This window comes from Notamacropus eugenii, chromosome 3, assembly GCF_028372415.1.
Source record: "Notamacropus eugenii isolate mMacEug1 chromosome 3, mMacEug1.pri_v2, whole genome shotgun sequence".
NCBI lineage: Eukaryota > Metazoa > Chordata > Mammalia > Diprotodontia > Macropodidae > Notamacropus > Notamacropus eugenii.
This window is the reverse complement of record NC_092874.1, coordinates 417,201,486-417,314,088: the sequence shown is the minus strand read 5'-3', so window position 1 is coordinate 417,314,088 and position 112,603 is coordinate 417,201,486. Positions and strand designations below refer to the sequence as shown.

The window sequence follows — 112,603 nt, the reverse complement described above, 5'->3', positions numbered from 1 at the left end:
TAAATTAAATTCCTTACTTTAAACTGGTAAGCATTTCTCTTATACACTTATACTATATATTGTTATATTTGCATAAAATCAGTTGTAAAGCCACTGAAGTGATGTTGAACTTTTTCTCAATTACTTATTATGGATATGAGAATCATTATATCATCTGAAAAACTGATATATGTGTCAAAAATCAAATTAATAATATTTATTGCTATTCAATAAAATTTGTTCTCTTAATTCTTTGAATAATTGTATTTGGATTTTGGAAAAAAAACATAAAATCTTAATGTATTGAACCTGTTAATGAGCTTAAAGATTCAGATATTCCAGAATAATGACACACTGTAAAAAAAAAAAAAAAAGCATATTTGTCCCAACATGGGGTTAGTAGTAAACACACATAATAAACGTGGTCTTAAAAACAAAACTATGGATCAAATCATTTAGAAAATGTTAGCTTTGTGTGTGATGTACATGAATTCAATCACTACATCCTTTACTTGAATTTATTTTAATGCCAATTTCTTCAGTAACATGAGGGACAGAAGTTCAAAGTCCTTAATCTTTGTGAATTGCAATTTTGCATCTTTATACAGGAAACAGCAATGTCCATTGGTAGGACAATATGTGACTAGAAGAATGTAATTGTAGATGAGATAACACTGAAAATTAAAGTGATCTGTCAGGAGCCACACATTTGCTTGATGTCGAAGTGTTATCAGTGTATGTTCAGAAGCCAACTTTGACCTTAATCGAGAAGTGATGGCATGCCTGACAGATAACACAGAAAAAGCAATCACTTGACATCTCACAGCAGCTGTTTTGACTTTACTGAAGAACATCCTCTTTAATAATGTGAGCTGTCAGTGAACACGGTGTTATTGTTGACCTCTGATTATCATTTTCTTCATTTGAGATGGTTTAAGAGAGTAGTGGAGAGTGACAGAAGTAATACCTGCAGAATCCATCCATACTAGAGTTATAAAATGTAAAATCAGACCAAATAGAAAAAAACTCTGCTATTATTTTCATAATAAGATTTTTATTGCCTTTACTTGTATGAACTGATCTTCAGAATGGTTACTGCAATGTTTGTAATGGTTCATTGTGTTTAACATTTAAATATATAGATATAGATATAGATGTATTGTTTTTACCTTATTACTTTTTCCTTAGCATATTTTATCCTTCTTCTCTAAGAAAGCTAATCCATGTAATAGTATTTATTCAAAGATAAAATAATTAAAAGATAGAGGAAAATCAGAGTAACTGATCTGAGCCTCAAAAAATCTGAAAATGAGTAAAATGTGCAACACTTGTGAACCTTCCATCTCTATAAAGGGATCAAGTAGGAATGTCTTCATATATCTCTTATTTCAAGCTAGACTTGTTATTCATAAATTTGAAATATTTTATTTTGATGTGTGTGTCTTTTTTCTATCCGTTGGTCTATTCACTGTATATACTATTTCCTTGCATCTATTAACTTTCACTTTTCATCAAATTCATGCTTCTCAGTGTTTATCACAATCATCATTTCTTATAATACAGTAAAATTATAATTATATATAATGTAATATAATATATAATATTATATAATATATAATATAATTATAATACGGTAATATTCTACTTCCCCATTTAATAAGCAGCTACTTTGTTTCCAATTCTTTCCTATCACAAAAAAGTGTTATTATAAATATTTTGCTATGTACAAGGATTTTCTTTTTATAAATGGTCTCTTTTGGGTATAGACCTAATAATGGAATCATTGGGTTAAAGAGTAAGGTCTTTTTAATTGCTTTATTTGTAAAGCATTTCCAGAATGGCTGTATGTTTTAATAGTTTTACCAACAATGCACTAGTGTACCTATCTTCCCACATCCCCTCCAACATGGAGTATTCCCATCTCTAATCATCACTGCATATTTGTAGGATGTTAGGTAAAATTTTGGGGTTGTTCTGATTTGTATTTTTCTTATTAGTGATTTGGAACATTCTTTTCTGTGATTGTTAAAAGTTTGCAATTATTCTTTTGCTTGTTCAGATCCTTTGCCCACTTATCCTTGAGAGAATGACTTTTGATATACTCATACAAAAACACTACCTAATCATCTATCTATCCATCTATCTACGTGTCTATTGTGTATATATGTTTAAAGAGAGAACTGATATATATACACAATATATGTATGCACATTTATGATATATGTATATATTATATGTATCTGTATGTGTGTATAAAATACATTTTGAATATCAAGCTCTTATGAAAAAAATATGATACAAAGTTTCCTTTTCGTATCTAACCACTTCTTATCCAAGATTAATTCTTTTTTCTTAAGTGGAAATTCATTTTACTAACTCTTTTAGGGGGAAAGCTGGTATGTCTATTCTTTACATACTTTTTATATAATTTAAGTTCTGACCTTCTCCATGTTCAGTGTCATCTATGCCTTGGATTTCAACTTCTGGATTTAAAAAAAAAAAAAAAAAAAAAGGTCACAAATCAGCTGTGCAATCCGGTTGCTTTTTTTCACTTCAAGTGTTTCTTTGCCAAAATTAAATAGTACAACACCAGTATTTCCTCTGTAATCTTCATCTATGACACTAGCTACTACATCCATGAAAAGTTTTGCAGTCAAGCCAGAATGTGCAGTAAATCTACCAATAACACCCAGGAAGAGGAGAAATCTGAATGCTTTTTTTCACGAGGGCTTTCTCCATATTGTCCAGGCACTGGACAAGTTGTAGCCCATAGCCACACTGACCCTTTGGAGGAGCCCATTGCAGATGAGGCACAGGCACGCAAGGATCTCCTCCTAGTTCTGGGGGCCTCCTGGCTTTGGAACAGGGCATGACTGTGCAGATAACAGGAAGGGACAAGATTTTTTAATTTTGCCTGTGAAGCTTTTTGTTTTTATGTACTCAAAAGTTTTGTTGCTGTTGCTGTTCATGTCCCATTTGGGATTTTCTTGGCAAAGACACTGAAGTGGTTTGCAATTTCCAGATCTGTTTTTACAGATTATACAGATGAGGAATGGAGAGAAACAGGCTTAAGTGATTTCCCTGAGGTCACACTGTCTACAGCTGGATTTGAACACAGGAAGATGAATTTACTGCTTCCCAGACCAGTGCTTTACACACTCTGCCACTTAAATGCCTTGTATTCAGAGTACATTTTATTCACACACACAATGCATATATATATATATAATATTATATATGCATATACATATATACACATATATGTGTATATATACATGTATATTTGTATATACATATATGTATACATATTACAAAGTTTTTTATTATTTTTGTAATCATCTCTATCCCTTTTTTAGTTAAAAATACATCTATTACCATTCACTGTGAGAGGTATAAGGTCTGATTTTCTTTATTTTTTTAAATAGTATTTTTATATTAAGATCATATATTCATTTAAAACTAATTGTGTAATACAGTGTAATGTGTTAGTCTAAGCCTACTTACTGCCAGATTCCTTTCAGTTTTCTAAGGAGTTCTATCAAATGGGAAATTTATTGAATCCTGGCCCCCACACTTATTGTGTTCCTTTTAATTTTGTTTTTTTTTTCCATGTAACTAAAGCTTCTATTTTCAATTCCTTCTAAAAATTTCTTTGTTATCATCTTGTAAATTTTGACCCCTGGTCCTCTTTTCCTCCCTCTTGCATCTCACTCTTATAAATACTCTTATTCTGTCTGTGATAAATAGGTTGTTGCACTATGGCAGAAATTTTCTTATGTCCATGGTGATGCATTTCATTATTAATTTTTGCACTCCCTAAAGTTATTTTCTCCCATTTGTCTTGAAATTTCCTGAGTCCATGCCATCGCACTTTTCTGGATATTGATTGCCTCAGGAGCTCTGATTCCTCTTCTGACGAAGGATAAATGGAATCTCTAACCACCAAATCCCCGAAGATAATACCTATTGTAAATTTCCCCATCTCCTTTTATAGACTATCTCCCTTGTCCTATTCCACACCTGTGGAATAATGCTGCCAGTACTTCCCCTTTTTCTTCCCACCTTTTAAATCTTTCCATTTGTCTCCTCCACAATTACCCTGTAGGATCTCTACAAGAATTATTTTCCCTTCATTGTTAGTCTTTGACTTGATTAGGAATATTGCACATTCCCCTCTTGTCTTCTCCCTTCCTACTTTTATATGCCCTGTCATTCTGTAACTTGGTCCTACAAAAACATTGATTCACTAGTAGGTGGGATATTGGGAAGCTGAGTTCATATTTTGGACCTGTTTCTCCACCAGTTTTAGAAAGAAGTCTCTTAATGGTATCTCTGAAGTTATATTGTTGTTCTCATCATCATCCTTTTCTTCTTTCTTCATTTATTCTTGTATTTTTATTGTCTAGGTATTTGAGAAGTACATAATTTCTTCATTACTGGTGTTCTTTCTAAGAATGATTTAAATGTTGTCCTTTTAGTTAACATCCATCATGTACGGTTAGTTCCATGTATGAACTTTGGGCTGAATCTTGAGCTCTTTTTCTCTTTGGGAACACATTATTACATTTCTTCCTGTATTTTTCTACTTGAAACAGTATAATATTCTGTTATGCAGAGTTGTTTTCCTTTATATTTGAAGGTCTTCCTTCTGGTCACCTAAAAAATTTATTGTTTCTAAGTTGATTTGTGAAATATAATCATGATGCATCTTTGAGTTCACAATATTGTAGCTTAGATGTTTTTGTTTGTTGTTGTGTGTAGTTTTGAACTGTGTTCTTGCATTATGGCACTCAGATATATTAATATGTTCTGGGAGATCTATAGCACTTAAATTGTCTTCACATATTTGTATTTGGAGATCAATATGTTTTAAATATTTAAAGGTAACGCTTTTAAAAATAATATTGCTTTTAATTCTCTTCCAATCAGTTATTTTCTCTCTTATTTCTTGCCACTATGGATTTAATTTTCTCTAAGCTGTCATTATATCTGCTGCGCAGGCCATCTTGTAAACATGTGTCTGTTACTTGAATGGAAAACCAGACACATATATCCATGAATAAAGTATTTTACCAATATGGCTAGGAGTTAGGAATTTCATGGCCATTAATCTGCTTTTGCTTTAAACTAATGGCCACTAAGTTTTTGTTTTTCAGTTTCCTTGTTATTAAAATGATAGTTCCATTAGATGACCTCTATTGGAGGGATGTGCTGGAGTCAGCTCTGACATGGTTGTGAGAACTCATTATTACATTTTCAGTGTTATCATTCATATATCATAAATCAGCAACCACTACAAATCAGGGTTATTTTATTTTTCTATTGATTTTCCAGACTTAAAAAAGCATTAATAATGCAAATTAAACTTAAAAGTTTGTGTGCATATTGGAGAGTACCCTTGTTATATATTTACCAGCACATACCTGCATATATTGGCTATGCAAATATTGCTTGGGCTCAGTAGAAATGCACCAGAAGGCTCAGGGACTGAAGTCTTCACCAGAGTAGAGGCCTGGTAACCATAGAATTACTACTACTACTGCCACTGCTACTGCTACGCTGCTGCTGCTGCTGCTGCTGCTGCTGCTGTTACTATTACTACTATTACTCTATTACTGAAATTGACATTTATATGGGGCTTTAACGTTTGAAAAGTGTTTTCTATTCATTAAATCATTTGATCTTCAGATCATGCCTATGACTTCTTCCAAAGCAAAATTAATAGTACTCCGGAGGTGAGACTAACTATCTGTTGTGTCTTTTAGATTTAAGAATTTTAAAAATTAAAAATATAACGTATATAAAGTCATAGGTTGACTAGAGCAGATAAATGTCATGTTTGCATTTTTTAATTCTATGCCATTAAAATATTTGCATCATTCTCTTGAACTCAATAGATGTCTTTTCATCTAAAAGAATAATACCCCAAGAATTTTTAGATGGTATATAGGGGGCTAATTCCAAGTTGTCTAAACTTGAGTTGAGTTGGAATAAAGTTATTACATTTGTGATTTTCACACTATTCACATATCAGATTTATTACTGTTTTGATATTTAAATTTTGAGCTGGAACAACTTTTCTCTCAGGCTTATAACACATTTTCATTGATGAAATTCCTTTTAATTTATAGAGTACCCAACAATGAATGACTTCCAGAATATATGACCAAGCTTCTTTCATTATTTCCTTAGTATATGGCTAGGATTCCTGAATTTGTGGTCTTTGTCCAAGCTTTAAACACATTTGACTTTCATTAAAAGCATCCTTGCCCCTTCCCCCTTGGCCACCACATCATTGTCTGTCAGAATGGCATTTGAAATAATTCTCCTCTTGCCCCAAAGCAAACAATCTGTACCTAATCTGTGTTGACACAGAGCCTCGTTAACTACATGACAAATGAGAAAAAAAAATGTACCTCTGGCCTTCATTAATTAAAATTTCTGGGATGCATCCTCTTGTCAATTTATGTGAAGATATATTGAAACAAAATTTCTACCAACTTGTCATATTATATTGCACCACTAAGGATGTTTAGTGTTTCCCAGGCTTTAAAATACATTATAAAAGATTTGCTACCAATTCTCAACACTGGCAGTCTCAATGAAATCTTGATTGAAAGGGAACACACACAGACACAGACACACATAAACACACATGCACATACACAAGAGCCGTGAATGTATGTGTCTATGTATATGTATACCGAATATCTGAATTTCAATACAAAACAGAAAATCACAGGTGCCTCTCAACCTGTGATATCTAATACTTGAATATAGAAGCTAGATATACTTTTATTCATAAGTATTTTATTTGATGGAACTGGCTATACATGTTAATAATATTTTTGCCAGGAAACTTCTTAACTACTTAATCTATAATGTTACCTTAATTGTGTGCTATCTACCATCCATAACAGCAACAACAACAAAAAGACATTAAAACTACACAATTATTTTATGAATTTAGCTAGAGGGCTTGGGAAATCATAGTTTGTAAGAGTTAAAAAGGACCTCAGATGCCATGGAGACCAAATTATACTTAATCAAGAATCTCTTTTATAATTCTTACTTCCAACGCATCATGACCTAGCCTCTCCTTCCAAATCTTTATTGAGGAGGAGCCCATTACCTTCTGTGACAACTCATTCTTTTGGATATCTCTAGAATCTCAGAGTCAGAATGGACATCAGATACCAATCTTCACATGAACTAGAAACCTCACTACATAATAGCAGGAAGCAAATTGCTATCTAGCTTTTGTTTGAGGTCTGCAAATCTTGAGGCAACCAACCAGTTGGATGGCTCTAATTCTTAAGAAATATTGGCTTAAATCAGGACTAATTTTGTCTCTTATCAACTTGCACCTATTGTTTCTCTTCCTCTTCTCTAGGTCCAAGCATGAAAAGTCTAATACTTCTCCAAAGTGAGAACCTTCAAATACTTGAAGGCAACTATCGCGTCATTCACCATTCAATTTTCCAAACATTTTCACATTTTCTCCTCTTCTTCCCCAATTGTCTTGTCCTCCTGGAGATAAAACTACCCCATTAATCTGCTCTTCTAATTTTTTTACTATCTTTCCGGGCCATTGTTGTAGGAGGAATCCCTGTCATTCTTTGTTTCCATCACAACTCAACTCTTTGTATTCATCATGTTCCTCCTACTGGCCCCCTTTCTCTCTTGAGACATCTCTGGAATGAGACCAGTTCTTTTGATTGATGGTTGACTGTTCTCTATATCCCTTTCTACCTCTCCTTTATGCATGTGATCTTTCTGTATTGAGATATATTATATTTGAGGGTATGTATTTATGTGTGTGTGTGTGTGTGTGTGTGTGTGTGTGTGTGTGTGTGTATTCTAAATGTCTGAAGTAATGTCTGGTATACAATAACTCTTAATAATCACCTTTTCTTCCCTCTATCCCTCTATCATCACTAAACCTTATCTTCTCCAGGCTAAACATTCCTAGATTTTCCAATTAATTCTTATATGGAATGAACTAAAGGACCTTCAACATCTTGATTTACCTTCACTTAGACACTCTTTACTTTACTGTTCTTTTCTAAAATGTGACATCCAGAACTGAACATTCAGATGTGTTCTGAGAAGAATGAAATAATGGGCATTACTGTCTTCACTTCCCTAGACAACATCAGTATAGCAATCTGAGATTGTTATTGCCTTCCCCCCCACTCTATTTATGCTTTGGAGATTACAATCCCCTAAAATTCTTGTGTCTCTTTCAGACTAATTACTCTATAGAAATGCTTCCCCTATCATGTTTTTTTTTGTGAAGTTCATTTTTTTAAACCTCTCTATAAGACTTCACATTTAGTCTTCTTAAATTCTAGATATTCTTGAATACGAATGAATGAATGGATGCATGCTTGAATTAATGTATGGAAAAAAAGCATTTATTAAGGAATTACTGTGTGCTAAGCACTGTGGTAAACACTGTAAATAAAAATTGAAAAATTGTAATTTCCTGCTTTCAAGGAATTCAAACTCTAAGTAGAAGAGATAATACATAGGATGATTCAGCTGCAGAGTGGAAGGAATGACCTTGAAGCCCTAAGAGTATGGTGGGTCAAATGGCAAGTCCTGAGAGTTTTGATAATTCATCAACTGGTTGCAAAATCAGTCACCTAGAATTTAACATACACCTATTTTATATGCCAGGAATGGTGCTATAATTTAGTGATAAAAAGAAAGGCCAAGTAGCTTACTATCTAATTAAGGAGAAAATATATAAACAACTAAGTTCAAGCAAGATAAATACAGGACAAATTGATGGAGGGAAGGCACTAAGACTAAGGATGTGCATGGAAGATTTCTTGTCTTCTCCCTAAATATAGGAATTTGACTGAGATGTAAAAGGAAGTCTGACAAGCTGAGAGATAAAAATGAAGAGGGAGAGAATTCCTGGCATAGAGGACAGCCAGGGAAAATATTCAGAGCTATTAGACATAAGTGCCCAGGGGAATACAAACAGGGCAGATAAGAAGTCCTAGAGGAATTTAGGATCTAGTGGCAGGATAGATAACAAGTCCTAACAGGCCTTCATTTTATCAGAAGGCTTATAGCTGATAATTCATCCAAGTGCATCCAAATGATGTCACTTTCTAAGTCTGACCATCACAATTGGGAAGCATAGTAAGGACCTGAGAATTTGAGTAGAACAGGATTATTGTGTTGGGGGATGGAGAGGGGTTATTCTGTACTTTGCAGTGTGATGGCCTAGGATAAGAGTCCAATATATATTATGAGCATGGATATCTTAAACTGATTTTCAAAACTTATGGTCTAATCTGACCAAGTTAGACGTTATTCTCTTGTTCTGAATTGTGTATCTCTGCAGTTATAGATTCTTACCACTAAATCCAACCCTTACTCAAAGACATCTATTTATGAAGAACTCACTACCTTTTGAAACAACACATTTTACTACATATGTATCCCTCTAATTATTTGAAAGTCTTCCTTCCCTCCTTCTTTCCTTCCCTCCATCTTTCTATTTTATTCATTCTTTACTTTTTTCCTTCTTGTTCTGTCTGTGTGTCTCTCATAATTAGCTGAAATCTGTTTCTCTGCACCTTGACACACTGAAGACTTGAGCACCTACAGAGAGACGTAGCCCTATTAAGAGGTGGAAAAGTCTCAAATATCCACATTATTGCACCATTGCCTCAGAATTTTTGATTTCCTGGAGAGCTTTGCAGCCTATTTCAGTTGTTTAAGGGAAGGTAAATATTCAAATACTTGTCAGAGTACTTGATGATAATAATCTTTCTACTAGTATAGCATCATTTAAACTTCTGTAAGCTCTAATATGATAATCCTCCCCCCTTCCCACTCAGTTCTTGGCTTTATGCTATGAAGTTTTTGACTTCCACTTGCAACTATATCTCCCTGTCCTCAATGAGCTACTTGTCTTAGTTAGTTGACTATGACTTCTACCAAAGATAACATATACAAATCATCTTACTAAAAATAAGCAAAAAAAAAAAAGATTTATGATACATAACTTGTGAATTTCTCTATATGAAATCACTGATAGTGACTATTAATTTTAAAGGCCAAAGTTTTAAAGTGGATCTCTTATAATCAGATTGTATTTTAGGCATAACTATGAGGTGGATGTATAGAAAGAAAACTAAGCATAGAGGCAATGTGTGTGGGTACATACATATATCTCTCTTCCTTTGCCATACAGTGGAAGTTCTTAGCAAAAGCAATTATTACCTTTATCATAACCGATTCCATATAGACTTATTTCAAATCATTGTCCTCCACCTTTTCAATGAAGGAAACAAGGTTCATTTTTTTTCAACTCTCTGGGGTAAAGCTTGGATATTACAGTTACATACCATTCAGCTTTGCTTTTGTCGCTCATTTTTGTTTTTTCCAATTTCATTGTTGTATTCTTCTTGAGTTTTTCCTGGTTTTCTTTTTTTCTCTTTCCATCTTTACATGTGTGTCTTTTTAGGATTCTCTGAATTCATTCTTTGCAAGTCATCTTTTCTTACAATGAAGTAATGATTCATTCTCTTCATGTGGCCAAATATAATTAGCCATAACCTTATATGCATATGCTATTTTGTCTAATTTCTTGTAGTTTAGAGAGGTTAATATATAATTCTATATTATGTTAGGAATGAAAAGATCTTCACAAGAATATTCTAACATTGGGGCAGGATATATAGGTCAAAACAAAGGAGTACATAAGATTATTTACAGTGAAGTCTAAGTTTCCTCTTCAAGTCCTAACTTCGTCTTTTTTTCACCTTCTCCCACTTTACACAATTCTGTCAGGAATTTAGGTCTGTGATTATCATCTGATAAGGGTTATTTGAAGAAGGACTAAATTCCATTATGTGTCCAGCCAAGTAAAAAAGGATTTTTGCTGTTTTTGTGTCAGAATAATCAAGTGTTTCTGATTGAATCTTGCCTTTATCAACCAAGACTCTTTACTAGCAGTAAAGTACAGAAACAAGAGTTTCTTTAACTGGAAACTCTTACATTTTAATGTGATTAATGATCTTTCGCACCCATTAATGGGCCTAGGAAGATTTGTAGGAAGGCCCACATCTTTTGTTAAATGAGTCACTGGTTCTCAAGAGTTGGGATGCCCTCTGGCTCTAAAAACTGTATAAATATTCTGAGGGTGAGGTTTTACTTTGGGGCTTACTAATCGGAAGTCTTTGTTTGGTCAGATGAGACTCTAGGAAGCTACTAAGAAGCCCCCTTCTCCCCCCTGGTTCTGAAAACCCAGATGCTGGTACTTCCCTCTCTGGTAACTATAGTCAGACACTTGGATCTGTCTTGATCTGTCAGACATTTGGAAGCATGTCTGTTGATCCTTGATTTCTCTGTATTTTCTCTGAAGTTCAGGGTGTTTTTTCCCTGAACTAAGTGAACAATGCATGTGCTTGATTGAAGTGATTGTTGACCCCTCAAAAGCTGCCTTTCCTTTTATAAATGCAGATCTAAGAATCTGTGATTACAGCCCACCCCCACCCCACCCCCTGTGTATGTTGGGATTCTTACTGTTACACACTATGTTGTTGTTTTGTGGCTTTGAAATTTAAAAATCAATGATAGATCAGTTGATAGATAGATATAGAGATATCACAGTGCTATTTTGAAGCTAAAGTCAGTTAAGTTTGAAACCCTATGGTTGTTTTCCTTCATACTCAAAGAAGAAAAACATTGAATTTATTATGTAGTAAATTGTGCTACAATGTAATCCTATGAAGAAATTGGGTACAAAAGAGAATAAATGATTTCTTCAAGGTCACACAGGTACCAGCTGGGAAAATGAATTAGAACTTCATTTTTCCATTTCCAAACCAGTATTATTTTTCTATTTTATTACATTGGTTCACATGATTATTAAAACCATTTTAAGACATATAATCTTGAGATTATCCTTTCACTTTCCTGGAACCCAGTTTTCAGACATACAACATGAGCATTTTGGCCAAGTTGATCTCAAAGGCTGTCTTTTGCTATGAACTATAATTATTAGTTATCTTTATTTCTTACAGTCCAAATTATTTAAAATATTGCTAGATGATGCTTATTTATTTTGATGCTGTAATGCAGTATAAGGGTCTTGTGGATAAGAACTCTTCATATATTTATTTATATCCCCAGATGCATTTCTAGCTTGGGAGATATAGAGAGACTCTAAAAATAAATTGTTTAAAAAAACAGGATTCAAGATAAAGAATTGAATTGAAAATAGTCACAGTCTTGTGGATATTTCATTAGACTTCCAGCTACTTCATGAATAAATTTCTCAAAAAGAGACCTGGAAAATAATAGACATGTCACATACAAATAAATATCACAGAAAATGGAATTGGTCATGTGTTAACATACATGGAATAACTGGTGCAGATGTAGAATAATTTTAAATCAGCCTTTTAAAAAGCTCTTTATTTTAGTATGCTCAGTTGTCTATTTTGCTTCATAACTTGTTCCACTCACTGAAAAGTTTAAAATATTTTTTTGCACAGTTGAGATTGAAACACATTCCACAATCTTTTGACTTTGTGAAATATGTTAATGTCCATTTGCAGTTAAGTATAGAGTTTGATATGTACATAACTTCTTTTTTTTACCATACTATCTAGTTTCCACATAATTTAATAATAAATCTCTTTCCCATTGGCTGTGTTATAAAATTAATTAAGCCTTACTCTTTGAAAGCCTTTCATTTTGCTTCCTTATTATGTAATATTATTATATAATATGTAATATATTACAGTTTAAAAATTTTAATCCCACTAGTCTTAGAAATCATGACTTTATTGTGTCATTTTGAACAACACTTAATATTATTGACATGTTGCTGAAATTATCCCCAATTTATCCTGCTTATACCCTGCTTTTACATAGCTACTCATACTTCATTCTCTATTAGAAATAGAACTTCATGAAGGCAGAGATTATCTTTGGCATTCTTTGTATGCCCAGCACTCAACAATGTCTGGTCTATAGGAACCTCCTAATAAATGCTTTTTGACTGGAATCATTGACTTGGCTGTGTCTTTTGCAGTATGTCTCTCTTTGTTCATGTGAAACAATTATGACATTGTGATATCCTCGCATATCAAAGAAACTCAAGGAAATCTTCTAGAACATTTGACGATGCCCTTTTGGTCAGCAAATGAGCAGATAACATCAAGATCACAGTATAGGCAAACTTTATTTGAACCCTCCAATTCAATGACCACCTACCATGTATCAGATAGTGTGCTAGGGGCTGGGAGAATAAAGACACAAATAGCTTATGCTCCATTGAAGAAAACATTTTTTTTAAACAGAAAGGTAAATACAAAACACAAACACATAAATACAAGATAATTATATGATTTGGTAGCATTCATAATCAAATCTAGCCTCAGGCATTTAGTAGCTGTGTTACTCTGGGCAATTCAGTTAACTTCTGTTCCCCTTATTCCACTGGAGAAGGAAATGGCAAATTACTCCAGTTTTCTTTGCCAAGAAAATCTTATGGAAAAAAACATGATCCATGGGGTCAAAAGACTCAGACATGACTGAATGAACAAGAACAAATAATAACAGCATTAATATCTTAGAGAATAAGAAATGGACTCTTGTAGGCAATAATATTTGTTCTGTGCTTTGAAAGTGTCTTGTGTTGCAGTCTGAATTCCTGAAGAAATGTATTCCTGAATGAGATACTGCATTATGCAAGATATAGAAGCACACATCCGTTTTTATCTAGTTCACATTTCCTTATAATCTAGATTATTTATTATTCTGTGGTGATTACTAATATCCATTTCATTACATTTTGAAGTAGATCATTATAATCTTTACTGTATTGCATTGCCTTATAGTATTTTACAATAGATATCTCTGTTATTATCTATTTTAATTTTACAATTATCATAATAAAGACAAGATGTATATTTTCTTAAATTAATATAGATATTTTATATGTTTATTATTGTGCAAATTCCATTTCCTTTTATTTCTTTTTTGTTGCTCTTAATGACAGGTACAAATTCTAATCATTTTTATGGGTTGATTTATATTCTTCAGTTTTGCTAAAATGATTTCTTCTGCAGCTAACTTGCATTTAAAAATAATATAAATACATATATGTGTGTGTATGTCTATGTATATTGCATATATATATATATATATACATATATTTCATAAAGATAGATTTTAACAATTTCTGCAAGATATTATTCCCTTTAATTCCTTTTTCTGACCTCATTGCTACAGCCAGGATCTTACAACTATATAAAATAATAATGATAAGTGTGGATATTTTTATTTACTCCTATTTTAATGAGAAAGTCTCAAATGTTTCTTCATTTGAAAATATGCTGGCTCTTCATTATAATAAATAGTTTTTCTCATGTCAAGAAAAATCCTTCCTTTCTTATTCTCTTATGGTTTTTAAAGATATATGAGTTTATTTTATTAAAGCCTTTTTAAGGAACTTCATTACCATAATTACATTTTTCGGACCTATAATTTATTATGTTGATTGCTTTCCTAACATTAAATGATATTTCCAATACTCATTGATAATAATGTTTCTGCTCATTGTTGCCCTATTAAGTATCAGCATTTGTTCACTTATTTTTATTTTCATTTACCTACTTAGGTATATGATTTATCTAATTAATAGGTTATTCCTGACACATAAATATATTGATCAGATTTGAGTTTGGCATTTCTCAGAATTCTTAACCCAAATAAAAGAAAAAAAGTGAAATTTCTTCTTTCTTTTATGATTGACTGTTCAGAAAAGGAACATATGGGAAGACTCTGTTTATATGAACTAGTATAGCTCATGTTTTATTTCTGTACCACATAGAATCCCAATACACATTCATACACACACACTTGCACACTCACATACACACACACAGACACACTTTTTGCCTTTGTCTTCCATACCTGTTTCAAAAATCAGAACCGTGTTTAAGTTTTATTCCAGAAAAAGAAAGAAAACTTTGTTTTACTTGAATTTATGATACCAAACTTATTGCTTATTAATAACATAGACTTCTTATCATCAGAAAATTTCACTTGATTCTCAAAAGCAACACTATAAACTAATCAAATCTGTTTTGAATAGGTGACATTTTTTTAAAAACTATATTAATACCACTAAATAGAGTGAAAAGGTTTTATTTAGAGGACTAATTTGTTCAGGTTAGATGTCTACATTGCATTAATGCACTAGAAAATTTCAGCTCTACATATCACCTTGCTTGACTTAACCTGTGTTCATTTGTATGATTGTGATGATTATAGGGAATGATGATGACTAAGGGCTATTTGGAGTGCTACAGAGGCTAAAATAATGGTATGGTAAAGGACAGTGAGGCTAATATTAATTCTGCAGGTTAGAGTGAATTTGTGTTGATCTAATGATTTAAAAAAGTACCCAAAAAGCCATATTACAATATATATGAGTATAATTTAAAATACATAATAATTTTCTATTGGGTAAAAAGCATATGGCTATTTTATCATTCTGGATATTCAATCAGTTATCTCACAAACAAAACTCATTATTTCCTCCCTCCCAAATCCCTCCGATCTTCTTCATTTTTATGCATGCTACCTTTATTTTTGCCTTATTCTCTATTTTACCATTTCTAGTGTCTTCCTTAGAGAGCAACCCATTTGACGATCCAAACTTTAAGGTAAACAGATGAGGCTAGAGGTTGAAATATGTGGGCATGGTTAGAGACTAACAAGAGTATCTCAGCCTTCTCCATACTTTATCCATACTTAATTTTTCTCCTCACCTTCAGTCATTGTATCTAATCAGCTGTCAAGTCTTAACTGATACTATTTCCACATACCTTTTCACATCCTGAACCCCTTTCCCATTCTCTACTTGAGTTTCAGTCCTCATTACTTGTTCTTTGAAATATTACAATTTTCCTGACTAATATCTCTAATATTTATTTTATCAACTGAGATAATATGTGTAAAGACTTGGCAAAGTGTCTGGCAAATAGTTGTCACTTAAGAAATAATTATTTCCTTCAACTTATCACTTCTCCATGATAGCTTCCATTCTACTTTCATTTTGTCATGGAAAGAATTTGGAAATAAACTCAATTTGTGAAAGCACTCATGCACACAGAAAAAAAAATCAGTTTTAGTATTTTGAAGTGTCTGCTATTTTAATTTATATTCTTTCATAGTTTGATGTAACTTGCCATGTATTACTAGATTTTGTGATCAATTTTAGGTCCTTCAATCTTCACTTATATTGCCCCTTATCTATATAAATTTTTAAATAATACATATTTTGCCTTAAAATTTCAGTACTTCAGATTAATGGTAAATTGATTTATAGTTCTAGATATAAAGGTATTTTCATACTCTATTTTATTGTTAATTTATTGTTGTTAGTCTACCACCATGTCCACATTCAATCCCTATCCCCTCCCTGTTTACCTTAAGGTTCTGAAGATCAAATGGGTTGCTCTAAATGGAAGGCAATAAAAACGGCAAAATAAGACATAAATAAAGGTGGCATCATTATCACCTAAGAGATGGTGCTAATTTTATTTTGGAATGGAAAGTCAATTTTATACTTAAAAAAAAAAAAACTTGTCAATGCTTTTACTTTTAAAGTAATTGCATTCATAAAGATTTTGGGGGGAAGGATACCATCCAAGAAAGCTTATTCCAAAATAAGTATGAACTGATATTTATTATTCTTGAGTAAATGGGTAGTAACAACACTTACAGATGAGGAGCCTTGACAAAGAACACTGATGTAGAAATAATAGACTCTAGAATCCACTATTTCAGGTATTGATCAGAAGAGGGGTAAGGAAAAACAAACGTATCTCTGGCAGTCATAAAGAAAGAGATGAAAGAAAGTAGTTTCAGAATGTGAATAGCTGTAGAACACCTCAAAATGTATTACAGATTCAGAGAAGTTATTTTATTGCTTGAGAAATTGGGGACTGCTTATTGATATACATATACACATACATATACAAATACACATATATATATATGCGTGAATACATATATATATATATGTATACACACATACATGTTTCTTTTCTGGTTTTCCTTTACCTTCCTTTGGTACTTTCAACTTCCATTAAAAAGTGAATATATCAAGAACATAGAAGTGGTGGGAATCTTCTTTTAGGAATTCAGCCACAGACATGTTTGGGTATAGATTTATTTCTAAAAATAAAAGCTCATGATTTGGCCTCAGATTCAAATTAAGGAAAAGACAAATACTGAAAATGTTATTTATAATAAGGATAAGATTATAGAAGCAAATTTTGAGATAATATAACCCCTCCAAGCACTTTCTTGGGGCTTCCAGAACTAGTATTTCATCTGCATAAGCAACTCAAGCATGAAAAATCCCTTTAACTCATACATCTGCGGAACTCATCTGTTACTTAGAGTCTTAGAGAGTTGCCTACAGCATTGGAAGATGAAATAATTTACTTATGGTCACACAACCACTATATATCAAAGGCAAAACTTGGAACAGGGTCTTCCTGTCTCCAAGAACACTATTCATTCCAGATGAAATTTTTTTAATAGATAGCTGTGCACATCGAAGTTTTCAGTAAATCAAATCATATTTATATTAACAATAACAAGTTACCAAAAGGAATACTGTGGAAAATTATTTTGTAAATCAAAATATCTTTTTAATATGATGATTTACTCCATAAATCTTCATCTTTGGTAAATATATATTTTTGTATTTTGAATTTGCTTAAGGTGGAATATGTGTATATTTGTCATTTGTATTCAAACATGCCTTTGCTAACTGGATTGATTCTTATGTATATGAGTATGGCTGAAAGAAAACTGTGTGATTTAGAGTACTTTACATAATGATTCTACAATTCATACAATGGAATAATAATGCAGAGATAGTTTCCAAATTGGAAGTAGCTTATATTCCTGTACTCTTTCCATTCCTTAGAAAGCATTTTCTTACAAAAAATGTTATAACTTATGTTTAGATTCTTAGGCCTATTTATAAAAATCTCATTTAACCCATAATGTGCATGACGTAGGATTAACAATGTGATTTAATCTAATGTTCAATTTATAACAAATTTTCCATTAAAATAGATTTAGATTAAAATGATGGTTAAACAGGAACACCTTTTCCCTATTGCAAATGACAAAGGGACTTCATACACTTAATCACTGAGGATGGTTCCCGTGGACTGGGATGTGAGCATGAAAAGAGAGGCTCACTGTGAGGGAGTTGGAAATGACAAGCATGCTACTTTTAGTAGTCAGTGTAGAAATTCCTTTAGAGGTAGGTTAAGTAGCTGAAGATTAGGGAAAGATGAGTATTAGAAGTTTGAGAGAGAAGGGGTGAGGATAGAAGATGAGATCTCTGGGAACATAAATGAGTAGATGTTATAGGACAAGAAGATTTACAAATATATCCTGAGTTTGGGAGCTGTATATCCAAGAATGTTAGGTTATTTGGGGTAGTGGTAAAAGGTAGAAACTAAGAGAACAATGAGGAAAAGGAACAACGAGTGACCTTTTGCATTCTCTTTTTGCCCCTTGCTCTTCTTGTTCAAAATCTTTATTAGTGTTTATTATAAACATAGCACCATATTAGGCAAAGGAAATAAACAAAGAAGAGCTCCAAACTTTTTGGAGTTGATGATCTAGTAAAGGACTATAAGAGCACACACAAATAATAACTATGCAAAGTTATGTAGATAAGTGAATTAGAGAAGAACAAAGTAGGCTTGTAACTTGTGGAAGTGATTCCTAAATAGTGCATATTATATCTGGGCACAGGAAAGAATAGGACCTATTCAAACAGAAGTTATGTTAACAAAACAAAAAACTCAAAATATTTCTTCTTATTTTCTTAAAGTCGAATTATGGAGCTGATATACTGTGATACCAAAATATTTTTGCTGACTTTAAGGAAAGGAATCAATTCTTACACATTGCTGAAAAGAGAAAATCATTTCTATTTGGCGAATTTCAAGAAAATGTTAGGATGTATTGGACTAGATTCATTTCTCTGTTTGCCTGGCTTATGGGCTAAGAAAGCCATCTGATAATAAAACTCTTATGATTAGCCTATGATAATGCAGAGTTACATGGCTGTTTCCATGCATTATCTCATTGGGTTTCTCCTTTTTTCAGTTTTTAAAGCACAGAGATGGCTGAAAGACCTTTTTATTCCTATAAGGATCACTGATCATTAGCACAAAAGCAGGTCCAGGGCTATATGAAGTAAACAATTAATTAATCAATACTTAAATTCCCTTAGTTGCTTACTTTTCTTTCTTTCAGAAATTTCAATATACCTATTTTTTGAAGAATAGTTTTATTTTTTTAATTATTTAAAGTATTTCAGTGCAGTAGAAAGAATAAAGCATGTGAATCACAGAACCTGGGTTCATTTTTGTGTCTCCACTACTTCCTTTTTGAATGGCTTTGTAAAGTCAATGAATCTCTCTTATCCAGATGTTTTTTCATTTTAAAATCAAAAGGTTGGATTAGATCAATGGTATCAATTTCATATAAAAATGGAGAGCTCTAATCCATACATAAGGATCCCTGAGGGATGAAATTTGACGTTTTAAAATGTAATACTGTCTATGTTATAGTTTATTTGTAGTGATTCTGTTAATATTTACCAATTATACTTTAATTTGGTACTATAGGCACTCCAGAGTGTTGCTATCTGCCTGAGCTGTGGGCCAAGTGTTTGACATCTCTGAACCAGAAGAGTGATGGGGTTCAGAACCTGGGAACCTCCTTGAACTCCCCTTGAATCTTCCTACTTAATCTGGTCTTTCATACTCAAATCTGTTACCCTTAACCTAGCCTTGCCCTCCATTGTCTTTGGCTTCTGGATTGCCCCTCCTTCCTCCCACCCAAGCTCTCCAATGTCTGATACCTCCCAATTGACTCCAGGTGTTCCCCCCCCTTGATTACATCAATAGTTACCCCAGTCTCTTCAAGATCCTCCTTAGACCCTCCTCTCAGACTACTAGACCACCTCTAGATCTTTTCCATGGTCTTTCTGTATATAAATTCCATCTCACCTCCATGAAGGTGCTCAGATTAAATCCAGCTCAGACTCTGTCTAGCTGAGATTCTATCTGGCCTGCTTGTCAATACAAGCTTCACAGGTGATTAGGCGCTTTAAGAGTCAACTCAATATGGAAAACCTTTAATAAAGTTCGGTTTACTTTGGCTGGAAGAAGGCTTGAGTTGAATTCATGTGGCAGGACTCAGAGTGTTGGCATTTTGGGGTTCCAAGCACCCCAAATCTCATTATGGTTTCAGGACCTCAACAATGACCTAAGGTGCCTTTCAATTATAAATCTATTTTAAATCTGTGAATGAAGCGAATGATATTTCGGTTTTATACCATAGCCAGTTGAGAAAGACACAGAAAGAAATGGAGAAACAGAAAAAAATTCAGAGACAGACATACAGTGAGGCAGATAGAGATAGAGAGAGACCCACAGAGAGAAAGTAGAGGAGGAAAAAAAGGATATCTGACCAAGACAAAGAGAAAGAGTTTAATACCTGCCTTATCAGACCTCATTTCCAAGAATTTAAGCTTTTCTTCCACTCCCAGCCTACTTCTGCTATGCATCAGACCCTGTCCAATCTACATCATGACAGGCTAAAAATCAATTCCCTCTCTGCTGCTGTATCTGCTGCAACTACCACCACTCTCCCCACCCCTAACACTCTACCACTAACACTCCTTGCGCTCTCTCTTTTCTGCTAAGAGTTATTTTTCAACAAACCAGTCCCAGTTCTTCTGAAAGGTCACTTCTCTCATTATCCTTACCCATCATAGTTACACTTTTATTAGTCACCTCAGTGGAAAGTATGGTTCAAGTCAGGAAGACCTAAATGCAAATCTACCTGCTCGGGGTCATGGCCCAAGCCCCCTGGATTCCCCTGACCCAAGGGGCCTCTAATCTGTGGGCCCTGAAGGAAGGAGACCAGAGACAAGATGATCCAGGCAATAATTTTTATTCAGCTGAGGGTTAGGGTTTATAAAGGCTGATCCACCAATCACATACATGCTGAGCTCATCCCATTACTTCACCATCTCATGACTATTCCACATCCTTACACCTGCAGTAAGGAAGGAAGCTTATCTTGTTCCTGCAGCTAGTTCCTGGGTTCCCAGGCTCACTTGTAACTTTACTGTACAGGACATTGGTATCTGCAGGAACATCAGGTTCCAGGGTCACACAGAGCTTCTGCCAGGGTGTGTGTCAGCACCGTTCCCATGGGAACAGGCTTTGCCTCTGACTTGCACCCCCTGGGACCCTCTGGGCCCCTTACATCTACCCTTAGATGGCTTACCATCTGTGTGATTCTGGGCCAGGCACTTACCCAATATTTGCCTCTTTTTCCTGTTTTATAGTTTTCCCTGTAAATTAGAGATTATAATCGCACATACGTCACAGGATTATTGTGAGGAACAAATAATTGTAAGAAGTGTTTATCATAGTGACTGACACATAATAGGGATCATATACGTGCTTATCACCCACACCTCTGAACAAACCTTCTAACAAATGTCCTCAAAACACTTTAGTTTTGAGAACCTTCCCAATTCCTTTTTCTTCCTTGTCCAAATCTCTAGTGACCACTGCCATTTGTCCCCAGAAACTTGGGGAAAGCATAAACTTGGAACTTAAACTCTAGTAACTTGCTCCTGAGAGTACTGTGGGAGAATGAAGAACCAAGTGAAGGACATCCAGGTGTAGGGCATTAAAACTTGTATTTTAGTAATAGAACTCTCACGGAAATTTGAGTGTTTATTATTTCAACTGAATAGGTGTGTGTGTGTGTGTGTGTGTGTGTGTGCGTGTGTGTGTTTGTTCTCCAGAGCACATATATTTGTGAATTGGGGGAAGGGACAGGTTGTGTTTGTCCTTCATTCTTGAAGAGGACCATAACATTAGGGAGATAATGACAAGAATTGCAGTTGACCTAGATTTGAGTGAGGTAGGATTATGCAAGGTCACCAGCCTCACTTTCTCCTCAAGGGCATCTGGGAGCAATGGCCAGATATACATCAGGATGACTGGAGATGGCCCAGGATGCAACAGGAGACCTTGGCCCTTTTAGGCTAAGGCCTTTTCAGGTTCTCACTTTGAGTGAGGTAATGCCCATTCAGTGAAGAGGTGTCTTTAAGAAGTGAGTCAAGGGAAGGCCCTTTAATAAAAAGACAAAAAAAATCAAACTGGGAGGAGAAGACTCTTAGGGTTGCTGGCCAAAAGACAAACCAAAAATTAATTAGGTAGCTTTATGGTCATTCAAATTTACTTTGGGGTGTGGAAGGCAAGAAAATTCTGTTTTCCACATTCCTAGGTGGTAAGTATTATGACCTAGCATGGACAGGTTAGAGGTCAGAATCTAATGCTCAGACCCAAGGAATTGTGTGGGGAAGGACCTATCAGAGAGCAGAACATGAAGTCACATGGTCAGGGGACAGTATCATGGGAGATCCAAAGCAAAATAAAAAGCCCCATTTTTCTGTTGGTGTTGTAGTCGTCCTGTAACCTTACTGGGGAAGCTACCCTGTCCTTTCAGGGGGAATGTACATAAAGATTAATAAAAGTTTTCCTGATTTCACAACATCATTGTTCTTTGTTTAAGGTGAGTATGTTTCTCATTGTATGGGGCTTGTTAGAAGGGCTCACTTCTAACAGGTGGAAGGGACAAAACAGCTGGTGGACAAACTGTTAGAAAACTTTGGTTAGGCTAAATGAGATGAAGAGCTATCAGTCAAAAAGTTTCCAACCATAGCTGTAGGTTATGCAGGAAATAGAAAAACAACATATGTTTGTAAGCTATTACATTTGCAATAATTTGTAAATAATTTGTAAGCAAATGTTTAATTTTCCTTCTCATCTTTGTAGTGGGATCAAGGAATAGGACATTTTTCCCTAATAGTCAAGCAATCTTTTGGGAATATAACCTTTTAGGGAGGTATATGATTTCTCTACCCAAAGAGGTAATAGAGCTCTGAACCTGGAATCAGGGGAGAACAAGTTCACATCCAGACTCTTACTCTGACTAGCTATCTGACCAAACACAAGCACTTCATCTCTCTAAGCGTGTTTCCTCATCTCTAAGATGAAGATAATAAATTGACATTACCCATGCCACAGTATTTTTTTCAAGAAAGTTCTTTCTAAAATGCAGTAGGATGAAAAAATGTTTTATCATATTAGTTTTCCTAAAAATAATAATGATTTATTTCTTAGGAATAAGTAGCAGATATTTGCAGTGACCTAACTGTAAAATTCATTTGAAAGAGGTTATGTTTGATCCAACAATTAACATAAACCCCAAAGCAGGTAAAATATAAAAAATGGAGGAAAAAATGTATAAATATAAATCAATATAGCCATAAAACCTTTATATAGTAGCAAATAACTGAGAACTAATTTACATATGTCAGTCATTAAGCTGATTGTGGTATGTATATATTATGAAAAATTGCCATACTCTAAGAAAATGTTGAAAATGAAGATACAGAGAAGTGAAGGAAGATTTATACAATATTCAACTAGCATTATTAAGTACCCACTATTGTTTAGTGCCAGGTACTAAGAATACAAATAAAACTATTTCTCAGTTAATTAGAATAATGAATTCACTGAAGTGATAAAATATATTTCAATTGGAGCTATTTAAATTTATAATTATATAAAATATGGTGATTGTTGTTTGTCTTTTATTCTAGAACAGGACCACGATATCAAGAGGTGAAGCCTTGACATAAGGAGGTGATGCCATGTCATGTAAGTGAACTGGATTTAAGTAAGAGAGGACTGTGGAAGTCACCAGTCTCACTTTCTCCTCAGGAATAGTCTGGGTCCAGAGGCCAGATTTATATCAGGATAATTGGAGATAGCCCAGGGTGTGAAAGGTAGGTCTTTTTAAGGTAAAGTGTTTAATAAGTCTCAGTTTGACTGAGTCAATGCCAGTTCAATGATAAAGGCAAAGAATAACGTCTTTAAAAACAATCAGTCTGGGATGGGAAGATCCTCAGGATTTTTGACCAAAAAGGAAACAATTGCTATTTACATTCATTCTGAACCAATCCTGGTCCAAACAATGACCAAGTAGGGACCTATTTTTGGCTAGTCTATGAGAGTCAAAGTGATTTGGAATTAAGGCTGGTCTGTAAAACTAAAACAAAAGTTTCAGACTTTAATTCAATGTAAATTTGCAGTGTGAACAAAAATAATGTAACCAGGGGGGAGGAGCCAGGATGAGGGGCAGAGCCAAGATGGTGGAGCAGAAAGATAGATATATGCTAGCTCCTACCCCACAGCCCATAAAATACCTGTAAAGAAGAACTCTGAACAAATTCTGGAGCAGCAGAAGCCATAGAGCAATGGAGTGGAGGAGATTTCTGTACCAGAGAGACCTGAAAGACCGATGGGAAAGGTCTGCTATGCACCGGACTCAGAGCAGAGTCCAGCCCTGCCTTGGACACATAGCACTGAGAGGAGCAGATCTGAGCAGACTTCAGGGAGAGAATCTACAGCAGCAGCGCAGATCCCTCAACCCACAGGTGCCAATGGTCAGTGAGAGGGTCTTTTTGGCTGGCCAAGAGGGGAGCATGGTGTCCCCATAACTCAGGTCTCCTCAGAAGGCAACAGTAGAAGCAGCAGCAGACAAGGCTCCCAAAGAAGGCAGTAGCCCACATCCATTGTTGAAGGTCTTATCATAAACCCATTGAAGGAAGTGAACAGAGTGTGGTGGCCCTGCCCCCACCAGGGCAGTTGATCTTAAGTTCACACTGAATAGCAGCCCCACCCCTGCCTAAAGCCCTGAGGCTTGGGAGCAGCTCATTTGAATCTCAGACCCTAGTGCTGGTTTGGTTGAGCTGGAGGTCAGGAGGTTGTGGAGAGGAAACTCAGAAGTCAAGTAACTGGTTTGGAAAACGCCCAAAAAAGGGAAAAAAAAATAAGACCATAGAAGGTTACTTTCTTGGGGAGGAGGTGTCTCCCCCCATCCTTTCAGATGAGGAAGAACAAGGCATACTGTCAGAGCAAGTCAAGGTTTCTGCCTCTAAAGGGAACTGAAAATGGGCTAAGGCATTAGAAAATCTTAAAAAACAAGTTATCAGCTTTCTAAAGGAGAACCAAAAAAACTCTGAGGAAAATAACAGCTTTTAAAAGAGGCTAACTCAATTGGAAAAAGAGATCCAAAAAACCAACGAGGAGAAGGAGGTTTTAAAAAGCAGAAGTAGCCAAATGGAGGAGAAGGTTCAAAAGCTCACTGAACAAAATTATTCATTGAAAGAGAGAATTGAGTTCAGGGAAATGAATGAATATGATTTAAACCAAGAAGTTAGTAAATAAAACTAAAAATTTGAAAAAACAGAAGATAATGTGAAACAACTCATTGGACAAACAATTGACCTGGAAAATAGATCCAGGAGAAATAATTTAAAAATTGTTGGACTACCTGAAAGCCATGATCAAAAAAAGAGCCTAGACATTATTTTCCATGAAATTATCAAGGAAAACTGCGCTAATGTTATAGAATCAGAGGGCAAAATGGATATTGAAAGAATTCACTGATCACCTCCTGAAAGAAACACGAACAAAGAAACTCCTATGCATATTGTGGCCAATTTTCAGAGTTCCCAGATCAAGTAGAAAATATTGCAAGCAGCTAGAAAGAAACAATTTGAGTACTGTGGAAATACAGTCAGGATAACACAGGATCTGGCAGCTTCAACATTAAGGAATTGAAGGGCTTGGAGTGAGATATTTCAGAAGTCAAAGGAACTAGAATTGAAACCAAGAATCACCTACCCAGAAAATCTGAAAATAATACTTCAAGGGAAAAAATGGTCATTCAGTAATATAGATGATTTGAAAGAGTTCATGTTGAGGAAAAGACCAGATCTGTATTTAAAAATTTGACTTCCCAAGACGAGAATCAAGAAAAGCATGAGAAAAGAAAAATTATAAAAGACTCTCTAAAGCTGAGCTGTTTACATTACTACACGGAAAGAAAATATTTTTAACTCTTGAATCTTTTCTCAGTATTTGGGTAGTTGGAGAGATTGTACATACACACACACACACACACACACACACATATACGTAGATCGATAGAGAGTACAGGGTGTGTTATATCAGAAGAGATGATATCTACGCTCAAAAAAAATAAAATACAAATTAAGGGGCAAAGGGGGAAAATTCCTGGAAGAGAAAGGGAATAATGGAATGGGGCAGGATGTAACTCATAAAATAGATAAGAAAAATCTTATTCAATGGAGGAGACAAGGGAGAAGGGGAGGGAGGAAAAAGAAAGCTACTCTCCCCACATGTGGCTGAAGGAGGGAATAACATGCTCACTAAATTTGATATGAAAATTTATATATACCACAGGAAAGTAGGAGAGGAGGCAAGTGGAGCGAGGGGAATATTAGAAGGGAGGGCAAATGGGAGAAGGATGTCACTAGAAATAAACACTTTAGAGAAGGGAAAAGTTCAATTTCAGGGGGGAAAAATAAGGGGAGAGAGGGTAGGACAGAGGGCAATATAATTAGCATTACACAACATAATTATCATGGAAGTCTTTTGCAAAAGAACACATATTTAGTCTGTATTGAATTGCTTGCCTTTCTAGTGGGGCTGGGGAGGGAAGGAAGAAGGGAGAGAAGTTGGAATTCAAAGTATTAGAAATGAATGTTGAGAACTTTTCTTGCATATAATCGGGAAATAAGAACTACAGGGAATGGGGTATGGAAATTTATGTTGCCCTGCAAGAAAAGAGAGAAGATGTGAATAGGAGAGGGGTGGGATGTGATGGAGGGGAGGATCTATTGAGGGAAGGAGTAATCAGAATGCAAGGTATTAGGAAGCAGGGGGAGGGGAGTGATAGGGAGAAAAATTGGACATGGTACAAAGTGAAGTAAAAGCAATTAGTATTAAAACAATACACTGAATTAATTACTGAGAATAAATCAATGACATCTTTAGTTTGGAGAAAAGAAATTCAGTCTAAATTTCCTAGAAGAAGGTAACCTTGGGTAAAATTTGCCATCAATGGAAAAGTCAAGGTTTTAATGGTAAATTTGATTTTATGATTGCCATTTAATCAGGAACTAGAACATGTATAGAAAGGCAAGTAAGCCACTTAAGACTTGCCTCAAAAGATGTTCCTTAGCCAAAGTGAAGGTATAATCATATTTGAAACCTGGTTATTGGAACTCACCATTTGGGACTATTAAGTGACTGTTCTTCTGAGTCTAACTCCAGGTATGGGTAGCAAAAAAGGCGATCTGTGCCTCCAATACATGACGCCAGTAAGCTGATGAGATGGTGGTATGAACTCCATAAGGTGATTTCAAGGGAAGGGTGGGAGAGCAGCTGTTCAGCATGGGCTTAGGTGGGATTCTCCTGACTCAATTTTCCCACTGACACCTGGCAGACTTGAAGCCTGACTGAATGCAAGTGGATAATCTAATCTTGCCTGGAATTGACATGAAGTTGGGGAGATATTGTATCCCTGCAATGTCCCTACTCTTGGTGGCAATTTCCTATAGTCAAAAGATTTGTAAACTTAATACCAGATCTATTCAATTATAGATTATTGGCAGGGGAGCATCCAAAGTTGTCTAAAATTAAGCTATTAGGCATAAGACTTTAGACCAACAACAATACAGTAGGGTCCTTTAATTCTTAGTAATACTGTGGAGACAATTAGGTCAAGAGCTTGTGCAGTTAGCAACATAAACATTATTTGTGTCTCAGCTGGTTAATGTTTAAATAAAAAAAAAAAAATTCTTTTGTGGTCCATATTGTAAATGCTTTGAAAAGAAGTATCACCTGACCAAAAGTTTGAATTGCTTTATCTGTTATAAACTGTGTTAAAAATAAATAAATAAAAAATAACGTAACCACTTGAGGGAGATATTCATTACTTGTTCTAATTTGGACCTACTCATACAAGAATGAAGCAGTGTCTACTCACACGTAGTTTATCTTCTAATAGTATAAAAACTTATCCGTACAGTATATACGACACAAATATAAATTTGAATCAATACACTTAGAAACAAATGGCTTAAATAGAAAGCAGATTGGGAAGGAAAGACATCAGCCGTTCAGGAATGCTTCAGGAAGAATTTTTTTAGTAAAGGAAGAAAGGAACCCCATGAGGAAGAGAGGAGGAGGGAGAGCATTCAAATTATAGGACACAATCAGTGCAAAGGCACATATATAGGTGAGGAACAGAGAGGACAATTTGCATCACAGAGTATTAGAAAGGGAGTGATATCCAGTGAGATGGAAAGATAGACGAGGGCCAGGTTGTCAAGGTGCTTAAATGCATAACAGGCTAATTAATGTTTTATTCCAGAAGCAATAGAAAGCCACTGGATAAGTTAGAGTATAGTATTCATATGCTTATATCTGTGTTTCAGGAAAATTGTAAGTTTCATAGGCAGAGCAAGAAAACCAATGTAATCCTGGCCCACAGTAGGAACACAACAAATATTTATTTAATAGAATTAAATTAATGTAGAAAGAAAAACATCATGACCACTTCCATTGCCACTAATGACAGCACCACCAACAAAAACAAAAATCAAACTAAGTATTGTGCAATTATGCCAGCTAAGGCTGGCCCTATGAGTATATATCTTCCTTTCTTATACTATTAGGCAGGGAGACTATTAGCATGTCACACTAAATATTATGTGAGAATGATGGAGTTTAGGTTCTGGGAGCCCCGTTGAATTATCCTTGAACCTCCCCTCTTGATTTGGCAGTCCTCTGAGACTATAAGCCTTCTATTATAACTATGCCCAAATCTCTGTTACCCTTAACCTAGCTGTAATGGCAAGTAAAATAGTATCTTTTGCTGGTTTTGTTTTAGTATAATCAAGAAGTATAATGCCTCTATTTGAATGTAATTAAGGAGTATCTTTCTCATCCATTTTCGGGCTTGGGAAGATTTGTAAGAAGTTCCATGTCTTTTGTTAATGAGGCACTGGTTCTCAAGGGATATGATGCCCTCTGGCTCTAAAATATGTATAAAGACTGAGGTGCAGTTTTATTTTAGAGCTTACTGACTGGAAGTGTTTGTTTAGACAGATGAGAACTATGGAAAGCCACTTAAGGAGCCTCATAGCTTTGAGAGCCCAAATGACTGTGCTTCCCTCTCTGGTAACTATGTATGGTCTAACAGTTAGACCTGTCTGTGGATGGTCAGGCCAAAGAAGCCATGTCTGTTGATTTTTGATTTCTTTATATTTTCTTTGAAGTTCAGGGTGCTGACTCCCCTGAATTAGGTGAATGGTATATGTGCTTAGTTAAAGAAATGATATATATGCTTGATTAAAGTGGTTGTTAACCCCTCAAAAGCTATCTTTCCTTTTGTGAATGCAGTTCTAAGAACTTATGAAATCAGGTCCCCCTTTTTATGTTGGGGTGCTTACTGATATATTACCCTAAACTTCCATTGTCTGTTGTCTCCAGGTAGCCTTCAGCTACTTCCTACCCTTGATCCTATCAAAATCCCATCCTATGTTTCCTGGCATCTGATCTCTAGTTACACCAGTCTACTGGCCACTCCCATCAAGATATTCCCTAGACTCCTCCTCTAGTCACCCTCAGACTACTTGGTCACTCTTAGATCCCTCCCTCAGTCTTTCTGTATATAAAATCCATCTTGCCTTCATGAAGGTGCTCAGATTCAATCTGACCCAGTTTCATTCGGGCTCCCTTATAATAGAAGCTTCACAAATGCTCAGATTCCTGAAGAATCTATCCAATGTTCAGGTTTCTTAAGAGTGTACCCAGTATTGTGGATGTTTGATAAACTCTGTTTTTCACTGGCTTAAAGAAGGCTTGGATCTAATTTATTCGGGCAGGACTCACATGCCGCTATTTCTGCATCCCAGCACCCTTAAACTTACACAGGACTTGGTTAATTTGATATTTTTGCTGACATATTTTCTTCTACCCATTCTTTCTTGTTCTTTGTTAAATGGTGATGTCTCTACAGTTCAGAAGGCAAGAGAAATATAATCAGAAGTGATGGTAAAAACCATAAAAAGCCAATAAAACATGAAAAAAATAAAGCATTTGTGATTTCCATCTCCCTTCATACAGGCATTTCTGTGTTCATCCACCAAAAACGATTGAGTAAGTAAAACTTTTAGTAAATCAGTGGGTAGTTTGGTCTACATGATGACAAATAACATTACTTTTCATGCAACTTAGAAAATATTTTCATGCTCTTGGTTTATGCCAAAAACAATTATACCTTTATCTTGGAGTTATCATGATATAGTTTAATTGAACCATGTTTTGCTTCTGTTTTTAGAATAGGTAGATAGAAATCTGTGGGGAGGGATGGCATTTATTCTATGACAAGTCTTTTCCTCTCTTACATTCATAGATTAGCCCTGATCATTAAACTCTATACACAAAGTGCTTCTTGGTAGAAAGACAGGATACAGATGGTTTCCTTCAGTATATTAGCTATTTTGCTTTGAAATAATTCAGTGTATAATTTACCTTTTTAAAAAATATTTTAGTTTGATTAAATATTTCCCAATTACATATACATGTTTTTAACACACATTTAAAAAAATTGTTACAAATTTTCTCCCTCCATACTGAACCTTCCCTCTCTTTTTGAAGGTAAACAGTATGATAATGAGAACAAATGTGGTCACATAAAACATATTTCCATATTAGCCAAGTTGCAAAGGAAACATACACAAAACAATAAAAATAAAGGAATTGAAATAAAGTATTCTTCACTCTGCATTCAAAGTTCATCATTCTCTCTGTAAATATGGAGCTCATCTTTTATCATGGGTCTTTTGGAATTGCCTTGTAACAGCTGATTATGAATTGATTATCATTAGAGTATTTTTATCACTGTTTAGAATACTCTCGTGGGTCTATTCACTTTACTTTGCATGACTTAATGTCAGTCTTTCTATGTTTTTCTTACAGTTACCTGCTCATCATTTCGTATAACACAATAGTTTCCTATCATAATCCTGTACCACAACTTGTTCAGCTATTCCCCAATTGATGCACACACCCTTAATTTCCAGTTCTTTTGAACCACAAAAAGAGATGCTATATTTTTTCAAATTATTTAATATAAATATGTCATTTCTCCCTTTTCTTTTATCTCTTTGGGATAAAAACATAGTAGTGGTATTGCTGGGTCAAAGGGTATGCACAATATTATAGACCTTTGGGAATAGTTACAAATGTTTCTCCATAATGGTTAGATTACTTTATAACTGTATCAACAGTAAATTAGTAAATGCTTTTTCTGAATCTTCACCAGCATTTGTCATTTTTCCTTTGTGTTGTGTTAGCCATTCTGATAGGTGTGAGGTAGTATATAAAAATTTTTTAATTTCCATTTTTCCAATCACTTGTGATTTAAAGCATTTTTCTATGTGACTCTGATAGTTTTAATTTCACTCATTTCTTCAGGTGGACCACCAGTAATATGTGAACTGAGAATTACCAGAACAGACTGGTTTTTAAAGAGGCGGAGGAAAAAGGATCCAAATTGCCAAAATGTCCTGGAATATAGGGAAAACAAGGGAGTTTCAGAAGAAAGAATTTACTTCTGTTTCATTGACAACACTAAAGTCTTTGATTAGGAAGATCACAACAAAATGTGGTAAGCTCTCAAAGAGACGGGAGTAGAAGGTCATTTTACTTGTCTCCCAAGAAACCTGTGTGCAGTCCAAGAAGCAACATTTAAAACTGAACCTGGAACAACTGATTGGTTTAAGATAGAAAAAGGAATACAACAAAGCTGTGTATTGTTACCTTATTTGTTTAACTTATATGCAAAGTACTCTTGTAAAATGCCAGGCTGTATAAATCAAAAGCTATTATTAAGGTTTCTAAGAGAAATGTCAAATAATCTCAGATCTGCAGATGATACCACTCTGATGTGAGAAAGTAAAGAAGAATTAAGAAGTTACTTGATGATGGTAAAAGAGCAGAGTGAAAAAGCTGTCTTAAAGCTTAACATAATCAAAAAAAATTAATATTACAGTAACTGGCTATGTAACTTCTTGGCAAATAGAGGGAGAAGAAGTGAAAGCAATGTCAAATTTTATATTCTTGAGCTCAAAGAGCACTGCACATAGTGACAATATCCATGAAATTAATAGCCACAATGTCTGACTATGAGAGTTAGACTATGAGGAAAGCTAAGTGCTGTAGAACTGATGTTTTTGAATTGTGGTGCTAGAAAACACTTTTGAGAGTCTTCTAGATAGGATGAATATAAAATTCATCAATATGTAAAGATAAGATGGATAAATAGTGCCATGGCAGAAATGAACATAAGCTTAGATAGTCTCCTTAGATAATAGAAGATAAAAGGGCTTGGTATTCTATGGTTCATGGGGTTATAGAGTCAGAAATGACTGAACAACTAAACAACAACAATGATTAATAATTAATAGTTTTGATTTTTCTTCAGAAGACTAATTGCAGGTGAAGTCAAAATTTTCAAGTATGACAGAGACCTCAAATTCCCTCCATATACCTTTAAATACTGACTCTAAACAAATTCTACAATGGCATAACCCACAAAAAGATGGAGGGAAACATTTTTTCAACCCATGACAACTTAGAAGATTGGCAGGAAAGGTCTCTTGCACCAGGGTGAGAGAGAAACCTAGTCCAGTACAGGCTGCCCCAGCACAGCCCTAGCCCCAGGAAACCAGACGCAGGTTTTGGGAGCTACTGAATCATCAACAACAGCAGCGCTTCCAGAGTTCTCAGGCCACAGATAATAAGGGAATCAAAAAACTGGCCACAAGGAGATTACAGGAGTCTTTTTGCTAACACTAAGACAGGAGGACTTGGTTGTTTTGCCCATCCTCAGATCTGTGTTGCAATCTTTGGTGGCAGTCCCAGAGTAAGGAGGAGAACTAGCATACTAGAGACTGTGCCACAGTGGAACAGTTACCCTCTTCACAGTTCCAGGGCAGAAGAGAGTGTTTGTGGTCAATCATAGACCAGTGTACAGTCAAAATTATAAAAATAAGAGCTATTACCCAATTGAATAATGATCAAAAAATATTTACGTGTTGAGAAGTCTAGAAACTGCCACAGCTGCCAGTGATTCAGTCTCCCGAGGCTTGTTCTGTGTTTACTGAGAGCTGGTATGTGCTGACGTGTGTTGTGCCGAACTGAACTTTTCTCTCACCCTGATGCAACAGACCTCTCCTGTTGACATTCCAGGTTTTCCAGTGTATTTAATAGGAATGAATGTTACATTTTGTTGAAGGTTTTTTATGCATCTATTGATATATGATTTTTGTTGCTTTTTAAAATTGACAGTCAATTATGCTGATAATTTTCTTAATATTCAACCAACCTGTACCTTGCAAAAATTCTACCTTCTCATAATATGTGATATTTGAGATATATTGCTATTATCACCTTGCTAGCATTTTATTTAATTTTTGCCTACTGATATTCATTAAGAAAATTGATAGTTGTCTTTATTTTTCCTCTTTAGTTTAAGTAGCAGTTAAAGAGGTTTGGTAAAACTCCTTCTTTACCTAATTTTTTTTTCAAATATTTCATATAATAATATTGGAATTAATTGTTCCTTAAATGTTTGATGGAATTTACTTGCAAATTCATCTATTCATGTAAATCTGGAGATTTTTTTCTTAGAGAGCTCATTGATGATACGTTCAATTTCTTTTTCTCAGGTGGTGTTATTTAAACATTCTGCTTCCTCCTTTGTTAATCTGAGCAATTTATATTTTTGTAAATATATTCATTTCATTTAGATTGTCAGACTTATTGGCATGTAATTAGGCAAATAATTCCTAAAATTGCTTTAACTTAATCTTCATTGATGTTAAATTCACCCTTTTCCTTTTTTTGATACCAATAATTTAGATTTCTTCCTTTTTTTTTTAAATTTATTTAGTAGTTTGCTTTTCCTCAGTTACATGTAGAAACAATTTTTAACATTCATTTTTAAAACTTTGAGTTCCAATTCTCTCCCTTCATTCTTCCCTACATCCCCTCATTTAGAAGATAAGCAAATCAATGCAAGTTGTACACGTGGAGTCATGATAGCATTCCCATTATTGCCATGTTGGAAATGAAAATGTAGAAAAAACTTTCAGGAAAACAAAGACAGTTTAAAAAATGTATACTTCAATTTGTATTTAGGCAACACCAGTCCCCCCGAAACCTCCTCCCCGGGTGGATTGCATTCTTTTTTATTATAAATGCTTTAGAATAGTTTTGAATTATTTTACTGCTAATAATAGCTAAGTCATTCACAACTGATCATCCTACAATATTGCCATTACTTTGAATACAGTACATTTCACTTTGCATCAGCTCCTGTAAATCTTTCCAGGTTTTTCTGAGAGCATCCTAATCATCCTTTCTTATAGCACAATAATATTCCATCAAAATCACATGCCACAATTTGTTTGTTCATTCCCCAATTCATGAGCATCCCCTCAATTTTCAATTCTTTGCCAACAGGAAAGAGTTGCTATAAATATTTTTATACATATATATCCTTTCTCCTTTTTGCATTTTTATTTTTATTTTTTTGGATACATACCTAGAAGTGGTATTGCTGGGTCAAAGGACATGCTTGGTTTTATAGCCTTTTGGAGACAGTTCCAAATTGCTCTACAAAATGGTTTTATCAGTTCACAATTCTACCAACAGTGCATTAATGTCTCCCCTCACCCATATTCCCTGAAACATTGGTCCTTTTCCCTTTCTGTCTCATTAGTCAATCTAATAGATATGAGGTAGTACCTCAGAATTATTTCAATTAATATATTGTTTCAATAGTGATTTGGAGCCCCTTTTCTTATGGCCACAGATAGTTTTGATTACTCTATCAGAAAACTGCTCATTATCTCTTCACTATTTATCAATTGGGGAATATCTCCTAATTTTATAAATTTGAATCAGTTTTCTGTGTATTTGAGAGGTAAGAACTTTGTCAAAGTAACTTTCTTCAAATTATCTTTTCCCAGTTACTATTGCTAACTGTATATCCCTCCACCTTATTTACCCTCTGCCTTGATTTATAGTATTCTCTCTCTTCTTTCATCCTGTCCCTCTTCAAAAGTGCTTTGCCTCTGACTACCCCCTCCCCCAAAGTGCCCTCCCTTCTATCTTCTCTTATACCCTTCCCCTCCTACCTTCCTGTGGAGTAAGATAGATTTCCATATCCAATTGAGTGTGTATTTTCTCTTTGCACCAATTCTGATGAGAATAAGGTTCACTCCCTGCCTCTCACCTATCCTCTTCCCCTCTACTATAAAAGCTCTTTATTGCCTCTTTTCTATTAGATAATTTACCCCATTCTACCTCTCCCTTTCCCTTTCTCCCAGTACATTTCTCTCTCACCTCTAAATTTTATTTTTTTAAAAATACCATCTCTTCATATTCAATTCACACTTGTGCCCTCTGTCTACATATACTCCTTTTAACAACCCTAATTATGACAAAGTTCTTAGAATTTACAAGTATCATCTTCTCTTGTAGGAATATAAATAGTTTAACCTTCTGAAGTTATGGTTCTTTTGAGTCTTGTATTTGAAAGTCATATTTTCTATCTAGCTCTTGTTTTTTCATCAAGAATGCTTGAAAGTCCTCTATTTCATTGAATATCCATTTTTCTCCCCTGAATGATTATACTCAGTTTGCTGAATAGGTGATTCTGGTTGTAATCCTAATTCCTTTGCCCTCTGGAATATCATATTCAGAATCCTCTGATCCTTTAATATAAAAGCTGCTAAATCCTGTGTTATCCTGTCTGTGACTCCACCATATTTGAATTGTTTCTTTCTGATTTTTTACAATATTTTCCCCTTTACCTAGAAGCTCTGGAATTTGGGTATAATATCCCTGGGAGTTTTCATTTTAATATCTCTTTCAAGATGTGATTGGTGGCTTCTTTCCATTTTATCTTGTGGTTCTAGAATATCTGAGCAGTTTTCCTTGATAATTTTGTGAAAGATGTTATCTAGCCTCTAAAAAAAACTTAATATTTTATTTTTCCCATTTACCTGTAAAATACAATTTTAATGTTATTTTAAAAAAAAATTGAGTCCTAAATACTCTCCCTTTCTCACTCTCATTCCCTTTTCTTGAAAAGGCAAATGATTTGATATAGCTATACATATGTTGTCATGCAAAACCTATTTCTGTGTTAGTTATGTTGTGAACTAAAATACAACCACCTCAAAAAAAAAGAAAAAAAATACGTTAAAAAGTATGTTCAACTACATTTAGACTCCATCAGTTCTTTCTCTAGTGGGAGATAACATTTTTCATCATAAGACTTTCAGAATTGTCGTGGATCATTTTATTAATGAGAAAAGCCAAGTCATTCATAGTTGGGCATTACACAATGTTGCTGATACTGGGTTTAATGTTTTCCTGGTTCTGCTCATTTGACTTTGCCTGAGTTTATACAAGTCTTTCCAGGTTTTTCTGAAATGTGCACGTTCATCATTTTTTATTGCACCATATTATTCCATTACATTCGTATACTACTGATGAGCATCCCCTTAAATTCTAATATTTTGCAGTCATAAATAAGATTGTTATGAATATTTTTGCATTTGTGTATACCTTTTCTTTTTTATGATGTCTTTGGGATACAGAACTAATAGTGGTATTGATGAATCAAAAGGTATGTACTATGTGGTTGCCCTTTGGGCACAGTTCCAAATTGCTCTCCCGAATGACTGAGTCAATTCTCAATTTTACAAAGAATGCATTAGTGTCCCAATTTTCCCACATACTCTCCACCATATATCATTTTTCTTTTTTATCATATTAGCCAATGTGATTTGTATGAGGTGATATTTGAGAGTTGTTTTAATTTTCATTTCTCAAATCAAAAGTGATTTAGAGCACTTCTTCACATGCCCATAGATATCTTCGATTTCTTCATTTGAAAACTGCCCTTTCATATCTTTTGCTTGTGTCTTAATTGGGGAATGGCTTGTATTCTCATAAATTTGAAACAGTTCTCTATATATTTGAGAAATAAGGCGTTTATCAGCAAAAGCCTGTTGTAAAGATCTCAGCTTTCTTTCTAATCTTGGTTCCATAGTTTTGTTTGTACAAAAGCCTTTCAACTTAATATGACCAAAATTATCCATTTTGCATTTCATAATGTTCTCTAGAACTTCTTTGGTCATAAATTCTTTCTCTCCCCATAGATCTGACAAGTAGACTGTTCCTTCCTCTTCTAATTTCTTTGCTTTATTACCTATGTACCTTTCTAGCAAGATGTAGTTCCCCTTCCTTATCTTTTTAAAATTAGGTCTATTTTTACTTTTACTTTGTCTAAGATCAGCATTAGTACCCCGGTTTGTTTGTTTTTTGTTTTTTGTTTTTTTGTTTTTTTGTTTTTACTTCAGCTGAGGCATAATACACTCTACTCCAGCCCTTTACCTTTACTCTCTGTGTGGCTCTCTGATTTAAGTGTTTCTTGTAAGCAACATAATGTAGGATTCGGTTTTTGATCCACTTTGCTAACTGTTTCCATTTTATGAGAGAGTTCATCCTATTCACAATCACAGCTATGATTACTGTGTATTTCTCTCCACCCTATTTTCTTTCTGTTTGTCCTCTCTTCTGTCACCTTTTCCCTCTTCAGAGTTGTTTAGCTTCTGTCTACTGCTTTCCTTGTTCTCCCCTCTCTTCTATCAGTCCACCTCCATCCTCACTTTTGATTTCCCCTCCGACTTTCATATCTAATAAAATAGATTTCTTTATTTGACTCACTATGTGTATTATTACCTCTTTGATGAAAATAAGTTTCAGGGGATGCTGATTGCCAACCCTCCCATCCTTCCCTTCACTGTAAAAGATTTTACAAGCCTCTTCATGTCAAATAATTTGCCCCCTTTTACTTCTCAATTCCTTCTGCATTCAGCGTACTCCTTTATCATCCCTTAATTACTTTTATGTGTGATGGCAATCAAAATATGATCTTTTGCTGTTTTTGTTTTAGTATAATCCAGTGCCTCTGATTGAATCTTGCCTTTATCAGTCAAGAGTCTTTACAAGGAGTAAAGTACAGAAACAAATTTCTTTAACTAGAAACAGTGTACATATTTGTATTGCTATTTTTTTAATGCAATTAAAGATCTTTCCCATCCACTGATGGGCCTGTCTATAATGGAGGCTTGATTAAGGGAGTTGTTTGGAAAGGGGGAGGGGTCCCAGTTACCTTTTGCTTTTTTCTATTGAGGTAAAAGGGTTGTGGTGCCCTCTGCTCTAAAAAAAGGTATAAATACTTTGAATTGAGGTTTTACTTTGGGGCTTAGTTTTTGATAAGAAGGGTTGAGTGCCAGGTGAGGATTCTGGGAAGCATCTAAGGAGCCCCTGGCTTTGAGAACACAGATGTTGTGCTTCCCTCTCTGGTAATGAGAGTCAGACAGTTGGGGTCCAAGTGTCTTTGAATTCAGGCAGAGGAAGTTATGTCTGTCGATCTTTTGATTTCTCTGTATTTTCTTTGAAATTCAGGGTGTTGACTCACTGAACTAACTGAATGATATATACCATGTTAAAGGAATGATACATATACTTAATTAAAGTGATTGCTAACCCCTTGAAAGTTGCTTTCCTTTTATGAATGCAGATCTAAGAACCTGGGAAAGCAAGTCCCCCTGTGTATGTTGGGGTGCTTATGGATACATTATGTCATTCCCTCAAATTCATCTTATACCCATATCTTCTAAGTATTTTCTTTATAATATGTGTGCCTTTTTCATCAGACTGTTAATTACATTGTAATACTTTTCTTCTTGTGCTTTCATTTTATCTAGGCTTCTTTTTTTGTCATGGCTTTCAGGTTATCTAATAATGTTTAAATTATTTCTCCTTGATCTGTTTTCCAGGACAATTGTCTTCCCTGTGAGATTTCTCACCTTTGTATAATTTTTCTGCTCTTGAATTTTTTATTGTTTCCTGATTTCTCCTGTAGTCATTTTCTTCTACTTGCTTAATTCTAATTTTTATTTTGCTCAATGAGTTTTTGTACCTCTTTTTCCCCATTTGACCTATTCTGTGTTTTTTTTTTTTTTGTTTGTTTGTTTGTTTGTTTTTTTTTTTTGTTCTGGGAGGTCAGTTTCTGCCCTCTACTTTATTTCATTTTTGTAATTACATTTATTTATTTATTTTCAGTTTTCGGCATACCCTACCACAGATTTTCAAATTTCTCCCTTTCTCCCCCCTTTCCCCACCCCAGAGCAGCATGTATTCTGACTACCCTTTCCTCTTCCCTGTCATCTCATCCCCTTCCCTTCTATTTTCCTGTAGGGCAAGATAAATTTTCATACTTCATTACTTATATATCTTATTTCCTAGTTGCATATAAAAAGAAGTTTTAACATTTATTTTTAAAGCTTTGAGTTTCACCCTCTCTCCCTTTCCCCCTCCCCACATACTTTCATTGAGAAGACAAGTAATTCAATATAGGGTATACAGGTATGTAATGCAAAACACTTCTATAACAGTTATGCTGTGAAAGCCTAACTATATTTTCCTCTATCCTGTCCCAGCCTCCATTTATTCTATTCTGTCTTTTGACCAGTCCCTCTACTAAAGTATTTGCTTCCAATTACACTTTCCCCCATCTGTCATCCCTTCTATTATTCCTCCTTTCTTGTCCTCTTCCCCCCTCCTTTCCTGTAGGGTAAGAAACTCATATACCCAATTGAGTGTGTATATTATTCCCTCCCCCCTTCTCCTTACTCTCCTCCATTGTAAAAGCTCTTTCTTGCCTCTTTTATGTGAGATGATTTACTACATTCTACCTCTTCCTTTTTATTCCAGTGCATTCCTCTCAACATTTAATTTTATATTTTAGTTGTCATTCCTTCATATTCAGATCACCCTGTGCTCTCTCTCTGTCTCTGTGTGTGTGTATATATGTATATATACATACATATACACACACATGTGTATATGTACATATACATACATACACACATACATATACATATTTATATATACATATACCCACATACACAGACACACACACAAACACATATATATTCCCTCCAACTATTCTAATGCTGGGAAAGCTCTCATGATTTAAAAATATCATCTTTCTATGTAGGTATGTAAACAATTCAATTTTAATAAGTCCCTTATGGCTTCTCTTTCCTATTTACATTTCCATGCTTCTTGTATTTGAAAGTCAAAATTTCTATTCAGCTCTGGTCTTTTCAACAAAAATCTTGGAAGTCCTCTATTTCATTGAAATTCCATTTTTTTTCTCCTGAAGTATTATACTCAGTTTTGCTAGGTAGGTGATTCTTGGTTTTAATCCTATCTCCTTTAACCTCTAGGTTATTCCAAACCCTCTGATTCCTTAGTGTAGAAGCTGCTAAATCTTGTGTTATCCCGATTCTGTTTCCACAATACTTGAATTGTTTCTTTCTGGCTGCTTGTAATATTTTCTCCTTGACCTGGGAACTCTGGAATTTGGCTATAATATTCCTAGGCATTTTTCTTTTGGGATCTCTTTCCAGAGGTGATAGGTGGAGTTTTTTCCAGTTTTCACCCTCTCTTTCTAGAATATCTGGGCAGTTTTCCTTGATAATTTTTTGAAAGATATTGTCTACCTTTTTTTTTTTTTTTTGTAATGTGACTTTCAGGTAGCCCAATAATTTTTAAATTATCTCCCCTGGATCTATTTTTCCAGGTCAATTGTTTTTCCAATGAGATACTTCACATTGTCTTCTATTTTTTTTTTATTCTTTTGGTTCTCCTTAATAATTTCTTGATTTCTTATAAAGTTATTAGCTTCCACTTGCTCCATTATAATTTTGAAGGAATGATTTTTTTCAGTGAGCTTTTGGACTTTTTTTGCCATTTAACCCATTCTGCTTTCTAAGGCATTCTTCTATTCACTATTTTTGGATCTCTTTTGCATTTTGAGTTTGTCTAATTCTAAAGGTGTTATTTTCTTCAGCATTTTTTTGGGTCTCCTTCAGCAAGCTGTTGACTTGTTTTTCATGATTTTGCTGCATCACTCTTATTTTTCTTCCTAAGTTTTCCTCTTCTTCTCTTACCTTATTTTCAAAATTCTTTTTGAGCTCTTCTTGTCTAGAGACCAATTCTTATTTTTCTTGAAGGCTTTAGATACAGGAGCTTTTACTTTGTTGTCTTATTTTGGATGTATATTTTAGTCTTCTTCATCACCAGTCACGTAATAATCCTTTTTTTAGAAGTTTTTTTTTTTTTTACTTCAGAATTTTTGTACCTCTTTTACCATTTGACCAATTCTGTTTTTAAGCTATTATTTTTTTCAATTTTTTCTTCTTCTTCTAACAAGTTGTTGATTTTCCTTTTTCTTTCTTTCTTTTTTTTTTTTTTTTACAGTTTTCTTACTTTGCTTTCATTTCTTTGCCTAATTTTTTTCCTGTAAAATTCTTATTGGATTTTGAAAGTAATTTTTAGCTTTTCTTTTCTTTTTTTTTTTTTTGATAGCTACAGGTTTATCTATAAAATTGTCAAAAAAAGATTGTAAAAACAAAAATAATATGGTACAACTGTCACTGTGATAAAAATTAAAAGAGTCAAATAACTAATTAATACATACCATTCTTTGTGGTTCTGTAAAATTTAAAATACCCGCACATGTGAGATTACTGAGCCACTTGAATATTTGAATATTTATTTTGTTGTTCTTTCCTTTTGTTTCTGTTTTAATATTTGAATACTTGTAGTTGTCAAGGAAAGTTTTGATAAAATTTATTTTTTAAAAATAGGGGGAATTAATTCGCAAGACTATTGTCAGTGCTCCTTCAACCCCATATCTAGAATTGTGCTGGTAAGTGACTCTCCCAGGAAAAATTTTTAACATATTTTCCATCACTTTCTTAAGTCTAGACAATCAACAGAATAATAAATTGAGCCCTCATTTGTGGCATTTGCTTATTTTAGAGATTAAATGCTTTCACTGAATATTTAACAGTTGGCTTTCATGAGCTGGTACAAGCCAGTTTCCATGTCCCAGTGGACCATATCCCCACACAATCAAAGTTTAGTCTTCAGGCTGAAGGTTTCAAGGACTGCTGTGCTGATATCTGGCGCTCAGCAGCTCTCACCAGCTCGGTTTGGCTTATCTCCTGCTCAGCTGGTTCCTCCCGCTGCTCCTCAGGCTTCTCAGGTCCCTTCCGCCCGCTGCGCTGACCACACTGTGTTGTGTGCTGGGGGCTCACCCCCGTGGAACAGATCCTTCCCGTGGACCTTCCAGTCTAACCTGGGCTCCAAATCTATCAAAGTCTGTCACCCACTGGATTCTGCACCTCCAAAGTTTGGTCAGATTCTCCTTTCAGATGTATCCAGAGGAGTTTGTCCAGGAGCTTAGGTGAGTCCTTGTTTTCACTCCGCCATCTTGGATCCGCCCTGAATTTTTAGCTTTTCTAAGAAATCTTGTTGGGCTTGCTTTAAATTCACACTACTTTTTTGTGTGTGAGGCTTTGATTATAGATCTTTTGACTTTTTTTTTCTGATTTTGTGTCTTGAACTTCCTTGTTAGCAAAATAAAGTTTCACGATCTGCTTTATTTTACTTTTTATTTTATTCTCATTGATTATTGTTGCTGTTTGATCATTTTTCCATCCTATATCTTTACATGGAACTTTATGTTAATATTGGTTCCTGTTCTTAGCTGGGGAAGGGGAGAGAATGTAGGATTATTTTCTGAAACTTTATGCTTTTTCACACTGTTATTGTCAGTGTTATTTCTAGGAGTTTGAATGTTTTCAGTGCTTCCAAAGTGGTATGATTTGGGGAAAGGTGTAGTCACTATTCTTCTGGTGTTCATTCTGATCCTCACCCTAGAAGGGTCCCTCATCCCTAGGGATTACAATTGATAGTGCTTCCAAATATCTCTGATTCCTTGGGACCAGAAGAAATATAGCCCTTCAGGGCTTCCACTTTTTCTTCACAAAAGGTGCTCGCCTTTTCCATTTAACTATAACCCAGGAATGAATATAGCTAACAGAGCTGTCAAATGGTTGCCCTACAGTGTTTCCTCTCCCCCTTGAACTATGACCCAGATCTCTGTATAGGCATTACAATTGCCAAATGGTTTCTGGTCCTGCATCCAGTGATAGCACAGGGATTCCCTGATCCCCTTACCATCTCTGGCTTAGTAGTCTCAAAGCTATTTTCTTTTCTTTTGCCACCTTGTAGTCCTACCACTGGTGTTTCATCCACATAAGCTTCAGGTCAGCTTCTACTACATGTCAGAGATCCCTCTTTCCAAACTCTTAAGTTGTCTGGGAGTGGAAGTGTCTTCCTCTGACATTTGGTTGACTCTGCTTTCCAAGAAATCAATTTGAGGTGCTATTTTAGTATTGTTTTGAGGATAATGTTGGGAGGGCCTGGCTTACTGCTTTCTCTACTCCTTAATTTTGGCACTGCCCCTACATATAAGATTTTATTGACTTTTTTTTTCCATTTTACTATTTTATTATGTTTCAACATATATAAAAAAGAACACTTACAATACCACAAGAAAAAATGTGTTGAACCCCATTGAGCTCCCAAAAGAACACTTACAACACTACAAGAAAAATGCAACAGCCCTGTTTTATGTTTCTGAAACGTAGCAGGATATTGAGGGCTAAAAACAATAATGTGTCAACAACAAAAAAACAATTCTTCCCAAGATATGACTGCTACTCAGATTCCAGAATAAAGTTTGATTTTTTTTTTAAATCCAGGTTCATTTTGATTCAAGTTCCATTTTTATTTTATGAAAGTCAAACCTATAATGCTTTTGGAAAGTTTATGATGTAATCAATAAAACCCTAAGCATGTGAAAACTTCTTTCAGCATAATGGGTGGATGAGAACAATTTGTTCCAAAGTCCATGATAATAACTGACTCAGGTGCTATGGAGTAGTTAAATTTTGGTCAGATATCAAAGATACAAAGGTCATCCACTGGATCCCAGTCTATTTGTTGTTTTCTTGTCTTGCCACTGGATTTTGATGACTTTGGAAGAGAGAATGAAGCTGACAGCTAAATAAAAATATAATCAAGTATCTTTAAAATTCCAGCTGATGCTTACTACTTGAGTAACTTTTGGTGTTCATTAATCTCTTGAGACTTCTGTGTCCTGATTGATTCATCCTGAGATGAAATGAAAGAAGAGAGGGTTTGACTAAATGACCTCTCAGCTGTCTTCCAGTTCTAAATCAAAGGATCTTTTCTTTGATCTTCAAATTAGGGCATTATAAAAAAGAAAGCAAACTACACATTTCAATAACGTCTGTTCTACACTGAAGCCAATATAAAGAGGTGAGTATGAATCAGTATCATTTAGAAATATTTCTCTCCTTTCTCCCAAACTAGGTAATTAAGCAAAACATCACTCACTGCCCCTTTCCTTCATATACTATATTAACCAGATGATTGTGCTTTTCTAACCTATGCAATCTGGTTGCCCAAAATACTGATTGAAAGGAACTAAGAGAAGAACCAATGAATCCATGTAATGTGCATTTCATCCTTGGAATCCAGATTTTGATTTATATAAAAATGTACTAAACTCCCATTACGTTCTTAAGGCTAATCCATTATCTATTCATCTCTTCTACCCCTCCAGTAAGTTTTTCCTCATAATTTAGCCTAAGTTTTCATTTCCTTAATTTAGTCCCATTTCTCCTAATTATACCTTCTCTACCATGTTACATGCTTCTCCTATCTCTTTTTGTGTTTATAGTTTTGAAATATTCATAGACTGTTATTATCTTCCCCATTCATCATTGCTTAGCCAAGCTATATATATTTTTTTACTGCTTTAATCCTGCCTCCATTCTCTGGATCATTTTTCTTTCACAACCATGAATTCCTTCCAAGTTGTATACATCTTGCTGGCAGAGGAGCCCTTAGCTGAATGCACTATTCCAGGTGTAATTTAAAAGAAGGCAGTGATGATCCCTCACCCCCATGCTCTATAGTACAAGCCTAGTAATTTGTAGCACCCAAAATAGCTCTAGTCTCTCTTTTGTCATTTCCCCTTCTCTCCTGCATTATTCTTTGTGTCTCATTGCCACCACTATCCCTGGTTTGAGTCTCTCATTCCTCAATAATTGTGCTTATTATTGCACATAATTCATAGGACTTTCCCTTCTTGAATTTGATTATTTTTGCTTGTTTGTTTCATTTTTGTTGAGCTCAATGTTGTTAAAGATGTTTAAGAATCATTTAGAGGCAGCATGATGAAAATGATGAGAATGGTGGAATTTGTGTAGAGAGTTCTGGTTTAAAATCCTGCTGCCAACAGTAACTAGCTTTGTGGTCAGGAGCAGTTCTCATTTCTTTTCTAAGTCTCCAGATCTCTAAGAATAAAAGTTAAAAGATATTCCTCTATATAGACTTACCACATTGATGAAATGAAAGGTCCCTTAAAATATTAATTTAGGGAGTTGGTTAATGGGTTAAAAATGCAACGCAGGAGCTATTTACTCAGAGCACTACACAATGTCAATATGGTATGTGGAGAACTACATGTGTTATAACTGGCATTGTAATTAATCCAGTAGTCCAAGAACTCTGATTAAGTTCAAAATCAGACCCATAAATGGCAAAGGTAGCCTAAGGATAGCAATGTCTTTACTATGATAGAATTTGAATGTCAGCAATGTGAGATCCTCATTAATTCAATAACCATTTATTAGAAGCTTACTATGTGCAAGGCACTCTACTTGACACACTACAGAGAGGAAAAAATCCTTGCCCTCAAGGGATATCGAGGCCATGTCAAATTCAGTTTGTTAAAATATGAACTGATTATCTCATTTTGAAAATATAACCCTCATCTTCGTATCAGTGACACAATATTCTTCTTGTCTTCACTAGGTTAAAAAAAAAAATCTTTGCATTACCACTATTCAGAAGGCAGTTTTTGTTGTAATTTGTTGGGACATTTGAGCTATGTCTTGGCAGAAGTGAAATAAAGGTAAGTAAAGCCTTATAATTCAGCTACTAGGATCAGTTGTTCCTGGTTGTCGACCCCTGGCTATTTCTTTTTGACTTGTGTTTGTTTTATTTATGTGTTTGGTTTATTCCTCAGAAAATTGTGTGTTCTGGGATATGCTGTAAATTAGAGAGATTTTAAACAAAGGTATTATCCAAGTGTTCAGTGGTAATGAACTTGTGTCTTAAACTACTGCCTTGAACCTTAGCTACACCCCACCTATTTCCATGCTCAGTTGATCTCAATCCCAGTGTAAATACTTCCTACTTCTCACACAGAGAGTCTTCACTTGCACCATCTTTCTTTAAAGTGCTTTGATTATCACACTGAATGGCTAATCTAGCTCTCATGTTACATTCCTTTTTTCAGCATACCCATGTTGACTTTTATTGGTCTAATGACCAGCTCTTATATCCTTAAATATGCTTTTTCCCCCAAAAAACCCCACAAACATCCAAGGACATCTTTGTGCCTCTTCTTCTTTCTCATTTCTCTTTTGCTTTTATTGTGCAACTGTTTCTTTTTGCTGATTTCTTCAGCACCTAAATGACATCAAAACCTAATTACACTTATGTTTCACACACAGGAGATTATGCCTTCTGCCAGTAAAGATTGCAGCCTATTCAAGCCTTCTTATGCTCTGGGATTTCTGATAATTTTCTCTGTAGCTTTCCTATAGAGAATCTAGTCAATCTGGTGAGGGACTTCCTCAGGCTGTTTTACCATATTTTGGGTCTTGATATACCCCTTTCACCCTGTATCTATTTCTTCTCAATCTTGACACATAAATGTGAAAATATTCATGTTAAAGTGATATTTAATAAAAAAAAAACTGATGGTTTTGTAGGAGTTTTTTTTTTTTCCTCTGGCATTTGGGTGGGATAGAATCCCCAAAATACCGCAACAAACAAACCTGCCACCCAGGGTCACTCAGCCGTCAGACTCAAAATTGTTTGCATGCTACCATACCTCATACAAATCTTGACTTACAACCTCTTTGAAGTTGGGCCAGATCATGAAAATTCTCTCAACTTTAGTTTTCTTTTCAGTAAAATGAAGTGGTTGAATTCAATGACATCTGACACACTTATAATTCTAAAGGTAGGATTTCATAAATATTTGTTTACATTCCTTATAAATGTATCCCAAAGGAATGACACTAGGTGGTAATGGATAGTAGGCAGAGAAGTGTCTTCAAATCTGGGGAGATGAAGATTTAAATATTGCTTTTGATATCTAATGACTGTGTAATTCTGAGCAAATTATTTAGTGTTTCAATGTGCTGGGCAACTTCATAAAGCTATAAATTTCAGAAAAGATACCATTCTACATTGACAGAGGAGTTTCATCACCTGTGAATTCCATAGTTCAATGAAATCATATGTCCAGTCCTCAAAACTTGGAGTCATAAGTATGTATCATTATGTTTGAATTATTTGTCACTTCAATTTCACTATAAATAATGATTTCTGAATAATTTTTCATTAGCTTAAAATATTCTCCTTTAAACCTCTTAAAAAAAAAAATTCAGTCCTAGAAGTTAAGACATCACCTTGTGGTGAATTATAATTAGCTTTGAATAATTTACAGCATGTGATTAGTTAGAGGGATTTTTTTCAAAAGTAGCATAAAAAGTTACATCGAAGGTGATAATGATTAATTTTGAGTGATATCTCTTTGTTCATTTTAGCATGCCTATAAATGTTTAAAGAATATAAATTATAAAATTCATTTGTCTGTTTCTTGTCTTTAGTGATGCATTTTAATTATACTTTCATGTTTCTAAGCTTGGAATTGTAGATACTTTGCAAAGCTTACATAAAAATAATGTTCATAAATATCCATAAGGGAGGCACTGCTTATCCTGACATCAGGACTTCATAAATATTTGTTGATGGTAATGATGCTTGTTGATTGATCAAGATCAATCTATCCAACTTGGATCACAGTCTTTTTTTTTTTTTTTGGCCATTTCCACCTCTTTTGAATGAAATCAATACAAAACAAAAATCATTTATTTGAAGTGACAGAAGAAGAAAATAACCTAAAACTAATAGTACTGCTATACTAATTCCTTAAAACCTACTTTATCATGGGATGGAAGTGACTTTGTATTCTTGGTGTATTGTTTGAAAGCTAGTTTTAGAAGACTGATAATAAGATGATTAAATGTGTTCATAGGCAGATATGTATATTTCTGTATATGCCTCTATACATACATATATCTATCTTATATGCATATATACATCATTGTTGCTATTGCTTTTGTTCAGTTGTATGTAGTTATGTCCAACTCTTTGTGACACCATTTGGAGTTTTCTTGGCAAAGATACTAGAGTGGTTTGCCATTTTCTTCTCCAGCTCAGGTTACATTTACATTTATTATTGAATCAAAGAGGGTTGTTACTTATCCAGGGTTATACAGCTAGTATATGTCTGAGGCCAGATTCAGATTAATATTAATAATAATAATTAAAAATCATCAGCAACAAAGCTAACACTTATATAACACTTTTCATTTTGCAAAATTCTTCAGATAAAATCCGTTCCAAAAATTTTACTTTAGTTTTAAGTTTTAATGGTTTAAAACTGTACTAAGACATTGGGAACCTCTAGTATATTTCCCCTCCTCATAGAAACAGTAATAACAAGAAAACTAATCTTTATATAGTATATCATCGTTTGTAAAGATATTTCTATCTATCTATCTATAATATATATATGTACATCTATCTATATCTTTAATATTAATCTTGGAGGACATTGGCGGCATTAAAGTTTATTGAATAGGGTGTGCAATGTTCAGACCTACACTTAAGGAAGATGAAGGTGTACTGTTGCGAGGAGACATTTGAGTCATGGACATAGAACATGAAACTATTGTAATAATCCAAGAATGAGGTGATTAGGCCCTGGTCCAGCAGTGGTGGCAATGATAGGATAAAGGAAGACAATGACAGGATGAAGAAATCAATAAGGAAAACAGTATAGACAGTTAGTATATTGACACTATTCTCTTATACTTTCTGAAAATCTAGACATTTGGCCTTCCCAAAATGTTCTCTGTGTATATTCTAGCTATGCTTCTATTTGCAAAGATCTTAGAAAATCACTTTGAATAATTACATTCTCCAGAGAAGACCACAAAGGATGGCTGATTACAAGTAAACATTAAAGTCCTACTCTCCCTAACAACAAATCTATCAAAGACAATAAGAAAGCACTAGATCAAGCTAAATTCAGGAAATCTAAGGAAAAATCATAATAATTCATATTTTTTAAAAAGTATATCCTAGGACAGAATGGAGACAATTAGAGTGTTGGTATAGTTGGAGACACAATTTGACCCTCCTATTGTATATCAAGCCAAGGAGCAGTCATAGAACAAGTGGGGAAAAGAGACTGTACAGAAAACAGGAATGAGAGTGGACTAACAGCTTGATCATTCCAATAGAAGAACTTGTTCACAGAGCCAATGTGTAGTTAACAGTCTACTTGTACATGTAGGCAGAATACCTGTTATTTTATGCTAAGATAATTATTGGTCACAAGATTGAGTCTGTCTTTTGCAAATAAACTCAGCAGCTGTATGGCTCTGTCCACTGAACAAGGAGGTCCCTGACTGAACTCTATCTTAATCTAAGAATCACAGTTTAGTAGGCAGGAATTCAATTCAAAGGGGAAAAAAGTAATTCTATTCTTCATAACCGAAATAAGTTTCAAGATAGGGGGAAGGACCCATAACTAGCAATAGACAGTTGGAACACCAACTGTGGGCAAGACTACAGTTTTGCCACTCAAACTCAAAACAGATTAAGGGGCTTTCAAAACTCCAACTAGTAGGGCAAGGATCAGACTTCACCCTAAGTCAGACCATTCTGTGCACACTAGAAGTTTTAATTTCCCTTGAGATCTTCAAAGAACAGTGAACTCAATACCAGTAGAAAGTAAAAGCAGCATTCAAGGGGTGTGTGGGGTATGGCAATAAGAAAAGGAAAAAAAAAAAAAAAAACCTCGACATTTCTTCCAGATGTGCAGAGGACCTGGTCCTAAAACAAAGTCTAAATTTAGATCATTGGTCTGGAGGAATGAATGAGTAAATAAAACATACAAAATTAATCAATTGGTAAAGATTCATCATGATACTCTAGAAGCATAAAACACACAGTAACAACAATTCCAAAGCCATCTATAAGCAAAGCTTCAAGAAATACATCTAGGATAAAAATTCATCAAGAACTCAGAAGAAATGAATGAATAATATTTTAAGATATTAAAAATAATTTGAAAATTGAAATCAAGGCTTATAGGAGTTAACAGGAAAGCAAGTGTGTTATAAAGGAAAGACTTGTAAGATGAGTTCACAAATTATCACAAGAGCTGAAAACTTTACCTATGTAACAGACTTCCAGAAAAGTAGAATGGGTATGGGGGAAGGATTATTCCAGGTGGTGGAGTAGAAAAAAGCACTTCTCTGAGCCTTTCCAGCATTTCCCCCAAATGAGTTTATAATAGCACTTCAAATAATATTCTGGAGTGGCAGAGTCCAGAAAAGGTCAGAGTGAGATTTTTTTTTTAAAGATCAAGTCAATTTAGGAGGTGAAGAAGAGAGATCTGTGACTTGAGGGAGGAAGTTGGCCCAGAGCTTTTGTGGGTGAAATATCAATGGGGAGACTAGATGGTGGCAAGAGAAGCAGCAGTACATTTAGGATCTCCCAGGGCAGAGAAGATAAGGTGATCTGTCAATGGGCCAAAAAGAGATGATAGGGTACCGCTGCGCAGGTAATGGATGTAAGATCAAATGCTTTTTGACAATTCTGTTGCCTATACCGACTTCTGGGTAATAATTCAAGGGCAGTGAGGAGTACTTTTGGTCGAGAGAGTAGAAGCCCTGAGGAACAGCATCATTTTTCAATTCCATGAGATGAGAGACTATGTCAAAGGGATCAGGGGCCCTTCTAGTATAAGGACCACAGTGCAGATAATTTCCCCAAATCATACCAAATTTGAAGAACTAAAAACTTCCAAACACCTAGGAATAGTTTTGAAAGCAGTAGTGCAAAAAATATGAAGCTTATGGCAGTGCCCTCCATGGACATCCATACAGGGAACAGAATCCAACATTGATATAAAGATCCAAATCAAGAAATAAGATGGGAAAATGAGCAAAGAACAAAAAAAAAAAAGAAGTCAATGAAATGAATAGAATGTTAAAATAGCTAGATATGATAGAACTTGGAGAGAGGAACTGAATGGGAATAGAAACCTTTTTCTCTCCTTTGCATGACACCTTCACAAAATTGTCTGCTTTAGGGCATTAAAGGGCTTACAACCTAATGCAGAAAAGCAGAAATACTAAATGTATCCTTTATAAACTATACTGTGATACAATATATTTAATAAAGGGTCAAGGAAGCATAGATTAAGAATTTGAAGCTAAGTAACCTAATCCTAAAGAATGTCAGTCAAAAATGAAATCACAGAGCTAATCAATTATTTCATCAAAGAGAATGATAACAATGAGACAACATGCCAAAATCTGTGTGAGGCAGCCAACAGTAATAATTATGGGGGAATTTGTATCTCTGTAATAGATAGATAGATAGATAGATAGATAGATAGATAGATAGATAGATAGATAGATAGACAGACAGATAGATAGACAGATAGACAGACAGATAAACAGACAGACAGACAGGTAGATAGATAGATAGATAGATAGATAGATAGATAGATAGATAGATAGATAGATAGATAGATAGATAGATAGATAGATGGATAGATAGATAAAAGAGGGAAAGGACAGATCAATGAATCAGGCATGGAACTGAAGAAACTAGAAAAAAGAAACATTAACATCCACAAATTAAACACCATAAATGAACTTCAAAAATGAAAGTTCAGATTAATAAAATTGAAAATAAGAAAACTTTTGAACTAATAAGTAAAAGTAGGAGTTAGTTTTAAGAAAATATCAATAAGATATAAAATATTGGTTAATTTGCTTAAGAAAGAAATTACTAGCATTAAAAATGAAGAGTGAATGTACCATCAATGAAGGTGAAATTCAAGCAATTATTAGCAGTTATTTTGTCCAATTATACGTCAGTAAAACTGACACTCTAAGTAAAATAAAAAGAAAAACATTTACAAAAAAAAGTAAATTGCCCAGAGTGATCATAGAGGAAATAAAATATTTAAGTGATTCTATCTTAGAAAAATAATTTGAACAAGCTATGTAATTTTGAAATACTCAATGCAATAAATAGAAGTAAATTTAAAAAAATAAAATTAGAAGGGACTAAACAGAAGTTAGTAAATCCATCAACCAACATGTAATATTAAAACAAAATTTTGAAAAATAATAGAATATGATGTTAGGTTTCTACTATTAAAAACAATTAACGTAGAAAAGAGAACAAGGAGACATCCTTTGCAAAAGATTAGAATAATTAAAAGTCCAAAATACAAAATTCTTAAAAACGACAGAAAAAAAAAGTCTGGATGTTATATATAAACAAATCATCACAGAGAATTTCCTAACTTTGTCAGAGCCATAACGTAAAAATAGAAATAATGTATAAATATCTTCTTGAAAGAAACCTCAAAATGAAAAGTTCCAAGAATATCATAATCCAAACAGAGCTTCATCATTAAAAAGTAAAATAGTGCAAGAAGTATTAAAGAAGCTAATAACAGAGAGTGAGTCAGAATCACAAAAGATTTAGCTATTATGACTATAAAGTAAACAAAAAATAATAATTTCTAAAAAGTCCAAGACATAAGAATAATCCATATCAATCGTTAAAATTTCTATAATTTATGATGAAAGCTCAATTTTAAGAGATTGAAGGAGAAATCAAATTTAAAGTGATTGTAGAAATATAAAAACACTTGAGAATCATCTCCATGCTAAGACACATACCAGAACTAGGGTATGTGAATACAACTACCAAATGTCCTTTACTCATCTCAAGACTACTCTAAAAAATTAGAAAAAAGTAATTGATCATTAATTGCTTTAATGGAAAAACAGTCATCTTTCTTTTTGAAAGGCTGAAGGTATAAATCAGGATGGATGATGAACTTTAAGACATTTTTGACTCAATTTATTATGGCTCTTTGGAAAACTGATAAATGAGAATCTCAAGCTTCATGATCACAGTTCTTTAGCTCACACATGTAGATAAGCTAGTCTGGTGGACTGATGCTATTTTATGTTTTCAAGTCAATTTACTGGGTTATTTTGTTCCAACCTAAATTTCAGTAAATATAGCATTAGAATTGGGAGTATGCCTGAGCTCTGTTATCAAAAATGTTATACTATAATTTAATGACAAATGTGGGTCATTAGCAATGTTGGACAATTCTCTCAGACCCTCAACACTGAATTTGCTTCCATGTAAGCTTAGAGCTTGTGTAGTGGCCCCTGGATAACATATAACCTGATCCTTCTTAGAGTTTATATTTCCATCTTATATTGCTTTATTTACATTCTGTAAGCTTACCATTAGGACTTTAAAGCAATGCTTTTTAAAATTATGGATCTCAGAGCTACTATCTTAAAACCTCAAGGACTCTCCTTTAAAAACATTCAACCTTCCATGACTTGGTGAAATATTTGTTTACTCAAACTATATGTAACCCTAGGTTTTTCTGGCCATGCTTAGTTTGATAATATGGAGGAAACCTGAAAGGCCTGTGGAATGAGTTTGCTTAAGATGGAGGCCTCTGTGTCCTGTCATCTCCTACAACTTGGGTCTGTGTAGCATCCTTTGATTGGCTACCTGCAGCATGAAAACTGGCAAGACTGAACTAGTCACTTTCTCGTTTCTACTCTACTCCCCTGCTGCTCTTTCCTACTGCTTCCAGGGGGCAAAGATCCCAGATCACTCACTCATGAACTGAATTGTTGAAGGGGGAAGGGCATTGCCCTCACTCCTCATTTTTTTGTTTTAATCTTGCCCCAGAGAAATGGTCCCTGGGGTATTAGGTTCTATGTTATTTTTCCTCCTCAGTTTAAGGTACCACTGGACCTGGGAGATGGAGTCCTGGTGACCTTGGAGTCAGCATTGGAGGGCGGATATTTCAGGCAGCTAGCCTAGCAATTAAGTCTAAGCAAGTCAGATTCCCCAGGATTTGAGCCAGATGAGGTTATGCAGAAGGATCTTGAACTCTACTTTATAAGAATTGAACCGATCATCTGACTCTAATTCCCTTCTTCTCCCCAGATACTGAGGTGGTAAAAAGGATATGTATATGAGGTAGGGGGTAGGGTGTTGTCTCCCTTGTGTTGGGGAAGTTTTATATTTGTGTTTATACTTTTTGTAATAAATATTTCTGTTTATAAGACATTCTGATGGTTTGTAGTTAAATGGAACTGGGATACAGAAGACCACTCCCCTATCACTGAGCAAACACCAGTAAGGACTAGAGCCGTTGACAGAGAGCTTAGGTATACATCAAATTTCATTAAGAGTACCAGAGAACTTGTGCGGGGGATAAGTGTATAGCTTATTTTGCCTTTAGACAGGGAGGACAAGAGCATCTTTTGTTGCATATGTATTTCATGATTTTATAGATGATAATTTTATCCTCTTTTAGTCATTACTTACCTAGATGTATGGGAGCTAGGAAATGTTGTAGATAGAATGCTGGGCCTAGCGTCAGGAGACTCATCTTTGAGAGTTCAAATCTGTCTTCATATACTTATTAGCTGTGTAATCCTAGGCAGGTCACTTAACTCTGTCTCAATTCCTTATATGTAAAATGAGCTGGACAAGGAAATGGCAAACTACTCACGTGTCTCTGCCAAGAAAACCCTAAACAGAATCACAGAGAGCTGGACAAAATTAAAAAATGACTTAACAATAACAGCCAAGATGTATACATGCTAATATCTTTAAAAGGCTTAGAGCCAGATAGAACCTTAGGGATAATACTGAAAAATAAATAGCACAACATGAAACTTTAATGTTTTCAAAGGGCTTTAGAAATATTTTCTTATTTGATCTTCACCACAACTCTGGAATGTAAGAATTACTATTTGTATTTTATAGATGAGGAAACTAAGATAGGCAGAGGCTAAGTGACTTTTACAAGGTCACCTTGCTACTAAGTATCTGAGGCCAAATTTTAATTCAGATTTTCTAAGTCCAAGGCTAGTGCTAGTGCTCTATTATACATTCCCAAACTGATCCTTTACTATTTTTCAATTCAGTTCAATAAATGTTAATGTGGCATATGCTGGGATTAGAAAGAAAAATAAAATGTTAACAGCTTCTTCCCTCCAGGAACTTGAATGTTATTGGAATGATACTATTTTATTGTCAATCACCCAATCCATGTTTATTAAAAAATCTACTGTGTTTCAGGTAATGTGCTAAGTGTGGCAGACAATTTTTTTTAAGACTTGAATTTATTTATTTTTGGTTTTCAACTTTCATTTCCACAAGCTTTCGAGATCCATATTTTCTCCTCATCTTTCATCTCCCCCAACCCCAGGATGGCATGAATGTTGATTATCCCTTCCCCCTGTCTACTCTCACTTTTAGCATTCCCCCACTCTTATCCCATTTACTTTCTTGAAGGGCAAAATAGATTTTTGTACCCCATAGCCTGTATATCTTATTTCAAAGGTGCACGTACAAACAATTTTTAACATTTGTTTTCATAATATTGAGTTCCAAATTCTCTTCCTTCTTCCCTCCCTACCCTCTTCCATTGAAAAGTCAAGTAATTCAATATATGTTATACATGTGTAGTTATGTAAAACACTTCCATAATAGTCATGTTGTGAAAGAGCAACTATATTTCCATCCATCTTATCTCCCCCACAATTATTCTATTTTCTCCTTTGACCCTGTCCCTTTTCCAAAATGTTTGCTTCTGACTACCCCTTTCCCCAACCTGCCCTCCTTTCTATTATCCTCCACCCTTATCCCCTTCCCCCCCTTCTTTCCTGTAAGGTAAGATGCCCAATTGAGTGTGTATATTATTCCCTCCCCAAGACAAATTTGATGAGAGTAAAGTTCACTCATTCCCTCTCACCTCACACCCTTCCCTTCCATTGCAAAACCTTTTTCTTGCATCTTTTATGTGAGATAATTTACCTCATTTTATCTCTCCTTTTCCCTTTCTCCCAATATATTCTGTCATCCCTTAATTTCATTTTCTAGATATCATCCCTTCATATTCAACTCACCCTGTAATTTCTATCTATCTATCTATCTATCTATCTATCTATCTATCTATCTATCTATCTATCTATCTATCTATCTATCTATCTATCTATCAATCCATCTGTTTGTCTGTCTGTCTGTCTGTTCATCTATCTATTTCCTCCAATCACCCTAATATTGAGAAAGGTTTCATGAGTTACAAATATCATCTTTTCATTTAGAAATGTAAACAGTTCAATTTTAATAAGTCTCTTACGATTTCTCTTTTCTGTTTACCTTTTCATGCTTCTCTTGAGTCTTGTATTTGAAAGTCAATTTTTTTACTCAGCTCTGGTCTTTTCTTCAAGAATGCTTGAAAGTCTTCTATTTCGTTGAAGTTCCATTTTTTTCCCCTGAAGAATTATACTCAGTTTTTCTAGGTAGGGGATTCTTGGTTTTAATCCTAGGTCCTCTGATCTCTGGAATATGATATTTCATGCCCTTCGATCCCTTAATGTAGAACTGACTAGATCTTCTGTCATCCTAATTGTATTTCCATAATATTTTAATTGTCTTTTTCTGGCTGCTTGCAATATTTTCTCCTTGATCTGAGAGCTCTGAAATTGACTACAATATTCCTAGTAGTTTTCCTCTTGGAATTTGTTTCAGGAGGTGATCAGTGGATTCTTTCCACTTCTATTTTACCCTCTGCTTCTATAATATCAGAGTAGATTTCCTTGATTATTTCTTGAAAGATGATGCCTAGACTTATTTTTTATCATGGCTTTCAGGTAGTCTAATAATTTTTAAATTATCTCCCCTGGCTCTGTTTTCTAAGTCAGTGTTTCTTTTTTTTCCAATGAGATATTTCACATTGTTTTCTATTTTTTTCAATCTTTTGGTTCTATTTAATAATTTCTTGATTTTTCATAACGTCATTAGCTTCCATTTGCTTCATTCTAATTTTGAAGGAATTATTTTCTTCAGTGTGTTTTTTGACCTCCTTTTCCATCTGGTCAATTCTGCTTTTAAATGATTCTTCTTCTCATTGGCTCTTGGACTTCTTTTGCTATTTGGGTTAGTCTATTTTTAAAGTTTTGCTTTCTTCAGTATATTTTGGCTCCCCTTTTGCAACCTGCTGACTTGATTTTCATGATTTTCTTGAATCAATATAATTTGTCCTCCCAGTTTTTCCTCTACTTCTTTTATTTGAGCTTCAAAATCTTTTTTTAGTTCTTCCATGACCTATGACCAATTCATATTTCTCTTGGAGGCTTTTGATGTAGGGGCTTTTCATGGATTATGTATCAGCCACTAGATCTCCCATCATTTGTGGGCCCAGAGTTCCAGAAGCAGCCTCTACCACTGCTGCTTCTGTTGCTGCTGTTGCCACTGCTGGCTACCACTGCCATCACCCCTGCTGCCCTGGGATTGGGGTTGGACTTGGCCAGGTCATGCCCTCCTCTTTCACTCAAGTTCCACACAGTTTTCCCATTGACCTTTTTGGCATTTGTGTGTTGAGAAGTCAGGAAACTACCACAGCTGCCAACGATTCAGTCCCCTGAGGTCTGCTCTGGCCCATCTATGCTGGTGCTGCCCACACTGGACTGTGTTCTGCTCCCTGCTGGGTGTGAAAGATGCTTCTTGTTGCCCTTCCAGGTTGTCTTGGGCTGGGCATTTGCTTTACTCTATTATTTTGTGGGTTCTGTAGCTCTAGAATTTGTTGACAGTAATTTTTACAGGTATTTGGAGGGCCTTGGGGGAAACCAAGGGAAGTCCCTGCTTTTACTACACCTCATTGTACCAGATTACTTTTAAAAATAGAAGCAAAAGACAGTCCCTGCCACCAGGGAATCTAACAATCTAAGCAAACAAATATATTCAAATAAACTATATACAAGACAAGTGTTAAAAGGTGTGATTTAAGTTGGGAATTTCAGGAAGTGAGGGAAGCCAATAAGTAGAGATGAGGAGGTGGGAACATTCTAGATATAGAGAAAAGCCAAGAGATATAGTGTCTTGTTTGGGAAATGGTAAGGATTTCAGTGTCACCGGATCAAAATATGTGTGATAGATAGTAATATGGGAAAAGCTTGGAAAGGTGAAAGAGAGATTGTTCATAAAGACTTTGAAACAAAATAGAGGATTTCACATTTGATCCTGGAAAAGAAATAGGGAGTCACTTAGGTTTATTGAGTAGGGGCATGACTTGGTTTGACCTGCACTTTGGGACTGAGATGATGTTGTTGCCTTTGAAAACAACATTTATTTGTTAGAAGGATGGGAGGGTTTGGGCAAAAGATGACTAACTTTTGTACACATTGTGTTTAAAATGTCTATTGGACATCCAGTTCAAGATTTATAAGGTAAATGGAAAAGTGAGATTCAGATTCAGGAGAAAAGTTAGGACAAGATGGGTGGATATGAGAATAATCAGATTATCAAGTGAAGTAGAATAGAGAAAGACAGTGAGAACACCTAAGACAGAATCCTATGGGTCCTCTGCAATTAGAGGGTATGACTGGAATGAGGATGTAGTAAAGGAAACTAAGAAAAAATGGTTTGATACGTAGAAGGATGAACAAGAGAGAGTCATATTCTGAAACCCTAGTGAGACTAGAGGGCATTATCATGGAGAAAAAGGTAATCAGCAGTGTCAAAAGATCAAGAAATATCAAGAAGAATAAGATTGAGAAAAAGCCATTTGATTTGTACATTTAAGGGATCGTGAGTAAATTTAGAGTGTTCAATCATTATTATATATACGTGGGAGCAATAGGCTATTTTGATATACTAGTGATCCTTAGATGTCCTTTCCAGGGGATAATTTAGACATGAAAGTCCATCACTTTTTTATTTCCTAAATTCATTACTTTTTCCTTGACCATTCACATGGCATTGGGAACTTTTTCTATTAACCTGTTCTTTTACTGCTCAGAAGACAATGATTCACTCTGGAAATGAGGGGATTTCACTATGTGTTCTGTCTTAAGGATCACTGGAAATAATGTTTAAATAATAATAATCTCAGCTTTGGCAAAGAGACTTGCACTGTTAATTTCCTCTTTTGAGGAAAATGTCCATTTTTGTTTAATTGTTTTTCTTGTCTCCAAACCAGTTTTCTACCTACAAGCGAAAATTTCCTCCTAATTCCATTGTCTGTAGAACTACTTTTGCTTTCTTTTTTCTAAAATTGTACTGTGGTTTTTGAGGAAGAATCTTTTTAAAATTAATGCTGATGATTTTTAATTACATCCATAGGTTCCCTCTCTACAGCATTAAATTCTACTTCTAATATTAACAAAACATGATTTCTATTTCAAATCCTATGTCATGCTCCCAGATTGACTACATTTGTTTACATGTTAAGTGATCTTTATTAGAATTCTTGATTCTCCTTACCTAGAAGAGAGGAAACCTCAAAAGGTTTGTAATTATCAGAGTTTCATATGAAATCCTTCTTATTGTATGGGAATCAATCCCAATGTTTAATCATTTTCATCTAAAGAAAGGAAAGGATTGCAGTTTGGAAATCACTTTGGAAAATGCATATGTAATTGTGTTGCATTTCTACAGTAGGTTTCTCCTGATACTTCTCTTTCATCTCCTCCCCCCCCACTCACAAAGAATAAAAAGGTAATTTTTTTGCTTAACACATATATTTTCTATTGACCATCCCTAAAATAAGCTTTTTAATAAAGGGGATAATTTCATTTTATAAAAATCCATTTAGTTGAATTGAAATGAATTGGTTGACTTTGTTAATTGTTATTTACTAGAAATGCTATTTTCTTTGTGTATAGTTTTTACTTGATGGAGACTGAATTTGGTTTCCATGAAGCTGTCAATTTATATCCATAACAATTAGAGAAAAATAAGCAATATACAGTCAATTGTATCATTTAAAAATTCTATCAGGCTTAAGTGTCAGATTGTTGCCCTTATCTGTCAAAGTGAGAAAGTTTCTAAGAAGTTTGAACATTTATTTTGTTACCAATGGGAAGTCCTAATTATTTCTCTAGGCAAGATTTTTCAAAAAAAAAAAATTAAATCTAATGAATCCTTTCTAGAACTTTGTTTCAAGCTCTGACACTGGTAACAGAAGACTACAAAAGGACCATCAATATTAACACACTAAGCCATGTAATGTTGTTAGTAATAATGAAATAAACTTTTTTACCTGGTAGATAGCAACTGCCACTTACATTGACTAAGGAGAAAACAGAAGAACTTTGACTTGCAATAACAGAACAGTGAAGCATTTTATCTGTGCCAAGATAAAAGAATGATTTCCTTTCCGTAATGATAACACTGTCTACTGATACAACAATGAGTAGATATAGGCTGACTGCAGACATGGTTCCTGTCAGATCTACTGAACTCACTCAGAAAATATGGCAGTAATTGTAAGCCAAAGTACTAACTGGAGAAGAGGATAAAAGACACTCCAGGTTTATCGAGTGGAAATGTTGTTTTTCTATGAGAGGGTGAATTCACAAAGAAAATATTGCCCTATGGCCCCCTTAATATGACAGACAATGTCTTGGTATCATTTGGCTCTAAATTCAAATATAAACTTAATTTAATTTCAGAACTTGGGTTCATCTCTATGACAGGAAAAATAACTCAGATATTTGACACACTGAAACAAGGGTATTATCCTATCACAAATGCACTTTAATTCTTTGTGTCCAGGAGAAGATATAAAGCCAGTATTATCAGAGTAGAACAGGGGTTCTCAAATTTTATTTTTGCTTCATGTATCCAGTTCATAGTCTATTGAAGCCTATGAAACCCTTCTCTGAAAAAAAAAATTGCATGAAATAAATACATTAAAAAGTAAAGCAATTGTATTAAAATATAGCTATCAAAGTATTAAAAAATACACATGATCCAGATTAAGAAGCTGTAATAACAGTATATTGTTGACAGTTGTTATTTTTCTATTGGCAATAACTGGATTTAATCTTTATTTGATAATACCAAAAAAATCCTTTAATATTTATCATATATAATAACTGTCTAACAGATGAAACAGTGAACCTCAGTTTCCTTACCAATAAGGGAGGGATGAAAGTATGGTATCTTTTTTCAGAAGGATGGTGTTAGGAAAGTGCTTTTTAAATCACCCAGTGAGGTCCTTTTACAGGTTTCTTGCCAGTCAAATCTGTTCAGAAGACCAAGTTTGGTTAAATAGTAAGCTTTAAATCTATGATTTTGTGATTAGAAGTTCAGTGTTCTATCCATCTTACAATTCTGTCTGAAAGGTAAAGAAAAATTTAAAATTTGAGGAGAATTAAATTATTTTAAAATTGTCTAAAATGTGAAAAATAAAATATATTTTAAATATTTATAGAAGTGATACTCCTTAGCTGACTAGTTAAAGAAAAATAGAAGTCATAGTTAATAATAATAATTCTAACAAATAGGACCAAAATAAAGGCATCGGCAGAAACCAGTATATGTAATTCTATATTTGAAAAACAGAGAATTTAATATGATTGACATGTCTATAAAACACACAAATTTATAAAACATAAAACTGAGACTTTAAGACATAAAAACTCTCAAAAAGAAATTGAATCAACCATAGATAAACCTGGACAAGCAAAATAAAAATAAAGGTCAGAGGTCAGATGGAATACAAGGAATTCTACCAAACCTTGTAAAGATACTTAATACCTATAATGCAAAAAAGAGTTTTCAAAAAGTTAAACAGAAAGGACTTTATCAAATTATTTATCTGTGGAAAAAAAATTATCTTGATATACATACCAGGAGTGACAAAGCAGAGAATTATGTTTATAGACTAGCCTCACTATTAAATATTGATAAAATTAAAACACCATAGCCAAAATTAATTTGCTGAGACAAATTATTGTTATATTCATAACAGGAAGGAATCTGAAAAAGAAATCATGATCAAATATCTCATTTAATCATATAAACATGAAATATAACACAATAAATATGAAACTGAAGGGGGAAACCCTCTAACAATGTTCCTACTTGGGGCAGCAGAGCCAAGATGGCGGAGTAGAAAGACGCACATACACTACCTCCGAACCCACTGCCCATAAAATACCTGTAAAAAAAAGAACCACTGGCAAGCAGAAACCACAGAATGGAGTGGACGAGATTTCTGCTCCAGAGAGCCTCAAAACTTCTCTCAAAAGGTCCCTTGCACCCCGGACACGGAGCAGAGCCCAACCCTGCCTCAGTGGCACAGCGCTGAAAGGAGCAGGTCCGACCAGGTTTCAGGGACAGAATCTTCAGCAGCTGCATGGGTCCCTCCACCCACAGGTGACAAGGATTGGTGAGAGGGTCTCTTTGGTGGGTTGAGAGGGTAGTGGGGTGCCCCCATAACTCAGCCCCCCTCGGGAGGCAGCAGTGGAGGCAGGAGCAGACCAGGGCTCCCCAAGCAGGCAGGACCCTTGATCCATTGTTGAAGGTCTCTGCATAAACCCCCTGAGGGAAGTGAGCCCATGAGGCAGCTCTGCCCTGACCTGAGCACCTGAACTTAATCTCACACTGAACAGCAGCCCTGCCCCCGCCCAAAGCCCTGAGGCTGGAAAGCAGCATTTGAATCTCAGACCCCAAGTGCTGGCTGGGAGGATCAGGAGGCGAGGTGGGGGTGGAGAGGACACTCAGAAGTCAAGTCACTGGCCAGGAAAATGCCTAGAAAAGGGAAAAATAATAACACTATAGAAGGTTACTTTCTTGGTGAACAGGCATTTCCTCCCTTCCTTTCTGATGAGGAAGAACAATGCTTCCCACCAGGGAAAAACACAGAAGTCAAGGCTTCTGTATCCCAGCCCACCCAATGGGCTCAGGCCATGGAATAGCTGAAAATCAAGTTAGAGAGGTGAAGGAAAAACTGGGAAGAGAAATGAGAGAGATGAAAGAAAAGCATGAAAAGCAGATCAGCTCCCTGCTAAAGGAGACCCCAAAAAATGCTGAAGAAAATAACACCTTGAAAAATAAGCTAACTCAATTGGCAAAAGAGGTTAAAAATGCCAATGAGGAGAAGAATGCTTTCAAAAGCAGAATTAGCCAAATGGAAAAGGAGATTCAAAAGCTCACTGAAGAAAATAGTTCTTTCAAAATTAGAATGGAACAGATGGAGGCTAATGACTTCATGAGAAACCAAGAAATCAAAAACCAAACCAAAAGAATGAAAAAATGGAAGATAATGTGAAATATCTCATTGGAAAAACAAATGACCTGGAGAATAGATCCAGGAGAGACAATTTAAAAATTATGGGCCGACCTGAAAGCCATGATCAAAACAAGAGCCTAGACATCATCTTTCATGAAATTATCAAGGAAAACTGCCCTGAGATTCTAGGACCAGAGGGCAAAATAAATATTCAAGGAATCCACAGATCACCGCCTGAAAGAGATCCAAAAAGAGAAACTCCTAGAAACATTGTGGCCAAATTCCAGAGTTCCCAGGTCAAGGAGAAAATATTGCAAGCAGCTAGAAAGAAACAATTCAAGTATTGTGGAAATACAATCAGGATAACACAAGACCTAGCAGCTTCCACATTAAGGGATTGAAGGGCATGGAATAGGATATTCCAGAAGTCAAAGGAACTAGGACTAAAATCAAGAATCACCTACCCAGCAAAACTGAGTATAATACTTCAGGGGAAAAATTGGTCTTTCAATGAAATAGAGGACTTTCAAGCATTCTTGATAAAAAGACCAGAGCTGAAAAGAAAATTTGACTTTCAAACACAAGAATGAAGAGAAGCACGAAAAGGTGAACAGCAGAGAGACGTCATAAGGGACTTACTAAAGTTGAACTGTTTACATTCCTACATGGAAAGATAATATTTGCAACTCTTGAAACTTTTCAGTATCTGGGTACTGGGTGGGATTACACGCACACACATGCACACACACATGGACACACACATAGAGACAGAGTGCACAGAGTGAATTGAAGAGGATGTGATCATATCTTAAAAAAATGAAATCAAGCAGTGAGAGAGAAATATATTGGGAGGAGAAAGGGAGAAAGGGAATGGGGCAAATTATCTCTCGTAAAAGAGGCAAGCAAAAGACTTATTAGTGGAGGAATAAAGAGGGGAGGTGAGAGAAAAACATGAAGTTTACTCTCATCACATTCTACTAAAGGAAGGAATAAAATGCACACTCATTTTGGTATGAAAACCTATCTTACAATACAGGAGAGTGGGGGAGAAGGGGATAAGCAGGGTGAGGGGGATGATAGAAGGGAGGGCAGTGGGAGGAGGGAACAATTTGAAGTCAACACTCTTGGGGAGGTACAGGATCAAAAGAAAGAGTAGAAGAAATGGGGGGCACGATAAGATGGAGGGAAATATAGCTAGTCTTACACAACACGACTACTATGGACATCATTTGCAAAATTACACAGATGTGGCTTATATTGAATTGCTTGCCTTTTCAAAGGGAATGAGTGGAGATGGAAAGAGGAAGAGAAGTTCAAACTCAAAGTTTTAAGAACAACTGTTGAGTACTGTTCTTGCAACTAGGAAATAAGAAATACAGGTTATGGGGTATAGAAAGTTATCTTGACCTACAGGACAACAGAGAAGATGGGGATAAGGGAAGGGAGGGATGTTAGAAGAGAGGGCAGATTGTTGATAAGGGTAATTAGAATGCTCGGCATTTTGGGGTGGGGGGAGGGGAGAAATGGGGAGAAAATTTTGAATCCCAAATTTTGTGGAAATGAATGTAGAAAACTTAAATAAATAAATTTAAATTAAAAAAAAAAACAACACTATCCACCTCCAGATAAGGAACTGGTGAACTTTGCATATAAATTAAAGTATAATTGTTTTCTCTGTATTTATTTAGTGTGCTTTGCAGCATGACTAACATGGAAATATCTGTTGCATCATTTCACTTCTATAATTGATATGGTGGTGCTTGCTTTTTCAGTGGGTGGGGAAAGATTGGAAGGAGAGAAAGAACTTAGAACTTGGTTTTTTTAAAAGAATGTTAAAAATAAGCAATGATTTTTTTTTCTTTCAAATATAATGGATTATCATTTTACAAGGAGAAATTATTATAGTGAATATACTTGACAATAGTGGTGCCTAGTCCCTTCAGAAAGCTTAGGAGGCCTTATGTTTCTACCCGCATGGGCCTTTTACAAAAGCAGAATGGAGGATTCTGATTAGTGATTTCATGAATATTTCTGATTGTATTACTGTGTATTGCCAGAAAATCTAACTGGTTACAAAACTAGAACTGTGCATATAAAAGAATAAAATACAAATACAAATGATAGTAAGAGGGAAACTCACCCTTGCCCCACAGCTCCCCACACACACTTAATGATCAAAGCAAAGACTACTCTATGCCTCTGGTAGAGAGAGAAATATTGTCTCAGAGGCCTACTGTCCTCCACCCCAGAAAACATGAAGCCATGTATTTAATCGCTGTCTACTTTTCTTCCTCTATTCTGATTCATTTTTCTCTTTGCAATAATACATATTTTATTTTCCCTTATTATACATAAAAACATTTTCAAAATTTTTTTTTTTAAGTTTTAAGTTCTAAATTCTATCTTTTCTTTCTTCCCTCTTACTTCTCCCTCAGATGGTAAGCAATCAGATACTTTGACTTTAGGTGAATCAGTGCTGAAGATGTTACAGACTAAACCTAAAACCTTGTAAGTTTCAAATGGTTAGAAGAGCCACTGGAGGTATATGAAGCAAAATCAATATCAAGAGTCAGTTGTTAGCCAAGCCTGGGGAGAAGCACAGTGCTGAGGAGCTGGAGCCAGTTCAACAATGGATTCACCTGGGACCTGAAATGCCATGTCCTATAACTTGGGGGTGACTTGTCCAGTGACTACTCTGAATTTAGAAGTTAGCTTACTGAATAAATGCTTTGAAGTAATCACTGTAAGTCTGACTTTCTTCTTCCCTGGTTTCTGGTTCAGAGAGGGTGTTTTCTATTTAGATTTTTGCTATATGCTAAGGTTTACATCCCTTTGTAAAAGTGATTCCAATGTGTTACTTGATTCTGAGGAGTCAAAGGGTAAAATATATAATTCACTCATTAATGTTATCAATTACACTGAGAAGATATTAACTAGTACTGGATGACTGATATTGGAGAGAAGTTACTGGAAAGGGGAATCAACCTGATAGCAATAGGTAAATCCCAATGTCCCTTGAGAGTACCCCTAGCATATGGAAGGGGAGATGTAATCAACAATATGCAAAGAGATTGTCTAATTTATGTGCTGGCAGATAGAGAATGTCCAAAACTTCTCTAAAATAAGATCAGAGCTCTAGATTTGGAAAGGAACTTTGAAATCATTAATTCCCACTCCTCATTTTATGGATGAGTAAGCTAAGATTTGAAATGTTGAGCTAACTTACTCATGATCTCAAGTAGTAAACATTCCAAGGGAAAATTTTAACCTAAGTCTTCCCGGACTCCACCACCACAACATATGGGATTTAGATTATTATGTCAATCTATGTAGGGATTTCTGATGGGCAAAAAAAAGCAGAACCAGAAGAATAATATAAAGAATGACTAACAAAATGTAATAAAATCAAACTAAATTCTAAATAACTAAAAAACTGATGATGCCAAAACAACAACAACAACAACAACAAAATCTGATTATAAAAAGCTACTATGGTCACTGGGAAGTTCAAGGCAAACTCAGAACACAGTGAAGTCAAAACAGCTACAAACAATCCTCAAAGGAAAATGTGAATTGGACACAAACCCAGCAAGAATTCCTAAAGGAGCTGAACAAAAGGATTTTCAAAATCAGAGTGTAGAGGAAAAATAAGTAAAAAGTGAAAACAAAGGAAGGAAATTTTAAAAAGACAATTAACAGTTCCATAATAGAGGCACAAGAAATACTGAAGAAAATGACACTTTACAAATAGAATTGGCCAAATCAGAAAAAAAAAAGATATAAAAGTTCACTAAAGAAAACAATTTCTTAAAACTTTCAATTTAATACTCAAACATAAAGAGTTAGAGAAATATAAAAAGGCAAACATGAAATAGAAGTCATAAGGAAATAAATAAGATTAAACTATTTATATTTCTACAGAAGGAGATGATGCTTGTATCTTCTGAGAACTTTATCATGGTTAGAAGAATTCAACATAGAAAGAGGATATGGGAGTGAACCAATTATATTATGATGATATAAAAAAAAGGTAGGTGAAAAAGAGAGATGCTCTGCAAGAAGGGGGAAGGGAGAAGTATAATTAGAAAAATTATCTCATATATAAGTGAGGCACAAGGAAGAGCTTGTATATTGAAGGGAAAATGGGAGGGGAAAAACTTGAAGCCTACTAAACACTTGACTAGTTTAAAAAGGAAAAAAACATAAATCCATAATTAATAATATATATCTGTCTTACTCAACAGGGAAGTAGAGAAGGGAATAAGGAAAGAGAGATTCATAAAAGAGAAGTCAGATAAAAGAGGGCAGTAATCAGAAGCAAAAGAGATTTTAGAGGATGTAGAGGTTAAAAAGAGAGTATGATAAACAGAAGAAAATAGGATGGAGTGAAATTCACAGTTCTATGCATGGGAATAGAATAAACTCCAGTGAAATGGAAGTGGACAGCAGAATGCTTTAGAAACCAGAATCCAATATGTTCCTTACAAGAAACATACTTGAAAAACAGAGAGATATACACAGAGCTAAGCTGAAGACCTGGAACATAATCTAATATGCCTTAGCTGAATCTAAAAAGGAAGGAGCAGCAATCATGATTTCAGAAAAAATAAAAGCAAAAACTGACCTAATTGAAATGGATAAGTACTACATTTTGCTAAAAGGAAGCACAGGCAATGAAGCAATGTCATTACTAATATATATGAACTAAATGGTATAGCATCCAAATGTTTAAAGGAAAGGGTAAATGTATTACAGAAGGAAATAGTAAAATTAGTAGGAGAACTTAAATTTCCCCTCCCAACACTAGATAAATCTAACCTTAAAATAAATAAGAAAAAAAGCAAAGAAGATAAGCAGATTCTCAGAAAATTTATATATGATAGACCTCTAGAGAAAACTGAATGAGTATGGAAGAACTGTACCTTTTTCTCAGCTATACTTGGCGCCTTCAAAAAATTTGACTATGTGTTAGGGCTTAAGAAGCTCAAAACCAAATGCAGAAAAGCAGAAATGCTAGCTACACCCTTTTCAGGTCATAAACTAATAATATTACAGTTAATAAAAGACCACCAAAGAATAGATTAAAATTTCATTGCAAATTAAATATTCTAACCCTAAAGAATGACTTCAGTCAAATAATTGAAACAATTCATTACTTCCACAATGAGAATGATAACAATGAGACAACAAGCAAAATTTGTGGAATACAACCACACATGTACTTAGGGGAAAATGTTTATAGCTAACTGATTATTCAGTGTCATACCAATCAAAGTGTCACTTAATTATTTTGCAAAGGAAGAAAAAATACTTACAAACTTCTTCTGGAAGAACATAAGGTCAAGTACATGAAGGGCATAAATAAAAAATAATATGAATGAAGGTGGTTTAGCAGTTTCAGATTTCAAATGATATTACAAAGTAATGTGGTACTGGCTGAGAATTAGAGTGGTAATTTAGAGAAATAGAATATATAAACAATGTATGGTAGAAAATCATCACAGTAATTTAAGATTTGAGAAACTCAAAGATTCAAGCTTTTGAAGTATAAACTCATGATCTGACAAAAAATAATTGGAAAACTGAAAAGAAGTTTGGCAGAAACTATGCATAGACAAACATTTCCAAGATAAGACCCAAATGAATAAATAATTTAGACATAAAAGGTAATATCATAACTAAATTAGGAGACTATGGAAAAATGTACCTGTCATATATGTGAACAAAAGAAGAGTTTATGACCAAACAACAAATAGAAAGGATTACAGGAAGAAAAAAATGACTTTAATTAGTTGACATTAAAAAGCTTTTGCAAAAAGAATACTAATGCACTAAAATTTAGAAGTTAAATAGGATAATGGAAAAAATAAGTTAATAGCAGTAAGTTTCTCGATAAAAGTCCTCATTTTGTAAATATAGGGGGAACTGAGACAACTTTATTAAAATAAGAGTCATTCCCCAATTGATAAATGGTAAAAAATATGGACAGGTTTTCAGAAGAAAAACATCAAAGCGTTCAATAGTTACATTAAAAAAAATGTTCTAAAGAATTTCTGATTAGAGAAATGAAAATGTAAACAATGCTTGGTTATTACCTTATTCTTACCAGATTGGCTAATATGATTAAAACAGAAAAATGACAAATGCTGAAGGGGATGTGGAAAACTTGAGACACTAATGTATTATTGGTAGAGTTGGGAACTAGTTCAGTCATTCTGGGGGGCAATTTGGAAGTATGCTCAAATGTCTATAATACTACACATACTCTTTGACCCAGCATACCACTATTAGGTCTATATCTAAAAAAAAAAAAATAAAGAAAAAGGGAAAAGGACATATTTGTTCTAAAATATTTATAGTAGCACTTTTATGGCTGCAAATAGTTGGAAACCGAGGCACAATTGAGGAGATGCCCATCAACTGGGGATGACTGAATGAGTCATGGTATATGATTGTGATGGGAATCTATTGTGTTATAAGAAAGGATAAGCACTAATTCATATGGAAGAACAAAAGGTCAAGGAAATTAATGAAAAAAATGTAAAGGAAGGCAGTCTCACCAAATTAAATCTAAAACTATAATATAAAGTGACAATCATGAGAATTATTTGGTATTGCTTAAGAAATATAGTGATTGACCTGTAGAAGAGGTTATATACACAATACACAGTAGTCGATGACTATAGTAATCTACTGTTTGATAAATCCCAAAACTCCAACTTCTGGGAAAAGAACTCACTATTTGACAAAAGCTGTTATGAAAACTGGAAAAAAAGTAGGAGAAACTAGGCACAGACCAAGACTAAGATAAGATAAAAATGGATACACGATTTAGGCAAAAAGGACAATATCATAAGCAAATTGGAAGAGCAAGAAGTAGTGTGCCTGTCTGATCTAGGTAAAAGGGGAGAATTTATGACCAAACGAGAGATTGAGAACATTATGAAATGCAAAACAGATAATCTTGATTACATTAAAGTGAAAAGTTATTGCACAAAAAAGCCAATGCAACCAAGATTAGGAGGGAAGAAGAAAGGCAGGAAACATTTTTTTTTTTTTGCCAGTGTTACTAAAGAAGGTCTCATTTCTAAAATATATAAAGAAGTGAGTCAAATTTATAAGAATACAAGTCATCCCCCAGCTGATAAATGGTCAAACATATGAAGAGATAGTTTTCAAATAAAGACATTAGAACTATTTATAGTCATATGAAAAAAATAGTCTAAATCACTTCATTAGGGAAATAAAAATTAGAACAACTCTAAGGTACTACCTCACACTTATCAGATTTGCTAATATGGCAAAAAAAGGAAAATAACAAACGGAGAAGATGTGTGAAAATTGGAACGCTAAAGCATTGTTGGTGAAGTATTTTTTCCGTGTTTATTTTTATTATATATTTTTTGTGTTTTCTTTGGTAAAATAGCTAATATGCAAAACATAAAAATATATCAAAAATAAAATTATCGGGGAGGAGCCAAGATGGTGGAGTAGAAAGACACACATACACATAGCTCCGAACCCACAACCCATAGAATATCTGTAAAAAGGAACTCACAGCAAATTCTGGAACAGTAGAGGCCACAGAACAGTGGAGCAAAGGAGATTTCTGTTCCAGAGGGACCTGCAAACCTCTCGCAAAAGGTCAGTCGCACTGCGGACGCGGAGCCCAGCCCAGCCCAGCCCAGCCCTGCCACGGCCGCGGCACAGAGAAGAGCAGATCTGAGCGGGCTTCAGGGATGGGATCTCCAGCGGTCACACGGGTCCCTCCACCCACAGGTGACAGGGATCAGTGAGAGGGTATTTTTGGCAGATCAAGAGGGGAGTGGGGTGCCCCCATAACTCAGGCCCACTCGGGAGACAGCAGGTGAGATAGCGGCAGACCAGGGCTCCCCAAGCAGGCAGGAGCCTGGATCCATTGTTGAAGGTCTCTGTATAAACCCCCTGAGGGAACTGAGCCTGTGAGTCAGCCCTGCCCTGACCTGAGTACCTGAACTTAATCTCACACTGAAGAGCAGCCCTGCCCCCGCCCAGAGCCCTGAGGCTGGGAAGCAGCATTTCAATCTCAGACCCCAATTGCTGGCTGGGAGGATCAGGAGGCGAGGTGAGTGTGAGGAGAATATTCAGAGGTCAAGTCACTGGCTGGGAAAATGCCCAGAAAAGGGAAAAGAAATAAGACTATAGAAGGCTACTTTCTTGGTGAACAGGCATTTCCTCCCTTCCTTTCTGATGAGGCAGAACAATGCTTACCATCAGGCAAAGATGCAGAATTCAAGGCCTCTGTATCCCAGCCCACTCAATGGGCTCAGGCCATGGAAGAGCTCAAAAAGAATTTTGAAAATCAAGTTAGAGAGGTGGAGGAAAAGCTGGGAAGAGAAATGAGAGACATGCAGTCAAAGCATGAACAGCAGGGCAGCACCCTGCTAAAGGAGACCCAAAAAAATGCTCAAGAAAATAACACCTTGAAAAATAGGTTAACTCAATTGGCAAAAGAGGTTCAAAAAGCCAATGAGGAGAAGAATGCTTTCAAAAGCAGAATTAGCCAAATGGAAAAGGAGATTCAAAAGCTCACTGAAGAAAATAGTTCTTTCAAAATTAGAATGGAACAGATGGAGGCTAATGACTTTATGAGAAACCAAGAAATCACAAAACCAAACCAAAAGAATGAAAAAATGGAAGAAAATGTGAAATATCTCATTGGAAAAACAAATAACCTGGAAAATAGATCCAGGAGAGACAATTTAAAAATTATGGGCCTACCTGAAAGCCATGATCAAAACAAGAGCCTAGACATCATCTTTCATGAAATTATCAAGGAAAACTGCCCTGAGATTCTAGAACCAGAGGGCAAAATAAATATTCAAGGAATCCACAGAACACTGCCTGAAAGAGATCCAAAAAGAGAAACTTCTAGGAACATTGTGGCCAAATTCCAGAGTTTCCAGGTCAAGGAGAAAATATTACAAGCAGCTAGAAAGAAACAATTCAAGTACTGTGGAAGTACAATCAGGATAACACAAGATCTAGCAGCTTCTACATTAAGGGATCGAAGGGTGTGGAACAGGATATTCCAGAAGTCAAAGGAACTAGGACTAAAATCAAGAATCACCTACCCAGCAAAACTGAATATAATACTTCAGGGGAAAAATTGGTCTTTCAATGAAATAGAGGACTTTCAAGCATTCTTGATAAAAAGACCAGAGCTGAAAAGAAAATTTGACTTTCAAACACAAGAATGAAGAGAAGCATGAAAAGGTGAACAGCAAAGAGACGTCATAAGGGACTTACTAAATTTGAACTGTTTACATTCCTACATGGAAAGACAATATTTGTAACTCTTGAAACTTTTCAGTATCTGGGTACTGGGTGGGATTACACGCACACACATGCACACACACATGGGCACACACATAGAGACAGAGTGCACAGAGTGAATTGAAGAGGATGGGATCATATCTTAAAAAAAATGAAATCAAGCAGTGAGAGAGAAATATATTGGGAGGAGAAAGGGAGAAATGGAATGGGGCAAATTATCTCTCGTAAAAGAGGCAAGCAAAAGACTTATTAGTGGAGGGATAAAGAGGGGAGGTGAGAGAAAAACATGAAGTTTACTCTCATCACATTCCACTAAAGGAAGGAATAAAATGCACACTCATTTTGGTATGAAAACCTATCTTGCAATACAAGAAAGTGGGGGATAAGGGGATAAGCAGGGTGGGGGGGATGATGGAAGGGAGGGCATGGGGAGGGGGGAGCAATTTGAGGTCAACACTCATTCTGAGGGACAGGATCAAAAGAGGATAGAAGTAATGGTGGACAGGATAGGATGGAGGGAAATATAGTTAGTCTTATACAACACAACTATTATGGAAGTCATTTGCAAAACTACACAGATTTGGCCTATATTGAATTGCTTGCCTTCCAAAGGGAAGGGGTGGGGAGGGAGGGAGGTAAAGAAGTTGGAACTCAAAGTGTTAGGATCAACTGTCGAGTAATGTTCTTGCCACTAGGAAATAAGAAATACAGGTAAAGGGGTATGGAAAGTTATCTGGCCCTACAGGACAAAAGAGAAGATGTAGACAAGGGCAGAGAGGGATGATAGAAGAGAGAGCAGATTGGTCATAAAGGCAATTAGAATGCTTGGTGTTTGGGGGGGGGAAGGGGATAAAAGGGGAGAAAATTTTGAACCCAAAATTTTGTTAATATGAATGTCAGATAAATAAATAAATGAATGAATGAATGAATGAATGAATGAATGAATGAATAAATAGAATTAGCCTTTAAAAACAAATTGAAAAAACACATTAATGAGATACCATTTTTAAAAGAAAACATACTGTGATTTCATAGGTTACAATTAAATTCCATCTGGAATAAACAATCTCATATTATTTTAGGTGTATGGCAATAAGGTATTATTCTATATCAGGTATTCTTAAATTAATGCCTACAGGCCCCAGATTTCAGTGAGTTCTAGAAGTTAGATATTAAAGAAGAATCCATCTTTATTCCTCTGATTTAAATTTTTCAATATTCAATTTAAATTCAATTTAATTTTAAATTAAACAATATTTTGAGAAAATACATAGGAACTACCAGATTGCCAAAGAGATGTCATTATAAAAAAAATAAAAATGCTTGTTTGTTTGTGTGTGTGTGTGTTTAATTTGTTGTCATTGTTGTGGAGTCATTTCAATAGTGTTTGACTCTTTTTGACCTCATTTTTGGTTTTCTTGGCAAAAATATTAGAGTTGTTTGGCATTTTTTCCTCCAGCTTATTTTATAGATGAGGAAATTGAGGCAAATAGGGTTAAATTACTTGGTCAGTATCTCACAGCTAAGTATCTGTGGCCAAATTTTATTCCAAGTCTGCCTGCTCTATCCACTGTGCCACCTATCTTTCATATGTACGCATGTGTGCATGTATTTATGTATGCATATGCATATCTGTGTATCTGCATGTATATGTGTGTATATGTAGACATGTATGTATACACACATAACATATTGCCTAATTTTTCTAAGAAAAAAATATGATACTGGTCTCCAAGTCAAAGATGGAAATAAACAAAGAAAAATATATCACAGCGTATTTGATCAAAATTTATGTGATAATATTAAAAAATACTAGAAAATAGAAGACACCAATATTGTATGCTTTCAAGTATATATTTTTGTTTTATATAAATTATGAACAGGTTGGATTATTCAACATTTTGAAATAACTAATGTGACAAATCTCGTGGATAGTAAAAACCACGTGACTAAATTACTATATGTAAAAAGTCTCAGATAATTATATCAATTATTTAAATTAACAATGTTAAACATAGAATGGAAGTTTTTTTCCCATAATACAAAACTCTTTATCTGAATTCAAGAACTAGATTGATGTGATGAAAATAGATGCAAAGCAAAGCAACCACACATATCATTATCATTTGATAGTTGCAACTACAGGCATAGAATAGTATGGCAAGAATGGTAGCTATAAACGCGTTCCCTTAAAAAACAAACAAACAAAAAAACATGGCCTGTACTTTCCAAAATGATCCATTTTTATCTTCAGGAGAAAAGTGAGTTCACAGTTAGAATAAATATGAGGCACAAATTTGATACATATATTGTGAAAGTTAATTCATAACTCCCAGTGTTTCATGGCCTGGAGTCATTTTTCTATTTGAACAACCCTCATTACATCCTCATTTATGTGTTAGTCCTTGATGAGAAAGTAAGGGAGCTCAGTTCACCTTCTATTTTTTGCAGTCTCCTTAGATTATATCCAATGCTTTAGTTCATTTCAAAATATCTCTGCTACAAAGGGTAATAATCCTTGGAGGTGCTTTTCTCTTGCAATGGAAGTGGAGAAGATAGAAAAACCCTTTTCCTTCTTGCTTTCCTCTGTTACAGATGAAAAAATCTAGCTTCAAAATTGCCCCCAACTGAAAGTGAAACTGAAACTGAGAGTCCCATATTCATCCATCTATATGATTCACCACCCCTCAGTTCTTTTATTGAGGTTCAAGATGCGTTGCAGGGTTATCTTGAAAGAATTAACAGACTCAGGTTGTCTAAGTAAAGACATTTATTGAGGTTTACTCTCTCCAGTGGGCTAAGCTCCTTAGAAGAATCAGTAACATAGATTTAAAGTAGACATAGATTTTTACAGAGCGAAAAGTACCACCAAATATTCTGAGTCTGCTCCAATAAAACCTTGGTCAGGTTAAGCCACAATCCCCTGGTTACAAAAACATATAGAAAAGCAAAGTAGAACTGTAACATGCTGCTACCTCTTTTGCATCCAGAAGAGCCCACTGAGTGTGGCCATCAATGTATGATAAGGATATTATAATAAGCCTCTCTTCATTATAAGTTCACCTAAAAGACAGTCTTTGCTATTACTACACAGGTGCCTTTTAGGGAAAGTCCCTTTTGTGATTTAGTGGACAGCATCCTATCTGGGGAAAGCATTCATTGGTTAAAACAAAAACAAAAACAGAAACATATTTACCTTGGGCAGGAGACATTCCTTGTTATCTAGAAGTTGTTGCTGACACAATTATTGCTAACAGCACAATTGTTGCTAACATTGCTACCTCCATCATCATAGTAACTTCTTTGCCTGGTGAATGGAGATTCCTTCATTCATCCAAATAGAAAAGTCCATATAACATAAAGGGGTCACATGGTGTGGACATAACCTATTTACCCATTAAAGCGCAATCATACGTGATATGTTATATTATTACATGAAATGAAATGGAAAGAAAAATGGTTATCTTACATAGAAAGGTAAAAACAGAAAGAAGTGCATCATTGAATGTCACAGTTTTTACTACTCTAGGGAACTCCTGGTGAGGAATCTCCCTCATCTAATATCAATAGGTATCTGCTCTGCAACTTGCAGGTATAGATGTTTGGGACAATGAGATGATAAATGACTAATCCAAAGTCACACAGAAAATGTGGTCAGAGATGGCACCTGAATTCAGATCTCCCTGACTTTGAAGCCACATCTCTGTCCACTACAATATGTTGTTTATCATTCTTTTTATATATATTTTGTTTATACCAAAAATTAATGAATATTCATTGAAGTCGGTCTATCACTCGCTAAATAGCATACATGTGTTCCTCAAACTACATATCTCCTTTGCTGAATCAAGGGCTTAATATAATATATAAAACACTAACCATAGGAGTTTTATGTCTAAAAAATGATTAACAATTAGATATACTGCCAGAATTAAGGGAAAAAATTCATTTAAGATTTTTCTGTTATGAGGAAAATTCAAGACAATTTAATCAATTAGCCATAATAATTTATGCAATGAATTTTATCTTATCATGCAATGCAAAAAAACCTTTTTAAAAAAACGGTTATTGAATGTTTGGCATTGGCTCATGAAAAACCTAGAGCAACATTAGATAAAAAAGGCACTTAATACTAAAAAATTATTGTGTTTCTGAAACCCTTCATGAGCTTTTCTGTATTTTTCATATCAATATCCCTTAGCATTCAAAAAAAATTCAGATAAAAACAATGAATAAAATAGAGCATGTGATTTTACCCATAAATCCTAATTGTGTGAAATGACAAATGTTTAAGCTCATTTTTTCCATTATAAGTAAAAGGAAATGCTCACACGCTATTTTTATTTCGGTCATTTCTTTGTCCATGTTGGTCTTTTCTTCTTGGATAATTAGTAGAACTTTAAAAAAAATATAAACACTTCTGTATAATGTATTTAAGGATTACTTTTTTCTTTGTATATAGTTACAACAATTTTATTTTTTTATGGCCTTTTTCAGAGTTTTAGAATGTTTAGTTTGGTTGCTATGATAATAATAAAACTTTTCTTGGATCATTAATGATAAAATATCTGTGACACTCACCGATGAATATATTTTCAAAATAGTAAGAAACATTTCTTCCATCATATCTAATGTTGAAATTTCAAAGACTGAATCTGACGACATAAATGATACAATTGATACATGAGTCAGAGAAAGTAGTCATCATTTGATTATTGCGATAATTATTTCATCAATGAAATTCCTCCTACATTTGATGGTCTATAAGTTAGTGAGCAATAGTTTTCTCAGTTGGAACCAAATTCACAACAACAAAAGAAATGAAAAATCATTATATCTGCAAGATAAGGGGGCTGCTGCTTCTCAAGCAACATGAGTATGATTGCAGCTGCTAAATATTACTTTTTCACTTCTGTCTGTCCTCATTGCATATTCTTCATCTTATGTCTTTGAGAAAAATCCCCTATTTCCTTCTCTGTTTTATTTAGTGAGCCAGGACTTACAAACACTCAGAAATATGCCGAAATTAAGGGCCATTAAATAAAAGTTACTGCTAACTGATTTGTTAATCAGATGAACAGCAAAGTGATTTGGTCTCAATGTGACACATGGTATTATTTGTAAAAGAAATTGTCCCTCAAAAAGTATATGGGATAGCTCCTGGGGATGTTCTTTGATTGATAAGACTATGGCACATAAAAGATTCCTATATATACTGAAGTCACTTTGTTTTGACCTAAAAACTCAAAGTAAACAGAATCTAACTCAGGACAAACTTGTTGATCACCTTCATTCTGGAAATCATTTTATCATAAATTGTCATAAGATATTAATTCCATATATATACATGTAACAGTTGATGATGTTTTGTGGTGTTTCTAAGCATGTTGTAAACTTATTCAACATCTGTCAAGCAAGACAAGAAAAATTGGCCTTGGATTTTGGGTGGCTATAGGAACTAAAAATAAATATCTGGGTTTTTTTGTTTTTGTTTTTTTTTTGTTGTTGTTGTTGTTCAGACATTATTTGGGAAAATGATACTGGGGAAAAAAAAATAATTCGAGTGTATTGACAGATGTAGCACTGAACCTCATGAAATCACTATTAAACAAAGACCACAAAGTAATCTGTGGTAGTCATATCATATCCCTTGTTTTTATCTTGAGACTTTAAAATCAAGAGTATATCATTACATTTAGAACTATTCTTCAGGACCATAAAGAATTTCCAGATGTAATGAGTACACATAGGTCATTAAAAAAAAATGGGTTTGAAAATCTACAGCAAAGCCCTTGTCTTCATCTTAGTGTAAAAGATCCAAGTTTATAAGTATTATGTTCATGTAGAAGCTTAGATTCCAAGATAGAATGACCCAAATCAAAAGCTGGATACTATCCTATTTTACAACAACAAAAGGGAGGAACAGATGTTCTTGATAAAAATAGGAAAATGTTGTTCAGTGAAAGTACTAAGTAGGAGATGGCCCATATATGTTTTCTAGAATATTCTAGATATGGTCCTCATTAACAACTGGATAATAGAATTAAAAGCTTGTAATTCAAATGAAGCATTTAGAAGAAATATAAAAGATGAGTGAGGATGTTACTGGTAACTGTCCAAGGAGCAAATCAGAAGTGACAACAACCAAGGATGAGGATGTGTGTACTGATGTGTATTTTTCCTCAGCAAGAAAGATGTTTGTGGCAAATGAGTAACAGCAAGTGTACAAAATGTTATTTCTAAATTAGCGATTATAAGAAACTACATGATAGTTTGTGCAAATACAGTTTATATATAAATAATTAAGGGTAGATATAATTTAACTTTGAAGTTAAAAAATCTTTTTTACTATCTCTATTTTCTTTGCCTTATGGATAAAAAATGTACTATCAATTGATGTACCTTGGTCCTTTGAAATATTCTCAAGTTCAATTTATTCTAGTGCTACATCTTCTATTTTCTAATGGAACTGGAAAGAGGGGGGGAGAGAGAGAGAGAGAGAGAAAGAGAGAGAGAGAGAGAGAGAGAGAGAGAGAGAGAGAGAGAAAGAGAGAGAAGGCTCCAGATTCCTTAAACCCAAGCACAGATGAGGAAGTTTGGGAATGACATGGCCTCAATCTAAATCCATAAATATAACCTGGCAGCAATGAAATACCCTATAATATGGCAAATAGGTTGCTCTTAAAGAGGTCACTGCTACAGTAAGAATTTGTGAAAGAACTTTCTTTTTTTTTATTTTATTATTATTATTTTTTAATGTTTAACAATCACTGCCATACAATTGAGATTTTATCCCCCCCACACCTACCCCCCACTATCCCCCTCCCTCCCCATGACTTCTTACAATTCTGTATAGGTTCTACATATACTTTCCAACTGAGTACATTTTCACTATAGTCATGCTGTGTAGTCAGACTAAAATAAATGGAAGAAATCATATAACAAATCAAAACATGATACACAAAAACACATACACACACAAACATGATCTGCTACATTCTACGAATGACTTCCATATTTCTTTCTCTGAGTGTGGAAGGCATTTTGCCTTAAAAAACCACCATTGGGATTTTTTTTTAAGAAGTTCTTGCTTTATTACAAAATTCCAAGTCTACCAGAAAAAACTCTCGCACACTGTGGTCGTTGCTATGCACAAAGTTCTCCTGGTTCTGCTCCTTTAACTCAGCATCAGATCATATAAGTCCTTCCAGCCCTCTCTGAAGTCTTCTTGTTCATCATTTCTTATGGCACAATAGTACTCCATTACATTCATATACCATAATTTATTCAGCCATTCCGTAATTGATGGGCATCCCCTTGACTTCCAGTTTTTGGCAACTACAAAGAGTGCTGCTATAAATATTTTTGTACATGTGGGACCCTTTCCCATTTTTATGATCTCTTGGGGATACAGTCCTAGTAGCGATATTGCTGGGTCAAAGGGTATGCACATTTTTGTAGCCCTTTGGGCATAGTTCCAAATTGCTCTCCAGAATGGTTGGATGCACTCGCAGCTCCACCAACAATGAATTAGTGTTCCAACTCTCCCACATCCTCTCCAGCATTTATCATTTTCTTGTTCTGTCATGTTTGCCAATCTTATAGGTGTGATGTGGTACCTCAGAGTTGTTTTGATTTGCATCTCTCTAATCAAAAGTGATTTACAGCATTTTTTCATATGATTATAGATATCTTTAATTTCTTCTTCTGAAAATTGCCTGTTCATATCCTTTGACTATTTATCAATTGGGGAATGACTTGTATGATTTTACATTTGAGTCAGTTCTCTATATATTCTAGAAATGATGCCTTTATGTGAAAGAACTTTCTCACCGCTACCCACACACATAACATGAGAGGGACCCTATGATCTTCACCTTACTCCTTAGATCCCTCTGACGTTAAGAGTATATACTATTTACAATGCATGTAGGTATAATCTATATATAACACATACATATGTGTTCAGATATATTTATAAATTAAATTTTCTAAAACACTGTCTATGAATTAGGTACTGTAGGTATTAATATCTTTTAGTACAGTGCCTAGAATATGTGGGCAATTCATGATTCCTTATTGACTTGACCTGAGTTTCCAGAGTAGTCAGCTAAGATTCAGTGGTCAGTTGACTTCTCTATGGTCACATAGTTAGAAAAAGTAAGAAATGATATCCAGACTATGATCTTTGCCACTAATTCCAGTACTGGATTAGGTTTCCTCAGTTAAAGTTTTAAATGCCAACAAAATGTGATGTTATACTCTGGGTATAGTAGTACTAGTGCTCAGGTCCATTGAAGTCGTGATTGTAGGTTATCACCACGGTATGTTTCTCAAAAGAAAAGTTTCCCAAATGAAAAAGAAACGCAGACTACAAATAACCATGTGAAATACTGCTCCAAATCATTCATAAAAGAAAAATAATATTTAACATTCCTGGTATCTCACCTCACTGACAATGATTTCAAAATATGGGAGTGGTCAAGTTGGAGAGGCTATAGTAGGGCAGGCACATAAACACGTAATTCTTGAACCTTTGAATAAATCTAATAATTAAGAAAAAATGGAATTATGCAAAGAAAGTGACTAAAATGTTTATATCCTTTGACCCAGAGATTTTACTTTACCACAGGGATATCAAATATAAAAAGTAAGGTTTTATATAACGTAAAATATTTTTGCAGCACTTCTTTTTTGTATTAAATGTTCATCTGCTGTGAAATGTCTAAACAATTTGTGTTATATAAATGTAATGGAATATGACAGCACTCTAAGAAATAATCGATATGGAAAGAAGTATGGAAAGACTGATAGGAACTGATTCAAAGGAAAGCAAGTAGAATCAGAAAAAATAGTATACACATTTGTATGAAATTATAATGACAAAGCATGACTCCAATTAAGATATATGAGAAAACCCCCATCCAACTTCATTGTTGAGGTCAAAGACTAAGGGTGTGGAATTATACTATATATAATATTTTACATTTTCAATGTGCTTGTTACTTTTGCTGATCTGTACATATTCATGTTAGCATACTTTGTAATAAGGAACAATTATCTACTATGAGTGATGGGAAAGAATCTAATGAGTAATATACACATAAAAACAAGGTGATAAATTCAATTTCATTTGTAAAATAGCTTTTTGTGGAGAAGAGGAATGCAAGGATGGGATATTTTACTAATTCTTAGTGTTAGACTGAACATTACGGGCATCTATTCCAAGCCATACCTGAAAAGAAACTGGACTATAACATCCGCAATACCTTCTAGTGAAAGAGAACTAATTTCTGTGGTCTTCCACTTTAGTTTTACAGAACTCTGGTTTTTAGATTTTTTTTCCTGTATTCCTGTATTCTTGCAGCTTCAAACCTGTTTGTAGCTCTTGCCTCAGTTAAGAAAATCAAGACTAAACCCTAAAGGAGATCCCTTCAAATATTTGCATCTAGAGTATACAGCTCTCTATACTTTGTCTGTCCAGGACATAATACAGTAGGATCATTTCTCTTTGTGTGAATTCATTTTTTAATGTACAATTACATTTTGGCTACTATCATGTCATGATCCTTTGTTCATTTCTAGCTTGTCTCATTTCTTGACTTTCTGGCCTTTCCCATCCTCACCAGCCCTTTTCGATTCCCTTTTGTAGGTTTAGTACTCAATTAGAATAAAATGTAATTCAGTTCTGAGGCTTTTTTCTTTATCCGTGTCTTTTTATTCCCATCACCTAGAACAGTGTCTGGCACATAGTACTTAAGAAATGTTTCTATCTCTCTATCTATCCATCTATCTATCTAATCTATCTCTATCTCTCTGTCAGTCCGTCTATCTATCTAATCTATCTCTCTCTCTCTCTATCTATCCATCATCTATAGATTGTAGTCTGTTAGAGCCCTCAGTTCTTTTTCACAGAAATTGTGATTGTAGTTATATCTCCCTCTATCATCCCCATCCTATAATTATGAAGATTTGTATTTTGTTCTTTTGTCTTAATTCCAGTGTAGCATTTTATATTGTCCAGGACCCAACAGATAAGAAATGATAGAGAGGAGGATAAGAAGGAAGGAAAGAAAGAAGGAAGGAAGGAAAGAAAAAAATCAAAGAAGGAAGGAAGGGAAGAAGGAGGGAAGAAGGTGAGGATCCACTTACTAGCTCATTATGTGACAGACACTGTACTAAGTGCTAGGGATACAAATACAAAAAGATAGTCCCTGATTCAAAGAACTTACATTCGACTGGGAAAAATAATAGACAAAAGGGAGATGAGCTATCCTGGGCCTTAAATAAAATGGAGGTTCCAGGAGAAACTTGCTGTTTAGGGAAGAGAGGTAGGCCTCCAAAGAAATATGCCAAACTGAAGAAGATCCAGATATGTTAGGCTCTACCAGGGAAAGGAGGCCTCAGGAGCTGAAGGAAGTTTCAGGGTAAGACAGTAGTAAAGAAGACCTAGATCTGAAGTCCAAAAGTTTAGTTACAGGAGCAAAATATGTAAAAATGAAAGGATTCCATATCCACATTGGATTTTGATGTCAAAATGGCAATTATCTTGTCTCCTAGTTAAATATAAAATGATATGACCTTAGGAGAAATTGTTTAAATCTTTAATGCATAGCAGTCATGAACATCAACCAATTTGTGTTTATTTAGAAGAATGAACTAAAGTGTAAATCTGCATGATATAAAATCATAACTATTATTTCAAGATGTGCCAATGTCTTAGCTCCTCTCTCTGCATCAGGAAGAATCATAAGGCAGCATCCTGAAGTGTCATATTGAACTGAGATTCAAAAGATTTTGGTTTTAATTCTAGCTCCACTACTTTTTTTTTGTATAATTAAGCAAACACTTTCAGGGAGTATATGTTAAATGTTTAATATGATCAGAGAATTGTACCAAGTACTGGTAATGGAAAAACAACAACAACAAAAACAAAAAAACCAAACCACCCAGTTCTGGTGCTCTAGGAGTTTCCACTGCAATAAGGCCACCAACATGTATGCAATGTACAGGGTGCATTGGAAGAGATCTCAGAAGTAAGACACTGTTATTGAAGGTGACCAGGCAAGGCTTCTTGAAGAATGCAGATTGCGAGTAGTGACTTCAGGAAAACAAAGGAAGCCAGAAGGGAGATGAAAAATATTCTAGAAATAGGGGATAACAAGTGAGAAGTTTTAAACCCTTTGATACTTAATTTTGCCATCCAGTGAAACATGATTATTGACCAAAATATCTTTTTCCGTTTTGGTAAATGATTCCAAATTGGAATACAGTTCTACATCTTCTGTATTATATTTGCTCCCTAGAAGAGAATGAAGATAAAGGGGTAGGGATGAGGAGAAAAGAGAATGGAAGAGAAGAGGAAAGGGGAAGAAATGGGAGGAAAGAAAACATTTATTAAGTGCTGTTGATTGCAATATTCAGGTAAACATGAATCCTCTCCTACATAACATTATCATCTTTTATGTGTGAATAGCCCAATGAAATAGTCCAGTAGTGCAATGAAAAGTTAAAGAATACATCCTAGAGAAGCCAGAACTAGAACTCTCTTCAACTCCATCCCTTAATTACTCTCAATCATTACTCTAACTAAATATTGTTATCTTATGCAAGGGTCAATGTCCTTATCATGTTGGTATTGCTGGAGGGAGAAGAGGTAGTGAGGGATAAGGAGTAGATAAGTAGTGAGGAGACAGAGATTCTTGTTTTTGCATTGTAGTGATGATGATAAGTGATTTTATATTGTGATCTGAAGTTTTGATTTTCATTTGTTATCTAATTTATGGTTCACATTAACTTATGAAGTAGGGATTATAGATATTATTATCATCTCCCTTTTATAGATGAAGAAACTGAAGCTCATATATGTTAAATGATTTACCAAGTCTCTCAGATAACCAGAATCAGAATCTGAATCCAGATCTTTCTGACTTTAAGTACAGCCTATAATCCATATCACACTACCTTATGTATTCAAAGAAATTCATCTGCTTCCCAAGACAAAGGAATAAAACAAAAACAAAAGTAAAGCTTTTTAAGAGATATGTTACAGATTAAGACATCTTCACTGTGCAATATAACTTTCATCTGAATAATACTTATTTTTAAATTATTTTTTCAGTTAATAAGTACTTATTTTTCTTCCTCCATTTAGATATGTGACCTAGATATACAGGATCACACGATAAATAAATCAGAAAAACAAGGAAGAAATTACCTGATTTTAATTTTTGAAAGGCAATATGATAAATTATTATAGGCTTTCCTAGTTGACATTGAAGTGTTCTTTCTCACTGTACATGTTATTCTTGAATCTAAGACACTTCTTATCAATATTCTTAAACTAACATGAAAAAAGTGTAAGCTCAGATTCAAGTACCTGAAATAAGAGCATCCTAAGAGCATCCTAACCTGTCCTGTTTGTGACTTTTATTATATCCACAAGTTTCTCTTTAGACAATAATTTATAGATCTTGGCTAATTTTACAGCTTGTGAATATTAATCTTCACAGAGCTCAGATAAATGAGCATAGTTTTATAGCATTTTACAATTTGCAAAGTTGTTGGGGTTTTTGCAATAATCCTGTGAGGAAGGTAGTGAAAAGATATGCTCACCACTTTGTATGTGAGGAAACTGAGGCACAAAATTTAAATGACTCATGAAGCAAAGGTCACAACTTTCATAGCCATGTTTTAGAATTAAGATCTCCTGATTTCAGGGTTAGTGAGTTTTCCCTCCCTGTAGCAGTGAACACTCAAATGTGATAGGTATATAGATAGAAAGATATGCATACAGAGAGAACATATGTGTATACATTTATAAGTATAGACACGTCTATTTATATAGATACACATACTTATATATACATACATAGATTTTATATAGACACAATTTCTGTTTACATATACATGTATGTTTGTGTGAACGAATGCATGTATACATGAATGTGTATGCATATATGTCTAAATATACATTTTGTTCTTATGTATGCATTATATATGTATTAGGTGTGTGTGTACAAAGAAATGTGTATATATATACTACATGTGTATATAATATATATATATTTAAATTGTTGCTATTTTTGTTTTCATTATACTAAACCTGTATTTTGCCTCCTTATATGTTCCACCACTGATGTTCATTCTGCCCTCTGTGATTTAAAAGGAGAAAATATTTTATTTTTCTTTTACATGGTAGTCCTATGATCAGGTCACACTGAATTTTCCCCAAGTCATATATTTCCCAGTCCCTTCAATCATTCATCATGTGACCTGACAACAAGACCCTTTATCATCTTGGCTGTTTTCTTCTGGATGTTCTCAAACTTAAGAAGGTACTATTAAAATGTGCTATGCAGAACTGAACACAGTGCTACAGAAAAAGTCTGATTGCCATAATCAATGAATTATATCCATATCTATTTGTCTGTCCATGCATCTACATATCTATACTTGTAACATTTAAGTCATGCTCCAATAATTAGATATAGAAATATATATAGGGTACTATTTTACTGAATACTCTAAAACAGTAAGCATCTGCTACAAAAAAAAAAAATCACTTCCATCTTTCAAAATCCTTATAGTTAATTACACATGGAGACTTTGAAGATATTTTGTGATATCTTGGTTAGTTTGGGGGTGACAAATACAATTTCTTCTGAGGTAGTAATCTTTGAAAATCTGTGAATTTTAATTGAGTTAAACATTTGAAGGTTTATTTTTAAACAATAAAATCCTTCCATGAAAGGCAGTTAATATGTCACTTATATGTACCACAATCAAACCCAACAGCTGCTGCCTATGTCTCTTGGGCTGTGTGGTAACATGTCAAGCATGATATGATTGTGATATAAATTGACATTGGGGAGGTTGTGTAATGATTTCTGCCTCTCTCTGCCTAGTGCTTTAAAATCAAGAAAGATCAAAATCTCTCTCATGTTCAAAGTTGGTTTCTTTCCTATCAATATGTTACTAACATTTTGGAAAAGCAACTGACAGTGGATAGCAGCTAATGAATCTAATGCAGACTGAGTGTTAAATACAAGAATTTACTAACTTGGGATGTTGGTTTCCTTACAGAAAATAAAAGCCAGGAGAACTACCTACTGTCATGAAAAACAAAAGAGTTTTCAAACTTACACAGATTATATGCCAACCGTGTTGAATTTGTTTCCACTAAGAAGCATCATCAGGAATTACTAGGCAATATTTTCTTTTTTCTAGAGCAGAGGTTCTTAACTTGGAGTCTATGAACTATTCAATATATGTATGTGTTTACATACATATATAGTTGATGACTATTTCAGTATGATTGTTTTTATAATCTAGTGTATTTTATTTTATACTTTTAAACATAACAAAACCACCACCAACAACTAGCTCATATGTGTTATTTTAAGGTCTGCCAAGCATTTTATAGTTTTTTGTATCCTTTGTCCTCACAACAACCTATGTGGTTGACGCTTTAATTGTATTCATTTTTAACATATGGGGAAACTAAGGGTGATAAATGTTATATTATTATCCCCATTTTCAAGCTGAAGAAGCTAAAACTGAGAAGGTTTAAGTAACTTGCCTAGGGTAAAACAGCTAGGAAGTGACTGAGGAAGGATTTGAGCTGAGACCTGGATTCCAAGACTAGTACTCTATCCATTAGTTGTCACTATTCTGAGGAGTTCAAAGACTACACCAGATTATCAAACAATAAAGTCTGACACATTAAAAAAATGGAATGTAATATTATGAAAAGTAGTCAAAACATTATTGTAATTGTAGAAATGTAATGACTAATGAGAGTACTAATCACCTTGATTTGCTTGACCTCCCTTATATTACCCAGAAGAGGCTAAAATAACCTGGGAATCAAAAATCAACCAATCAGGAGGCAGAAAGAATGTTGCTCCAGTTTAACATACCAGTGATCCTTTGTGGTGTCCATAGGGTGAGCCTGGAATACCTCCGCAATGCCAGCAGCCACCAAGCCAGCTCAAACTGGTTCATACCATCCCTAATGGACAGAGTTTGCACAAACATCCTGGTTCTGGGTAATATATATTCCTTCTATTCTCCAGTCTTTGTTGTAAAATCATGTAAACCACTCTCTAAATCTCTGATCTTAGAGCAATAGATGAGCTTCTGCTGTTCTCCATGCATGTGTGTATTCACCAATAAACATTTTCAAGTTTTGCACTTAAATTGTGCTTTCATTCGCTGTGTTCAGGAGGATGTTGTACCCCAATTAATCCACTAGCCAATTAATCGTAAGTATTAGCTGTAGTACAGTGGTAAATACATTATCTGTGGCTATTGTTGTTTCTTCTGCTGGTGGTATTATGATCATTATTACTTAAGATACTGAAAAGCAGTAACACACATATTAGCTAGGGAACTGCTTTTAGAGGCAAGAAGATCTGATTCTGATGCTTGGTAGGCTGAGTAACTCTGGAAAAATCATTTAAATGCTCTAGGGACTCAGATTATCTAAGATTTTAAGTTACAGAAGAATTAATGAAATGCCTACAGGGAGGAAATTTCACCCAGAGAGTTTTTTGAAATAACAAATCTAGACTTTAGACAAATACATAAACAACATATGGCAGTATATGAAAGACTGTGACCCTGCCTATCCCCTGAAATAATAATAATGCTAACAATACTTTAAAGAATATACAGGGCATCCTCCAAAGCTGAAAGCTCAAAACTGCACTAAGTTTTATGGGCTACCATGTATTTTCTTTCTAATACTAACTAGCTATTTTCCTCTGTCTTTAAAGGCAGTCTAAAATTTAGAGCCAATCCTCTAGTACTGCCTAATACAACATCCTAATACAACGTGTAACTTGGGTTTTTAGTGTAGCATAGTGTTTTGTTTAAGACTGTCATCATGCCCACCATCATTGGATTCATTGCCAATGTGAGCATCACTGCCTGCTATTTATTTCCTGTGGGAAACTCATGTTTACAAATTGCTACAATTTAAGTTGAAATAATTTACATTGAAGCACTGCAGAGTCAGGGGAAGAAGTAATCAACCATAAACATGACATAAGCTACAAGAAAGTAAAATAAAAATTCTGTCTAGTTCTAGAATCCTGAAGGCTGAGTTCCAATGTGGCACATGGCAGATGGAGTATGCCTTAGAAGCAGACCTGGGGCTGGCCCCCATTGTGAGATGGTAGCTGGGACTGACAGAGAATGAAAGAACCTGATGTCCTCCCCAAACTTAGCTACCCAACAAAGGTACATAAAAATCAGGACAATCCAATAGAACAATCATCTAATAAATGGCTAGTGAGGGGTTGTGTGAAACACTAGGGATCATGACAAAATTACATGTCCATGTCTTCAAAGAGCTTACGTTTGATTTGATTTTTCAAGCTTAGATGTCTTAATTATCTGCCTCCCACTTTTATTGGTTATATGTCTGTGAGTATATCAACATATTTCCCCAAGATCATTTCTTAATATTAGAATGTGCTTTTAATGGAAATTTCTTGAAAACTCATAGAAATCCCATTAAGGATAACATTCTATCAAGGATATATGTTTAAAATTGATTATGAAGTATAAGAGAAAAGCATGGAAATATTCAAAATGAAGTAAACACAACCATAAAAAATATTCATCATGATCATAACAAATAGAATAAATACACAAATGAAACTGGAGAGGACATAATACTGCTAATCATCTGCTATATACAAGGAAGGCAAGTCTTTATAGCCAAAGCAACAGGGCTTGCTAAAAGGAGAGATAGGTGACAACATGCACCAGTCAATTCAGGCCACCACCACCAATGCCCTTACTACTGTCTCCCATCAGACCTGGATAAAAGGAACCTAGGACCCTGACCCCAGGAGTTTTGGGAATACCAGTGCCTCAGATGTCAATCATCACACCTTCTTCTATTCCAATCCCACAGTCCTCATTGTAGGCAGAAATCGCTGAGGAGGGATGGCCCACTTTCTTCATCATCACCACTATCAACTGCTGACCAACTGTCACCAAATTAGAGAAACACAAGATTCTTGAGAGTGACAGAACCTCCCTTATATTCTCCCCTAGGATGAGATCTGTTTCTACTTCATCCTTAATAGGTACTATTCTGGAATGTAACTCTTGTGGAGAAATGGCTAGACATCTCTACCAATTATGAAGCAAATGCCACACATAGGAGAGCTCAGGCAAACTATCACTACCACATGGACCACCATCTACTCTAATACCCTGCTAGAGAAAGCCCAGGATGCTCAATACAAAAACCCTGTAGTCTACTTGAGAAACAAACCCTTGTGCATATGCAGCCTGACAACTCTTCTTTCAGGTACTATAGGCACAGCTACAAAGACCCAGAACATTCTTGTCACCACAGTCCTTGGCACTGTCAAATATTTCAAAATCAGAACTGGAGATAATTTTATCTGCGATAACAATGTGAAAGAAGAATATTTACCATTTGCTTTGCTGCTGTCCAGTTAGGCCCGAGGAACTTTTCCATGTATAATTATTTATTTACTCTATCAAGATTCTTTTGTTGATCATAACTTTCAGTTAGTCCAATTATTTTTGTGTTTTCTCTTCTTTATCTACTCTCCAAATCTATTGTTTTCTTTTTAAAACGTTTTACTTTCTCTTCTATTTTTTCATTATTCATATTTTGCTTAATTATTGCTTGATATCTTATAATTTCACTGCCTTCACCTTGCTCAATTCCAATTTTTCGAAGCATCATTTTCTTCCTTAAGATTCTGGAGCTCCTTTTCCAATTGGTTGACTTTCCTTTCATGATCTTGTTTTTCTTGGATTATTCTTTTTTTTTTTTTTTTTTTTTAGTTTTTCCTCCATTTCTGTCATTTGATATTTGTGGCCAGCTAGGTGGTGCAGTGGATAGAGCACCAGTGTAGGAGTGAGGAGGATCTAAGTTCAAATCTCACCTCAGACACTTGACACTCATTAGTTGTGTGACCTTGGGCAAGTCACTTAATCCCAATTGCCTCATCCTGGGTCATCTCCAGTCATCCTGATAAGTATTTGGTCACTGGATTCAGTTGGCTCTGGAGGAGAAGTGAGGCTGGTGACCTGCACAGCTCTCCCTCACTCAAAATAAAGTCAAGTGCAAGTCATATCATCATTTCTCTGATGACATGGTCCTCTTAGGCAACGAAGGACGAACACACACACATTTGATATTTAAAGTCTTTTTAAAGATCTTCTCTGAATTCTTTCTGGGCAAGTGGCCATTTGATGTTACTGTTTGAGGTAGAAGGGGGTTTCTTTACTCCAATATCCTCCTCTGAAGATTAATCATGATCTTCTCTATTTGCATAATAACTTTCTATGGTTGGATTCTTTCTCCTTTTCCTGAGCATTTTTTTTTTGTGGTAATAGCTTCATTTTTGTAATCACCTTAGCACTGGGCTGTGGGAAATGCTGTGTCTTGCCCCAGATCTTCAGTTCTCCCCTCTAGCCTGGAACCAAAGCCAAACTTCCAACCTCCTGTAAGTGCTGACAGTCAGGGACTTTCTGCCCCACTGCCTCTGCACTCACCAGGAGTGTGCTGGCTTCTTCTCACCCCCTGATTCTCTTCATAGTACTAGTCTGTGTGTTCCTTATCAGTAGAGGTTCCCTTGATCTTCCTGGTGTAAAGTCCCAACTCCCTTCCCCATCCCTGGAGTAAAAGTTCCTGTGGCTGGGGCTGGGGCAACTTCTTAAACCAGTTAACCCCAGGACTTGGGGCTTGTTGTTGAAGTCTTGAGCTATTTACTATCCAGAGGAACCAAAACTTGTCCTGGGATTTTTCCTTTGGTCTTCTCAAATTGTCCCAGGAAGACCCCATTGTACCCCTATTCTTATTCTTTTTTACCCTCACTTTGTTCATCCTAAAATGCTATTTTATTTCTTTTTTTGAGGGAAGATCTTGAGAGTTTTGAATTTTCTGACCTACTCTGACATCTTCCCAGAATCCTCTCCTCAGAACTTTTCCATCTACCATGCAACTTAAACCTTTCATATGTGTCATCTTCCTCATTAGAATGTAAGCTCTCTGAGAGAAGAAAGCATTTGACTTTTCTATTTTTATGCCCAGTAATTAGCTCAGAGCTGTGCTTATACTAAGTAATTCATTCATGTATTCTTTAATTCTTTCATTCATGTAATTAAAATAATCAAACTGCTGTAAAGAAGAGATAAAAGAGTAATATCTCCCCACTTCTTTTTGGAAGGGGGAAGATATTGATTTGTGATACTACAGACTGTATTACATTCAGTTGATTTGTAGGTTAATGTTGCTAACCATTTCTTTTCCTCTTTTCTCTTCTCTTTCCGTATTATAAGGGATAGCTCCTTTGGAATTGGGAAGGTGAAGAGGAAAGGATGAATATGGAAATGAAGATAAAACAAAAAATATAAGTAAAATTTATAAAAGTTCATTTTGAAAGCAAAAAATGTATGTTCTGCATACAGCAGGTGATCTATAGATGTATCTTGACAAACTTGAATAAACTCTTGTACTCCTTTCAGGCCCTAACTAAATTATTTGTTGAGAGAGTTGTGTTCTTCCATTGCTTTCAGCTACTCTGTTTTGAAATATTTTAAGGAACCTAGTAAACTTGCAGTTTTGTTCATATGTTGACTCAATTCCAAAACACAGTGTGGGATCCAAAACTAGGTAGTACAGTTCATAGGAAGAGATCTTATGAAATTTTTTCCTCACTAATATGTATCAAATTTCACTATACCTCTCATATTTATAGTTGTATGACATTTGTGTTTGTTGTGGCAGGTTTTCTAGGGGGATTATGCTTTCTCATAAGAATAAAAACAGAAAAAAAATTTGAAATATCAAAATAAGACAGATTCAGTCTAGGATTAAATAGACTGAAAAAGTATCCTTTAAGGATTAAAAGAAACCCTAAATTTTGCATGGTTTTTAGCTGAGGCTGGAAACTTTCCCAGTCTTTTCATGCAATAATATTATCTTCTCTTAATATTCGCTAAGCAATCTTTGGGAGAGCGTAGGTGGAATCTCTCTCTCTCTTTCAAGAGCTAACCCCATAAAAGGAGACTGTTCAAGCAACCTGCACAGCAGCTGTCACCTCTCTTCTCAGGGCTCCATGCTGTAGCAGACCTCAGGAGTGAATGGTGGCCTGAGTTATTTCAACTCTCAAGTCAAATGAGAGGTACTGCTTGGACAGAGTTGCTCTGTCATGCCTGCCATGCCCAGCAAGTCAATAGCAGGCAATAGGAAATGCCACACAAAATCTGGAAGCTCTTTTGAGAGGTAAACAACCCCTGGCAAGGGCAAGAGGGATGAATTAGAGCCAGCCATGCAAAACGTGTTAAGGTCAGTGATTTGAGGCAAAGTTGTCAGACTATATCGTCTGAACATTTGAATTCTCCAAACTGGAATGGCAAAACTTCATTGGGGAATACATAAAATAATTTCTTGAGTGTTTGGCTAATAGAATAACAGAAATGGAGGATTTTTTCCTAGCAGTTAACTTCCACTCACACGACAGAACCTAATAAAATTTTGGGGAAGATCAAAGGACATAATAAATTTCAGAAGGGCTTTGTAAACATGAAGATCCTAGAGTATCAGCTATTACTGATTGTCTACTCTTTTGTGTATTTAATGCAAAGACTCATCATAAGTCTATCTTTAGAACTCATACCATGAGATTTTCCTAATATGAGATGATGTAGTCTTATACCAGCAAGGAAACTGATATGAAGTGTAGGTTTTGTTTTATTTTGTTTGTTTTTTTTTTTTTCCCCAAGTAGAAGAAGGAACTGAAAGCTGATGGGAGACAGAAGTTAAAAGGGATGGGTAAAACCTGAGAATGTTGGAACTCCACAAAAGGAGGAGGGATAGAGGGATGAAGATAACGGAATACTTCAGAGCATGCATAGTATTATTTTTAGTTGATTTACCTATGAATACCAACCTTTCTGTTATTTGATGAGTAACAACTGACTGTACCCTTCAAAGGTACTAAGTAGGCAAGGTGCTTCCTTTGTCCTTCCTGGCAGTGTTAGACTGAGGAGACAAGGGCTGTTGTATGATTTCAGAGATTGTAATTCCTCTCACTTCCCTGCCTCATTGCTGCCTAGCAAACTTTCTTTGCATACCCTTAGAAGTTTCTTGCCTTTTTGTCTTGTTAATTTGATATCTGGAAGGGTACTTACAGAGTGTTTAGGCCAGATCTTTCATTTTACAGATGAGAAACTCAGGCCAACTGAGAAGTGACTGACCTAAGATTACACAGACAGTAAGTGGCAGAACTAAGATTTACACCTGGCTCCTTTCACTCCTGATCCAACTCCTGTTTTACTCTATGGAATCACCTGCTTATGTTTAGTGCCCTATTGTGCAGGCCAGTAAAGACCAGGTTATGATCATTTTAAATTTTATCTCAGAAGTAATAGTAAGTCACTTTGGATTTTTGAGATGAGTGCCTAGATGCAAGTATAGTAGTGTGAAAAGCATGGAGAGATCAAATAGTTTTGGGGAAAAATTAAGATACAATACAATAGATTTGTGAATACCAGAAAAGAAAATAATATTCAGGAAAGAAGAACAGGATGGTCAACAGTGATAATAATGCAGAATGTTCAATGAAAAGGTAGAAGGTGGGGAAAAACAGGCCCTCAGTTTAAGTATTAGTAACTTTAAAAAAGTTTCAGTCAGTAGAGTAGTGGGGACTGAAGTCCAAATTAAGAAATGAATGTGTCTTGATGAGGTAAAGAAGAAATTGTGGTCTTCTATTTGTAGAAATTACTAAAAGAAAATTTAAGAGAAATAGAACCAAAGCTTGAGGAGACAGCAGCATCAACTTCAGATTATAATGAAATATAAATTAAGTATGAATAGCATAGTCCAATATAAAAAGCACAGGATGTGGAATTAAGAAGCTGGGCTTCAATGACCTACTCTGAATCATCTAACTTTCTATTCTGTTCATGTCTCAAGGTTTCAATTTCTTCATCTGTAAAATGAAATAATAGGATTGGATGATATTTAAGACCCATTCTAACTCTGAAGTTCTGAAATGTTATGACTTCATCCCAGGTAGAAAGATGATGGCTGGATGAGTGTGTGGGTATGTATTTTCTGAAACAATTCTGAATTTAATTCATAGAATTATAGAATTTTTAGAGCTAGGAGAGACTTTGAAGTTCACTGTTATATTTTAATCTCTGAAAGAATTTGAACAGAAATAATTGGGTTCTTTTAAATCAATGAGAATCTCAGATTAGTCTAATACAAAATTGAACTCCATCTTTTTTTTTTATTTTACTGATCAGTGGCAAGTGGGAGTAATATATGAGTTTTAAACTCTGTAGAATTGGCACTAATCTTTTTTAATTCCACTCAAAATCTTTTTTCTCTGAAAAAAATTTGATAGAGAATTCATAAATAATGCTATCGATCAAAATGCAATTTTTGCTATTTTTCAGAGGAAACAAATGTCCTCTTTCCTCTTTTCTATGATCCAAATTCCAGTATAAGTCTCACCTCTGCTACAAGGTCATCCTCCTTGACTTCTATGACTATTTTGGACCTGGTATGGTGCCAAGCCTAGAGGCCTGTATTGGGCTACCCGAGTCTTTCCTACCTGTCCCAGGTCTTCGGCTGGCCACGCTGGATGCACATATGAGAGAAAGGACGTTCCAGAGTCGAACAGGGGTTGAGCTTTATTCCAGGGAATCGGTTACAAGTGCAGGGAAGTCTTCCTTAGGAGGAAGAGGGGGAGATCTCCTAAGGAGGCTAAGCTTGAGGGATTGGAAGTAGAAGTACAAGCGGGGAGAGAGGGGGAGGGGAGAGAGGAAAGAAAAGAAGCGGAGCCTTACTGTCCTCTTGGCTCCACACGTGCTAAGAGAGAGCTTTCTGGCTTCCTCATTCCTACTTAATCTTCAGCCACACAGTTTGCATCTCAATACCATGCTGTTAGGTAACTAGGTGTGCTCCAATCCGGGATGACCTCGAGGGCAGGGAGACTCTACCCATCAGGTATCTCCCGGGGAGAGGCGGAAATACCCGAGCTAGCCGAGCTAGCTCAGTCTGACCTTCTCGAACCCCCGCTGTTCATGGAGGGCCTCATAAGACTCTAAGATTTAGAAGTCCCACTTTTACCTGCCCAAGACTGTCCACACGGAATTGAGCTCCCAGTCCCAACATATCCCCTTCTTTGTTATGCGCGGAGAGCACCTGGCTCTAGAGCAAACAGTGGCTGGAGGCTGAGTGGATTAGGAAGGCCTTTAGCATATGAGTACCCTACAACAAGACTTCATTCACACAGAAATCTGCAGCTAGCACAACTGACAAAGGGAGGCATCAAATAAAACAAAGATGAAACTAAATGGCTGAGTTACAACAGGGGAAGTGCAATCAACTAATCCCAAAGCATATTTTAAGAGGAGCAGCTGGTGTAGGCGCCTTACACGTCACCACTCCCTTAATCTTGCAAATGGATCTATACAGGTGGAAAATTGGTCACCTCCTCCCCACCCAAGTGTCCTGGGTTTGTGATATCAAAGTCCTCATTCAGCTGGCGAAAAAAGGATGCCTAGATTGAAGTTGTCAGCAGCAGTGTCTGCGGTTGTGATGAGGGCTGCTTCCTCTCTGGGCAGCAAGGTTAAAGCTGTCAGCAGCAGGCTCAGGTGGTGTATGATCCTTCTCTGGGGTCTCCGGGCTCTCCGACATCGGTTCCCACTTACGGATCCTTCTAATGGGAATCCACGCATTCCCTTTTCCTGTGGAGACACAAACATACCCTCGACCCCATATTAGTATCTTAAAATGTCTCATAGCTGGAGTATTATGTAAGTTTTTTGAGACAGCTGTATCAAGCTCTGATTGTATTAGGTCTCTTGATCTTAGCTCTGATTGTATTAGGCCTCTTGATCTTAGCTCTGATTGTATTGGTGACCTCTATCTCCCCTTCTTTGTTTAGCGAGGATCGCCTTTAAAGTAAAATTGATAAGAATGCATAGTGGCTCTTTACTTAGGTATAGCTGCTGCCAGGTGCTCACAAATGCTTGATTAACATTTGTAAGGAGCCTGAATTTCCCGGATTTTTTCTTTGTAACAAACACAGGAGCATTCCAGGGTGCTAATTGCTCCTTAACCAGTAGTTGTAGTGCCTGGAGTTTTTCTGGAGTCAGGGACCATTGCTCCACCCAAATCGGGGTGTCTGACTTCCAATTCAAGGGTGGGGACTCCAGTACAACAGCAATGGCCCTTACTAAAAATTTGATGACCTCATCCCGAGGCGGCTAATAGCCATTCCGGCAATCAAAACATAATCGGAGGCTGAGTACTGTAATTGATTTCCTGTAGCCTCAAACTGCCCTGTTCCTGTAAATTGCTGATAAGCCTGGGGGGCCTGAGCCCCTAGCCCACCGGTAGTGCTCTTTACCCTCTGAGAAAATTCTGATACCCAAATCACATTCTGCCCAGGGCTAAGGCAGGCTCTAGCTAAGCTCTTCCAGTCATTAGGAGTCAGAACGAACTGACCACTGAGAGTTTCAAGCATGGCTATAACAAAGGGTGAATTAGGGCCATGCTTGGTACAAGCCTCTTTAAGAGTCGCCACCCTCTTCCACTCTATAGGTATGTGGCTCCTTCGAACGCCACCAGGGACACTGGGGTCCGCTATTTCTAGCACAGGAAATGTCCCTACATCTTCTCCATTCTCTATAGCCTTTCTTATTCCTTTTTCCAAACTGGACTGTGGCCCTGAACTGTCTGACCAATGGAGCAGGTTATAAGGAGGCGCGGAGGGAAGGCACGGCGTATTCTCCCCTGCCTCGCCTTTTCCATCCGCTAGATGGAGCTCCGGGTCTATTTTTTCTTTACGCTCCTTAACTTTCTGCTTAACTTTCTGCTTGCCTGGACTCTCCATCCCTCCCGTATTCTCCCCTCCCCTCTCTCCACTTCCACTCTCATTCCAATCCCGCCCTGGCCTCTCCAGCCCTTCCAGCAGGCTTTTAATTACACCGAATATCAGGAAATCTAAATCCTCCAGCTCCCCAGGGTATTGTTGCTCGTAAGTAGTCATTTTCTCTCCGACCGCTCCCCATTTTTCTCTTGATATTCCTGCCTGCTTGAGCCAAGGAGAAACTTTCCAAATCCTTTTACAAAAATCTCGGAGGTCATCTAACTCTATTGTGACCCCCGCCTTCCTGCATTCCCTGTGAAGTTTCTCAGCCCAGACCTCCTGTTCCTCTGGCTTTATTACGGGCAATAGATTCCCCATCTCCGCCCTTTTCCCAGGGGTTTGGGAAGCTTCTCTCCCCTTTCTCTCCTTCCGAATCTAGGATTCGGGACTCGCTTCTTTCACAGCCCCTTCCGGGTGTACCCCAAAAGCACCCAGGATTATCTACGCTCCCAGTCCCTGTTCGGGCGCCAACTGCCAAGCCTAGAGGCCTGTATTGGGCTACCCGAGTCTTTCCTACCTGTCCCAGGTCTTTGGCTGGCCACGCTGGATGCACATATGAGAGAAAGGACGTTCCAGAGTCGAACAGGGGTTGAGCTTTATTCCAGGGAATCGGTTACAAGTGCAGGGAAGTCTTCCTTAGGAGGAAGAGGGGGAGATCTCCTAAGGAGGCTAAGCTTGAGGGATTGGAAGTAGAAGTACAAGCGGGGAGAGAGGGGGAGGGGAGAGAGGAAAGAAAAGAAGCGGAGCCTTACTGTCCTCTTGGCTCCACACGTGCTAAGAGAGAGCTTTCTGGCTTCCTCATTCCTACTTAATCTTCAGCCACACAGTTTGCATCTCAATACCATGCTGTTAGGTAACTAGGTGTGCTCCAATCCGGGATGACCTCGAGGGCAGGGAGACTCCACCCATCAGGTATCTCCCGGGGAGAGGCGGAAATACCCGAGCTAGCCGAGCTAGCTCAGTCTGACCTTCTCGAACCCCCGCTGTTCATGGAGGGCCTCATAAGACTCTAAGATTTAGAAGTCCCACTTTTACCTGCCCAAGACTGTCCACACGGAATTGAGCTCCCAGTCCCAACATATCCCCTTCTTTGTTATGCGCGGAGAGCACCTGGCTCTAGAGCAAACAGTGGCTGGAGGCTGAGTGGATTAGGAAGGCCTTTAGCATATGAGTACCCTACAACAAGACTTCATTCACACAGAAATCTGCAGCTAGCACAACTGACAAAGGGAGGCATCAAATAAAACAAAGATGAAACTAAATGGCTGAGTTACAACAGGGGAAGTGCAATCAACTAATCCCAAAGCATATTTTAAGAGGAGTAGCTGGTGTAGGCGCCTTACACGTCACCACTCCCTTAATCTTGCAAATGGATCTATACAGGTGGAAAATTGGTCACCTCCTCCCCACCCAAGTGTCCTGGGTTTGTGATATCAAAGTCCTCATTCAGCTGGCGAAAAAAGGATGCCTAGATTGAAGTTGTCAGCAGCAGTGTCTGCGGTTGTGATGAGGGCTGCTTCCTCTCTGGGCAGCAAGGTTAAAGCTGTCAGCAGCAGGCTCAGGTGGTGTATGATCCTTCTCTGGGGTCTCCGGGCTCTCCGACATCGGTTCCCACTTACGGATCCTTCTAATGGGAATCCACGCATTCCCTTTTCCTGTGGAGACACAAACATACCCTCGACCCCATATTAGTATCTTAAAATGTCTCATAGCTGGAGTATTATGTAAGTTTTTTGAGACAGCTGTATCAAGCTCTGATTGTATTAGGTCTCTTGATCTTAGCTCTGATTGTATTAGGCCTCTTGATCTTAGCTCTGATTGTATTGGTGACCTCTATCTCCCCTTCTTTGTTTAGCGAGGATCGCCTTTAAAGTAAAATTGATAAGAATGCATAGTGGCTCTTTACTTAGGTATAGCTGCTGCCAGGTGCTCACAAATGCTTGATTAACATTTGTAAGGAGCCTGAATTTCCCGGATTTTTTCTTTGTAACAAACACAGGAGCATTCCAGGGTGCTAATTGCTCCTTAACCAGTAGTTGTAGTGCCTGGAGTTTTTCTGGAGTCAGGGACCATTGCTCCACCCAAATCGGGGTGTCTGACTTCCAATTCAAGGGTGGGGACTCCAGTACAACAGCAATGGCCCTTACTAAAAATTTGATGACCTCATCCCGAGGCGGCTAATAGCCATTCCGGCAATCAAAACATAATCGGAGGCTGAGTACTGTAATTGATTTCCTGTAGCCTCAAACTGCCCTGTTCCTGTAAATTGCTGATAAGCCTGGGGGGCCTGAGCCCCTAGCCCACCGGTAGTGCTCTTTACCCTCTGAGAAAATTCTGATACCCAAATCACATTCTGCCCAGGGCTAAGGCAGGCTCTAGCTAAGCTCTTCCAGTCATTAGGAGTCAGAACGAACTGACCACTGAGAGTTTCAAGCATGGCTATAACAAAGGGTGAATTAGGGCCATGCTTGGTACAAGCCTCTTTAAGAGTCGCCACCCTCTTCCACTCTATAGGTATGTGGCTCCTTCGAACGCCACCAGGGACACTGGGGTCCGCTATTTCTAGCACAGGAAATGTCCCTACATCTTCTCCATTCTCTATAGCCTTTCTTATTCCTTTTTCCAAACTGGACTGTGGCCCTGAACTGTCTGACCAATGGAGCAGGTTATAAGGAGGCGCGGAGGGAAGGCACGGCGTATTCTCCCCTGCCTCGCCTTTTCCATCCGCTAGATGGAGCTCCGGGTCTATTTTTTCTTTACGCTCCTTAACTTTCTGCTTAACTTTCTGCTTGCCTGGACTCTCCATCCCTCCCGTATTCTCCCCTCCCCTCTCTCCGCTTCCACTCTCATTCCAATCCCGCCCTGGCCTCTCCGGCCCTTCCAGCAGGCTTTTAATTACACCGAATATCAGGAAATCTAAATCCTCCAGCTCCCCAGGGTATTGTTGCTCGTAAGTAGTCATTTTCTCTCCGACCGCTCCCCATTTTTCTCTTGATATTCCTGCCTGCTTGAGCCAAGGAGAAACTTTCCAAATCCTTTTACAAAATTCTCGGAGGTCATCTAACTCTATTGTGACCCCCGCCTTCCTGCATTCCCTGTGAAGTTTCTCAGCCCAGACCTCCTGTTCCTCTGGCTTTATTACGGGCAATAGATTCCCCATCTCCGCCCTTTTCCCAGGGGTTTGGGAAGCTTCTCTCCCCTTTCTCTCCTTCCGAATCTAGGATTCGGGACTCGCTTCTTTCACAGCCCCTTCCGGGTGTACCCCAAAAGCACCCAGGATTATCTACGCTCCCAGTCCCTGTTCGGGCGCCAACTGCCAAGCCTAGAGGCCTGTATTGGGCTACCCGAGTCTTTCCTACCTGTCCCAGGTCTTCGGCTGGCCACGCTGGATGCACATATGAGAGAAAGGACGTTCCAGAGTCGAACAGGGGTTGAGCTTTATTCCAGGGAATCGGTTACAAGTGCAGGGAAGTCTTCCTTAGGAGGAAGAGGGGGAGATCTCCTAAGGAGGCTAAGCTTGAGGGATTGGAAGTAGAAGTACAAGCGGGGAGAGAGGGGGAGGGGAGAGAGGAAAGAAAAGAAGCGGAGCCTTACTGTCCTCTTGGCTCCACACGTGCTAAGAGAGAGCTTTCTGGCTTCCTCATTCCTACTTAATCTTCAGCCACACAGTTTGCATCTCAATACCATGCTGTTAGGTAACTAGGTGTGCTCCAATCCGGGATGACCTCGAGGGCAGGGAGACTCCACCCATCAGGTATCTCCCGGGGAGAGGCGGAAATACCCGAGCTAGCCGAGCTAGCTCAGTCTGACCTTCTCGAACCCCCGCTGTTCATGGAGGGCCTCATAAGACTCTAAGATTTAGAAGTCCCACTTTTACCTGCCCAAGACTGTCCACACGGAATTGAGCTTCCAGTCCCAACAGTATGGTGCCTAACATATACCACTTCTCTATCGTCTAAGAACATGCTGCTTTACATTTTTCTTCATCTCTTTGGATTAAAGACATGGTAAATGAAATTCTGGACTCAAAATCAGAAAGAACTAGGTTAAAATTCTACCTTTACCTTTACCAGGTACATGACTATGGACAAGGCATTTAATGTCTTGAGCCTCAGGTTTTCTTAACTGTGAAATTGAAAGATTAATATCTATAATATCTCCTTCACAAAGAAAATCTTTGCATCGCACAAGATAATGTATTTGTGAAGTCCTTTGTAGAATTAGAGCATATATGTCAGCTATTATTATACTTTTCTCTACAACTAGATTTGCAAGAACCTATCTTGTTACATTTTATATTTTCACGTATATGAAAGTAGTTCACTATGTATTTGTTGTTGATGAGAATAAATGCCTTAGTGTTAACATAAATTAAATATAGGTCTAGAAGTTCATTTGTTTTAAAAGGGACATGTCTCTGTCAAGTCCTGGGAATTCAACTTTATGATTTCTTTGCTCTAAGAGAACTCCCAATTGAAGAATCTTCTTCTGTCAATAAAGACGAACACCTTCTATGTAGTTTGCAGTTTGAAAGATTTTTAGAGATAAAATTCTATGAAGTTACTGCAATTTTTACAATAGGCCTTAGTTCTTTTCCTTAAATTTATAAGATATAAATGAATCTTTCCTTTACATGACAGATTTTTAAATATTTATAATGAGTATGTCTCTTATTAAAAACAAAAAAAAAAACTTTCCTGATAAATATATCTAGTTCCTTCAAATATTTTTCATATGGCAGATAAAGAAGTTATATGACAAGGGCAGCTAATCAAAGAATGGCTATAGTACTGAGCCTGGAAGATTAATTTCAATTCAACCTCAGACACTTATGAACTATGTGAACCTGGACAAATCCCTTAACCTATGTTTGTTTCAGTTTCCTCAGGTATAAATTGGGGATAATAACAGCACCTACCTCTGTGTCTTTGTGAGGAACAAATTGATACCATTTATAAAACACTTTAGCACAATTCTTGGCACATAATGGCTACTATGAAAATATTTATTCCCATTTCTTCCCCTTTCCTTTCTTTCCAAACCTAGCACTCTTCTGGTCCTTGTTCTGGATGTACTCCAACTAGTCAATTTGCTTGTAAAAGTAAGGGACCTCAATCTGAACACAATCCTCCAGATGTTAGAAAAAAATCTAAAAGACATAGCTCTCTTCAAAAATATCATATTTCTATTAATGCAGTATAAGTTTGAATTAAGACCTTAGCCTGATAGGGTCATGGTCTCACATTACATCCTGGGCCATCTTCAGTCCTCTTGATGAATATTAGGCCACTGGATCCAGGTGACTCAGGAGAAAAAAGTGAGGCTGGTGACCCTGCACAGCCCTCCTTCACTCAAGTCAAAGTCAACTGCAAGTCACGTCATCATCTTTATGTCATGGTCCTCTTCAAGAACGAAGGACAGTAACAACAAGTCTGAATTAGTTTGTATACATGTTTACTTGCAGTAATATCATTATGTTTATTATATTGAGCTTGAAGTCACCCAGAACCAGCAAACCTTTCGCACCACACTTGTTCCTAAACTATCTTTCTTCTATGATGGAAGCTATGACATTGACTTAAAAATATTGTAGGAATTTACATTTTATCCTTATTTAAAACTTAACTTTTGCCATTATCCTACTTCATGAAGGTCTTTTTTTAACTTTTTAATTCAGTTAACCAATGCAAAAATTATTATTCTCAGATTTCTGTCATCTGTATATATGATAATTGTACACACATATACAGTGTGTGTGTGTGTGTGTGTGTGTGTGTGTGTGTGTGTGTGTGTGGAGAAAGAGTCAATAACAGAGTCACAGAGACAAGGAGGAAAAGCCAGAGACAAAGGCAGACAGAGACAGAGAACATAGAGCACTTACTATCTTTTTCCTCACACATGACACTTCATTTCTTACGTCTATGCTTTTGCATAGGCCGTATCTTGATGCATGGATTACACTTATCTGAAGCATAGGCCTCACAGCATTCTTTAATGCTATCCAGACTCCTCTTAAGCAACATTTCTAAATAATGATAATAACATTTATGCATTGCTTATTGTGTGCCAGGCATTTTACTAAGTGCTTTACAATTATTATTTCATTTTATCCTCTTAACAATCCTGCAAAGTAGGTGCTATTACTATCCCTATTTTACAGTTGAGAAAACTGAGACAATGAGATGTTAAATGACTTACTCAGGGTTACATGGCTAGTAAATATCTGAGGGCATATTTGAAATCAGATCTTTCTGATTCCAGGTCCAGAGTTCAGTTCACTGGGCCATCTAGTTATCCCTGATCCCTTTAATTGCTAGTGTCCTCCATTTTTAAACTGCTTATTTAGATTCTAATTTATTCAGCATCTACCTACAAGTGCTTACATATGCTCACTTTATCTCTCCCATTGAATGTAAAATCCTTGGAAACAAGGATACATTTTATTTGTTTCTTTAGCAACAACCATGAAATGTGGCACATAGTAGGCACTTAAAAGCGCTTGCCAATTGATTGAAATGCACTATATTTATTCACTGAAGGACTAAAAATAGAATTTGAAAATAATTATCTGTCTCAAAGATTATGAAATCTGGTAGGATTCATGAATCATTACATGAAAGTATAAAAAATCCATGAAGTTGAATGTGATAAGTTAATAAGAGATACAAACCAAATATAGTATGAGTTCAAAAGAGGAAGGGATTACTTCATACTGGAGGAGTCACTGAAGCCTTCATCAAAGAGGTAGTATGCAAAGTGAATCTTAAAGTGTAAGTATGATTTCTCACAGTAGAGATGATATGGGGAGAGCTATCTAGGCAGAGAGAAAAGTATAGCATAGGTATGAATCTGGGAAAATATGAGATTTTTTTTTAGAAACAAAGAAAAAATTAATTAGGTTTGAATGGAGATTACATGATGAGGAAAAATATAAGAAAGTTGAGAATTCAGGTTTGAAATTAATGGAAGAAGTATGTGACTTCTAAGAAATATGAACAAATATGTCAAAGATGATTTTTATCAAGTGTTGGCATCTTAAGAAATGGAAATTAGAGAGATTAAACAGACAATATAGTATAAGGTAAATGTGGGAACAACACTAGATGTCAGAAGACAAAATGGTTAGTCCATTATTATAATATACTATGGGAAGGGTTATGGAACCTTGGATTAGGGTGGTATCAATAAAAATGGAAAGAATTGCATAAATGAAAGATTGAATTCATAAAAACCAACAGGAAGGAATTGGTGACTGATGTGATATGGAGCAGGGAGATAGGAAAGAGAATAAAAAAACTGATCAAAAAGCCCAAAATGAACAAAACAGAACCCCCAAATAATTGGCATTAAGACCAGTTCATCAGAGGAATATTGATGTACTCAACAGAAATGATAAATTATAAAGAGGAATGGTGTTATACAAGAGGGAGGGATATTAAATGGGGTTTCTGGCAGGTCACTTCTAACACAGTTGTCCAGCTGGCAATGTAGATCTGAATCCTGAGGAAATTTCTAGTTATGTATTAGAGAATGACTGTGGAGCACTTTAGAGAAGGTAAATTACATTTAGGAAAATGCATCAGGATAAAGAGAACCAGGATTACCAAATGAATATTATTGCAATTTCACTGAGACAGTCAAGACTAAAAATATTGTTCATTATCTTTGCATTATTTTTTAAAGATTCTTTTCTCTCCTCTTCCCCATGCCCTCCATGGAGAAAGAAATAAAAACAGAACCCCTGTTACATACATGTATAGCCAAGCAAAACAAACTCCCACATCAATCATATGCAAACATACATGCACACCCACACATGCATGTGTTTAAGTATATGCATGCATACATACATATATATATACTCATATACACAAATATGTGTGTAAATGTACATTTCAATCTGTATTCTGAAATTATTAGTTCTCTATCAGTAGATGAGTAGCCTGTTTCTCATGAGTCCTCTGGAATCATGTTTCACATACTGTTATAATCTAAGCTCCAAAGTCTTCCAAATTGAATTGTTTTTAAAATAATATTCCTATTGTATAAAAATTTTCCCCTAAATCTGCTCATTTCTATGTATTTTAGTTCAAACAAGTCTTCCCACATTTTTCTGAAACCCTCCCCTTCATCATTTTTTTGAGCACTATTTTCATATACCATAATTTTTTGGTCATTCTTCAACTGGTAGTCATCCCATGAGTTTCTCATCCTTTACCACTGCAAACAGAGCTGTTTTATTTTTGTACAAAGAGACTTTTTTTTCCCTTTTGGAAATCATTTTGGGGTATAAACTGAGTGTCCCTTGGTCAAAGGGTATGCAGTTTATTAAGTTTCAAGGAAGAGTTCTATTTTTTTTTTTTCAGAGTGACATTCATTGTCTTTAGGAATGAACCAATGGTTACAAAAGATAATCTGGTGGAAAAGACACTGTAATGTATTCACAGTATCAGACAGTTAATTTGGAATTTGGCTCATGGAATACCAATGAAAAATAAAACTGATGAAAGAAAATATCAGGTTAAATTTCTGGCATGTGGTCTTCATTGAAAGGCAAAAATAGGCTACAGTTCCTATCAAGCCAGTGAATACCTTTAAATATAATTGAACAAATCATCTGAGTATTACATTCAGTGAGGAATTTGTTTTGTCACAAGAACGAGAGAGAAGTAGAGCCTCATGTTGCATTAAAAATTCGAATGCAACATGTGTGCATATGTGTGCCTGTAATATGTATCATAATACACACATATGTAAACATACATGAATGGGTGTGTATATATATATATATGTACACATGTTATATGAAATGGATGTTTATGTTAGGGTGAGAAGAAATAGAAATTTTGTAGATCTATAGCAAGATGTCCAGAAAGGAAAAGAAATTAGTCCAGGAGAGCAGAAAAAGAAAACAATTCTTTCGCAAAGCACATTAAAGTGGATGATACCAAAATTAATAGAACAAAAGATCCAAGAATACAAAAATGTATCAAACTCACTGGGGATGAAAATCAAAAATAAGGGAGATACAGAAGAGTAATCAAGGAAATAAAGCCTGAAAAGAATTAGATTCCTTAGAATAAAAGAATGAACCAAGAAAAAAGGAGTTTATGAATCCAAATGAATCTAAAATAATTTATCTTTAAATAAATAAAACTATAATATGTGACAAAAAACAAACTTGATAACAACATGTAAAAATAACATGAGAATGCCTAGTACTAGATTCATCTGACATGATTATTAAAAAGCAAATACAACAAAAATTTTGTAAGAGAAATAAGATCTGACTTTGGCATTTTTCACAGAGATCTATAGGAAAAAGCAGATGGGGTTAATATTTAACAGGAAAATGATAAATATTCATATCTAAGACCTAACACATGAATTATAAGGGGAGAGGGGTGCACAAAATTCTTCATATACATTTTCTCATTAATTTTCAATAAAATCCTGTCAGGTAGAATCACAGATAATATAGGATTATAGAGCGAGATTTGTTTGGGACTTCAGAAGACATCTACTTTGCATAGCATGCATTTTCTTAACTCCTCACATTTGGCATTGCATACTCCCTCTCAGATTTCTACCTCTTTTTCTAGACACTGGAATCAAGTCAATAGCTCTGTTGACTCTATAAGGAGTGGTCCAATTCAATGTCCTGTATATCAATTCAGCTTAACAGCTTTGTGACTCAATCAATTTTATACACACATAAAATTGATAGATATATTTAACCTGTATACGTATATATCATATATATGGTTAAAGGAATTAAGAAAATCCTCCTAAATGACCTTTAAAATAACATGTATAATATGTTATTTTTTAGATCATGTCTCCTTCCTCGTGTAAAAAAAGAAACAAAATTTAAAAGTACTTCAAATATCAATGTTTAGATTCAATCAGCAAATATATAGGATTGAAAGACATGTATTTGAGTCCAATAGATAATTGTCAAAGTATATAAACAAAAGAATTACAATCTATTAATGTCCTTATAAAAGAAGGTTGTGAAGCACTAACAATTATATAAATGAAAGTCCAAACAAATCTGAAGTTTGACTTCACATCAAGTAAACTGGAAAAGGTGACAACAATGAAAAGAACTGCTTCAAAATAAAAAAAATACTATATTAAGTAAAGGAACAGTGTCACTACTACATTTTAAGAAATTTTGCATATGATACCATCAGAGACGCAGAAGGACTTGTATCAGTTGACACAGATTGAAATAAATAAAAATTAAAAAAAAGCATACAATGTGATATCAATTTAAAAAACAACACTAAAAGGTAGTGGGCTCAGAGTAATTGCAAGGACCTGAAGAAGAGATGATGAAACACATTTCACTCTTCCGAAGATAGAGCCACAATGGTATGGGGGTTTAACATTGCATATATTGCACAACATGTTTCTTTTTTTAACTAATAGGCTGCCATAAGATAAAGATAAGTAGTTAAAGACATATTAAAAAATGATTCTTGTATAAAAAGCAGAATGAAAGTGGAAAAAAAAATTAGCCAACACTTTTGTTAGGTTTGTTAAGAGCACTCTTCTGGTAAGAAATATTGAGGTACACCTGTTTTTCACTTTTGTGCAACGATGCTTTGGCTTCTTAAACTAAACTCTGACCTTACTACATTCTGGAGAAGAAAAATAATTTTGCTTAAGGAAATATATTCATGCATATGTGGAGATTTTTATTTCATTACAAACACAAGAATATTTATTGTCTTGATTTCTGACTGAATGAGAGAAAATGTACCTAGTCCACCATTTTGCCTCAAAACATAGATCAAAATATACTAGGTGTACATTCCATTCATCTATCCCTTCAGGCTATATTATCATCTGCCTTTTGCTGTCGATCCCCTTCTCTGATTTCCACCTCTTTCACTTGACATTGAATCAAGTCAATAGCATCACTGATTCCAGAAGGGGTGATTCAACTCACTTCCCTGATTCCAACTCAGAAACTTTGCAATTCTACCAAATATCTTTATTTTTACCTTTTCTCTGTCTATCTCTCTCCTCTCTTTCATTTTTGTATTTGTACCCCTCAACACTTAGAGTAGTTTGTATACTAAATGTTTATAATATAGCACATAGCAAATGTTTAATAAATTATTCTTCTTCCATTCATTCCATAAATTGATAAGTTGTCACTATGACCCTATTGATGCTAGACATACAAACATTTCAATAAATTGGATATAATTATCTTATCTTTCATGGAACCATTTGAACACATCTTAACTTCAGGAAATGCAATCTTCCTATATACAAACCAAATAGAAAAATAAAAGGATTTGGGATACCACATGTTTCTCTGATTACTCAGAAAAAAAATTTGGCAGGCACAGAAAGGCCAGAGAGAATAACAGGGACATCAGTAAAGAAAGAAGCAACCTCAAGGGGGGGAGGCTAAAAGAAATGAATATTGCTATGACCAACCTAACACTTTAAGTCTTGTCAGCTCACTTGTAACTAGTTTCTTTCTTGCTCCTATGACTATTTAGTACTCTCTAAAGGGGGAAAGGAATAATTTTATCAGTTTTAGTCATAAGCCAGATGTGAAGATGACTGTAAGTATGGGTCAATTGAAAATAAATGTGACCCAAATCTTTTAGAAGCATAAAAAGCTAACCCAATTCAGTCACATGATTCATTTCTCCAATCTCTGATCTAACATTATGGTTGAAGGTAAGCAATACAGGGTAGTAGAATTAAAGTCTCCTTTCTGAAAAATTAGATGTATGAGAGATTTATACTGATAGCCATATTTGCCAAGAATAGATAAGTAGTTCTTAATACAATGGCAAAGAGACTAGTTGGATTTAAAATTAGAACATTTTGAGGTAAGCACTGTGACACAAGGCTGAAAAGGTAAGGTAGCACCAAATTGTATAAAGTTTTGAGGCAACAGAATACTGAAAAGAAAATCTATTGTGTCTTCTATTGTAAGAGACAAAGAGACTGGTAATGAGGGATTGTACTATGTTGATGGCAGTAAGAAAGGAAAGGAGGAGACAGTTACAAGAAGAGGGGAGTAGAGCTATGGAGAAGGATAGAATCTATGTACAAGAAAAAACAGTCTTTGTGAAATGAAAAGTGAAAGATATCACTCTTTCTGATCATGTTATAATGAGAAAGGAAATTATTTCTCAAAATTTGGCAGAGACATATGAAAGATTCAATTCAATTTAACAACCATTTATTAAATGCCTACTAAATGTCAGGTACAGGATAGAACTACAAAAAAAAGATGAACCTCCTTGTCTTCAAGGAGATTAAATGGTACTGGAGACAATCAATATTTGTACGGAGTAGTAAATACAAAATATATAGAAATAAATACATCATGGAAAGAACACTAATAATGGAGGAAATTCCCCATTGACTTTTTTAATTAACATAGACCAAAGTCATGTGTAAAGTGTCACTTGAATCAAGCCTAGAAGGGAGCTAGGGATTTCAAGATCTGAAGGTAAGGAAGCAGAGAATATCAGACATGGAAGATATCATTTGCAAAGGTTTGAAAGGACTACAAATTGGAGGGGGGGAAGCTAACCAGTTTTCCAGGAATAATGAATTGAGGGGGAGAATAATAATAATGTGACTTTAGTCTAGAAAAATGGATTGGAATCAGACTGTGAAGGATGCTAAATACCAAATAGAGGTATTTTTATTTTATACTAGAGGTAATAAGGAGTCACTGAAGGATTTTTAGTAGAGGTTGACATGAGCATATATATGTTTTAAAATATAAATTTTGCAGCTATGCATATGCCTGTATGTGAGTATGTGAACATAAGTATACACATATACATATATAGATATATAAAACAGCTAAATTTACATTATAATACACATATATTTATATGTGTACATATAGTATTACATAGATATATAGACATACCTATAACACACATGCATGCTTATGTATTATAGTGAATTTGAGGAGGGATTAGAATAGAAGCAGGGAAAAAATAGCAGCTTATTGTAATAGCCTAGGCAAGGAATAATGAAGGTGTCCTTAACTAAAATGGTGCTCAAATGCTGATGAAAGAGGATGGATCTCAGAAATATTGTGAAGGTGTAATCAACTGATTGGTCTTGGAAATCAATTAGATATTATGGATAAGGACCATTGAAGAATCAAGACTGACCATGAGTTTTCAAATCTGAGTGATGGAAAAATAATGGTGTTCTCCATAGAAATAGGGAAGTTATAAACAAAAATAACTTTGGGAGGAAACGTAATGCAGTGTGTTGGTGAATGGTGAATTTGAACCTAGGGGACAACCAAATAGATCTCAGGGAACAGATAATAACAATGGAGTCATCTTTTAGAGATGACTTGTATTATCACCAATAGCCAGCTTGTAGTTAGAGATAAGTACACAAGACAGAATCCTGGAACCTACATATTCAATAATGTGTGACATAGGCCATGATTCAGGAAGAGATAGAGAAGAATTAGCTGGATATGTTAGAGGAGAACTAGAAGTCAGACATGTCAGAAAAAAAACAGGCTTGAAATGTAAAATTCTAGAAAAAGTTAAAAGAAGATAAGATTTGAGAAAAACTATGGAATTTAGAAAAAAGTTCCTTGCTATTCTTGAAGAGAGTAGTTTTAGGATGAAGGAATTCTTGTTAGAAAAGAAGACATTCGTTGTTGTTCTTTGTTCTGCAAAAGAACCAAAATTACATCACTATGATTAAAGTCAAGTTTCAATGTGTCCAACTGTGACTGATCAGACTAAAATCAGCTCTGAATGCTATACCACAGATAGGGCACAAATAATTGATGTGAACATTTGGGGTGGCTACTCTAAATCTGCATACACTGCATTTCCTTTGAGCTACTTCAATTCTGCTTTATTCATAGGGCACAGCACCTTCTCTTATGTGGGCATGCCATGCTGAGCAGTCCTGTGCCAGAGTCTCCCATGTCACACAATCATTTCCCAAGTTCTTGAGAGAGACCTTGAGAATGTCATTGTATCACTTCTTCCGATCACCATGTGATCTCTTGCCCTGTGTGAATTCTCCATAAAATAGTCTTTTTCTTGTGATGGTTTGGCAGCCATTATACCAGAGATACTCATCTTCTCTGAACACACCCTACACCCCTGTTAGAAAAGAAGACATAAAAATAATAAAGATGATCAAAGGAAGAAAGCCCTGAAGTCTTTACAAAATACCATAAAGAAAACAGTGTGACTTCATTTTTAAAAGTGCCATCAGTGAAAAAGAGTAAAGTTAATTACTTTAAATACTTTTCTCTGGAAAATCAGACATCCAATCTTTTCATGAATGAAATTGGTTGAAAAATAAAAGATCAAAGCATCTGTAGAATGAATTTAAGCCACATTTTAAAGATCTTTGATAGGATGTCAGAGAAAGGACACAAGAGAAATGTTATGCCTTACCCAGGAAATTATGGAAAGAAACCAGCATCAAGTCCTCCAGGGCAGAAGAAGCAATGCTTATGAAAGAGTAGAGAGTCAAGTGACAATAATCCTGTGGAAAATAGAAAGTCTAGAGCTACAGACTATGATTCTATGACATCTAGACACAGATTTTGGGGTATTGTCAATGAGGGTATTATTTAACTTTATTGTGTATTATTGCAAATATAACACTTTTTTCGATTTATGTGACCAGGAGGAAAATAAAACAAAAGTCTATTAATTAAAAACTGACAATTTGGAAAATGAAAGAGTTTAGGTGATCTCACTAGAGGGAAATTGCAAAGAAGATGCCCAAAAATTAAGATCTTGAAGATAATCTATGAAATCAAAAGTACTAAAAATAATAGATGGGCCAATAAGGCAAAGAACTGACTAGAAGAGAAAGGATATATCAAAAAGGAGGTAAAACTGATGAAAAAGCATACATACCCAAGTCACACAATGTATAAGAAATTGGCATATTTTGGGGGGAGA

General features: G+C 35.5%; 1 long non-coding RNA gene across 1 annotated transcript; it reads left to right on the top strand.

Annotated features, from left to right (window-relative positions):
* The first annotated feature begins 22,483 nt into the window (after positions 1-22,483).
* Positions 22,484-66,070, top strand: LOC140531731 (uncharacterized). Its single transcript, XR_011976413.1, has 6 exons — positions 22,484-22,665; positions 23,759-23,944; positions 30,055-30,194; positions 31,515-31,707; positions 45,951-46,050; positions 65,823-66,070. It is a non-coding gene; the product is annotated as an uncharacterized lncRNA (long non-coding RNA).
* Positions 66,071-112,603: the final 46,533 nt, after the last annotated feature.